The following is a 141,336-nucleotide window of genomic DNA, read 5'->3' as shown; positions in this document are numbered from 1 at the left end:
TTAAATTTAATCCACTCTTCATGATACGCCTCCTCCTTCTGGTTGCGGACTCTTCCGGTTAGGTCATCATCTTCATCTGTCATTCTAGTTGTTGTTTTCCTTCCTTCCTTCCTTCCTTCCTTCCTTCCTTCCTTCCTTCCTTCCCCGCCCATCTGGCTGGGTTTCTCCAGCCACTCTGGGCAGGTTCCAGCAAAATATTAAGATACAAAAATTCATCAAATATTAAAAGCTTTAGACTAGTAGTCTAAACATTTAAAAGGCCATATTGGAAATCACCATCCTGCCCCTACCCAAGAACATTGCACGATAAATAAAAGAGCCAACAGTGACCCATGTTTAGAAAATGGGCCTTGGCACAAATATATAAAGCAATAGCATAAGAGGGGGGGGGAGGAGGCAGAAAACACCAACCCCATAGCAATAAAATGACTAATAACTCTATGAATAAACGAATTAAGCTCGTTGCTGATTTATCAATAGCTTTCCCACTGCAAGCTTTTTTTTAAAAAAAAAAAACCGCCAATAGTCAATGCAAAACTATACGTGAAAAATAAAAGCATTGAACTATCTGTGGCTTCTCAACTGCTAGGCAAATCTTTTATAAAATAAAAATAAAAAACCAGTGCTTAATAATTGTATAATATGTAAAGCACAGGTTTAAGCATTTATTATGTGTGCCTGCCCTGATTTTTTTTATTGTTATGTATTGATGGGTTGATTGAAATAAATAAATAAATAAATAAATAAATAAATAAATAAATAAAGGCTTGCCTGGCAATTAATAACCTTTTTTTTTTTACAACAACAAAAATGTTTTTCCACACAGGACTGAGACAGCAGCAGTGAAAGCCAACTGACCCTTGAAACAGAACTTTTTGTTGTTTAGTCGTTTAGTCGTGTCCGACTCTTCGTGACCCCCTAGACCAGGGGTCTGCAACCCGCGGCTCCGGAGCCGCATGTGGCTCTTTTACACCTTTGCCGCGGCTCCGGGGCGGATACTAGCAAGGGGAGGCGGCGCATTGTGCGCCCCGACACTCCCCACTGTGGCGGGCGCTGTAATGGCTGTGACGTCGCATGGGGGCGGTGCGTGCGTTAGTCACGCACCATCCCAACGTCACCTTCCTGCCCGCTGTCAGTTCAAGGCTCCGGAGATATATTTGTTTTAAATGTCGCAATGGTTTTGCGGCTCCCAGTTTTTTTTTCTTTGGAAACGGGTCCAAGTGGCTCTTTTTGTCTTAAAGGTTGCAGACCCCTGCCCTAGACCAGAGCACGCCAGGCACTCCTGTCTTCCACTGCCTCCCACAGTTTGGTCAAACTCATGCTGGCAGCTTCGAGAACACTGTCCCACCATCTTGTTATTCATAACCAATCAGTTATTCCATTTTGATTGGTTCAGAAGACAGAACTAGCACCATGCAAATTATTTTCTTCAGTCATTCAGGTATATTGACAAGCATGGATTGGCTATTGCTTTAGTGGCCAGGAGGGGGAGCTAGGACTTTACAGTACTTAATTCTGGTGTTCAGTGCATTCTGGTTAACCAAAGGACAGAGAAATCAACCCATCTGTAAAGTATGTCCCATTTCAAGGTGGATGGATGGAAAGGAGGGCAATATTTAAGTGGGTCAAGGTGTGATGCCGAGAAAGGGGGTTGTTAGTTTAAAAAATGTATTAAACACACAAAATACCTTATATAGACGACACAATACATAATATTTCTTCTTCTTCTTCTTCCTATCTGACCTTCAACCTAAGCTCACAGGGCAGGTTAATATTGAAATTGCATAATATCATAAACAGTTTCAAACAATTAAAGAAATGCAAACATTAAAAGCCAGGGTAAAGAGGTGTGTATAAATTAATAAATTAATATAACAATGCACTATTAAAAATAATAAATAAACTGCGATAACCAAGGACAACTCTCAGGGTGCTTTATTATTGTGCTTGCTATGGTTTTACATTCTTTGCAAGCTTCTAACTTGTTTTAAAGCTGCCCAGAGACTGGTCTGTATCAGGTGATTAACAAACTGAACAAATGAATAACACAATGCTGGCTGCTATTGTTAAGCTTCAATCCTGACATAGCACTGTCTAAAATATGATACACTTAATTATCCTTCCAGTGCAGCAGCAAGAAGGCATCAAATGATGATTATGATGATTTTAAATACTTTTGGAACCATGGACTCAGCTACATTAGTACAGTGGTACCTCGCAAGACGAATGCCTCGCAAGACAAAAAACTCGCTAGACGAAAGGGTTTTTTGTTTTTTGAGCTGCTTCGCAAGACGATTTTCCCTATGGGCTTGCTTCGCAAGACGGAAACGTCTTGCAAGTTTGTTTCCTTTTTCTTAACACCGTTAATACAGTTGCGACTTGACTTCGAGGAGCAACTCATAGAACGCGGTGTGGTAGCCTTTTTTGAGGTTTTTAAAGACTTTGGTGATTTTTGAAGCTTTTCCAAAACTTTCCCGACACCGTGTTTCGCAAGACGAAAAAAATCGCAAGACGACAAAACTCGCGGAACAAATTAATTTTGTCTTGCGAGGCACCACTGTAAAGAAAAAGTGATTTGAATGCGCTATAAACATGCACCACCAGATGGCACCAGAGAGCAGCAAATTTTCCAACACAATTTTCCATAGAGATTTTTTCTTTTGTTAAAACGGTCTAATTTCTGACTTATTTCTAGTGGATTCCCCCCCCCCCGATGCATTTTATGGGTGATATGCACTAGGGTCCTCGTGAGAGTACCCCAAATGGAAGAAATGTGTAGAAGTCTGTTGTCTGTAGATGGAGCATCCCAGACCCTGAAATTTCAAGGCACAAACTGGAGACCTAGGGTGGGACCCTGGTGATGTCAAGGGAAACACCCCCCCCCCAAGATGTCACAGGGATTGGCTCCACGGACAAGTTTATTAGGAGAGGGGAGCAGAGGAGGGCAAATGCAAAGTATGGATGCTATAATTTGCACCCAACTCCTGCAGTGCCCACCTGGACATTCAAGCCCTCCAGATACCACCTGGAGACTTCAGGACAGACCTGGAGGCCTGGTAGGGGCATCTAGCTTGTCCCAGAGTGCCCCCATACCCCTGTTGTTGTTTAGTCATTTAGTCGTGTCCGACTCTTCGTGACCCCATGGAGCATGCCAGGCACTCCTGCCTTCCACTGCCTCCCGCAGTTTGGTCAAACTCATGCTGGTAGCTTCGAGAACACTATCCAACCGTCTCGTCCTCTGTCGTCCCCTTCTCCTTGTGCCCTCCATCTTTCCCAACATCATGGTCTTTTCCAGGGAGTCTTCTCTTCTCATGAGGTGGCCAAAGTACTGGAGCCTCGGCTTCAGGATCTGTCCTTCCAGGGAGCACTCAGGGCTGATTTCCTTCAGAATGGATAGATTTGATCTTCTTGCAGTCCATGGGACTCTCCAGAGTCTCCTCCAGCACCATAATTCAAAAGCATTAACTCTTCGGCGATCAGCCTTCTTTATGGTCCAGCTCTCACTTCCATACATCACTATTGGGAAAGCCATAGCTTTAACTATACGGACCTTTGTTGGCAAGGTGATGTCTCTGCATTTTAAGATGCTGTCTAGGTTTGTCATTGCCTTTCTCCCAAGAAGCAGGCGTCTTTTAATTTCGTGGCTGCTGTCACCATCTGCAGTGATCATGGAGCCCAAGAAAGTAAAATCTCTCACGGCCTCCATACCTCACTGCCCATACTCCTAGGTAATACTAATACACCTGAGAGCAAAAAAAAAAAAAAAAAAAAAAGGGCCTTATGGGGACAGGTTGCGTTTCACACGCCTATCTCTGGGTCATAAGCCTTCTGGCAGAAAATGGAATTAGAACAATCTCTGAGGATTCCTCTGACACGCAAACCCACAGCCCAGAGGGATGAAAGCCAATCCCCTACTAAGGCCTCCATGCTCTAATAGGTTCTGACAGAGGCGGGGGGCAGGGGGTGTAGAGACCTGGCTGTGATCCTATGATTGACCCGAACCATGAGTGGAGGTGATTGGCACAAAGCGCATTTGATGAGAATCGGTTTATTTTCCCTGAGACACACGGCACAAGCTGCCGGTCAGTTTTTTGGCGGAGGACTCTTTAGCCAAGGGGAGTCATTGTAAGGAGAAGTTAGTGGCTCCTTTTCTAAACCACACACATGGAGCCCTGTGTCCATACAAACCCTTTCCCCAACTTGCAGACCCTCCGAGTGTCCCTGTTTTCCCGGGACAGTCCCAGATTTACAGAAGCCGTCCCAGTTTTGATCCCAGAATGCCCCGCTTTTCCTTAGTGCACCCCTCTTTTCATCAGAGAAATGTTGGAGGGTATGGAATCATGCGATCCCCAAGCCAAGGAGATAAGTAACTATACAACTTTCATAGAATCATAGAATCATAGAGTTGGAAGAGACCACAAGGGCCATCGAGTCCAACCCCCTGCCAAGCAGGAAACACCATCAGAGCACTCCTGACATATGGTTGTCAAGCCTCTGCTTAAAGACCTCCAAAGTAGGAGACTCCACCACACTCCTTGGCAGCAAATTCCACTGTCAAACAGCTCTTACTGTCAGGAAGTTCTTCCTAATGTTTAGGTGGAATCTTCTTTCTTGTAGTTTGGATCCATTGCTCTGTGTCCGCTTCTCTGGAGCAGCAGAAAACAACCTTTCTCCCTCCTCTATGTGACATCCTTTTATATATTTGAACATGGCTATCATATCACCCCTTAACCTCCTCTTCTCCAGGCAAAACATGCCCAGCTCCCTTAGCCGTTCCTCATAAGGCATCGTTTCCAGGCCTTTGACCATTTTGGTTGCCCTCCTCTGGACACGTTCCAGTTTGTCAGTGTCCTTCTTGAATTGTGGTGCCCAGAACTGGACACAGTACTCTAGGTGAGGTCTGACCAGAGCAGAATACAGTGGCACTATTACTTCCCTTGATCTAGATGGTATACTCCTATTGACTTTAAAAGACATCTATACAGGGCAGTTTTTAAAAAAAAAATGTTTAAAATTTTATTATGTTTTTACATATGTTGGAAGCTGCCCAGAGTGGCCAGGGAAAGCCAGTCAGATGGGTGGGGTATAAATAATAAATTATTATGACTATTATTATTATGGAATAAAGGTAAAGGGTAAAGGGACCCCTGATCATTAGGTCCAGTCGCAGACGATTCTGGGGTTGCGGCACTCATCTCAATTTATTGGCCAAGGGAGCCGGCGTACAGCTTCCGGGTCATGTGGCCAGCAGGACTAAGCCGCTTCTAGCGAACCAGAGCAGCGCACGGAAACGCCATTTACCTAGTGGTACCTATTTATCTACTTGCACTTTGTGCTTTCGAACTGCCAGGTTGGCAGGAGCAGGGACCGAGCAACAGGAGCTCACCCCGTTGCGGGGATTCGAACCGCCGACCTTCTGATCAGCAAGCCCTAGGCTCTGTGGTTTAACCCACAGCACCGCCCGCGTCCCTCTATTCTTATGGAATAGGACGTCCCTATTTTCACCGGAGAAACATTGGAGGGTATGGCCTTGCAGTGCCGAGCTCAAAAATGCCACTGCATACATATTAAGTTCTTAAACCATAAACTTTGCAAACCTGCAAACAAAGCCCTTTAGCCGCATCCTTAGAAGCTGGCATCACCCAACAATTTGCTGATTTGGCTTAAGATTGGCAAGTCCGGTTTGGCTGCCTGCTTTTGACATGTGACGGTGATGTGTGCTTCTTGTTAGTCACTGCTTTCTGACGGTTACTGACGGTGTACTGCTGACTGCGCCAAATTTTCAAGGGTTGGCGTGGGCTTTTTTGATGCATGCACCCCTCTTCTGCAAGCTGAGTTGCACTGAATTGTCCAACAATATGATAGCTACCGTATTTTTCACTCCATGAGACGCCCTTTTTTCTTACTAAAAAGCAAGGGAAAATGTCTGTGCATCTTACGGAGCGAATGCGTGGTCCCTGGAGCCTCAGGATTTTTGCATTGGGTCACCCCAAATTCACCATCAGATCACATAGCATGTCCATCGCTACAGCCTGCACCCAAAAAAATCAAGCACCTACTGTTGCGTGGGGCCACAATGGCGCAAAAATGTGGTTACAAAGCACGGATCCACATGGATCCTCAGGATTTTTGCATTGGGTCACCCCAAATTCACCATCAGATCACATAGCATGTCCATGGCTACAGCCTGCACCAAAAACACCACGCACCCACTGTTTCGTGGGGCCGCAAGGGCGCAAAAACGTGGTTACAAGGCACGGATCCACATGGGTTCTCAGTATTTTTGCATTGGGCTACCCCAAACTCACCGTCAAATCACATGTCTGTGGCCACAGCATGAACCACAAAAATCATACATCCACTGTTTTGTTCAGACTATTTTTTTTCTTGTTTTCCTCCTCAAAACACTAGGTGCTTCTTATGGTCACGTGCATCTTATGGATCGGAAAATACGGTATCTTAAAATACCCGAAGGGCTTTCTGTCCCATGGAAGACGGAGTCAGCTTGCTTTCCTGCTGCTCTGAACGGTAACGGCTCCATACCAATGGGTTCAAATGATGGGAAAGGAGGTTTCGACTAAACATTAAGAAGAACTTTCTGGTAGTAACAGCTGTTCAACGGAAGAACAGACTGCATAATAAGGTGATGGACTCTCCTTCCTTGGAGATCTTTAAGCAGAGGCTGATTGGCCGATCTCTCAGGGATTCGTTAGCTGTGCTTCCAAGCATTGCAAGAAGTCCGTCTAGTTGATCTTTGGGGGCAAACGTCCAACCTAAAGTTCTCTGGCTTAACTGCAGCATGCTTTCAGTATTATGAGTAACTTTCTAAGGAAATTGAAGTGTTCCCATTGGAATCATTAATGCCCATTTATCTCAAAATACCGACATGAAGCGTTTTTTTGTTTTAAACTGAAGTTTATGCAGAAAAAGCGAAAACGAGAAAAACAACCCGAAACCAAAGGATGGTATTGCTGATCTACTCAGATCCTCAGAGAACAGGCAGCACCGCACATGGAGAGCTGATCCTTCGCAACACTGCAGGAAAAGTACAGTAACCTCTGCGTTGAAAGCCAAGGCTCCCAGCCAATAGTCAATACCCAGATTTGCAAGCAGATACATGACAGGTGTCCATACACACAGGCCAAACTCCACTTTGATGCATGGTGCGTCAACTAATTGAATCACGAACCTGTTGTCGTTCTTTCAAGGTAGAGGCCTTCGTTACAGAGACACAGGCAGCGTCCCTGAGCTTCAATTTCGCCTGGATGGTGGTCACCTAAGTTGATGGAGAATGGAGGGCAGGGGCTAGTTGGACTGCAAGTACAGAAAATGGCAAGCAAAAACGATCAGATGGCTGAAGCAACTCCCATGTAAGGAAAAGTTGCAGCGATTGGAACTTTTCAATTCAGGGAAAAAGACGAGTAAGAGGTGACATGATAGCTTATAAAATTCTGCATGGCATGGAGGAAGCTTAGAGAGGCAAGTCCCCCCCCCCCTTTCTCAGCACTAGAACTCATGAAAGCTGAATGTTGGGAGATTCAGAGCACATAAAATAAATGGCTTCTTCATGTAGTGCATAGTTAGACTCTGGAACTCCCTCCCACATGAGGCCACCAACTTGGTTGGTTTTAAAAGAGGACTGGGCTAATTCGTGGAGGAGAAGGGCTCGGTCCAGTATACATGAAGGAGCATCTCCACCTCCATCGTTCTGCCCGGACACTGAGGTCCAGCCGAGGGCCTTCTGGTGGTTCCCTCATTGCGAGAAGCCAAGTTACAGGGAACCAGGCTGTCAAGGATGAGTTGTGAGAGCTAGCGGAGATAAGAGTCCGGGAATCCAGCCATATTTACAAGTTTTATTGCTATTTACAATCAGCTTTGAAAGTCCGTTCCGGTCATGGCAAGTGAAATATACTCAGAGTCGCAAAGTGATTTCATGCTCTTTATTCAGCTCATAGTGGTGAGGAGGAATGAATGGAAGTCCCCTCAAAGTATCTGCTTTATATACATTATTTACACAATGGGCTGCACATGATTGGTTAATTCCGGAATTCTACTGTAAGCCAATCAGGTTGTGGATTCACTTATATCTGGAGCATGATTGGGTGGTTCCTGCCAACCAATCATACTGCTGCATTGTTCTAGGACCAATCAGACTGCTGCAGTTTGGATCCTATTCAACTCAGTACATAACAGCAAGTCAGTTGCCTCGACTGAAGTTGCTTTCAGTTTTCCCCAACATAACCACCTCCTAAGCCCAACCCCCCTCCTTCCTCTCTTACGAGACTGGCTTGGCCCTGGAAGTACCTCCCCCCTCTCAGATTCATTGCCACCTGACAGCCTTTCGTCACCTTCCTCATCCGAGGAAGAACAACTACTAATTAATTGAGGTTTGTCTCGATACGTTCCCATTCTCTCCCCCCTACTCTGCCTCCCATTCCCTGACACAGGCAGAGGGCCTTCTCGGTGGTGGCACCCGCCCTGTGGAACGCCCTCCCACCAGATGTCAAAGAGAAAAATAACTACCAAACTTTCAGAAGACATCTAAAGGCAGCCCTCTTTAGGGAAGCTTTTAATGTTTAATAGGTTATTGTATTTTAGTGTTTTGTTGGAAGCCGCCCAGAGATGGGCGGGGTATAAATAAATTATTATTATTATTATTATTATTATTATTATTATTATTATTATTATTATTACCAATTGTTTCTGAATCCCAGTTGCTGGAGACTGCAAGAGGAGAAAGAGAGAGCTCTCAGGCTCAGGTCCTGCTAAGGGGGGTTTCCCATTGGGGCATGTTTGGCCACCGTGAGAGTAGGACCCTGGACTAAATGGGCCTGCTTTGTCCCGACCCAGTAGGCCTCTTCTGATGCTTTGATGGAACCTCCAGGTGCAAAGGCAGTCTATCTGTTATTTTATATAATTTTTTTATTAATAATTTCAACATAACAATCTTTTAAGTGATAGTGTAATCTACAATCTATCATTGATTTGTAGGAGAAAACTGGTTTTGATAGGGCTCATTCTAATTGGCTTTGAAATCTCTGATCCCAAAGAAACATGGGAAATTATCAGGAAGACTCTCACAGAAAAAAGTTTTCTCGCCATGCTTGAGGTTGCAAAGCACAGCACCTGCTCTCCTATCCAGTTAAATCTCCCTTTGTGTAGAGATTTCCAAAAGGGATACATGACAAATCTGAAGAAACATGAATCGCGTAGGCTGTTTATGTTGGCCAGATTTAACATGTTTCCCTCGGTGGTAGTGAGAGGAAGATACTTAGCTATCCCAGAATCAGAGCGTCTCTGCAAATGCAGAAAACAGGAACCCGATACTCTAGAGCATATATTCTTTTCCTGTGATTTTGGCAGTCATGCCAGAAAACAATTATTTGAGGCCCTAAAATTGAATAGACAGATTTTTACACAACCAACTGTTCAGGACCTGCTGGCGGACCAAATTACTTTAATAGCGGCTGAATTTTTAAATGCTGTCCTTGAAGAGAGAATGGGCCATGATAAAGAGACTTAGTGGTTTTTAATGGTAGGTGATGTTGCTGTGTTGTATTATATTATCTATGTACATCGATTTATTTCCTGGAGTTAAGAATAGGTCTGGGATAAATTGTGTTCGCTGTGCCCATATTTTATACAGTCTGTATATGATGTTTGCTTGTTAATGTGTGGTGTGCTATGCCTAATAAAGGATTTTGAATTGAATTGAAATTATCAAAACAAATCATCTTCATTATTTCCCCCCTTTTCCCCCTCCCACCTCTCCAGCAACCCTCCCTTCCTCCCCGCCAAAACTTCCCTCAGCTCCTCTCTCTGATTTCTCAACTCATGTTGTCCTCTGCATATTGTAAAATTGTATACATCCTTATATTATCTGTCTACTATATTAACCCTCAATAAATTTCTGCATGTTTATTCAAAACCTGCCAAGGAGTCCAGTTCATTTTGTTGCCTTTTTAAATAATTTGTAAAAAAGTTCCCATTCTTCTTTAAAGTCATAGTTGTCCTTATCTCTGCAATTTGCATGTCAGTTTCGCCAATTCCGCATAATCCATCAATTTCTCTTGCCACTGTTCTTCTGTCGGGGTTTCCTCATTCTTCCATCCTTGTGCTATCAAGACTCTTGCCGCTGTTGTAGTATACATAAATAAGTTCTTTATTTTCCTTGGCAGCTCTTGTCCTACAATCCCTAACAAAAATGCTTCTGCAAAGGCAGTCTGTCTGGATCCCTATGTTTTATGGGGCATTTGGCCACTGTGAAAAGCAGGGTGCTTCTTAAGTTCTTATGCCACTGTTGTTATTGTTGTTTAGTCGTTTCCGACTCTTCGTGACCCCCTGGACCAGAGCACGCCAGGCCCTCCTGTCTTCCACTGCCTCCCACAGTTTGGTCAAACTCATGTCTGTAGCTTCGAGAACACTGTCCCACCATCTCGTCCTCCGTCGTCCCCTTCTCCTTGTGCCCTCCATCTTTCCCAACATCAGGGTCTTTGCCAGGGAGTCTTCTCTTCTCATGAGGTGGCCAAAGTCTTGGAGCCTCAGCTTCAGGATCTGTCCTTCCAGTGAGCACTCAGAGCTGATTTCCTTCAGAATGGAGAGGTTTGATCTTCTTGCAGTCCACAGGACTCTCAAGAGTCTCCTCCAGCACCAGATTTCAAAAGCATCCATTCTTTGGTGATCAGCCTTCTTTATGGTCCAGCTCTCACTTTCAACCATCACTACTGGGAAAACCAGAGCTTTAACTATACGGACCTTTGTCGGACCTTTGTCGGCAAGATGATGTCTCTGCTTATCCTCCCCCAATTCCTGTTTTACAGGACAGAGAGAGAGAGAGAGAGAGAGAGAGAGAGAGAGAGAGAGAGAGAGAGAGAGAGATACGTTCTCCTTGCCAAAGCATCCCTCCTGCAAATTCCCTGGCAAAACAGCTGGTTCACCCACAAGAGCTCCCTGTGGGTGATAGAGAGCAACAGCTGCTTTTGATGTGGGCTGAGACCAGACTCTGCGGTGCCTCTTGCAAGTCAGGGCATGGACCGCCTCACCTGTCAGCATCACGAGGCAAAGAGGTGAAGCCAGACACACCTGGAACAGGTTGGGCTCCCGAAGCGGGCAGCAGGTGGAACGCACGTGCCCAGGCTGTCTCTCCCACTTCGGAGCCTGCGATGGTCAAACCTGTCCATCTCGGCTTTCTAATCTCTTCCCACATTGCTTTGAGATTTACCTGGCTGAAAGAACTGGCTGCAGCTTTTTCCTGCATTGGTTACTTCAAGACTGGATTGCTGCAGTGCACTCACTGTGGGGCTTCCCCTCACGCTGCAGTCAGAAGCTGCGGTCAGTGCAGAATGCTGCAACACGATTGCTGACAGGAGGGAGGCCTTGTCAACATAGAAAACCTGTGCTCAGAGCTGCAATGGCCACGGATTTGCTACCGGGTCTAGTTCAAGGTGTTAGTATTAGCATATAAAGTCCTTAACAACTTGGGACCACTCTACCTGTGAGATCGCCTTACCCCATTATATGCCCACTTGACCGCTGGAACTCCCTGCCTATAATAATAATAATAATAATAATAAACAATAATACATTTTTTTATTTATACCCCGCCCTTCCCGGTTCACAAACCGGGCTCAGGGCGGCTAACAACAAATTTAAAACACTTAATTGATGCAACAAAAAAACAGCATAAAATACGGTATAAAACGTGAATAACGATCAATTCAAAATTGAAAAATCAATTTAGGGGGGAAATCCATCCAATAAACATTAGATGATCACCAGGACTAGCTGGCTAAATTAGTCCTATTTGGACCAGCAAGGAGACCAGGGGGGAATTAGCTGTGGGATCCCAGAGTGGGTAATCTTCATAAAAAAAGGGGAGGGGGAGGGAAGGAAGGGGAATAAAAGATCAGGCTAAGTTCAAGTTGAAAGCCAGGTGGACTAGCTCTGTCTTACAGGCCCTGTGGTTAAATCCTGCAGGGCCTTGGTCTCATGAGACAGAGCATTCCACCAGGTCGGAGCCACCACTGAGAAGGCCCTGGCCCTGGTGGAGGATAATCTAACTTCCTTAGGGCCCGGGACCTCTAAACTATATATCAGGCAAGCAGCTTCACTGGACTTTCTGGTGTATGCTAAAAACATTTTTGTTTAGGCAGGCCTCCCAGACACGTAAAATGTGGAGGTAAGTTTTAATCAGCTTTTAGTTTATTGCTGATTTTATCTTTTGAATGTTTTAAAGAGTTGGTTTTACTGATAATGTTCTATTCTCTTTGTAGGATTTTTATTTTTAAACAGTCAAGAAGTGTATCAAGTTTATGAAATAAATGAATGAATGAAAACTCATTTAAATGCAATTCACCACCACTACCAAGACACATATTTTGGGATGCAACTTTGCCTGAAAAGGCACCATTTTGCATAGCCATATCCTGTAATATAATGCATTTGTGTATGTTCTTATCACAAATCTAGAAATTTGTAAGTGCAACAGGTTATTCAGTGGGGGTGTTTTTGTACGCATTACTAGGCTTGCAAAATTCAGAAGCGTGCAGATTTCAAAGGACAGCCGAGTTTCAGTTCTCCTCTTGTTCCACAAACATCTAATTAGGGTGGTTTGCTTTGAAATGCAAACTGAATCCAATTTCTCCCCCACCCCAAAGGTGGAACAAAATTCCCAGGGAAGCGCCCTTTGCAATGCGCCCAACCCAGGTAAGGGGCAGAATTCAAGTCTCAGAGGACAGGACATCATACAGAGTGGCAGGAAGCAGACTCCTCTGATTGGATACTCTGGGTGCCTGTCCTCTCAAGTCTGCCCCACTGTGATTGGTCCAGGCTCCTATTGACCCACGGCATGCACAATCCTCCCCCTGCCCCCTTGCTATCACGGAGAATGAGAGATCAGCAGCCATAGCAGGGAAGCCCAAGTTGGTCACTTCCAAGGCCATTTTTAAACTTGCCACACCTAACCAGCTGGGGGAGCCTGGGATTCTGCTGCAAAGCTTGGAGCTTAATGTACCCCTTTCCACAGGGTCAAGTTCACTGCATGTACAGTGTTAAAGGAAAATATTATGAAAATGATGTATAGATGGTACTTAACCCCTGTAAAACTAGCAAAGAGTTACCACAAGAGTCATAATCTATGTTGGAAATGTAAAGAAAAAGAAGGTATCTTTCAGCATATGTGGTGGACTTGCCCCAAGGTGAAAGACATCTGGGAAAAGATTTATAATGAATTGAAAAAAATGTTGAAATATACATTTATTAAGAAACCAGAGGCCTTTCTACTTGGAATAATAGGTTTGGAATTGCCCAAGAAAGATGTTAGATTGTTTTTGTATGCCACTACTGCAGCTAGAATTTTATTGGCCAAAAACTGGAAATACCAACAGTGGAGGAATGGCAGGTGAAGATGATGGATTTTTCGGAGCTAGCCAACCTGACTGGAAGAGTCCGCGACCAGAAGGAGGAGTATCAAGAGGAATGGAAGAAATTCAAAGACTATTTAGTTAAATATGTTAAAATAACTTAAATAGAAATACTTGCAGGTATCAGATTGGCCTAGGATTTAAATATGTGATGTCATAGAATGCTATGGATAAAAGTTAAAATGAAAAGAAAGATGTTAATGGACTAGGTAAATTTTATGTGAACTCAGTTTTGGAAAACTGTTACAATGATTTATATGGAAACTCAGCCAGGGGGATTTGAGGAAATCACTTAACAATGATAACAAAAGTGGAATTTTTACAGTCAAGATATGTGTTTGTTTGCTTCTTTTTCTTTTCTTTTTGATGTCTTCTTTTTATGTTTGTGGATATGTTTGTTATAAATTTGGAACCACCACCCCCCCCCAAAAAAATGGGGGGAAAATGTACACCTTTCCTCAGCAACGGCACCACAGGTGAGCACTTTTGCACACCAGGTGCTTCCCACGAGACAAGTGGGGAGAAGCCTGCCTTTGCATCCAGAGATGCAGAGCTTTTTGGAGCCTTATCTATAAAAGAACCACCTTTTTCCCTTGGGGAGGAGAGGAACCCACATTGCTAATGAAACCCGCCTGCTCAACTAACCTGCTTCACTAATTGTCCTCCCTAGACCTGGGGAAAAACGTAAGCAGGTAACACACCAATTACAAAAAGGCCAGTCAGTGTGTGAAATGTTTTGAGGTTGTGTTAGAGGGACACGGGTGGTGCTGTGGTCTAAACCACAGAGCCTAGGGCTTGCCCATCGGAAGGTCGGCGGTTTGAATCCCCGCGACAGGGTGAGCTCCCATTGCTCGGTCCCTGCTCCTGCCAACCTAGCAGTTCGAAAGCACATCAGAGTGCAAGTAGATAAATAGGTACCACTCCGGCGGGAAGGTAAATGGCGTTTCTGTGCGCTGCTCTGGTTCGCCAGAAGCGGCTTAGTCATGTTGGCCACATGACCTGGAAGCTGTACGCTGGCTCCCTTGGCCAGTAAAGCGAGATGAGCACCGCAACCCCAGTCGTCTGCAACTGGACGTAACTGTCAGGGGTCCCTTTACCTTTATGGCAAATTCCTTCCACCCTGCACCTCCACCTGTGGTTTGTAGAGCTACAAGATGGGATTTTTGTTGGGTGGAGGGGAGCTAGAATGTCCAGCCAGTGGTGTCCAAACTTTTTTCAGAGGGCCAGATTTGATGAAGTGAAGGGCCCTGAGGGAAGATATTAACCTTTTTTCAGGATTGAAGTTGTTGACCTTTTTTATGATTTTACCCCAAAGTTGTTGACCTTTTTTTTTAGGATTTTACCCCAGGAAATAAACTCTCACAGGGGCTGGATTAAACTGTCCTCCTCCGTAAACAGACTTTGGACATGCCTGGTCCAGACCAATTCTTTTGTTGCATAAATAGCTTAAACTGGCTGTGTCAAGTATCTGCTTTGTTATGTAAGCTTGGGAGCAAAGTGTTGCCACAGAAACTAACTAGCTGGAGATCTTTCTGGAAGCCAGAGAGCACGTGTGTGTTTGGGAAACAACAGTAAGCCAGGCAGTTTTGCAACTGGGTCGGACACGGACACACACACACCGCAGGACTTTTGTCTCGGGGCAGAATCCAAATTCCACACCCCACCTCCATCCCCTTCCTAAAATGCGTTTTAAAAACCAGCACACAGGTTAGTGCAGGTTGCAAAATGCTGCAGCGTAATTGCTGACAGGAGTGGGGCCTCCTCAGCATTCAATATCTCTGCTCAGAAATCTTCAGCAGTGGTCAAACCATTGTTAAAATGGTCGGATTTAGCCAAAGTGGCGAGGTTGTTTAATCACGGGAAACATCACTGTCAACTTTTACCAAAGATTGGAAACTCCTTATAGACTTTTTGCATGAAAAAGAACTTATGTTATCTGGGGTTTTGAGGAAAGAAGAAAATATTGGTTTATACAGTAGAAAGAGGAATTGTTAGGTGTTATTTTGGAATGGATGTTTTGAATCATTTTCTCCATATAGCTAACAAGAGAACTGGAAGTTTCCTTCCCTCTTTTCCTTCCCTTCCTCCGCCCCCCTCTGCTTTCATGCTTCACTCCCCCCCTTTTGATTTGTGTTTTTTTTTCTCTCTTTAAATAAAAAGATATTGGATATTCCATCTTAACGTTTCTATTATTTTCCTTCAAATCTGAATAAAATATATTGGTGGGGATAAGAAATCTGCACTGGTTGCAGATTTTCTACTGAGCCAAGTTCACGTTGTTTTTTTCTTTTATTCCAAGTTCAAGTTGTTGTTGATTTTTTCTTTTATTCCAAGGAAACCTAGTTGCTCTGAACACTCAGGAAAAGCAACCCAGGCATGGTTTTTTTAAATAAGTAGGTTCGTGGGTGATGCACGAACAGTAGAGAAAGTAACACACATAACAAAAACCTCATTTGGCAACCATTCACGGTGACTTTTATTGAAACCAAACAAGTGGCGCTCCTGTCCTGGCGAACGGAGACCAGGCTATGCGTTGCCCATCCGACACACATGAAATGCTTTTAAGTTAAAAAAGAAAAGGCAGAACATTTGTAAAAAGGGAAGGGGAGAACGGGATGGAGAAATAAAATAAAATTCACACATTTCGGGAGATGCCTGCCAGGCGGGCATCAGGAATCGCAGTGGTAGGCAGCTCTCCCGTCGCTGGCCGCCATGTGCCCCTCGCCCGATGTGGGCAAGTGGGGCAGAGACCGAGAAAAGCCGCTATGGGGCCCTTGCCCAAGGCAGGTGCCCGCCGCCGTTGCGCCCGGCAGGCTCTGACACCGAGGTGGCTCCCTTGGGCCCGGGTTCAGCCTGTCGGTGTGGCGGCAGCTCATGGAGAGATGGGCGGGCGCCGAGGAGGTGGGGCGGCCATAGGGGTTGTTCTGGAGGAAGACGACGAGCCCGTAGGCTGTGCAGTTCGGCGCCAGCAGGGTCTGCCCGAAGACGGAACTGGCCCGGCCCACGTCCGCGTTCCCCAAGGGGGGCGTCGAAATGGGCGAAGTGTGAATCCACGTCAAGTTCATGGCGGGCCAGTCGCCGCCCAGGAAGCGGGGAGTCTCCCCCAGCGGAGCGGTGGTTTTGTTGCCAGGGGAAGCCAGGTCCCCAAGGTGGGTCTGGTGGAGTTCCTCCGTGGGGGGGCTTTGTGCGGGGCCCTGGCCGGACGGCAGCTGGGTTTCGGGGAGGTTCTCCTCCATGGATGACGGCTACGCAAAAGGAAAAATAACATGGCGTCAGAGGTTGAGAGGCACAAGACTGAGAACCTAAGTAGAGCCTGTTGGATCAGGCCAAGATCAAGCCTTTTTATGTAAACTTTTTTATCAATTTTAGAGTACTAAAATCCAATATAAACCACTAATAATAATAATAATAATAATAATAATAATAATAATTTGGTATTTATACTCTGCCCATCTGGCTGTGTTTCCCCAGCCATTACTAAAATCCAATATAAATCACATTTTATAATTAATAATAATAATAATTTATTATTTATACCCCAGCCATCTGGCCGTTTTTCCCCAGCCACTCCGGGCGGCTTCCAACAAAATATTAAAAATACAACGAAACTTCACACAGTAAAAACTTCCCGAAACAGGACTGCCTTCAGTCTTTTATCAATCTCAGATTGCAATTCAAATATATATCGATCATAAAGCCAATTATACATTTTGTGCGGCCTTCCGCTTGCTAGATTTCAAGGCGAGATGATTTTATTTCGCTCTGCTTCCGAAATTTTAATTAATCCAATTACACTCAGTCTTGATCTTAATCCCTTATCAACAGCTACAGAGTTTTTGACTTCCATTCGTATTAACACGTTTCATTTCAGCAAGAGGAGTTCTGTATCCCATATATTAATGTGTGTGACGTCAAGATCAGGCCTTTCAACCTTGACCTTCTAGTTTTTTACATGCTGGGAGAATTTCCATGGGGTGGGTGGGTGGGGAGAAGTATTTAGGAAGGCCAAGCCTGGAAGTAGACAGAGCAGGGCAACCGAGATGATCAAGGGCCTGGGAACAAAGCCTGATGAGGAGCGGTTGAGGGAGTTGGGTATGTTTAGTCTGGAGAAGGCAGAGAAGCGATCTTCAAACACGTGAAAGGTTGTTGCAGGGAAGATGGGGCAAGCCTGTTTCTGCTGCTCCAGAGCCTAAGACCTCAACCAACGGATTCAAGATAGTAAAGCGTTAAAAATCAAGATGTGGAAAATACGGAAACAACGAAGAGAGGCAGGATCGAGATTTGGAGATTTGCTTCAAGGTCCAGACTATGGGAAGTCCCCAAAATAATAATAATAATAATTTGGTCTTTTTTATTTTAGTTTTTTTATTTTAATTGGATTGTTTGATATGTTAATTGGATGTTTTTTATTGGAAAATTAATAAAAACGATTTAACAAAATAAAATCAAACAAAAAAAAACAAGATAGTGGCTGATTATTTTTGCTCAAAAGAAATACAGGAAAGTGGAAGGAGGGAAGTATGCTTTATCTCACCTCGGCTGTATCGCACGAATCCTGCGTTGCTGCCACACTGCAGTCAGCGCACGCATTCCTCACAGCGATGTGAGGAAACCAGAGTTTCAGCATCCTCTCCACCTGTAGCAGAGTGCCCAGGTAACGCTCCCTGGAAAGGAAAAAAGGAGAACAAGTTCGTAAACACCTGGGCCAGGCAGCCAGAAGCCCTGAAGAGCCGCTGTCGTGTCACACAGTTGGCAGCAATGGGCTAGGTCAGGATTTCCCAAACATGGGCCTCCATCTGTTTCCGGACTACAATTCCCATCATCCTTCACCTGCTAGCTAGGGATGATGGGAACTGTAGTCCCAAAACAGCTGGAGACCCCAGTTTGAGAAACTCTTGAGAAAGATGGATCAAGAGCCTGACTTAGCATCAGGCAAATTCCACAATTCCTCATTGAATCGGTCCATTCTTTCATACCATGAGGACTAGAATCTTGCTATTATTTTTAGGGGAATTGCATGGCATGGAGGAAATGGACAGAGGAGCGTTTTCCTCCTTTTCTCGCAAGACTAGAACTCTTGGCGATTCAACGAATTCAACGATTGGAAAAATAAAAGCACTTCTCCACAAAGAACGTAAACTACGGAACTCCCTCCCATTTAAAGGTTAAATCAGCCTTTAAATGCCGAACCGGAGGGGATTCCTTCCTCTCCCTTTGCTGCCAGGTTCTTACCCCATTTCTGGTTTCTGGAGAACACCAATGATGCGCTGGATGCGGTCCATGGCTACGCTCTGCTGGAAACTGCTTAGCCCTGGAAAAATCAAAGACACAGAGAGAGAAAGATTAGTCCACCTTTCCTGGGCATTCAAAGTCGTCTCCTGATCAATAAAGGTTCACAGAGACAGGAAGGATCATGTTAAAGCAAGCATCTGGGGGACTCACTCACTGCGTCCCCCATCAAAAAGTGTCCCCTTACAGACCCCGAAATTTACCATCTGGGGAATGGGAGCAGGCAGTGCGTGAGAACGATTTCGGAGCTGGAAGATATCCCAGCCCCTGCCATGCCGGAATTCTTATTATTACTAGGTATTACTTATTATTATTAGATAAAGGTACAGTGGTGCCCCACAGGACGAATGCCTCGCAAGACGAAAAACTCGCTAGACGAAAGGGTTTTCCGTTTTTTGAGTCGTTCCGCAAGACGAATTTCCCTATGGGCTTGCTTCGCAAGACGAAACGTCTTGCGAGTTCTTGCGAGTTTGTTTCCTTTTTCTTAAAGCCGCTAAGCCGTTAATAGCCGCTAAGCGCCGTGCTTCGCAAGACGAAAAGACTCGCGGAGCAGATTAATTTCGTCTTGCGAGGCACCACTGTAAAGGGACCCCTGACCATTCGGTCCAGTCGTGGCCGACTCTGGGGTTGCGGCGCTCATCTCGCTTTCTTGGTACAGCTTCCGGGTCATGTGGCCAGCATGACTAAGCCGCTTCTGGCGAACCAGAGCAGCACATGGAAATGCCGTTTACCTTCCCGCTATTTATCTACTTGCACTTTGACGTGCTTTCGAACTGCTAGGTTGGCAGGAGCAGAGACCGAGCAACGGGAGCTCACCCCGTTGCGGGGATTCGAACAGCCGACCTTCTGATCGGCAAGTCCTAGGCTCTGTGGTTTAACCCACAACGCCAGAGGAAAAATTTTGCCAGGCACCTAAAAATATGCAATGAAGGCCTCTGCAATGTGGAAAGGTTGCCTCTGATTAGCTGGCAACACCCCGAGAGGCCACTAGGAGCTAGCTGCCTTAGACAGAGTCAGATCCTTGGGCCTAACTAGCTGAGTGTTGTTGGCACTGGCCGGCAGAAATTCCCCAGGGTTTCAAGGCAGGGAGTCTATCCGTAGCCCCATCTGGAAATGCTAAGGTTTGAACCCGGGTCTTTGCACGCGCAAAGTAGGGTCTCTCCTGCTGCGCTCCCCACAAAATAACAGCATGGTTCTAGTCCTCATGAAGGCAGGGCTGAATTGGGGACAGAGGACGCTGCCTCCTGCCGAGTTGGACTCTCGGTCTGTCGGGCTCTGTGTGATGCTCTCCCACTGATCTACAGCTCTTTCCTTAAACATAAAGCAAGTTTCTAGCCCTCATGGTTCAGATTTTAGATAGGAAGCTGTATTATACAGACGCTTTGCTCAACTACCTTAATACTGCCTGCACAGACTGGCAGCAGCTCTCCCAAGGCTGCAGGCTGGGGACATTCCCAGCCAGGGGTGCGAATTTAGACTAGCTAGTACACACACTTCCATCAGGCAGCAGTAGCTGCGTCCTCAAAGCTCAAGGGTGGATTTCCAAGCCAGGTGAAAATGCTACAGGACCGGGGAGAAAACCCAGGGTCGGGAGGGTGCCATGGCCTCGGGGAGTGTCCCGAGGGCCAGAAACAGAAGCTCTGAGGGCCGCACACCTGGATTCGCCTCTGCAACGAAAACCGGGTTGCAAAACTTTTCGGCATAACTTCCTCCAGGGGAATGACAATGGCTAAATCCTCACCTTTTTTTCTTGGCACCCCAACCCTCAAAAAAAGACCTTTCCTCTTATTCTCCTCTGACACTCTACACTTCTCCTATTCTTCCCTTGCAGAGAAACAGAGAAAGCGTTCGCAAACCCTGCTCACCTCTCTTGCAATAGCACTGGCAAAACTGTGAGACCCCCAAAAGCCCTGGAGGGCTGCTGCCAGTCAGTGTAGACGGCACTAGCTAGATGGTGCGGCGGCCTGACTCTTGGCGAGACAGATTCCTGTGCCCTTTGGAGCTTTTAAAGCAGCAAAGTGAAGAACAGAACTGAGAATCTTCCAGGGCGGCCTTGTAAAAAGATTCCCTTTCATCCCCCAAACTGGATCTTTGAACTCTACACGTTTTCTGTGGATGGCTCCAAGTCCAGCCCACAGGAAGAGCTTACAGCACATACCTGACAGCCACAAAACTGATGCTGCCTTTTTATTTTATTTTATAAGATTTACAGAACCAACACACTGCAGGGGTTGGACTAGAGGACCTTCAGGGGTCCCAACTCTAGAATTCTATGACTGGGGGGACGACCCCTCAAAGTGGTTTACAAAAAGGTTAACAACAATCTAAGGCAGCGGTTCTCAACCTGTGGGTCCCCAGATGTTGTTGGACTACAACTCCCATCATCCCTGAGCTCTGGCCTTGCTAGGGGTGATGGGAGTTGTAGTTCAACAACATCTGGGGACCCACGGGTTGAGAAAGGCTGAATTCTAAGGCTTTTGAAAGGTTAAAACGACATTGACTAAAAACGGATTAAAAGGAGTCTCAACGTTCTCCATGTCAGGATCTAGGCTTGTCTAAACAAAAACGTTTCCGGCAGGCACTGAAAAGAGTGCAGTGAAAGCGCCGGCCTGATATTCAAGTGGCAGGGAGTTCCAAAGTGGGGGCGCTTCATGGTACATTTCAAGCCTTGCCCCACACCTGGCTGGCGACCACACAAACACAAACAGATGCTCAAATCCGAACCAACAGAAGAGGGGCGGGGAAAGGAGAAGCTGAATTTCCCCAGCAACTCAAAACATCCAGCTGCCAGACTTTCTTACCTCGGTCGAAGCGGCCCATCTTCAGCCGGTTGAGAAGCTCCACCAATGGATGAATGAAGCCCTGGAGTTCCAAGCACTGTGGAAAAGAGGGGGGTAAAAGGAGAGAAGCGTCAGCAGACTGAAACAGGCAGGAACCTGTAATTCAGGGACCGACCCGGTGCATTGCAGGGGGTTGAAATAGATGACCCCTGGGTGCCCCTTCACGCTCTGCAAATCCATGATTCTAAGAAATGCAGAGTAATGGGTCCTCTATAATGTGCACAAAGTGAGTTTTACATAACATATACGGCATTAACTACCGTATCTTTTGCTCTATAAGACTCACTTTTTCCCTCCTAAAAGGTAAGGGGAAATGTGTGTACGTCTTATGGAGCGAACGCAGGCTGCGCAGCTATCCCAGAAGCCAGAACAGCAAAAGGGATTGCTGCTTTCACTGTGCAGTGATCCCTCTTGCTTTTCTGGCTTCTGAGATTCAGAATATTTTTTTTCTTGTTTTCCTCCTCCAAAAACTAGGTGCGTCTTGTGGTCTGGTGCGTCTTATAGAGCGAAAAATACGGTGATTTTTAAATTGATTTTACTACCAAGCATGTTCATTCTCATTTATTTTTTATAACGAAGCACCTCCTGTTAAGTTACGGAGACAGGGAAATTGCACATAGGACACTCAACCCCGTAAGCACGACAAATCCTGATTGCAATGCCCTCTCTCGCTGTTACGATATCGCTCGGCATCGCCAAGGGATGGGCAGTACAGCCGTACCTTGGAAGTTGAGCGGAATCAGTTCTGGAACTCCATCCGACTTCCAAAATGTTCGGAAACCAAAGTGTGGCTTCTGATCGGCTGCTGGAAGCTCCTGCAGCCGATCAGAAGCTGCGTCGGACATTGGGCTTCCAAAAGAACGTTCAAAAACCGGAACATTCACTTCCAGGTTTTGATCATTCGGAAGCCAAGGCGTTTGAGATCCAAGAAATGAATTTATCTGTCTTGCAACATCATGATATATAAGCAGCTAAATAAGGCATCGGCTGACTCCACGCTCGTTCCCCCAGTGTGATTTTGGCCCAGCACACAAACGTGATGTTTTGCGATAAAGTGGTACCTCAAGTTAAGTACTTAATTCGTTCCGGAGGTCCGTCCTTAACCTGAAACTGTTCTTAATCTGAAGCACCACTTTAGCTAATGGGGCCTCCCGCTGCCGCCGCACCGCCAGAGCACGATTTCTGTTCTCATCCTGAAGCAAAGTTCTTAACCTGGGGTACTATTTCTGGGTTAGCGGAGTCTGTAACCTGAAGCGTCTGTAACCTGAGGTACCACTGTACATCGAAAGGCCGGAAATTATGAAACCGGTATCACAATGTGGACTTCGGACCGATTTTTGGAGGATGTATCGATATATCGCCTAGCCCTAGCATCACCTATGCGCTCCCCACCCATTCTGAGGACTATAAGCTTGCGTTTTGATTTTGTGAATCAACTGACTCCGCCATCTTTGGCCACTGACCTTCTGTGCGAAGATATGGTCCCTCTCGGTCCAGCAAGGAGAACGTACGTCCTCGCGGTCCGCCTCATGGTTCCTCTGCCTCTTTACTCCACGGAGAGGCGGCTGCGCTGCGTATGGGTGGGGCTGGACGCCCCCATTCTGGCACCTGCCGCTCTCTGCCCGTCTTCGGCCCGCGGGATTCCTCCGCAGGCCGGCGCCCGTATCCGCCAAGCGGCTATAGTACGCCTCGTCGAGGGCCGCCGGGTGACGGCAGCAAGGTCCCGTAGGCCCTAGCCTGGCTGCAGCCAGCAAACCGAGCGGCTTCCTCGTCCGGCGATTGCGCTCCCGGCAAGGCAGGCTTGGACTAGTCCGCCCCAGCGGTTCCGGGGAGAAGAGGAAAGCCTGCCGGCCTGGGTAGGCACCCCTACGGTGCTTCAGGTGCTCCTTCTCCGCATCGCTCCCGCCGTCTGAGAAGACGTCAAAGTCGGCGCTGCGGTCGTCGTCGTCCTCGCTCGTGGTGCTTTCGACGGAGTACAGAGACTCACCGGAAGAGACGCTCTTTGAGGAAGAATCCATGGCTGCCATTGAGAAATATCTGCAGCAAAGGAAAGACACGGGGAAAGTTAACCAACGCAGCTTGCGGACAGGCAGTTAAGAAAACATTTAGCATTGTTACTAACAACAATAACCGATTTTTCACATGGCACTTTTGGAACTCGCTGCCTGTTGACATCAGGCAAATGTCTCTTTTCGGAGCCTGCTAAAACCCTTTTTTTGTTTAGGCGAGCTTCCGTACAGGCAGGTGGAATGCTAAGGCATGTTCCAGTCTGTTTTTTAGTTTATTTATTCCCGGTTTTATTTATTTTGCCTATTTATTAAATGTGTAAACCACCCTTCCTCTGAACAGCTCAGGGTGGCTCACGGCACAACAACACAAACTAAAAACAAAATATGCATCACAAGAACAGAACAAGCCCATTATCCCTACTCCCACAAGCGCAATTTAAAAGGATGTAGAATATTAATCAGCAAAGAGTTGCTTTCCTGACAAGTTTTCTCCCCTTGGTAAACCACTCTGAGGTTTTCTGGGTGATCAAACAGCCTAAATCTTGTGAAACAAAAAATAAATAAATGTTGGTTTATATCCCGCCTTTCCCCCCAGATTGGGACTCAAGACGGCTTGCACAAATTAAAAGAACACAGGTAAAATATAAAAAAGCTAAAAACCTACAAAAGACAACTGCTAAAAAGTAACTACACTCTAGTAGAATTAGAACAAGATAAAAAAACTAAAATACACTTGGATTCTGCACCCAAGTTTTAAGTAATTCCTCAAAAGACAGGCCCTTCCAACCTAAATTAGTAATTACATTAGTAGTTACTAAATACATTAGTAATTACTAATTACATTAGTAATTTAGTCAGCGCAGGCCAGCTGACTTTATAAAATGTAAATAACTACATAAAATAAATAAATGGCGAAGCACTTTTCTTTAGTGGCTAAGCAGCCATTTTGCAAGCTGGATCAGGCCCCCGGCCCATCCAGACCAGCATCCTGGTCTCACAGTGGCCAAACACCCCCCAAAAGCTGGGAAGCAAGATAGACTGCCCCTGGAGCTGGAGGTTCCATGAGAACACCGGAAGAGGTGAATCAGTCCAGTGACTCAACCAGTCCAGCGTCCTGTTCTCACAGTGACCAATCAGACGCCCCAAGGGGAAACCTCAAACAGGATCCAAGGCCATCAGTAGCCTTCTCTTCCTGCATTTAATTTGTCCAATCCTCTCTTAAAACCATCCGAGCCGGTGCGCATCCCTGCTTCCAGTAGCAGTGAGTTCCGCAGTTGAACTCTGCGCAAAGAAGTCCTTTCTCCTATCCTCCCCGAATCTCCCAGGGTTCTGGCGTTGGGAGAGAAACTCGACCCACTGTAGCCCTACCTCAAAGGGGTGTTGCTGCACCCTCACTTGTGGGAAGATCTCCTGCACAGCCACCCGGGCAGAGCCCACAGAGTATGGGGGGGGGGAGAGAGAGGGTGCCACGCACCTCTCCGTCCGCAACCCGGTGACGCCATGACTTCTGCACACACGATGCCCTGCTAATTGCCCACTGTGTCCTCCCCAGGACTGAACGTAACAACCAGCTTGAAAAGCGGAGGAAGAGATTTGCACCCGCGCCCTGTCCTCCGGAGGTTTGGATCCACGGCGCGCTTCCTGAACAACAGCCAGCCTCGTGGCAGGCCATGCATCCCGTCAAAGTAGGTCAAGGATCGGTGCCAAGTCGGCCCCGCCAAGGATTCAAAGAAAAAGAGGGCAGCCACCCGCAGCCGCTCGTCCTGCTCAGAGTAGACCCACTGTGGTTAACCAATGTGGGTAGCTCAGCTGCCACTAGATTCCAAGGGGGCAGGGAGGATGCAACTCAGAGCTCAGGCTCCAAATAAGCCCTACTCGAGAGTAGACCCACAAAAATGGACAAATTAAAGTTAGGGGTATTTGATTTCACTGGGAGAATATGCAACTGTGAAAATGCCCTCCACCCTTGTTGCACTGAGTGGACAGAGAAATAAAGTTTATAGGTTTGGGCGGGTAAGGTTAAAGCCATTGATATAAGCTAAGTTTCTAGTCCTCAGGATCCTGAGCAAAGGGCTAGCTTTAAATAGGAGCAAAGGAAGCTCACTGGGTCCACTCAGCTCAGCAGACACTGACTGGCAGCAGCGCTCCAGGGTTCCAGGGAGGGAGTCTCCCAGCCAGCCCTTCCGGGAGACGCCTTCAGGACTCGAACCCAGAACCGATGATGCACGGTGCAGAGAAAGTGGGCAGAGAAACGGGTTTCTCCCTTCTCCTCTCTCGGAACACCAGAACTCGAATTCGGGACAGATAAAAAGCCCTTCTTCACTCAGTTAAACTATGGAACTCCCTCCCAGAGATGGCCAGCAGTTTAGGAGGAGGGGAGGGCTTCCGATGGCTCCTAGTCACAACACAGGTGGATGCTTCTAAAAGCAGTTTATGGAAACCGCAGGAGGAAAGAGAGCTGCTCTTGGGTTCAAATCCTACTTGCGAGTTTCCCATGGGGGCGTGAGATAAGCCACTGCTATTGATTTCTCCGCCACGGGAAATAAAGCCATTGGTCCGAGGGAACTCTGCGCACTTAATGCGGGCGTTTGGGGTGGGCTAGTGACTCTGAGCACATCAGCCAGGAGCCTGGGCTTCTCTCTACGCAAGCAGACCATGTGCCCCCACCTCCTGCCTCCGATGATGCGCAGCCAAAAGATACACGCAGCCAGACTATCAAAGGGGCAGAGATTTTCTGCAGCACACATTCCCCCCCACAAATAATTACATCAGCGAGAAAGCCTTTGTTTTGTTTTTAAAAAGATCCTCCTTTTGCCTTGCTTTTCCCTGGGTACCAGAGCTGCAAATCTCATTGGCCATTTGCTTCCCGGGTTCCCCATTCATGCATACAGCCCTCCCAGTAAATCAGATCCATTCATCAGCAAATCAGAAGGTGGCTTAACCCTCTGTTGCCCAAGAAGATTTGAGAAGCTCTTTTTTGTGCAGAGCATAAACGGTGGAACTCGCTGCCACATGAGGCAGCGATCGCCACTAACCCAGGCGGCTTTAGAAGAAGATTGGAAAATTCATGGAGGAGAAGGCTAGGGGCCACAGAATTTGATTTTACACACACCAAAAAAGAGAGAACAGGGTGCCCTAACTCTTGCTCCCTGGAAATCTGTCTTGCTACCCAACAAGATCTGGGAATATGAGGCAAGACAGGATCCGGGAATGCTGCAACAGAGACCGGACCTCTGTGAGGGATGCTGGAAGTTGCAAAATTCCAGCACTGAGCTGGGAAAATGATAGGTACTGGCTGACCCCCAAATCACCTTCAATTTCTTATGATTCTTACCTATTTCTGGTGGTTGGGATACTCATGATAAATAAGGATAAAAATCAGGTATCAGTCAAATTCCAGAAAATATGGAGTAAATCCTATAGGTGAGATTCACCTACCAGTAAATAAATAAGTGCACACCTTTTTTTTGCTGCTGCAAAGCTGCACACTTACTTCAGAGAAAGCCCCACTGAAGCCAGTGAGGTTTACTCCTGGGTAAAAACATGCTTGAAGTCTGAGCTGCAGGGCAGGCAGGCAGGTTTTGAGTGTTGCTAGTAGGAGCGCAAAGAGTTCCCAAAGGCAGCAATGGGGCTTACTCCCGAGTAAGCATGTAGGATCAGGTGCACGGGAAGGAACCCTTTCTGCTGCTGCTACTACCACAGCTTGCGACTGAAAAAGCTTAGCATCCTGTTTTCCTATAGCGGCCACCAACCCCAATTGTTTTCAAAAAGCCCACAAGTGGGTCATGGAGAAGCAGTAGCTGGACTTCAGTGCTAAACTGCTCCTGAACAGAGAGGCTCTACTTAGCTGTTCTGGTTAATAGCCGCTCATCAAATTATTAGACACAAACTTGTCTAACCTCTCACTGCTGTTGCCACATCTTGCGGCAGTGAAGGTTAATATTATTACTTAATAATAGCAAATCAGCAACACGGCACCAACTGTAGAATTCATCGAACGCAAGATGCCATCCTTGTGAATGTATCTAACAACTTCCTTGAGCTCTCTCTATTCCTGGAACTGTTCTGGATAATGCCAGGAAAGTGAGATTGTGTGTGAGAAACACACAGAACCCAAACTTTCTCCCAGTTTGCAAACATGTTATCTGTCTCGTCGCCTGGTCCTAAGCGCCACAGGCAGGCAAGCAGCTATCGATGAACTTGCAGGCTGCTATAGCTATAAAGCCAATGTTTAATATATATTTACCCACAAGGAAATATTAAAAGGTGTTTTCACAAAGCCAAATAAAAGCAAGAGTCTGTAACCATTCACAGAGATCAGGTCCCATCTGGACTTATTTCTGAGCAGGCAAGCAAAGAATTTCAGCAAACAAGTCAGTATCCACCTATACTTTTAGCATCAGTGAAAGTTATCTATGCATCTTTTAAAAAAAAACAACCTGCGACACTAAAGCATTAAATGACTGGCAAATTTTTAAGGTATACCAGAACATGCTCATATTATTATTATTATTATTAATAAGTCTGCAGACATCAACCCAACAAAGCCTGCAAATCCTTTTCCAGGCAGGACTTAAGATTTTATGACTAGTGTTCGCAAGTTTATAGCATACAATAAAATGCTTTATTTGCATAAGGCGTAGTAAAAAGAACAGACGCTAGTCTATCTGCACATTTATCTGACCCAAAGCGCTGCAAATGAAGTCAAATCGCATTCCTTTCTTTGAGCACAACTGCAAATATTTCAAAAAAATTACTTATCAACACTGCAAAAATTAAACAAGTCACAAATAAGTGAGTAGCTGCATAGGATCTAAGCTGGCTAGCCGTCCATTCCGACTTTACTCCCAGGTAGGCATGCAATCCTAGATCCCCGGCTAACCTGGGAATCAAAGCCCCACAAAACTCAAACCGACTTTCTTCTGACATAAATGGTTGTGACGTCAGTTCAGATGTCAATTCCAATCCTAATGACCTAAAAGGGGGCGCTTTGGGTGGACGACTGTACATAAATTTCTCCCGATCCTTCCCCATACCACTAATCCGACCCCTTTCGCCTCCTTCTCCGGCCCCGATTCATCCGCCGCCCCCGACCCCGATCTCCCCAATGCAGAGATCGGAAACACCGCCAGACTAGGACGAGTTCCCGAAAATAAAAGGAACCGAGAGATAATCCGGATTCCTCCTCCTCCTCCTACGCTACGGCTTCCCATATCCCCCATTGCTGCCCCGAAAGCTCTGAAATGAGAAAGTGCACTCTGCACGCGCTCAGAGGCAGCTCGCCTTAGCCGCGAATGTTCCGCAGATGGAGAAAACTTGCTTCAATTCTAAAAGCATCATCTATAATATACACATACGGATTTACACTCGTATTATAGAATAGCATATAATAAATAAATAGTGTATATATTAGTATATACAGTATATATAAAAGCAGGATTCCGGCTCTGAGTCCCTCAGCCTTCCCATATCCCCCAATGCTGCACCGAAAGCTCTGAAATCAGAAAGTGCACTCTGCGTACGCCCAGAGGCAGCTCGCCTCGGCCGCGAATGTTCCGCAGATGCAGAAAACCTGCTTCAATTCTAAAAGCATCTATAATATATACATACGTATTTCCACTCGTATTGTAGAATAGCATATAATAAATAAGTAGTATATATTAGTATATACAGTATGTATAAAAGCAGGATTGGGGCTCTGAGCCCCGCAGCCGGCAGGATCCGGGCCGGGGCTCCGGAGCGGAGGCTCCCTCCGCAGCGATCTACTCACCAGCTCCTCTCGGCGGCTCTGAGCTCCTGGCTTCCCGGCTCAGCCTCTCCACCAAGGCGGGCGCAGGAGCCCAGGCGCGCCGGGCTCAGGGCAGGCGCCACGCGGCCACGTGCGGCGCCGCACGTGCTGCCCGGGCCCCGCCCCGCTCGCCTTTCATCCGCCCCCCGTGGAACGCCCAGCCGATACATTGTAGCGCGGCCCTCCCCCGCCTCCGCGTTCCGAGCGCCCCCATTGGCCCTCCGCGCTCCGGCTCCGCCCAATCCCCCCGCCGCCCCGCGCTCGGATTGGCCAGGCCGGGAGGAGCGAGGGCGCAGGCTGCTACATGTGGCCTGCACGGGAGAGAAAGAGAGAGAGCGGAGGGCTGGCGGTGGGGTGGCCCGCCCCGTGTCTGGGGCCGGCGGCTTCCGCACGTGGCAGCGGCGTGCCAGCCGGAGTCAGGGAGGCGAGGCAAAAGCAGGCAGGGCGGGGAGGAGGAGCCAGGGAGGGAAGATCTCTGGGGTGGAGACCCTGATGTAAGAAGAAACATGGGGGGGGGGGAGTGGGAGGGCTAAGACATGGGTAGATGGATGGTCAGTGGGGCAGGGACCCAAATATCAAAGGAAAGGGGGGGGGTCGAGAAGGCGGGGAGGAGGAGGAGGGTCGCTGAAGAGCCGTTACGACTCGGTGGATTTACGTATATAAGCTAATCAAGCTATAGCTTAGCGCCCCACTCTCTTGGGGCCCCCCCAAAAATTACAGTGGAACCTCAGGTTACAGACGCTTCAGGTTACAGACTCCTCTAACCCAGAAATATTACCTCGGGTTAAGAACTTTGCTTCAGAATGGGAACAGAAATCGTGTTCCGGAGGCAGCAGGAGGCCCCATTAGCTAAAGTGGTGCTTCAGGTTAAGAACAGTTTCAGGTTAAGAACGGACCTCCGGAACCAATTAAGTACTTAACCCGAGGTACCACTGTAAAGGGGGAAAAAACCCTGGATGTACATTTCTAAAATCTAAGATAAAAAACAAAATAAAACCTACATACAGTTTGAGCTTAATACAGTCACACCTCGTTGCAGACCGCTGAAACCAGGAAGTACCAGAATGAGTTACTTCTGGGTTTCGGCGGTCGTGCATGAGCAGAAGCGCTAAATCGTGATTTGCGCAGCGCCGAATCGCAACCCGCACATGCACAGATGCAGGTTGCGAATGCTGTGGGTTGCGAACATGATTAATACACTTCTTCTTAATGGTAAAAGTAAAGGTGAAGGGACCCCTGACCATTAGGTCCAGTCATGGCCGCCTCTGGGGTTGTGGCGCTCATCTCGCTTTACTGACCGAGGGAGCCGGCGTACAGCTTTCGGGTCATGTGGCCAGCGTGACTAAGCCGCTTCTGGCAAACCAGAGCAGCGCACGGAAACGCCGTTTACCACTGTTTTTGTGTGTTGAATATAGGCTATATGGTAATTTATGGACCCATTACTTACATCATAGGAGCCTACACAACACAAAATACTGTTGCTGTATGTAGGTTTTATTTTATTTGTTTTTTATCTTATATTTTGGAAATGTATATCCAGTTTTTTCCCCTTTAATTTTTTTTGGGGGGGCCCTAGGGGGGGGGGCATAAGCTATAGTTTGTTTAGCTTATACGTAAATCCGGCATTGCTTGTAGCAACGAAACTCCCTGAAAAAAATAATAATCATGCAATAGGTGAAGAAAAAACAAACACACTCCTTGTCTTTTGTCGGCCCTGGACGTAAGGACCACCCCGCTTCCGGAACCTTTAATTATCACTGTCCTTGTTTTGAAAAGTCCCTTCGTCAGCAATGAAATTGCCGGCTGCGTCAGGAAAGGTATGCACCGGAATTATTTCTAGTCTGCTTATTAAAATGTTCTTGCATCGCCAAGCAGAGAACACAGCTTTGAATAAATAAGAAAAATGGGTGGCAGTTTTAAGCAAGAGGCGGTGGTGTTGCTATATGAGACAGGCTAGGACTGGATCGCTTTTGCAAAACAGGAACTTTTCAAAAACTACTTCCCTGCTTTGATGGCTGCAGAAGGGAATTAGCTGAATTGGGAGCTGCCAGACCACTGAGGTCCATCTATGGTAACTCGGGTAGGCAAGCTCCGGCCCTCCAGATGTTTGGGACTACAATTCCCATCATCCCTGACCACTGGTCCTGTTAGCTAGGGGTGATGGGAATTGTAGTCCTAAACATCTGGAGGGCTGGAGTTTGCCTATGCCTGATCTAGCTCATTACTGTGACTGACAAGGGCTCTCCGGGGTTTCAGAAATGGGGGGCATTCCCAGCCCTTAAGATGCTACCAGAAATTGAATTGCATATTCACCAGTGATTTATTTGTGGTGCCAGCAATAAATTATTATTTTTAATTAAAAAAAATGGAACCCCCATGAGCAGGGGCAGTCTATCTCCATTTTTTGCTCATCATCATTTTTTATCATTGCTGATGTGGCTTTCGATGAAGCTCCTCCGGATTTCCCTAAGGACCTTTGAAAGCCATTGCCACATCCTGTGGGAGTTCCACAGGTGAACCTCGCATTGCGTCGAAAACCAGATCTTGCGTAAAGAACTTCTCCTGCCCGTGGAAAATCAAAGGGCGGCTCTGTGTCCTCATGACCCACTTCTTGGGCTTCCTGGAAACATTGCCGGCTGCTGTGGGGTGCTGCCCCAGATAGCCCAGATGACTTGGATGCAGGAGAGCTCCCACTCTGTTGTTCCTGCAATTCCTGCTCCCCCCCACTTTCCACAGAGCCAAACCTGTTGCTCCTCTGCCTCGCTGCCCCATAGCCAAGCTCTGGTTCCACCTCTCAGCTCCTCCCCACTGATCCAAGCAGGTCAGGATGTTCCAACAGTCTGACATAGTAAGGCTCTTCCAGCAAAAGCGAGTCACTTTGCTGTTACGCCTAAGTTTGGAACAAAAGGAGCTGAGTCAGACCTCTGGGTCCATTTAGTTCAGCATTGCCAACACTGACTGGCAGCGACTCCCCAGGGTTCCCGGAAAAGGCTTGAACCCCTGGGACCTTTTCTGCAGGAAAAGCAGGTTCTCTGAGCCTTCCCTGTGAAATGAAGTAAGATTCTAGTCCTCATGAATAAAGTCAGAGCAATTGGCCCATCAAGCTCAGTATTGTCTACACTGACTGGCAGCAGCTGTCCGGGGTTTCAGGCAGGGTAGAACAGACCGAGTTCAGAGATGTCGGCTGCTGTAACCACTCTGCTATACTCCTGTTTCCAAAAACCTACTGCAGGCTTCCTCAACCTCAGCCCTCCAGATGTTTTGAGACTACAATTCCCATCATCCCTGGCCGCTGGTCCTGCTAGCTAGGGATCATGGGAGTTGTAGGCCAAAAACAGCTGGAGGGCCGAGTTTGAGGAGCCTGACCTATTGTGTGCAGACTGTCCTTAGCAGGCCAGTGGAGATTCTGCATGGATCTATTTGAGCTTCAGATATTTCACAGTAGCTCAGGTGTTATATCTTAGTAAAGGTAAAGGGACCCCTGACCATTAGGTCCAGTCGTGACCGACTCTGGGGTTGCGGCGCTCATCTCGCTTTACTGGCCGAGGGAGCCGGCGTACAGCTTCTGGGTCATGTGGCCAGCATGACTAAGCCGCTTCTGGCGAACCAGAGCAGCGCACGGAAATGCCATTTACCTTCCCTCCGGAGAGGTACCTATTTATATACTTGCACTGGTGTGCTTTCGAACTGCTAGGTTGGCAGGAGCAGGGACTGAGCAACAGGAGCTCACCCTGTGGCGGGGATTCGAACCGCCGACCTTCTGATTGGCAAGTCCTAGGCTCTGTGGTTTAACCCACAGCGCCACCTGCGTCCCTAATTCACAGTAGCTCATGTGTTATCTCTTAGTACTTCCTCTCAAAAGCCCTGTAAGGTAGGACAGAATGATGCCCCTCCAAGCAGGGAGAGGACTGGAGCGGCTTGCTTAAGATATTGTGACTCAATAGCCCCTCTGCACGCCGCACGGCAAGCTCTGCAAATATTTATTACCATTATTAAAGCTGCAACATTTTTTTTTTCAAAAAATACAAACTTCCACTGTGCCCATTCAGAAGGAAGCCTCACTGAAGTCATTGGGACTTAACTCCCAGCTAAGTGCGTATGCCAGGGTGGTGAATTAATTGGTGTGCCCAATTAATCAGGCAGCTCTGTGTGTGTGTAGATGTCTATAAATACTAATAGATAATATATTAATTTTTCCTTCTCTGACACACAGGGGGGAGTTCAATGTCTGTTGCACCGCATCTCAAAATGAATTATGCTTCCTCCTTTGGAAATATATAGATTACTCATATTCAAACGTGACCAACAGGTTAAGTAACTGAAATTCCATTAACCACTTGGCAGTTCTCATTTTTATGCATCTGTTTTATGTGCAGAGGGAGGAATTGGAGGGTGGTGGAGAACCTTATTGGTGTTCCACTTCTGTTTTTTGAAAGCAATCTTCTAGTCCTCATTGTGGATAAAAACAGAGAAGTGTGGGCAGCTTCTGGTGAGGGCTCCTGCTAGTGTGGTCGTCTAGCTAATAATTGCAACGGAAGCTGGTGTGCAGGAGAGTGGATTGTACCCCATTAGGCTTGTACCCCGAAATGAACCCTCTTGCCCTCTAGACCAGGGGTCAGCAAACATTTTCAGCAGGGGGCCGGTCCACTGTCCCTCAGACCTTGTGGGGGGCTAGACTATATTTTGGGGAAAAAATAATGAACAAATTCCTATGCCCCACAAATAACCCAGAGATGCATTTGTAATAAAAGGACACATTCTACTCATGTAAAAACACAATGATTCCCAGACCGTACGCGGGCCGGATTGAGAAGGCGATTGGGCTGGATCCGGCCCCCAGGCCTTAGTTTGCCTACCCCTGCTCTAGACCATCATTCCTCCTAACAGTGAACTCAAATGGTGAGTACTGATTCAGAAAGGGATACTAAGCAGGGGCCTTGGAGAAACATGGGGGTGATACTTGTGGGTCGTGGTAAGAAATATACGCAGCAACATTTTGCTGCAGCGCTGCCAATATTTATTGATTCAGCGCACTTGTAAACCCACCACAGGAGTTTCGCTGTGATGGAAGAATCACCTTTTTTGGAGCGCCGGCATCTTGTGGTTTTTTTTTTTGCAGGCATCTCGTTCTCTTTCCGGTTGCCGCCCTTTGCGCATGAGCGCATGCTCCGTCACCCCAGCCCGAATGAAAGCGACAGGGAGACCCCTCCCCTGCGCAGCAAGCCCATTCTCAAAAGGAGGGAGCGTAATTGTGAATGACTCTCCGCCAATCGCAGCGGCGGCTTCATGATTCATTAAGTTCCTCCCGCTGGCTCGTCTGAGAAAGTCGTAAGGGCAAGCGGCGCATCGCTGAGCATGGCGTAGCGTGACTCTGCCAGCAGAAACTGGCCATTGATTTAAAAAATGTCTGACTCGCCTTTGCTGCCGTAAGTTGTCGTCACCATCAGGGTAGCTGAAGCAAATCTGAAGAAGTTGTCCCCCTCCATTTCATGCTACGAACTACTCCCTCCCTCATCTCTCCATGGTCTATGTTTATTTATTCCATTGCATTTGAATCCAATCTTTCTCTCCAAAGAACTCAACCTGGTGTACCACTTTCTCATTTAATGAGATGTCTTTTTTGGCCACAGTGACACACACGCCTTAGTTACTTCCATTTGGGTGACTGACGTGGGTGGCGCTGTGGGTTAAACCACAGAGCCTGGGACTTGCCGATCAGAAGGTCGGTGGTTCAAATCCCCGCAAGGGGTGAGCTCCCGTTGCTCAGTCCCAGCTCCTGCCATCCTAGCAGTTCGAAAGCACATCAAAGTGCAAGTAGATAAATAGGTACCACTCCAGTGGGAAGGTAAACGGCGTTTCCGTGCGCTGCTCTGGTTCGCCAGAAGCGGCTTAGTCCTGCTGGCCACATGACCCAGAAGCTGTACGCCGGCTCCCTCGGCCAATAAAGCGAGATGAGCACCACAACCCCAGAGTTGGCCACGACTGGACCTAATGGTCAGGGATACCTTTACCTTTACCAATGTTCTCTACGGGGGGCTGCCTCTGAAAAGGGCTCCAAAACTTAAGCTGGCTCAAAGATTGCTGCAGCCAGATTGCTGATTGGGCTGGTTATAGGGAGCGGACAAGACTCGCACGCTGGAACGGCTCCACAGGCAATCAAGTCTGTTTCCGAGTACCATTCTGGTTATCCCCTACAAAGTCCTACAAAGCTCAGGTCCAAGTTCTCTGAATGACTGGACCCTCCATACGGACCTGCCTGGCTTTTGAGATCTTCGGGAGAGGCCCTTATCTACCAGACCCACTTGGTGGGGATACAGGAGAGGGCCTTCTTGGTGGTGGCTCCTCTCAGACAACTTTAGAGCTTCTTTCCTGGAGAAGCCAGACCGGCTCCCTCCTTGCTGTCCTCCACTGGCAGGTGAAGCTCTTCTTGTTCCCACAGGCTTGGGGGAACTGACATTCCTTAATAAAAGGGCTAACACTGTGATGTTTTTATTGCAATTATCTGTATGTTTTAAATACAGTGGTACCTCTGGATGCGAATGGGATCCGTTCCGGAGCCCCTTTCGCATCCTGAAGTGATCGCAACCCGCGTCTGCGCGTGCGCGGGTCGCGATTCGCCACTTCCGCGCATGTGCGTGACGTCATTTAGAGCATCTGCGCATGCGCGACTGGCGAAACCTGGAAGCAACACGTTCTGTTACTTCTGGGTTGCCATGGAGCGCAACCCAAAAATGCTCAACCTGAAGCAACTTTAACCCGAGGTATGACTGTATCTATCTATCAATCTCTGTTTATTTTTAAAAACACTGTTCCCATCCCCCCAATGTCTCCACCCACATCATTCTGCCTGGACACTGAGGTCCAGCACCGAGGGCCTTCTGGCGGTTCCCTCGCTGCGAGAAGTGAGGTTACAGGGAACCAGGCAGAGGGCCTTCTTGGTGGTGGCGCCTGCCCTGTGGAACGGCCTCCCAGCAGATGTCAAGGCAGTAAACAACTATTTTACTTTTAAAAGACACATGAAGGTGGCCCTGTTTAGGGAAGTTTTTAATGTCTGACGCTGTATTGTTTTTAATATTTGGTTGGAAGGCCCCCGAGTGACTGGGGAAGCCCAGCTAGATGGGTGGGGTATAAATAAAATAATAATAATAATAATTCAGCTAAAGGGACGCGGGTGGCGCTGTGGGTTAAACCACAGAGCCTAGGACTTGCCGATCAGAAGGTCGGCATTTCGAATCCCCGCGACGGGGTGAGCTCCCGTTGCTCGGTCCCTGCTCCTGCCAACCTAGCAGTTCGAAAGCACATCAAAGTGCAAGTAGATAAATAGGTACCGCTCCAGCCGGAAAGTAAACGGTGTTTCTGTGTGCTGCTCTGGTTCACCAGAAGCGGCTTATTCATGCTGGCCACATGACCATGCTGGACCAATAAAGCGAGATGAGTGCCGCAACCCCAGAGTCAGCCACTACTGGACCTAATGGTCAGGGGTCCCTTTACCTTTACCTTTATTATTCATTTACAGTGGTGCCTCGCAAGACGAAATTAATTCGTTCCGCAAGTTTTTTCTTCTTGCGAGTTTTTCGTCTTGCGATGCACGGTTTCCCATAGGAATGCATTGAAAATCAATTAATGCGTTCCTAGGGAAACCGACTTCAGACCAGGTCCGGGGACAGTCTGTCCCCCGACCTCTTCTGAAGGCTGGGGGGGGGGGACAAGGGCTTTTCTTCCCACCCCCACCATTTAAAAAAACCCCGGGACAGCGGAGGGCTTCTCCGCTGTCCGGGACGATTTAAAAGCCCCTGGGAAGGCAGGCAGGGGGGACAAAGACTTTTGCCCCCCGCCAGCCTTCAGAAGAGGTCCTGGACCTCTTCTGAAGGCTGGCAGGGGCGAAAGTCTTTGCTCCCCCCCCCCTGCCTTCAAAAGCTGTCCGGCCAAGGCTTCGCGGACCTCTCCGCCAGCAGCGGCAGCGCTGGCGCTGCTGGCGGAGAGTGGCCGGCATGCCGAAGCCTGCGCGCGCTGACATCAGCGCGCCCAGGCTTCGCGGACCTCTCCGCCAGCAGCGGCAGCGCTGCCGCTGCTGGCGGAAAATGCTGGCGCTGGGGAGCAAAGCCTTTCGGCCCCCGGCAGCCTTCCTGGACCTCTTCTGAAGGCCGGGGGGGGGGGAAAGGCTTTGCTCCCCACCGCTAGCATTTAAAAGAGGTCCCCGGAGATTTCCCTATGGGCTTTCGTCTTGCGAAGCAAGCCCATAGGGAAATTCGTTTTGCGAAGCGCCTCCAAAACGGAAAACCCTTTCGTCTAGCGGGTTTTCCGTCTTGCGAGGCGTTCGTCTTGCGGGGTACCACTGTATTTGAAAGCTGCCTTGAGTTCCTGTGGGGGGGGGGGAAAGATGGCATGAATAAACCAACAACCTTCTGTTGCAGCAACACTCGCTGAGTCCAAGGGGGCAGGGGAGAGCTTTGATTTCCCGCCCCTTGCAAGGTCGCACGCCAAAATGTGGCTTTGCCAAGCCCTCAAGAGGCTCGCAATGCACCACACCGCAAATTCCGCCGATTAGCCGTTGCAATAACACTTCTCCATCCAAACTCCGGAATTTGTTACATAACAGGCAGGTTGTAAAGTTTTATGGCCCTTTCTGTTTTAAGAGGGGGGGGGAGATATTCCCGCCCTGAGCGCAGGGAACACTGCGTTCCTGTTCGACATCAGCCTCTCCCAAGCCAGCTGCCTGGAACAGAGCGGTGAGTCAGCAGCAGCATCGCGCCATCGAGGGAGATAATTTTTTCCCCCTTCCAAAAACAAAAAACTGCTGCTAAGTTTGGCAGCTCCGTCGACAGGCTCTGGCTGTTGTCCACCAGAGCAATGGCAACAGACCGGCAACAGTTTGCTGACCCCTTCCTTGGAGACTGGTGACTGGAGCAATGTAAAATGAGTCAGGCTGGATCCGGCCCGCCTAGTGCAATATCCTGTTCTCAAAGTGGCTCATCGGATGCTTCAGTGAGGAGCCCTAAGCAGGGCAGGAGTGCAATAACACACTCAACCAATTGCAAGTGTTATTGTCAAGCGCACTGCCTCTGACGAGGGAGGAAGGACATGGCCATAGCCTGATTAATACTACAGTGGTACCTCGGGTTACAGGCGCTTCAGGTTACAGACTCAGCTAACCCAAAAATAGTACCTCGGGTTAAGAACTTTGCTTCAGGATGAGAGCAGAAATCGTGCTCCGGCGGCGCAGCGGCAGCAGGAGGCCCCATTAGCTAAAGTGGTGCTTCAGGTTAAGAACAGTTTCAGGTTAAGTAAGGACCTCCGGAACGAATTAAGTACTTAACCCGAGGTACCACTGTACAGTGGTACCCCGCAAGACGAACGCCTCGGAAGACGAAAAACTCGCTAGACGAAGGAGTTTTTCGTTTTCTTAGCCGCTTCGCAAGACGCATTTCCCTATGGGCTTGCTTCGCAAAACGAAGCTTGCCTCGCAAGCTCCGGGGAAGCGCAGCGCGTCTTCCCCGCTGTCCCTGGACCTCTTTTGAAGCAAGGGTCGGCGGGGAGAAGATCGCTTCTCCCCGTTGCCAGCCCCGCAATCTCCGGGGACAGAGGGGAAGGCGTGCGGCGCTTCCCCTCTGTCCCCGGACGGTCTCCATAGGAACGCATTGATTGATTTTCAATGCATTCCTATGGGAAACCGTGCTTCGCAAGACGAAAAACTCGCAAGAAGAAAAAACTTGCGGAATGAATTGATTTCGTCTTGCGAGGCACCACTGTATAAGAGAACAAGTTCCCTAGCACAATGGTCACTGTTTTTCCAGGTTGATACGGTACTTATTTAGCCAATGATGCAGCTGTTTCTGGGGCAGCACAGTAGTTTATAGCAGCCCTTGCACCTGATGCTCACTGAATGATAGGGTGGCCACCTATGCATCGGGAAAAACAAGGGCCAGAGATCTTATGTCCTTAGTGAGGTTTCCACAGGAGAACCTCCCAGGAGATATGTTCCCTATGGGAATCACCACTGCATCTTCCCCTGTCTTGCCTTTAATGGTGGTGTAGCAGGAACCCCCCACCCCAATCATTCAGTTTGTACAAACTTCACACACTCACACTCACACACTACATAGGCCACACTTCTGTTATAAATTCATAGAAAAATCAACCATACATCGGATTTGCACTGTTCCATTTTTGTTTTACTCCATGTGACAAGGACTATCAAAGGGGGGGGGGTGGCTTGGTTCTGGTCAGCCATAATCCCTTCACCATCCCAGCACATCCACAGGAGCCCTGCCCAGTTGCTATGCCAACCCTGATGGTCCTAGACAGAAGACCATCAGGATCACAAAGAACTTGCATATGGGAGTGGATTCAGCATGGACTGAAACAAAGGACAATGATCAGATCTTCCCTCTGGGGGCAGGAAACTGCCAACTCCCCTTTGTCTCCTGGAAGTGACTCATGGGGAGGGGGAAAGGAGGAACCAGCCAGGTGACAGGACACTCAGGTTACCACCACAACTCCTCCCTCAACCCCTCCTTTCTGTAATATATGCATGATGCCAACCCCTCCTTTCTGTAATGTATGCATGATGTTTCTGGGGGTGGGCTTGACCTAGAGGATGGAAATTTCAAAAGTTTTTATAAGGTCTTGCACACCATCTTTCTGGGTCTTTCCTCTCTCCTGCAAGTGAGGGGAACACCCTGTTGCAACAGTTCAATAAAGGCCAAGCCTACAGGCTGCTGTTTTGCTCCAAGTTATCCTGGTTGGTGTCTTTCTTTTTGTCCAAGGGAGCCCTCGGATTTTTCCGGTAACAGTTGTACCCCAAACCCACAGCCTCACCATGACTTGTGGTGGGGCCTCGTCTGCCCCGGATGCCTGGGTTTCCCCGCCTTGCTACAGATTGAAGACCACCAGGCAGGTTGGATGGATTCCGGAGGGAGGCAAGGAGTGATTGTCTCGCTCGGGTGGCTATGCCAAGCACGAGTCTTCTAGGACAGGGTGTGTGTCTTTGTGTGTGTGTGTGTGTGTGTGTGTGTGTGATTGGAGACAGGGCAGGGAAGGAATCACATCGTGAAGGAAGGGCGCGGCGGCAGCAAATACCTCCGGAACAAATTAAGTATGTAACCAGAGGTACCACTGTACAGTCATACCTCGGGTTGAAGTAGCTTCAAGTTAAGTATTTTCAGGTTGTGCTCCGCGGCGACCCGGAAGTAACAGTGCGCGTTACTTCCGGGTTTCGCCACTCACGCATGCACAGATGCTCAAAATGACATCACGTGCATGCGTGGAAGTGGCGAGATACGACCTGCAGGCGCGTCTTATGTTTACTTCAGGATGCGAACGGGGCTCTGGAACGGATCCCGTTCGTATCCAGAGGTACCACTGGTTGTAAGTTGCTCATAACTTGCTTCCGTAAAGCAGCGTGCTCCACACACAAGTCTGGTAGACCTTCATCTACAGCAGGCAGAAAAATAATTTAAGCGGCCCGCCAGGACTTTCAGCAATTTTAAGATGGTCGGCGGGGGGGGGGGGGGAGTTTGGGGACCAGGGATCTGGGCTGCACCCTTTACCTAGGAGTAAGCTCCATTAGAAAAAAAAGAAAGTTTACTGATGAGCAGGCATACATAGGATGACATTGTCAAGTCCTGCCCAGAGAACTCTAATAGGAGAGGCAATTAGATGTAGGACTGCTACTTTTCTCCCCAAGGGAGAGATAGAGATATTTTGGTGACTGAATTAGCTGGCATTCCAAGCAGGTTCTTTTAATTTTTAATTTATTTATTTATACTTTTCAAGTTTATACATTTCACTAATGTTGCAATCATTTTGACATTTCAAAACTTGACTTCCTTCCCCCTCTTTCCGCGGTTCCTTAAATTTATTCTTAATATTCTTCTGCATATCCAAATTAACTCCATTTGCTCATTTATTCATCTTCTTTAAATATATACTCTTGCGAAACTGCAGGTTATTACAATAATCCTGCCAATGTCGTTATCTGTTTACAATTTATCCGTAAATATTCAATAAACCATTTCCATTTATATATATATATATATATATATATATGCTTTCGTAGATTTTCACGGGTACAGGAATGCAGGTTTTGGTGTCTTCGGGTGTCTTCCCGTGTAAGAGTTGGGGTGTCTAGGCGACGTTTCGACGAGGTCTCACTCGTCATCTTCAGGCTGGTGCTTTCGGCTTCTTGTTACTAGAACAGAGCAGGATCTCAGTGTTTGAGTTCCTATAAATACTGTTGAGGGGGTGTGGTGTATAGCCTCCAACGTTCTGGGCAGAGAGGAAGTTCCCAGGTTAATGTGCCTTTTCTTCTTTTGTTCATTAATTACTTGAGGGATATCTTGAGTGATTACTTGAGTGATATTCTGAGTACCACTTAGGAGGGTCATTAGGTGTGGATTAGTTGCTAAAGCTTTCGTGTCTTGACCTCTTGAGCTTGTGAATAGTTTTTCTGAGAAGATGGCTGTACTGCACTTAGTTGTGCTCTGGCTTGGCTTCGTGTATAGGGGCGAGCTGTGGTTTTGTGCCCTGTGCCAGCCAGATCTGTGTAGGGATTGCAGGGGGGTGCAGCATCCGGAGGTGCCACTATGGTTTGGCTACTGGATGGTGTCTGTAATTTATCTGTGGAGAGGGTCTGGGTTTGGGTCTGGTGTGGTTGATTGGAGATGGCGTTCTGTGTGCCTCTGGTTCTGGTGTCGGTTTTTGTGCCCATTAATGAAGCCTTGACAGCCATTCAAAACAAATACAATCCCCCCGAATACATCCTGGACCTGACCAACCACTGCCTAACCAACACGTACTTCATCCACAATGGACAAAGATACAAACAGATAGAAGGAGCACCTATGGGATCACCCCTCTCACCGGTCATCGCAAATCTGTACATGGAACACTTTGAAACCAATGCTTTAGACAAGTCAGAACACAAACCCAAACTTTGGCTCAGATATGTTGACGACACCTTTGTAATTTGGCCACACGGGAAGGAAAAACTAGATAGCTTCCTCACACATCTCAACAGCCTACACCCCAAAATACAATTCACTATGGAAATAGAAGCCAACAACCAACTTCCCTTCCTTGACGTCCTAATCTACAAAAAACCTGATGGCTCCCTAGGACACACTATCTACCGGAAAAAAACACACACCAACCGCTACTTACATGCACAATCACACCACCACCCTGCACAAATAAACTCCGTAGCCAAGACTCTCATCTCCAGAACCAAACGCCTGGCTGACAAAGACCACTTGACAACTGAGTTACAGAATCTCTCAAATGTGTTAATCGCCAACGGATACCAGCAAAACAGGGTTACGAAGCTAATCCAAAAAGAAACACCCCCCAAAAACCAAGACACAGAAGAAAACAATGGCATGGCCCTCCTTCCTTATATCAAGGGCACTACAGATAAAATTAGCAAAATCCTCCATAAACACAATATCAAAACAGCCTTTTGCACCAACCAAAAAATAGCCAATATCCTCAGAAACCCAAAAGATAAAATCCAGTTAGAAAACCAAGGGGTCTATGAAATACCCTGCAAAGTCTGCCCAGCCACGTACATTGGACAAACAAACAGACGAATAAATGCACGTATCGCAGAACACAAGAATGCCGTCAAAAAAGAAGAAAAAACTTCCTCTCTTTACCAACACATGAAAGAAACAGGACACGAAATTAATTTTGCAGATTCCAAATTGCTCTTTAACATGGAACATCACCACAAGAGAATAATCATGGAAGCCATCGAGATAGAGAAACACCCTCACAACATGAACAAGCGTGACGACACGTCCCGCCTGCCAGACATCTGGAAATTAGCCCTCCCCACAAAAACCGACACCAGAACCAGAGGCACACAGAACGCCATCTCCAATCAACCACACCAGACCCAAACCCAGACCCTCTCCACAGATAAATTACAGACACCATCCAGTAGCCAAACCATAGTGGCACCTCCGGATGCTGCACCCCCCTGCAATCCCTACACAGATCTGGCTGGCACAGGGCACAAAACCACAGCTCGCCCCTATACACGAAGCCAAGCCAGAGCACAACTAAGTGCAGTACAGCCATCTTCTCAGAAAAACTATTCACAAGCTCAAGAGGTCAAGACACGAAAGCTTTAGCAACTAATCCACACCTAATGACCCTCCTAAGTGGTACTCAGAATATCACTCAAGTAATCACTCAAGATATCCCTCAAGTAATTAATGAACAAAAGAAGAAAAGGCACATTAACCTGGGAACTTCCTCTCTGCCCAGAACGTTGGAGGCTATACACCACACCCCCTCAACAGTATTTATAGGAACTCAAACACTGAGATCCTGCTCTGTTCTAGTAACAAGAAGCCGAAAGCACCAGCCTGAAGATGACGAGTGAGACCTCGTCGAAACGTCGCCTAGACACCCCAACTCTTACACGGGAAGACACCCGAAGACACCAAAACCTGCATATATATATATATATATATATTTGCTTTCGTAGATTTTCACGGGTACAGGAATGTAGGTTTTGGTGTCTTCGGGTGTCTTCCCGTGTAAGAGTTGGGGTGTCTAGGCGACGTTTCGACGAGGTCTCACTCGTCATCTTCAGGCTGGTGCTTTCGGCTTCTTGTTACTGGAACAGAGCAGGATCTCAGTGTTTGAGTTCCTATAAATACTGTTGAGGGGGTGTGGTGCAGAGAAGAAGTTCCCAGGTTATTGTGCCTTTTCTTCTTTTGTTCCTTAATTACTTGGGGGATATCTTGAGTGATATCTTGAGTGATATTCTGAGTACCACTTAGGTGGGTCATTAAGTGTGGATTAGTTGCTATAGCTTTCGTGTCTTGACCTTTTGAGCTTGTGAAGAGATTTTTCTGAGAAGATGGCTGTACTGCACTGAGTTGTGCTCTGGCTTGGCTTCGTGTATAGGGGCGAGCTGTGGTTTTGTGCCCTGTGCCAGCCAGATCTGTGTAGGGATTGCAGGGGGGTGCAGCATCCGGAGGTGCCACTATGGTTTGGCTACCGGATGGAGTCTGTAATTTATCTGTGGAGAGGGTCTGGGTTTGGGTCTGGTGTGGTTGATAGGTGATGGCGTTCTGTGTGCCTCTGGTCCTGGTGTCGGTTTTTGTGGGGAGGGCTAATTTCCAGATGTCTGGCAGGCGGGACGTGTCGTCACGCTTGTTCATGTTGTGAGGGTGTTTCTCTATCTCGATGGCTTCCATGATTATTCTCTTGTGGTGATGTTCCATGTTAAAGAGCAATTTGGAATCTGCAAAATTAATTTCGTGTCCTGTTTCTTTCATGTGTTGGAAAAGAGAGGAGGTTTTTTCTTCTTTTTTGACGGCATTCTTGTGTTCTGCGATACGTGCATTTATTCGTCTGTTTGTTTGTCCAATGTACGTGGCTGGGCAGACTTTGCAGGGTATTTCATAGACCCCTTGGTTTTCCAACTGGATTTTATCTTTGGGGTTTCTGAGGATATTGGCTATTTTTTGGTTGGTGCAAAAGGCTGTTTTGATATTGTGTTTATGGAGGATTTTGCTGATTTTGTCTGTAGTGCCCTTGATATAAGGAAGGAGGGCCATGCCATTGTTTTCTTCTGTGTCTTGGTTTTTGGGGGGTGTTTCTTTTTGGATTAGCTTCGTAACCCTGTTTTGCTGGTATCCATTGGCGATTAACACATTTGAGAGATTCTGTAACTCAGTTGTCAAGTGGTCTTTGTCAGCCAGGCGTTTGGTTCTGGAGATGAGAGTCTTGGCTACGGAGTTTATTTGTGCAGGGTGGTGGTGTGATTGTGCATGTAAGTAGCGGTTGGTGTGTGTTTTTTTCTGGTAGATAGTGTGTCCTAGGGAGCCATCAGGTTTTTTGTAGATTAGGACGTCAAGGAAGGGAAGTTGGTTGTTGGCTTCTATTTCCATAGTAAATTGTATTTTGGGGTGTAGGCTGTTGAGATGTGTGAGGAAGCTGTCTAGTTTTTCTTTCCCGTGTGGCCAAATTACAAAGGTGTCGTCAACATATCTGAGCCAAAGTTTGGGTTTGTGTTCTGACTTGTCTAAAGCATTGGTTTCAAAGTGTTCCATGTACAAATTTGCGATGACCGGTGAGAGGGGTGATCCCATAGGCGCTCCTTCTATCTGTTTGTATCTTTGTCCATTGTGGATGAAGTACGTGTTGGTTAGGCAGTGGTTGGTCAGGTCCAGGATGTATTTGGGGGGATTGTATTTGTTTTGAATGGCTGTCAAGGCTTCATTAATGGGCACTTGAGTGAAGAGAGATACAACATCGAAGCTCACAAGTAGGTCATCGGGATGTAGGTTTTGCTTCTTTATTGTTTCTATGAACTGGAAGGAGTTAGTAACGTGTGAAGCGATGGATTCTGCATAGGGCTGAAGTTGCTTAGCGAGAAATTTAGCGAGATTTTGTAGAGGTGAGCCTATGGAGCTGACTATTGGTCTGAGTGGTGTTCCTTCTTTGTGTATCTTGGGGAGACCGTAGAGTTTGGGGCATCTGGATGATTTTTCTCTGGGGATGATTCTTAGCTGGATTTCTTCACTGATAGGAGAGGCTTTTATTTTGGATTTGGTGGTTTTTTCCAGATAGGTGGTGGGATCTGTTTTTATAGGTTGGTAGGTAGGGTCTTGGAGTAGATTTGATAGTTTTGCTTGGTAGTCCGATGTGTTCATCACAACAGTGGCATTACCTTTGTCTGCTGGGAGAATGATTATGTTGTTGTCTTTCTTCAGGTTGGTGAGTGCTTTCTGTTCTTCTTTGTGTAAATTGCTTCTGGGTGGTTTGCTGGAGCAGAGGATGTTGGTGACTTCAAGTCTGATTTTATTGGCTTCATCTGGGTCGATTTTGGTTAGGCTAGCTTCGACTCCGCATATGATGTTTTCCGTGGGGATGCGTCTCGGGGCGACTGCAAAGTTGAAACCTTTGGAGAGTAAAAGCCTCTCCTATCAGTGAAGAAATCCAGCTAAGAATCATCCCCAGAGAAAAATCATCCAGATGCCCCAAACTCTACGGTCTCCCCAAGATACACAAAGAAGGAACACCACTCAGACCAATAGTCAGCTCCATAGGCTCACCTCTACAAAATCTCGCTAAATTTCTCGCTAAGCAACTTCAGCCCTATGCAGAATCCATCGCTTCACACGTTACTAACTCCTTCCAGTTCATAGAAACAATAAAGAAGCAAAACCTACATCCCGATGACCTACTTGTGAGCTTCGATGTTGTATCTCTCTTCACTCAAGTGCCCATTAATGAAGCCTTGACAGCCATTCAAAACAAATACAATCCCCCCAAATACATCCTGGACCTGACCAACCACTGCCTAACCAACACGTACTTCATCCACAATGGACAAAGATACAAACAGATAGAAGGAGCGCCTATGGGATCACCCCTCTCACCGGTCATCGCAAATTTGTACATGGAACACTTTGAAACCAATGCTTTAGACAAGTCAGAACACAAACCCAAACTTTGGCTCAGATATGTTGACGACACCTTTGTAATTTGGCCACACGGGAAAGAAAAACTAGACAGCTTCCTCACACATCTCAACAGCCTACACCCCAAAATACAATTTACTATGGAAATAGAAGCCAACAACCAACTTCCCTTCCTTGACGTCCTAATCTACAAAAAACCTGATGGCTCCCTAGGACACACTATCTACCAGAAAAAAACACACACCAACCGCTACTTACATGCACAATCACACCACCACCCTGCACAAATAAACTCCGTAGCCAAGACTCTCATCTCCAGAACCAAACGCCTGGCTGACAAAGACCACTTGACAACTGAGTTACAGAATCTCTCAAATGTGTTAATCGCCAATGGATACCAGCAAAACAGGGTTACGAAGCTAATCCAAAAAGAAACACCCCCCAAAAACCAAGACACAGAAGAAAACAATGGCATGGCCCTCCTTCCTTATATCAAGGGCACTACAGACAAAATCAGCAAAATCCTCCATAAACACAATATCAAAACAGCCTTTTGCACCAACCAAAAAATAGCCAATATCCTCAGAAACCCCAAAGATAAAATCCAGTTGGAAAACCAAGGGGTCTATGAAATACCCTGCAAAGTCTGCCCAGCCACGTACATTGGACAAACAAACAGACGAATAAATGCACGTATCGCAGAACACAAGAATGCCGTCAAAAAAGAAGAAAAAACCTCCTCTCTTTTCCAACACATGAAAGAAACAGGACACGAAATTAATTTTGCAGATTCCAAATTGCTCTTTAACATGGAACATCACCACAAGAGAATAATCATGGAAGCCATCGAGATAGAGAAACACCCTCACAACATGAACAAGCGTGACGACACGTCCCGCCTGCCAGACATCTGGAAATTAGCCCTCCCCACAAAAACCGACACCAGGACCAGAGGCACACAGAACGCCATCACCTATCAACCACACCAGACCCAAACCCAGACCCTCTCCACAGATAAATTACAGACTCCATCCGGTAGCCAAACCATAGTGGCACCTCCGGATGCTGCACCCCCCTGCAATCCCTACACAGATCTGGCTGGCACAGGGCACAAAACCACAGCTCGCCCCTATACACGAAGCCAAGCCAGAGCACAACTCAGTGCAGTACAGCCATCTTCTCAGAAAAATCTCTTCACAAGCTCAAAAGGTCAAGACACGAAAGCTATAGCAACTAATCCACACTTAATGACCCACCTAAGTGGTACTCAGAATATCACTCAAGATATCACTCAAGATATCCCCCAAGTAATTAAGGAACAAAAGAAGAAAAGGCACAATAACCTGGGAACTTCTTCTCTGCACCACACCCCCTCAACAGTATTTATAGGAACTCAAACACTGAGATCCTGCTCTGTTCCAGTAACAAGAAGCCGAAAGCACCAGCCTGAAGATGACGAGTGAGACCTCGTCGAAACGTCGCCTAGACACCCCAACTCTTACACGGGAAGACACCCGAAGACACCAAAACATATATATATATATATATATATATATATATATATATATATTGTCAGGGAACTGCCATCGGAGCATCAGGCGGTGGAGGGTCTCAGGGAGGAAGAAAGAGACTCAACAGCTGAGGCAGGAACCAGCAGGGGGAGGAGCGAATCTCTGAGGGAATGCGAGCAGGAGGGAGGGCTCAGAGACGCTTCCAGCGAGAACAGTGGGGAGGTATCTGAGTCTCCCATAGGGAGACCCACACCTCGCCGGAAACTGTCACGCCGTGAGTCCAGGAGACGCGTTTCCGTTAAGGAGCTTCTTTGCTGGAAACGCTTCCGCAGACAGCCACTGTCAGACTCTACGAGTGACTAAGAGCAGACATGTTTGTGGAGCTCTGTCACACACAGAGGTTTGTGGAGTCGCACAAACTCTGAGGGAGCACGATTTTACGCACAAGCAGCTAATCATCCCTTTACAGCAGTCTGACAGTCTCTGTACGCTGCCTGTGCAGGAGAAAGCATCATGAGCGAACCAGCCGGAACCGGAGGAGCAGGAGTTGGCGCTGGTCCAAGCTTGGAAGAAAGGTACCGAGCGTTGGAAGTCCAACTTGCGCTGCAGACGGCGAGGCTTGAGGAGAGAAGGGCTCAGGATGCAGACAAGAAGGGGAGAGCCACTCAGTTCCCCAGAAAGGTACCAGGATTGGTGCAGAAGTTTGGGGGGGACCCCAAGGATTACCATGCCTTTAGGACAGAGATGCAATATGCCATTAATGTGCAGTTCGATGAGTTCCCTGATGAGGAATCGCGAGTTGCTTTCGTAATTGGGCATCTTGAGAAAGGGGCGCGGGACTGGGTTCGACCCCTAATGGCAACGCACAATGACGTCCTAAAGGACACGATGAAGTTCTTTAGAGCAATGGATATCATGTTTTCCAGCGATATTGAGGAAGGGGTGGTGCGCAGACAGCTAATGGCTTGCAAGCAGGGAAGCCGATCTGTCCGTGAGTACTGGACTGAGTTTACCATGCTGATTCACAGACTGGGTTGGGATTTATCGGCGGCACCTATTCAGATGCTATTTGAAGAAGGGCTTTCTTCGGCTGTGAAAGACGAGCTGTCCCGGAGCCCCAGGGCGGTGTCTATGGATCAGCTGACCAAATCTGCGCTGACCATAGGAGCGCGTCAGGAGGCAAGAGCCTTGGAGAGGCGGGAAGGGAGAGGCGAACGTTGGAAGGAGTTCCGCATTCCAGACATTCCTGAGCCAGCTTTCCCGCCGGCAGAGCCGATGGAAATCGGAACAGCGCGCGCGCGCGCATTTTCAAAACCCAGTGAGGGGGTTAAGAAGGAGGGAAAAGGCGCCCGGAAATGCTATCTCTGCCAACAGCCAGGCCACTTTGCCAGAGTCTGCCCCCAGAGGAAGGAATGGCAAGGGATGGTGGGAGCTGTTGAGGGAGGAGAGCAGGGAGAAACGGAGCAGGTAAAAGCCAACGCCTGGTTGCCACAGTCGGGGCACTGCAGCCAGGCCAAAGAGCAGTGAAAGTGCCCGTGCCAGAAGCTCCTCAACCTGCTCTAGTTATTGATGTGTCGCTAGAGCTGCAAAATGGACACCCCCTAAAAATAAAGGCGCTATTGGACTCAGGCAGCTCCTGCAATTTTATGAGCAAGGAGTTTGCTGCTGAACACCAGATACAGACTATCCCTTTAAGCAACCCCCTGCAGGTGACCACGATCGATGGCAGGGAGTTGTTGGGAGGAGGAGTCAGCTTGCAGACGGTCCCAATGTTCATGAGGGTGGCAAGGCACACAGAACTGATAGCGTTTAATGTGGCCACCTTGGGAGGCGCTCCCATTATTTTGGGAATGAGCTGGCTAGCTCTACATGATCCGCTGGTTGGCTGGCATCAAAGAGTGGTGTCCTTTGGTTCAGCACATTGCTTAGAACACTGCAAAGGGGAAAAGGGTTCAGCAGGGGCCCAAGCCACCCTAGCAGGGACTGAAGTAATGGAGAAGGTGAAGGTACCACCACAGTATGCAGATCTCAGCGACGTGTTCAGCGAGAAGGAAGCTGACCAACTACCCCCGCATAGGCCCTTTGATTGCCAGATCAATCTACTCCCTGGAGCACAGCTTCCTGTGGGCAAGTTGTATGCCATGTCAGACAGAGAAATGCAGGAGTTGCGAGAATTTATTGACAAGAACCTGAAGAGGGGCTTCATCAGAGAGTCCAAAGCAGCGGGGGGTAGCCCAGTGTTTTTTGTGGATAAAAAGCACACGGACAAGCCGAGACTTGTATGTGATTTTAGGAGGTTAAATGCAGTGACTGAACCAGTGACTTTCCCTATGCCCAGGATTGATGATATTTTGACCAGGGTGAGGAAGGGAAAGATTTTTACAAAGCTGGATCTAAGGGGGGCGTACAACCTGATACGTATAAGGAAAGGGGATGAATGGAAAACCACCATGTTTACCCCTTTGGGGGCATTTGAATATCTCGTTATGCCTTTTGGATTACAAGCCGGTTCAGCGTGCTTTCAATCTTTTATGAACCACGTACTGGGTCCTTTGCTCTACAAGAATTGCGTTGCCTTCCTAGATGATGTGTTGGTGTATTCGGAGAATGAGGAGCAACATGTGAGAGACGTCAGAGAAGTGTTGAGCAGGCTGCAAGCCAACAGGCTGTGGGTGAAACTGGAGAAGTGTCAGTTTCATACCAAGGAGGTGGAATTCCTGGGGTACCGCCTGTCAGACAAGGGATTGGCCATGGATCCCGGTAAGGTGCAGGCAGTGCTGGACTGGAAAACACCCAAAACCAAGAAGGATGTGCAGAGGTTCCTAGGGTTTGGAAACTTTTATCGTAAGTTCATCCGAAACTTCGCCCACCTGACGGCGCCCATTACGGACTGTCTCAGCAGTAAAAAGAAGTTTGTATGGACGGCGGAGGCGGAGCGAGCGTTTGAGGAACTGAAGAGGGCCTTCGCCTCGGAAGAACAACTTCTGCATGTGGACTTACAAAAGAAGCTGAGGGTCGAAACAGACGCATCTGACAGAGCCATAGGGGCGGTGCTTCTTCTGCAGTCGGGGAAGGAGGAGTCAGAGTGGCGACCGTGTGCCTTCTTTTTGCGAAAGCTGAACAAATCCGAGAGGAACTACACGGTGTACGACCGGGAACTTCTTGCTATTCATGAGGCTTTCCGGAAATGGAGGCACCTGCTAATTGGTGCACAACATAAGGTGCAAGTGTGCACGGACCATAAGAATCTAGAGTATTGGAGAACTGCGCGAGTGCTCAACCAACGGCAGTTGAGATGGGCCCAGGAGTTCTCCAAATTTAACTTTGAGATTTGTTACGTGCCAGGCCCAGAGAACGTTAGGGCGGACGCTCTCTCACGCAAACCTGAATATTTGGAGGGGGAGGGAGCACCCGAAGAGACCCATGTCATTCCAGAGGACCGCTGGGTGTGTGGGGCGGCATTGGTGGGGCAAAGGGAGTTGGTAGAGGGTACGGTGCATGATGATTACGCCCAGGACAAACTCAGGGGTCTCAGGAGGGAGGGAGACAAACCCGGGGGTTTTGAGGAGAGAAACGGGGCATTGTACTACAAGGGAGCGTTATATATACCCGAAGGGGAATTGAGGGAGAAGGTACTCAAGCAACTGCACGATAGCCCCACAGCAGGGCATTTTGGGCAACACAAAACCATGTGGCTGGTTACCAGGGAATTTTGGTGGCCCAAGGTCAGGGAAGATGTGCGGGAGTATGTGAGAGGGTGTGAACAATGCCAACGAGCCAAGGGGGAGAGGCGGGCACCAGCAGGTTTATTAGAACCACTACCCACACCTGAAAGACCGTGGGAAGCAGTGGCCATAGATTTTATGACTGATCTGCCAAGGTCTAGAGGGAAAACAGCCATCATGGTTGTGGTAGACCTGTTAACCAAAATGGCCCACTTTATAGCCTGCTCACATGCGGTCACAGCAGAAGAAACAGCCAAATTGTTTGTAGAAAATGTGTTTAGGTTGCATGGCGCCCCCTTGAGGGTGGTTTCAGACCGAGGGAAACAATTTACTTCCAGGTTCTGGAGGAAGCTCATGAGCTTACTGCATGTTGAGGTTAATTTCTCAACGGCCCGTCATCCAGAAACCAACGGGCAGGCGGAAAGAGCTAATGGTGTTCTCCAGCAATATTTGAGGTGTTATGTGAATGACAGAGAGAATGATTGGGTGGAGAAGCTGGCGTTGGCAGAATTTGCCTACAACAATGCAGAGAACGTGTCCACGGGGATGAGCCCCTTTTTGGCTAATCACGGGTGCCATCCCAGAGCCTTCCCAGGGGGGGAAGGGGAGAACTGGAGCGTTCCAGCTGCAGAACAGTTCGTTGAAGAAATGGAAGCGATCCATCGCCAGCTCCAACTCAACTTAAACAGGGCTAAGGAGGAATATAAGAGGCAGGCAGACAAAAACAGAAGGGAAGGTGAAAGCATCAGGGTGGGGGACCAGGTGTGGCTGTCAACCCAAGGGTTGCCATTCAAAGGGGGTTGTAAGAAGTTAAGACCCAAAAGGCTGGGACCATTTGAAGTCATGCAGCAGGTCAACCCAGTGGCTTTCAGACTCCGGTTACCGAACCACATGAAGCTGCACCCAGTTTTCCACAGGTCATTGCTGTCACCGTATAAAGGGGACAGTGAAGGGAGGGTCACTAGGGGACCAGCAATGGAGGAGAAGGAACACAGCTACCATGTAGCGGAGATCCTCGATTCCAGGTGGAAGGGAGATCAAGTTGAGTATTTGGTAATGTGGGAAGGGGAACCGGAGTCGGAAAACACCTGGGTTAGGGCAGAGGATGTCAATGACGAATTTTTAATAGAAACTTTTCATCAGAGGTTCCCACGCAAACCTCAGCCTGTAGCGAGGTTCCGAAGGAAATACTTTGCCACCACCGACGAGGAAGAGGAGTTGGAGGGGTTCACAGATTCCGAAGAGGAGGAGGATTCAGCGAGCCAGGACGGCGATCGATGGAGGGAATTGTTCGAGACGTCTGAAGATGAAGAAGATTCTTTTCGGGGTTTTAACCCTTCACCTCCCAGGGAAGAGGAAATGGGAGGGGTGAGGGGGGCCCTGGAGGGGAGGTGGATGTCAGGGAACTGCCATCGGAGCATCAGGCGGTGGAGGGTCTCAGGGAGGAAGAAAGAGACTCAACAGCTGAGGCAGGAACCAGCAGGGGGAGGAGCGAATCTCTGAGGGAATGCGAGCAGGAGGGAGGGCTCAGAGACGCTTCCAGCGAGAACAGTGGGGAGGTATCTGAGTCTCCCATAGGGAGACCCACACCTCGCCGGAAACTGTCACGCCGTGAGTCCAGGAGACGCGTTTCCGTTAAGGAGCTTCTTTGCTGGAAACGCTTCCGCAGACAGCCACTGTCAGACTCTACGAGTGACTAAGAGCAGACATGTTTGTGGAGCTCTGTCACACACAGAGGTTTGTGGAGTCGCACAAACTCTGAGGGAGCACGATTTTACGCACAAGCAGCTAATCATCCCTTTACATATATATATATCGTTATCTTGATTTCTTATTCTTCCAGTAAGTTTCACCATTTCTGCATATTCCGTAAGTTTCTGTATCCGTTTTTCCTTTGCTGAGACTACCAAGCAGTTTCAACCGGAGAAGCTTTGGGCAAAGATCTCAGAAGCCACCAGAAGAAAAGTTGTGAATTTTTTGACCCTTGCCATTGCGGTGGTGTGGGGAAGGCAGCAAGGCAAGTCCGTTTTGCTGCTGCATGTGAGGAAGAAATTCAACAGGTGCAGTTCAGGTTGCACTTCATGCCAGAGGGAGAAAGTTGCTTACGGAGAATATTCAGAAGCAGTTTTTTTTAAGGTGTTCCAAGCGAAGGTAGCCCACACCCTGGCAGCGGAAACAGGTTCTGGATGAGTCCTGTCTTCTGCCAACAGCCGCACACAGGTTGAACTATTTATATAACAAAATGAGGTGGGAAGATGGCAAAGCCCTGGGTGGTATTAGCAAAGCGCACCATTTTAGACTGCAAGGGCGGGTCATGCTTTTGAACACCGCTTTGTATTAAAAACAAGCAACGCCACACTACACAGGAGTTGCACTGAGTCAGACCTTCGGTCCATCCATCTAAGTATTGCTGACACTGGCTGGCAGCAGGTCTCCTGGTGTTCCAGGAGGTGGGACCTTTTGCACGCAACGTAACTAAGGTACAGTCTTGCCCGGTCCTCGTAGAAGTGAGGAAAGAGGGTGCCATTTAAAATAGAAACCTTGCTCTTCGTGGTTCTGAATGAAGGGTCCATTCAAAGAGTCAGGCTGCTGAGTCCATCTACCTCAGTATTGCCCACACTGACTGGCAGCAGCTATCCAGGGTTTCAGGCCGGGAGCCGCCCCCGTCTCTACCACGGATTGAATCAGGGACCTTCTACATGCAAAGCAGGTGTTCTGCCACTGAGCCACAACTCTTCCCTTAAAAATAAAAGTAAGATTCCAGCCCTCATGGTTCAGGGACAGGAAGGTGCCTTAAACTGAATCTAGCTCAGTAATGAGGTACTCAGCGGATGCTCATTCAATTTGCAGGTGATTCCAAGGGACGCGGGTGGCTCTGTGGGTTAAACCACAGAGCCTAGGACTTGCCGATCAGAAGGTCGGCAGTTCTCTCCTGCCAATCTAGCAGTTCGAAAGCACACCAGTGCAAGTAGATAAATAGGTACCACTCCGGCGGGAAGGTAAACGGCGTTTCCGTGCGCTGCTCTGGTTCGCCAGAAGCGGCTTAGTCATGCTGGCCACATGACCTGGAAGCTGTACGCCGGCTCCCTCGGCCAATAAAGCGAGATGAGCGCCACAACCCCAGAGTCGGTCACGACTGGACCTAATGGTCAGGGGTCCCTTTACCTTTTTTACCAAGCAGGGAGGGGTAGCTAATGTCACAGAGGAAAGAATTGGGATTCAAAATGACCTTAACAGATAGGAGAACTGGGCCCAAACTGAGAAAAGGAAGTTCAATAGGTTCTGCACTTAGGCAGGAAGAACCAGCTGCACAAATATGAGAGACACACCAGGCTTACCAGTAAATGTAAAGGTAAAGTAAAGTAAATGGACCCCTGACCATTAGGTCCAGTCGGGGCCGACTCTGGGGTCGCGGCGCTCATCTCGCTTTATTGGCCGAGGGAGCCGGTGTACAGCTTCCGTGTCATGTGGCCAGCATGACTAAGCCGCTTCTGGCGAACCAGAGCAGCACATGGAAACGCTGTTTACCTTCCCGCTGGAGCGGTACCTATTTATCTACTTGCACTTTGAGTGCTTTTGAACTGCTAGGTGGGCAGGAGCAGGTACTGAGCAATGGGAGCTCACCTCGTCGCAGGGATTCGAACCGCCAAACTTCTGATCGGCAAGTCCTAGGCTCTGTGGCTTAACCCACAGCGCCACCCACGTCCCAGTAGTACATGGCTTACCAGTAGTACATACGAAAAGGATGCACAGGTCTTCGCAGACCAAAATCTGAACAGGAGTCAACAGTGTGACGCAGCAGCAAAAAAGGCTAATGCTGTTCTAGGCTGCATCAACAGAAGTCTAGTGTCCAGATCAAGGGAAGTAATAGCACCACTCTATTCTGCCTTGGTCAGACCACACCTGGAATACTGTGTCCAATTCTGGGCACCGCAATTTAAGAAGGATGTTGACAAGCTGGAATGTGTGCAACCAAGATGATCCAGGGTCTAGAAACCAAGCCTGATGAGGAATGGTTGAGGGAATTGGGTCTGTTTAGCCCAGGCTTTCTCAACTTCGGCCTTCCAGATGTTTAGAGACTATAGTTCCCATCATCCTTGACCACTGGTCCTGCTAGCTAGGGAACATGGGAATTGTAGGCCAAAAACATCTGGAGGGCCAAGGTTGAGAAAGCCTGGTTTAGCCTATAAAAGAGGAGAACAAGAGGAAATACAGTAGTCATCTTCAAATAGCTGAAGGGCTGTCTGCATGGAGGATGGACTCAAACCAGTGGCTTCAAATTACAAGGAGATTCTGACTAAACATTGGGAAGAACTTTCTGATTGTAGGAGCCGTTCAACAGCGGAGCAGACTCCCACCAGAGGTGTTGGATTCTCCTTCCTAGGAGGTTTTTAAGCAGAGGACGGTTGGCCATCTGTCATGTAAGATCTAGCTGAGATTCCTGCATTGAAGAGGGTTGGACTAGATGACCCCCAGGTGTACCTTCCAACTCTATAATCACGTTTCCATAACTGACAGCGGCTCTCCGGGGTTTTCACTGGAAGTGCCTGTCCAGGGTCTCAGGAAAAGTCTCCCCCAGCCCTACTTGGAGGGGGAATGATCCTGGGACACCCAGCGACCCTCAGCGGCCAGCATGACCAATGGTTAGTGCATGATTTAAGTTGTTTTTAATTGTTCTAAATATTGTGGTTTAAAGCTGCAACCTGCCCTGGGACCTTTTGCTGTTGTTGTTGTATAGTCATGTCCGCCTCTTCATGACCCCCTGGACCAGAGCATGCCAGGCACTCCTGTCTTCCACTGCCTCCCGCAGTTTGGTCAAACTCATGCTGGTAGCTTTGAGAACACTGTCCCACTATCTCGTCCTCTGTCGTCCCCTTCTCCTTGTGCCCTCCATCTTTCCCAACATCAGGGTCTTTTCCAGGGAGTCTTCTCATGAGGTGGCCAAAGTCTTGGAGCCTCAGCTTCAGGATCTGTCCTTCCAGTGAGCACTCAGGGCTGGTTTCCTTCAGAATGGAGAGGTTTGATCTTCTTGCAGTCCATGGGACTCTCAAGAGTCTCCTCCAGCACCAGAATTTAAAAGCATCCATTCTTCAGCGATCAGCCTTTTTTATGGTCCAGCTCTCACTTCCATACATCACTACTGGGAAATCCATAACTTTAACTATACAGACCTTTGTTGGCAAGGTGATGTCTCTGCTTTTTAAGATGCTGTCTTTTTAAGATGCTGCACGGCATAGCTCATAGCTTCTCTGAGTTATTCAAGCCCCTTCGCCATGGCAAGGCAGCGATCCATTAAGGAGCCTGGGACCTTAGGGTGGGTAATTAAAAATAAACAAACAGACAGAAATAATAGGGCACCACAGGTCATGGCCCCTGCCCCAGCCCCACTCTGTCATCCGGCCACACCGCAGCTGCACCTATGGGTGCTGCACCTTTGGGTGCTGAAAGGCAGCCTGTTTTTGAGGAATCTGGATGGGCAGGAATGTTCTGGGAGGGCAAACTCCTCTCCCTGCTCTCTCTCTCTCTCTCTCTCTCTCTCTTTGCAGTGATCTTCCTTCCACTTTTAGGTAAACAAGGCAGCGGCCCGCCGACGCCTCCCGCTCCCTCCCCTCCGGGCCGCACACGTGTCTGAGCAGGAGTAAGGAGGCGGCGGCCGGGCCATGAATGGGTCCCCGGGCCACGCCCACACCCAGGCGCCGGCCAATGGCGCGGCGTTCCATCCGGCGGGGACGGGCCAATGGGGAGCCCGCTGGCGGTTCTCGGCACCCGCGGCGTGTGTGAAAGTTACATAAGAATGAATGAGTCGCCTGCCGCGTCAATCAAGCGCGCATTCGCACGCGCCGCGTGTCCCTTTCGGTTTTTTCCCCACCCGCGACGCGCAGGACGAGAGAGGGTCGTGGGGATGAGGATCCGAATGGGGCTCTTAGCTCCCAAATAGAAGTGTAATTCGCTTTTTCATAGCGTCACCATTTTTTATTGATTTATGGCGCATCTAGAAAATTTATTTGGACCTATTAATCGGGCTTGAGAAAAGACCCCCTTCCTTTTTTTTTAGTTAGTAACGTGAATAGCTTCACTTCTGGGTGGGTGAGTTTTATGCTCAAGAGCGGCACGAATTAAATTAAAATAAATAAATAGATCAATAGGTTGCTTTTTGCCACGCGGAGGGAGCTCACGTTTGAAGAGCCAATTAGATGTATTATTAGTATTATTTTTGTATTTTATTATTATTAGTAGTATTGATTACTATTAGTAGTATTAATTACTCTTCCTTCACTCTAAAGTCTCACGGGTGGGTTGCAACAATTAAAACACAAATTATTTTTTAAAAGGTTTTTTTTTTTTAATAAAAAAGCTACAGTCACAAAAAATAAGGTTTGGTGTAGTGTCCTGGGTTCAAATAATTTCCCTTCAGTAGCCATGGGCATAGCCAGGATTTTTGTGGGGTGGGGCAGGCCTTTTGTTATGGGGGGGGAGACAGAACCTCAGTTTGCTATTCCTTTTTATTGATTTTTATTGATTGGGGGGTAGCTCTCCCCCTGGCTACGTCCAGCCTAATCTGCCTCAGAGGGTTGTTGTGAGGAGAAAACAGTGAAAAGTGGGGGGGGGGCAGTAGCATGTAGCCCCCGGGTCTACCCATGCGCTCTTTGGAGAAAAGGTGAGATATAAATGAATGCATAGAATAAAAATAAAATAAAAAAACATGTCTGTATGCATGTCTGCTAAGTTCTTCTTATGGACTAGCACATTATAGCTGTCAACGTTTCCCTTTTTTAAAGGGAAATTTCCTTATTCCGAATAGGATTCCTCACAAGAAAAGGGAAAAGTTTACATCTATATATAGTGGTACTTCGGGTTACATACGCTTCAGGTTACAGACTCCGCTAACCCATAAATAGTGCTTCAGGTTAAGAACTTTGCTTCAGGATAAGTACAGAAATCGTGCAGCGGCGGCGCAGCAGTAGCAGGAGGCTCCATTAGCTAAAGTGGTGCTTCAGGTTAAGAACAATTTCAGGTTAAGTACGGACCTCCGGAATGAATTAAGTATTTAACCCAAGGTACCACTGTACATGGGACGTGGGTGGCGCTGTGGGTTAAACCACAGAGCCAAGGACATGACAATCAGAAGGTCGGCGGTTCGAATCCCCGCGACGGGGTGAGCTCCCGTTGCTCGGTCCCTGCTGCTGCCAACCTAGCAGTTCGAAAGCACGTCAAAGTGCAAGTAGATAAATAGGTACCGCTCCGGCGAGAAGGTAAAGGGCGTTTCCGTGTGCTGCTCTGGTTCTCCAGAAGCGGCTTAGTCATGCTGTCCACATGACCCAGAAGCTGTACGCCGGCTCCCTTGGCCTATAGAGCGAGATGAGCTCCACAACCCCAGAGTCGGCCACGACTGGACCTAATGGTCAGGGGTCCCTTTACCTTTACCACTGTACATGGGTAGGCAACCTAAGGCCCAGGGTCTGGATCCAGCCCAATCGCCTTCTCAATCCGGCCCACAGATGGTCCGGGAATCAGCATGTTTTTACATGAGTAGAATTTGTCCTTTTATTTAAAATGCACCTCTGGGTTATTTGTGGGGCATAGGAATTCGTTCATTCCCCCCCCCCCCAATATAGTCCAGCTCTCCACAAGGTCTGAGGGACAGTGGACCAGCCCCCTGCTGAAAAAGTTTGCTGACCCCTGGTCAGTAGCAGCTTCTCCCATGGATAGCTCATGCTGGGTTTGGCTTCAGGGAAATTAAGTTGTGAGATTCTGCTGAGACTTTTCTTTAAAATCCTGTGCAGCGCCTGACAGATATTTTATTTCCTTTCGCATGTTTATATGCCGCTTTTGGTCACAAGGAACCTCAATCTGGTTTATGTAAAATAAATAAATAAACAAACAAATTCTATCATCAACACCTGCTTATTTACTTATCGTTTCATTTATATCCCTCCTTTTCTCCAAGGGGCACAAGATGGTGTTTGCGCACTTCTCCAATTCTCCATTTCACCCTCACAACAACCCTGGGAGGTAGGCCAGGCTGAGAGGTCATACCCAGTGAGCTTCAGGGCCACGTGGGGATTCGAACCCAGGTCTCTCCCAGGTCCCAGTCCAGCACTCTAACCAGTACACAATATCGACAGAGGATGCTTGACCGCCAAGAGACTCCCATCCATAGCTGTCAACTTACAGATTTGAAAATAAGGGACCAGCAGCCTCGAAAATAAGGGATCAGCAGCCAAAATAAGGGATTTTCTGGGCACAGGTATGTTCAACTTCTGAGCCAAAGGCAGAAAGCCCAGCTGGAAGCCAAACGAAGCCTCAAGCGGTGGTTCCCACAGTGCAGCAACCCGGCAAAGGGGATGCAGCAAGGAAAACCACCGTCACCTCTCCGCTGGGAAGCGCTGAGCAAGGGTGAGTCCCCAGGCAACGTGGCCGATTTGATCGGCACAAGGCATGCAAGCTCCACCCCCCAGTCGTTCTTAGACTCCTTATTGGGTGAGCAACGCAGCCAAGCAACACAGTTGGAGCCTCCCTCCTCCCTGGCCGGCAGGGAGGGAGAGAGAGGAGCTGCTTCCTTTGAAATTTAAGGGACATCATTTAAGGGACATCCATCAATAAGGGACAGCAGCGGGACATGGCGCTGGAATAAGGGACTGTCCCTTCAAATAAGGGACACTTGACAGCTATGCTCCCATCTAGTGCTGCCATGGTTTGCATAACAGAAGAAAAGAGATGTACAATTTATAATGGAACAACAAAAAAATGGCCTCGTCGCTGCGTCACAAACACCGACACCATCACAACGCCCCGTTCTGTATTGTTTTAGATGCCTCCATAAAGCTTGATTTATTTCCAGAAGTCTCCCTAGGCATATAATTCAGTTTCCTATGTTCCCTTTTTTAAAAAAAATATTACTTATTTTCTCTGTGTTTTAGTGATACTTGTTTTATGCATACAGTGGTACCTCGGGTTAAGTACTTACTTCGTTCCAGAGGTATGTTCTTAACCTGAAATTGTTCTTAACCTGAAGCACCACTTTAGCTAATGAAGCCTCCTGCTGCCGCCGCACCACCGGAGCCCGATTTCTGTTCTCATCCTGAAGCAAAGTTCTTAACCTGAAGCACTATTTCTGGGTTAGTGGAGTCTGTAACCTGAAGCGTATGTAACCCGAGGTACCACTGTATTTGCTTTTGAATAGTTTTGTGGATTTTAGCCGTATCTGAGCTACAATTTTAAAGGTGTGTCCACTGCTTAGAGAGCTCTTAGATTGAACAGTTTAGAGATACCTGCAAATAAACAAATTTACTGTTATTATTGCTACCAAATAACTCTTTCTTGTTACTGTGTGCCAGACATTGTATCCTTGGGTGTTAGGTTGCCAGTTCGCCCCCTCCCAACCCTTGAAAAAGCTGCAGAGCAGGCAGACGTCCAACAGGGGAAGCTTGGCCCAACTTTGAAAGACTTGGGATGCTATTTCGGAGGTGTCCAGCAGACATCTTCTGAGCCAGGGGTCAGCAGTCTTTTTCAGCAGGGGGCTGGTCCACTGTCCCTCAGACCTTGTGGAGGGTCGGACTCTATTTTGGGGAAAAAATATGAATATTTCCTATGCCCCACAAATAACCCAGAGATGCATTTTAAATAAAAGGGCACATTCTACTCATGTAAAAACACGCTGATTCCCAGACCGTCCGAGGCCGGATTTAGAAGGCGATTGGGCCGCATCCGGCCCCCGGGCCTTAGTTTGTCTACCCATGTTCTAAATGCTCTCAGGCCTGCAACAACAGAGGGATGTTTCATAAGCCTTTTTACTGGGGAGGTGGGAAAGAGTGATGTGCTGACACAGTGCGCCAGCCCAGGGGCGGCTGCATTTGCAAAACCCCAGCTGTCGACAAGCCTGCCTCTCTAGGGCAGGGCAAAGGTTGGGCTTATGAAAGCAAAGGGAAGCCACGTGTGAGCAAACCGGTCTGTTGGGCCAGGAGGTGACGGCGAACTGGTGAAAGTGGCCAGCCTGAACCGTCTGGAAAAGGTTGGCACCGGGTTCAGGAAGCGCTGCTGTGCAATCTGAGCTGATTGCTGGGTGTGCTTTTTGGGGAAAGGGCCCGGGGAGGGGAGGCGTGTGAAATGAGTAAAAGTTTGCTGCGAGTCTATTTCCGCCCCAGTCCCAGGTTCAGTTCCTGGCAGGATCTCCAGCTAGGGCTGGGAAAGCACCTTGGAGAGGTGCTGCCAGTCAGTGCTGACAATACTAAGCTTTGTTGTTGTTTAGTCGTTTAATCGTGTATGACTCTTCATGACCCCATGGACCAGAGCACGCCAGGCACTCCTGTTTTCCAATGCCTCCCGCAGTTTGGTCAAACTCATGCTGGTCGCTTCGAGAACACTGTCCCACCATCTCGTCCTCTGTTGTCCCCTTCTCCTTGTGCCCTCCATCTTTCCCAACATCAGGGTCTTCTCCAGGGAGTCTTCTCTTCTCATGAGGTGGCCAAAGTCTTGGAGCCTCAGCTTCAGGATCTGTCCTTCCAGTGAGCACTCAGGGCTGATTTCCTTCAGAATGGATGGGTTTGATCTTCTTGCAGTCTATGGGACTCTCAAGAGTCTCCTCCAGCACCATAATTCAAAAGCATCAATTCTTCAGCGATCAGCCTTCTTTATGGTCCAGCTCTCACTTCCATACATCACTACTGGGAAAACCATAGCTTGAACTATACGGACCTTAATACTAAGCAATTGGGCCAATTGCCCCAATTAAAAACCAGCCATGAGGACTAGAATCCTGCTTTATTTTAAGGGGAAGGGCCATAGCTCAGTGATTGAGCACCTGGACTGCAAACAGGTGGTCTCAGTTTTGATCGCTGATGCGAGTGTCCCTGTCCCTAAACTCGCCACATGTTGCTTCTGCATGTTGTTATCTGAGCCACCAGAGGGCAGTGTAAACCAATGCGATCTCAGAATGTAATGCACAGTTTTCAATAGCAAAGCAATGTGTGACTCCTATCAGCCAGATCAGTGAGTGGTGCTATCCAAACTGTGTTTTAATCAGAGTAAAGGTAAAGGGACCCCTGACCATCAGGTCTAGTCACGGACGACTCTGGGGTTGCGGCGCTCATCTTGCTTTATTGGCCGAGGGAGCCGGCGTACAGCTTCCGGGTCATGTGGCCAGCATGACTAAGCCGCTTCTGGCGAACCAGAGCAGCGCACGGAAACGCCGTTTACCTTCCCTCCGGAGAGGTACCTATTTATCTACTTGCACTTTGACGGGCTTTCGAACTGCTAGGTTGGCAGGAGCAGGGACCGAGCAATGGGAGCTCACCTCGTCGCGGGGATTTGAACTTCTGATTGGCAAGCCCTAGGCTCTGTGGTTTAGACCACAGCGCCACCCGCATAGAGTAGAGTAGGCTCGATGAAATGAATGAGCGTGTGTGGCTGGGGAAACCCAGCCAGATGGGCGGGGCATAAATATATTATTATTAGTAGTAGTAGTAGTATTACTACTACTACTACTACTATTATTATTAGAATGAGGCCCTAGGCTACTGAAGGTGATGAGGCCCTTTATATGTCCAGCTGTCCTTTGTCAACCACAAACTGTTGCTGTTTTTCGTGTTGAATATATGGTATATGGTAATTTATGGACCTAATCGGTATCTAAAGCCATTTGCACATAACAAAATATGTAACGAAGCACTGTTGCTGTATGTAGGTTTTATTTTATTTGTTTTCTATCTTGTATTTTGGAATTGTACATCCAGGGTTTTTTTTTCCCTTTTAAATTTTTTTTTTTGGGGCCCCCAAGAGAGTGGGGTCTTAAGCTACAGCTTGTTTAGGTTATACATAAATCTGGCACTGGGAGCACCTTGAATTGAGCCTGGAAACAAACTGGCAACCAGTGCAGCTGTTTTAAAGGGGGGCTTGCACAAGACCTGAACAGGGTACCCCAGCCGAGGCGGTTTTATGCCAGTGCCGCTGAATTAGCTACAACAATGCAGTGGAATGGAGCGCAAGAGGCAAGGGGTGCCGGATTTTAGCGTTGCACCGGGTGCTGCTGAAATTTGAGAACCCAAAGTCTGCCACAGACCCCGGTCAGAATTCCGGCCGCTACATTTTGGACCGGCGTCACGCGCACACTGGAAAGCACACAGCCTCAAAATGCATTCGGAAACCACCAGTGTCAGAAACCAGCTGTGTTTTGCCTGCAAGGGATTTTATTTTATTTTATTTATCCCCCCCAGGATAATCTTTATTTGTTTTTTAATTACATACTATAAAGGTAAAGGTAAAGGGACCCCTGACCATGAGGTCCAGTCGTGACTGACTTTGGGGTTGCGGCGCTCATCTCGCTTTACTGGCCGAGGGAGCCGGCGTACAGCTTCCGGGTCATGTGGCCAGCATGACTAAGCCGCTTCTGGCGAACCAGAGCAGCGCACGAAAACGCCGTTTACCTTCCCGCTGGAGCGGTACCTATTTATCTACTTGCACTTTTGTGCTTTCAAATTGCTAGGTTGGCAGGAGCAGGGACCGAGCAAGGGGCGCTCACCCCGTTGCGGGGATTCGAACCGCCAACCTTGGTTGACCACAAACTTGACATGAGCCAACAGTGTGACGCGGCAGCTAAAAAAGCCAATGCAATTCTGGGCCTCATCAATAGGAGTATAGCATCTAGATCAAGGGAAGTAATAGTGCCACTGTATTCTGCTCTGGTCAGACCTCACCTGGAGTACTGTGTCCAGAGGAGGGCAACCAAAATGGTCCAAGGCCTGGAAACGATGCCTTATGAGGAACGGCTAAGGGAGCTGGGCATGTTTAGCCTGGAGAAGAGGAGGTTAAGGGGTGATATGATAGCCATGTTCAAATATATAAAAAAACCCTTCTGATTGGCAAGTCCTAGGCTCTGTGGTTTAACCCACAGCACCACCCGTGTACCTTAATTACATACTACAATGGTACCTCGGGTTGCATATGCTTCAGGTTACATATGCTTCAGGTTACATACGCTTCAGGTTACAGACTCCGCTAACCCAGAAATATTACCTCGGGTTAAGAACTTTGCTTCAGGATGAGAACAGAAATCATGCTCTGGTGCCGCGGCGGCAGCAGGAGGTCCCATTAGCTAAAGTGGTGCTTCAGGTTAAGAACAGACCTCCAAAACAAATTAAGTACTTAACCCGAGGTACCACTGTATACACACACATATGACATTACATTTTACATTTATACTTGCTCCTAGGAGCTGACTTCCCTCCTTCCTTCCTTCTGGCTTTTTTATATCGTCTCTAAATTTTTCGCATTGCCTTTATCCATTTTGTATATTGTTCTTCTTCTTCCACAAAATGTCTGTAAACAAATAAATATTTCTATATATACGTTTCTTGTTGTCTGTCTATATTCATTTACAAATACTGTTAGTTACAGTGGTCAGATTATACATTTTATTATTTTCTAGTCATATTCTTTGTATTTTCCCATTATGAGATTTATTTCTACTGGTTTCACTATTTCACCTTGTCTTTCCTATATATGACATAAATTTTCCCCATTCTTTTTGAAACGTTTCGTCGCCCTGTTGTCGAATTTCCCCCGTTAGTTTGGCTATTTCTGCGTATTCCATAACCTTCTGCTGCCACTCTTCTACTGTTCAAATTATCTTTTACGTATGAGTGCCGAGCTCGTCTTTGCCGTTTCTGGACCTGCTTATTTTTCCTGCTCATGGTGAACTTCTTTTTCCGTCACTCGGAAAGAGGTAGATGGTGTGCAGGGCCGGTGCTGAGTTTCAACGCCTCAAAGGCCTCTGGCTCCACTTCATCAGATAAGGAGGTGTACACAAAAAGATCCCTCACCAGAGAGAGGGATCATAGCTAGGCGAATAACTACTGGGAGCTTTTTAGGGCAAAGGGTGACAACTTTCCCTCTCCTGTTATTTCTGATACTTTTAATCCCCACTCCTATGAGTTGGTGTGACATTTGGAGGGGAGAGAGGTCTCTGCCCCAAGGAAATTACAATTTAGAAATTGACATGGGGAGAAAGCAGGGGAAGGGAATGGAGACAGGGGCAGCACCAGAATATTTTTTTTCGGGGTGGGAGATGGGGATGGAGGAACAGGAAGGTCAAAGTATATTTCTAGGTGGGTGAGCTGAGTCCCACGTGTTACAAATTTTAAGAAAGGCACCCCTAAAAACATTCATTAAATACTGACTGGTTAAAAAGAGAAAAAAGCCCTGTTCAATATGAACAATGCAGGCTAGGTTTGAGTGCACCTAAAATGCAATTTTTAGGGAAAGCGACATACAGGAACTGAACAATATTAGGCAGCATTGCTTTGCAAAACTGCAAAGTTGGTAAAATTGCAAGCATGTGTTTGTGTGTGCAGGCATTGGTACTGAAATGCTAATAAATTTTCATGATTTTGAATAATAATGACTGATTTTTAACGATTAATAAAATCGCAAACTAATTTGGTCATGTGGAGAATTGAAGTCAATAATTAAAAAGAGAGATTTTGAGAGAAAATGGAATTGACAGATTTGCCCGCGCCTAGACGCAGCCGAAAGGTGGTTGTTAACTGCATTCAAACCCCACATTTTTCTCTGAAGAATTCCAGGGGGCAAACGTGGTTCTCTCCTTTCCCTGGTCGCCACAACTACCCTGTGAGGTAGGTCAGGCTGAGAGGAAACCCCAAGGCCACACCCAGGGAGAGCTTCAAGGCCAAGTGGCAGCACTCGAACCCTGATCTCTCCCAGGTCCTAGCCCGGCACTCGAACACACTACACCACACTGGCTCTCGTCCCACTAAAGCTCTCTCCTCCCTGCCATTCCGGCAAAGGGGAGGTGGTAACCAAACAATCAAACCCCTATGTTGCAAACAAATATCAGTAATATTCAATGGCAACACGATGAGCAAGTTCAACAATGTGATGTCAATATAAACTCTTTATACAATCTATACTGAACATTGAACAATATGAAATATGTGAAATATGCCCTCTCTGCAAAACCAAATAAACAGAAATCTTCTAAATTTCTGAAAGTCACAAAATATGCACTCTTTAAAACCTAGAACCTACAGAAATGCTTCATAAACCCAGCTATATGGTGAATGGAACTGTAGAACAGCAATTGCTATGAGGCATTTCTGTATTCCTTCTGCTGTGCTGAAGAAGAATTCCACGAAACAGGGGGGATATCCAGAATCACTGTTCACAACGTCTCCTTGCAGACCACTTTGGCAGCATTGGACGTCATAAAACAAAGCTTTACGGCTTGTTTTCACCAGATAAGAATCTGACCCATTGCTTCTGCATAGCCCACACAGACTTTCAGAGACCTATAAGACACCTGTTCATTTGGTTCTAGGTTTTCAAGAGAATCCATCAAGAGTGCACATTTTGTGACTTTCAAAGATTTAGAAGATTTCTGTTTACAGTGGTACCTCGTGTTACATACGCTTTAGGTTACATACACTTCAGGTTACAGACTCCGCTAACCCAGAAATAGTGCTCCAGGTTAAGAACTTTGCTTCAGGATAAGAACAGAAATCGTGCTCTGGCGGCGCGGCAGCAGCAGGAGGCCCCATTAGCTAAAGTGGTGCTTCAGGTTAAGAACAGTTTCAGGTTAAGAACGGACCTCTGGAACAATTAAGTACTTAACCCAAGGTACCACTGTATTTGGTTTTGCAGAGAGTGCCTATTTCATATATTTCATATTGTTCAATGTCCTGTATAGATTGTATAAAGAGTTTATATTGACATCGCATTGTTGAAAGGCGAGGCGGTAGCAGGATGCAGGTAAAACCTAACGGAAGGTAAGCAAACTGCTTGCGGTGTAGAAATCAGGGCACTGTGACCGTGACTCCGTTTGCGGCGGCGAAGAGCAGGCCTATGAATAGAGCAGGACTCCGGCCCGCAATGTTTGGTCTGTCAGGGAGCTGACTTGACAAGGGTACAGTTCAAATCCTGAAGAGGCCACGGCTAATGTTACAACATGACGTGTCCAGGATCCAGCCGCCGTGGCCATGCCAAAATGCCTCATGGGCAGCAGAGCCTGGCCTGATTCCTACACCTCAGGAGGTCCACGCATTTATTTTTGAGAGCGCTGGTGAATCTGCCACCTCACCTTGTGCGTCTCTGTGTGAATCTCTCTGTGTGCGGAAAGGACTGTCGATGGCTATCAGTCACGGAGGCCTTGTTCTGCAAGAAAGCAGGAAATGCTTTTGAATCCCAGTTGGTGGAGAGTGCCGCTTTTGTGCTGAAATCTTGCTCAAGAGTTTCCCACAGGTTGGTCACTGTGAGAAGAGGATCCTGAACTAGGTGCATGCTCTAGTTATCTCCCGCTTGGACTACTGCAATGCGCTCTACATGGGGCTGCCTTTGAAGGTGACCCAGAAACTACAACTAATCCAGAATGCGGCAGCTAGACTGGTGATTGGGGGCGGCCGCCGAGACCACATAACACTGGTCTTGAAAGACCTACATTGGCTCCCAGTACATTTCTGAGCACAATTCAAAGTGTTGGTGCTGACCTTGAAAGCCCTAAACAGCCTCAGCCCAGTATACCTGAAGGAGCGTCTCCACCCCCATCGTTCTGCCCGGACGCTGAGGTCCAGCGTTGAGGGCCTTCTGGTGGTTCCCTCATTGCGAGAAGCCAAGCTACAGGGAACCAGGCAGAGGGCCTTCTCGGTAGTGGCGCCCACCCTGTGGAATGCCCTCCCATCAGATGTCAAAGCGATAAACAACTACCTGACATTCAGAAGACATCTTAAGGCAGCCCTGTTCAGGGAAGCTTTTAATGTGTGACATCTTAGTGTATTTTTGGTCTCTGTGGAAGCCGCCCAGAGCTCTGTGGGAAACCCAGCCAGATGGGCAGGGTACAAATAAATTATTATTATTATTATTATTATTATTATTATTATTATTATTATTATTATTATTATTATTATCAGGTGCGCCCCCGATGGAGGTAAATATATTTAGCTCACCCGTATGGAGTACAGTGGATGCTCAGGTTGTGAATGTGATCCATGCAGGATGCACGTTCGCAACCTGCAGCGTTCGCAACCCGTGTCTGCGCATGTGTGGGTTGCGATTCGGTGCTTCTGCACATGCACAAAGCGCAATTTAGTGCTTCTGCGCATGTGTGACCGCTGAAACCCGGAAGTAACCCATTCCAGTACTTCCAGGTTTCGGCAGGTTTGCAACCTGATAAAACGCAACCTGAAGCAACTGTAACCCGAGGTATGACTGTAATTAATAAAAGAATTGGTTGGACACCTAGATTGGTCTTAGCACAATCTCCTGTGGGAGAGAGCCCCCTGCAGATTTTAAAACAATCATAATGCCAGGCAGGGTAATAATAGGCTGTTAGATGCTTTTATATACCCCAATTAGCTTGCTTACGTGCTTCCCTCATCGCAATGAACCGACCACACTCTTAAGTAAGTTTAAAAGTTTTACTTGCAAAATCCAAAGGTCTGGTTCATGTATCATTCCACATGGCAGCAAGGAGAACACAGGTAGAATACTCTAGGGTACAAAATACAGAAAGATAGTTTCAAGATCAGACATGTCCTTCCTGGTATGTTACATGGCACAAAGAAGAATAAGGAAAGAAGATTCACTTCCTCCCTCACTGGAGACGAGGGGTGTGTGACCTAACTGAGTCTAGCAATGCAGCTCTGTGGTCTTAACCCTTTCGTGCCTTAACTAGCTCTATGCTTGCAAATTATGTTTAACTGCAATCTCCCACACCCCTTTGCCCTGAACCAGCCGCAGGGGAGTCCTTTCATTCTTATGAAGCCCACAAGAAGGGCGAGGTGTCGAACTGCCCTCTCCTGCTATTGCTAACTCACAACTAATATTCAAGGCAAGGCTGCCTCTGATCATGAGGGTAGCATTGGCCTTCCGGAAAGGGATTACTGGATTGCTCCCAGAAAAGGTAAAACCCAGATTAAATGCAAAGGGGGTGGGGGTGGGGAGGCTGGAGTTTCGATGCAAGCAAGGCGGCACGTGATTGCTACAAATACACTTTCACGAATGGGAAGCCCCCCACCTCATAAATAGACGCCAGTCTGGAAGCCTTCAAAGGAATGGGAAGATTTCTTTAGGAATCAACACTGAAATCAGTGGAATTTAAAAACGCTTAAGGGTTGCAATCTTGTGCATGCTTACTTGGGAAGAGTAAATCCCTCTCAAGGTAAGCAGCCACTGATTGCCTTACCCTCTCCAAATTTCTCCGATTCCCCTTTTTAAAGCCATCTAATTTGATGATTTCCTGCAGCAGGGAGTTCCACAGTTTGGCCCCACGAAGGAGCACGTTTGTTTGCTTGTTTGTTTACCACCCATGTAGCTAAGTATTTCGGGTGGTTTGCAAACGCCGATATTTGCAACCCCAACTGCGAAAGCAGTTAAAGTTGAAAATAAATAAAAGCATCTGTGTCGGAGTGCAATGCTAGCCACCTTAATCCTCCTTACGCTCCCATCAGATATTCGTTTTGAAGACTGATGCTCCTCGCAGAGGTCCAGAAGGGGCTGACATCCGTCCTGGACACATTGCCGAGGCTGACAAACAGCTTTGAGAAGTCTCCCACAGCCTCTGTTTTTGGCTGGACTCCACATTGCGTTCTTCTTTGGTCATCTTTGCTGCCTTCCAGGCCTCCGGAGAGCCAAATCGAGGGAGAGCCTCGTGGTACAACAGATGCCTTAAAAGAAAAAAGAAAGCACATTTGAGCCTCCATAAGCTTTTGTGGACTAGACGCCACTTTGCCAGAGTCCAGGTTTTAGTTCTGCGTTGTGTAAGAATGCAGGAAGCTGTTGGCTGACAACAACGTGTCCGGGACCAATTGTTCCATCTAGCATCTAGCATTACCAGCACTCACTGGCAGCAGAGGCTCTCCAGGCTTTTGGGCAGGAGACCTTCCCTGCCCTACCGGGAAAAGCCACTGGCGATTGAACCTGGCCCCTTCTGCATGCAGGGCAGGTGCTCTCTCGACATCTTCCTGCAAAAGTAAGAGTCTAGTCCTCATGGTTTTGATTTGAGAAGAAGGTAAAAAGGTAAAGGGACCCCTGACCACTAGGTCTAGTTGTGACCGACTCTGGGGTTGTGGCATTCATCTCGCTTTATTGGCCGAGGGAGCCGGCGTACAGCTTCCGGATCATGTGGCCAGCAGGACTAAGCCGCTTCTGGCGAACCAGAGCAGCGCATGGAAACGCCGTTTACCTTCCCACCGGAGTGGTACCTATTTATCTACTTGCACTTTGACGTGCTTTCGAACTGCTAGGTTGGCAGGAGCAGGGACTGAGCAACGGGAGCTCACCCCGTCGCGGGGATTTGAACCGCCGACCTTCTGATCGGCAAGTCCTAGGCTCTGTGGTTTAACCCACAGCGCCACCTGCGTCCCTTGAGAAGAAGGTAGGAAGATGGTTTTCACCAAATCAGACCCTGGGCTCTATCAGGCTTGGGCTTTCTGCATGCAAACCAGTTGCTCCCTACCACTGCCAAACCCCGACCCTCGAACCCTCGACCGTAATGCCACGTGGCAGATAGTAACTGGCCAATTTCCTCTAGGCGGAGTGACTCTGCCCCTTTAACTCAGACGGCTGAGACACAGAGTCAGGGATCTGTAGGGCACTGACCTTTTCAATAGAGGGTGCCCCATATCTCAGGGACAAGGGAGACGGTGACAACTGGAACCTTTGCACTCCAGGGCATTCTGTGTATGCTCAGTGGAACCCTTGCCTTCATTGTTACATCAGAGGCATCCTAACAGGCTCCTGGTGCAGGCAAACGAGTCCCTGGCCTCAGACCCTCTTTTGCCATTTTATAATCACCGCCAGAACCGTCCCTTTCCCACGTCCCCCACTCCAGCCCGTCTCCTCTGTTAGCACCAGCGGATCAAAGCGGCCGGCCTCTTGCAGAGGGACTTGGCTGGCACAGGCCTGAACAGCGGCCAAATTCCAGCCCCCCCTTCCCTCGTCCCCTTTCTCTCTCTCTCTCTCGCCTTGTCCAAACACCGTTGGGACTCCACAGACTTCTGTGGACGACGTATTTAAGGAGCAGGGACCTCGGGCGCCGGGCAAACTCCCTCTGTCGCTCAGAGCTACCTTAAAAACAAAATTAAAAAAGTCCAGTTTTTTTGTGGTTGGCAAAGTGGCTCCGATGACTCCCTGGGAGAGGACAAGGTAAAAAGGCAAAGGAAGGCAGATCTCATTCGTGGTGACCTGGACATCCATCTGAACCCATTCTGTTTCGGGGAACTGAGTATACCTTTGCGCAGACTGAGAAGCCACAGTGGAAGGAAGCATAAAAAGGCAATTATTATTATTTGGACCAGAGAACATCCATCTATTTTAAAAAAAAAATCCTCATCCACCTGTCTTCTGCCATTCCAAGATGCTCCTTGCTGTTCTCTTCCTGCAAGTTTTGCCCCAAGCTTGGACTGGGAGCGGCGGTAAGTCTTCACCTTGATAATTTCTGCTCTTTCGCCGCCGGGTGGATTTCCCCTCCGTTGGGACGAGGTGCAGTTGAGCCCCTGTTGTCAACCGTTTGTGGGTGGCTAGAGCATGATTCTCCCCCAAATAAACAGAGTAGCCCCGACTCTTTTTGCACAAACAGACAAACCCCCAAGTAATCAGCGTTCGGACGGAATCGGACGGCTACTTCCTCTGCTGCAGACGTGCCCCTGAAGGGCATCTGCAAAGACTTTGCTCCTGTTCCAGAGCCAGTGTGGCTTAGTGGTTAGAGTGTTGGGCTAGGACCCGGGAGAGCAGAGTTCGAATCTCCACTTGGCCCTGGAGCTCACTGAGTGACCTCAGCCTAACCAATCTCGCAGGGTTGTGGGAATTAAATGAAGACTAGGACCTGGGGGAGACCAGGGTTCGAAGCCCCAGTAGGCTACTGGGTGTTTGCTTGGGCAGACACTGCCTCTCTCAGCTCAACCTCCCTCGCAGTTGTGCAAATAACAACAACAACAACAACAACAACAATAACAATAATTTATTATTTATACCCCACCCATCTGGCTGGGTTTCCCCAGCCACTCTGGGCAGCTTCCAACAAAACACTAAAATACAATAACCTATTAAACATTAAAAGCTTCCCTAAACAGGGCTGCCTTTAGATGTCTTCTAAAAGTTTGGTAGCTATTTTTCTCTTTGACATCTGGTGGGAGGGCGTTCCACAGGGCAGGATAAAATAGAGAAATATGTAAGCCACAGTGAGCTCCTTTGAAGGAGAGGTGGAATACAAATGTAAGTCATAATAATAATAATAATAATAATAATAATAATAATAATAATTCATTTAGACCAGAGCTAACAAATGTCATATAGAAGGACATATACTTTGCTATTCCTAACTTGGCACAGGGGAAGAATTTGGTCTTTGCTTCCCGCATGACGCGTCCCATGACAGTACAGGAACACAACTATCGTTTGACATTGCCCTTCTCTGAATTTTGCAATGCAGCTGTACAACAAACCAGCCAACCCAAAAAAGTGAAAAAATGTGTACTTTTTTGGGGGGGGGGCGGGGGAAGTGTCCACAAAGTGCAGAGGAGTCTACAAAAGCATGTCAGCAGAAATTGTGTGTCAAAAAGTGTGCTGATTTTTTTTTTTGCGTGCAAAAAATATGCACAAAAACGCTGGTGAATTTTCGAGAGGGCTTAAGAAACAAAACTAATGTGGGCACACGCAAGCGTGTGGCGAACTGAACTTAGGACTGGGGAAAGGAGGAACTGACAGACCCATCCATTCTGATCTGCAACCGCTATGAAACGTTATTGCTCTTACAAACAGTAATAATAAATATTACTAGTTATTATTATCTGTTTTTATTATCATTAATAGTAAATGATTATTAATTACTAGTGATTGTAAGATATTATTAACAATTCATCAATATTAGTTATTTCAGTTTTTGTTGATATTATTATTATTATTATTAATATTAATATCATCATCACCATTATCATGATTTCTTGCTTACCCTTCTCCACCAGACTGCAGGGCAGGTTACAGCAATTTAAAATTCAATACAGTCATATTTTGGATCCCAAACGCCTTGCGAGTCGAACGTTTTGGCTCCCGGATGCCGTAAACCTGGAAGTGAGTGTTCCAGTTTGTGAACTATTTTCGGAAGCCAAATGTCCAATAAGGGTTCTGCAGCTTCCGATTGGCTGTAGGAGCTTCCTGCAGCCAATCGGAAGCTGCACCTTGGTTTCCAAACGTTTTAGAAGTAGAACGGACTTCCGGAACGGATTCCATTCGACTTCCGAGGTACCACTGTATTGAAAGCAGTTGAAGGACTAGGGTGGATCCTGTAAATGTCTATCTCAGGTGTGAAAGGGCAGGGCAAAGAGGTGTGTGACAACAAACAACAACAACAACAACAACAACAACAACAACACGTCCCTGCCTTCCAGCCTCCTAGGCAAAACTCTCAAGGAGTCAAGAGAGGATAATGACTCAAAATCTGAGGAGTGGACATCCCACACTCTACCTAAAAGAACAGGGAGTGGTTTGTTTATTTGGAATTGTCCACACCTTTGCACCCAGGTGATGATGATGATGATGCCGAGAATAATACTAATACTAATACTAATACTAATACTAATACTAATACTAATACTAATACTAATACTAATACTAATACTAATACATTAGGAGGAAATAGGGGAGAATAATCCAAATGCGATTTTGGTTTTAAACGCAGTGTAAGGAGTCTCTTATAGGGATGCGGGTGGCGCTGTGGGTTAAACCACAGAGCCTAGGACTCGCTGATCAGAAGGTCGGCGGTTCAAATCCCCGCGACGGGGTGAGCTCCCATTGCTCGGTCCCTGCTCCTGCCAACCTAGCAGTTCGAAAGCACGAAGTGCAAGTAGATAAATAGGTACCACTCCGGCAGGAAGGTAAACGGCATTTCCATGCACTGTTCTGGTTCGCCAGAAGCGGCTTAGTCCTGCTGGCCACTGACCCGGAAGCTGTACGCCGGCTCCCTTGGCCAATAAAGCGAGATGAGCACCGCAGTCCCAGAGTAGTCTGCGACTGGACCTAATGGTCAGGGGTCCCTTTACCTTTAAGGTAGTCTCTATGGGAGTATATTGTATTTTAAAATGGGGTATCGGAGTTTTTAGGGGGCTAACCAGGCTGGGATAGCTGGGATAGCAGGCTTGTTGGTTTTTGAATGTCTGATGTAGATTTTTTCAATTTCGTTGTTCTGTATGGGACAATGACAATAAAGATGATCGTATCGAATACTGTGAAATAAAAAGAAAGAAAACGCCAAAGCAGAGCTCTGACGAAGCAGAGCAGATAACGTATTCGGAAGAAATATGCTTCCACGCAGAAGAGCCGTGGTCAGAAAATAAAGGCTTTCGAGGCCTGCAAAATGCTGCTGGTACACAGGAATATCAGAAGCTGCCTTGAACCAAGAGACCCTTACTCTACCTAGCTCAATATTACCTGCACGGGCCAGCAGAGGCTTTGCAGGGTTTCAGGCTTAGATGCTGGGGATCAAACCTGGAACCTCCCGCTTGGGGCTCTCTCACTGGACTATTGCGCAGGAGAGAAAGCAAGGTGCTAGCGAACAGACGGCTGATTTAAAGAGGAAGAGAAGGAGATGCTTCTCGCCACGTCGGCCCTTGGGTCCTTTTCACTCAGTCTTGTCTACATCTCTCCAGCATCCCTCCAGGGTTCCTCAGTGTTTCTCAACCTGTGGGTCCCCAGATGTTGTTGGACTACAACTCCCATCATGCCTAGCCAGCATAACCAGTGGTCAGGGATGATGGGAGTTGTAGTCCAACAAACATCTGGGGACCCACAGGTTGAGAACCGCTGGCTTTACAGGAAGGGATTTCCCCCCAGTCCTAACTGGACAGACCTGTCCGAAATGTGAGAGGGTTGTGGTCAAGAGGAGATTGAGAGCGAGAGGGAGATATTTTTCTTTAAACCATCTTCAAAGGCATATCCATTTTGCACAGATCCAAGCACTGTTTTTCGCCGCTTCAGCACAACAAGCGGCAATTCGGGTGGATAGCTGTTTACTCTGGTTCAGTGGCAAAGAGCACGATTTCACGGGGAAACCTCTGGGGCAAAAATAGGGTTCTCAGACACAGAGGCTTAAAGCATGAATGGTGCATGGAAAGTGTGCTTAAGCTCTGCACGTGTTTGCATTTCTCAGAGGTCTTAGCCGGACATCCTCCAGGTGAGAAACGAACAGCTTTATTGTGGAGAAAACTAGCATAACATCCTGTTCTCTTGACATGACAGATGTCTGCAAAACTGGGCCTGCCATGGTGAAAGCGGATAGAATAATCGAATCATAGAACTGTAGAGGTGGGTGGGATCCTGAGGGTCATCTAGTCCAACCCCCCTGCGAGGCAGGAATCATTTGCCCGACGCAGAACTTGAACCCGTGACTCTAAGATTAGGAGCCTCGTGCTCTACCAACCGAGCTATGGCAGGACAGAAAGAGGTTTTCCCCTCCTTTCCTAACACTAGAACTCTGGGCGTTCAGTGAAGCTGAATGTTGGAAGGTTCAGGGCAGATGGAAAGAAACTACGGAACTCCCTGCCACAGGCCACCAACTTCGATGCTTTCCAAAGCAGATTGGGAAATTCACAGAGGAGGAGAAGCCGATCAATGGCTACTAGCCAGGACGGCAATGCTTAGCTGCCACAGGCGGAGGGAGCAGGGGCGGAGGAAGGGGGGCAGTGGGGAGCAGGCCGCCCCGGGTGTCAGCACTGAGGGGGGTGACAAAATGGCGGCCGGCACTCACCGCGGGGCCTGCAGCGTGCCTGAGTCACACATCTCTCCTGGGAGTGAAGCGGTGACTTGGGCGCCTGCTGGCCCAATAATAATAATAATTTCTATATCCCGCCCTCCCCAGCCAAAGCCAGGCTCAGAGCGGCTAACAACAGTAAAAACAGCACAGTTTACATAAAATCACAGTCAATTAATTGAAATACATTCTGAAATCAATTCATTCTAAAATCAATTCAGAATCAAATTAATGGCAACCATTGGGCTAGAGTTCTATGAGGATTACAGAAGGAGAAAAGGGGTCAAACTTTGCCTTGGCCAAAGGCCTGGTGGAACAGCTCCGTCTTGCAGGCCCTGCGGAAAGATGTCAAGTCCCACAGGGCCCTGGTCTCTTGTGATTGAGTGTTCCACCAAGTGGGGGCCAGTACTGAAAAGGCCGTGGCCCTAGTTGAGACCAATCTAACCACCTTGCGACTTGGGACCTCCAAAGTGTTGTCATTTGTGGACCTTAAGGTCCTCCGCAGGGCATATCATGGGACATCCTGCTCCGGCTGCCCCCAGTACGTTTCCAAGCACAATTCAAAGTGTTGGTGTTAACCTTTAAAGCCCTAAACGGCCTCGGCCCAGTATACCTGAAGGAGCGTCTCCACCTCCATCGTTCTGCTCGGACACTGAGGTCCAGCACCAAGGGCCTTCTGGCGGTTCCCTCACTGTGAGAAGCCAAGTTACAGGGAACCAGGCAGAGGGCCTTCTCAGTAGTGGTGCCTTCCCTGTGGAACACCCTCCCACCAGATGTCAAAGAGAACAACAACTACCAGACTTTTAGAAGACATCTGAAGGCAGCCCTGTTTCGGGAGGCTTTTAATGTTTGATGTATTACGGTATTTTAATATTCTGTTGGAAGCCTCCCAGGGTGGCTGGGGAAACCCAGCCAGGTGGGCGGGATATAAATAATAAATTATTATTATTATTATTATTATTATTATTATTATTATTATTATTATTATTATTATTAGCCCTGCCTCTGGGTGCAGGGCACGCGCACCACCCCAGACGCCCGATCAACTTGCTCCACTGCTGTGAGGGAACAATGCTTCTGAATCTCAGTTTCTGGAAACCTCAGGAGGAGAGATTGATCTTTTATCCTGTTTGCTGGTTTCCCCACATGCCTCTGTGAGACCAGGGTTCTGGACTGGGCGGGCCGGATCCAGCAGGCTCTTATTTTCACAAGAAATCCCTCAAAAAATAACTTCCCAGCTCCCTTGGTCTGTCAAGACCCAGTCTCAGCTTCCCGGCCCCTGCCCAGCCCATGGCAGCGTCCCAGACACTGACTCAGCAGCCGCAGGGAGCTTCCTTGCCTGATGGAGAGATGGACCACTGCCCTTATCCCCTCCAGCTCTTTTTATGTTCTCATGACAAAACTCAGCCTGGTGCCTGCATTGAAGTCTTTTAGGAACGTGCGACGGAAGCCATTGGCTCTTTTGATGTCCTTATGGAACCTCCAGGTCCAGAGGCAGTCTATCTTGATTCTTAGGTTCTTTGGGGGTAATTTGGCCAGTGTGAGAACAGGACGCTGGATTAGACGGGCCGTTGGCCTGATCCAGGAGACTCTTCTTACGGTCTTATGGAGTAAAGGAGTGGACTTCATCATGTTGGCGGGCATTTATACACATAGCACGTGGGTGTAGAGAGAGGGAGAGGAAATGTAAATAGCGAGGCTAGATAACCCCCCCAAAAAACACAGCCTGTTGTTGTTGATGATGATGATGATAATAAAAATAAAATTTTTATTTATACCCCACCCTCCCCGGCCAGAGCTGGGCTCAGGGCGGCTAACACCAATAAAATCATAATGGGGGAACGGGACCAATTTAAAATACACGTTAAAATGCAATTTAAAATGCAGCCTCATTTTAAAAGTAGCCTATATATATATATAGGATGCTGCACCCCCCTGCAATCCCTACACAGATCTGGCTGGCACAGGGCACAAAACCACAGCTCGCCCCTATACACGAAGCCAAGCCAGAGCACAACTAAGTGCAGTACAGCCATCTTCTCAGAAAAACTCTTCACAAGGTCAAGAGGTCAAGACACGAAAGCTTTAGCAACTAATCCACACCTAATGACCCTCCTAAGTGGTACTCAGAATATCACTCAAGTAATCACCCAAGATATCCCTCAAGTAATTAATGAACAAAAGAAGAAAAGGCACAATAACCTGGGAACTTCCTCTCTGCCCAGAACGTTGGAGGCTATACACCACACCCCCTCAACAGTATTTATAGGAACTCAAACACTGAGATCCTGCTCTGTTCTAGTAACAAGAAGCCGAAAGCACCAGCCTGAAGATGACGAGTGAGACCTCGTCGAAACGTCGCCTAGACACCCCAACTCTTACACGGGAAGACACCCGAAGACACCAAAACCTACATATATATATATATATATATATATATATATATATATATATATATATATATCCCCTATAAAGCTCAAATGCTCACAAGGTATGCAGAGTGACCATTTATAGCAGCGGACATTGGCGCTAACATAACCATCCTGTTAATGTCCATCTGTTAGAGGTGGGAGGAAAAAAACCTGTTGTCTTGATTTGGGCCTAGATTAATAGATTCAAATTTCCTGGTAGTTTGGCAGTTTTAGGCGGAAAGCAAAGGCAGCAAAGCTGGGGATTCAAGGCGAGTTTGAGGCATGCGAATGTGCGAACTTTCAGGTGGCGCAAGGCTCTTCTTGGCTGTGGTTGCTTTGCTCTGGCTGGAGTAGCCACCGGCCGCATTGGCTACAGCCTCCTTCCACTGTTGGAGGCCAAATGTTTTTAAAACAGGCCTGTCAGGGTTCTTCCGCTGCGATTCCTGCATTGCAGGGGGTTGGACGAATGACGTTCCACCTCTATAGTTCTATGGTTCGGTTGGCATTCTTATGCTGTGACAGAAAAGATTTGAATACAAAGTCACAGAAATAGAATCAAAGAATTGTAGAATTGGGACACCTGGGGTCATCTAGTCCAACCCCCTGCAGTGCAGGAATCTCAGCTAAAGCATCCATGACAGTTGGCCTTCCAGCCTCTGCTTAAAAACCTCCAATGAGGGAGGGAGTCCGCCACTTCTATTTTTTAAAAAAATATTTTTTATTGAGTTTTCATATTTAATTACATCTCATTGCACAAATCTATGACATAAAGCATTGCTCAAACAGAGCATCGACTTCCTTCCCTTCCTCTTTCTGACTTCCACATATCTTTTACCGAATTCTCGCGTTTCTAATACCACTTTTTTACCTTAAAACTTCTTCTTTATAAAGATTACCTCCTTATATGTAAATCAGTTCCTTATTTTCACATTACAAAGCATTTCAATTCAAACCTACAAACGTTTTCAAATGTTTACATTTTTCTTTCATATAGAATATAACTTTGCTCCAGTCCTTTTGAAACAGTTCGCCTCGCTGATTTCAGATCTTCCCCATCAGCTTTGCCATCTCCACATATTCTACCATCTTTATCTGCCAGTCTTCAAACGTAGGACGTTCCTGCTGCTTCTTGAGGGAGTCGGTTCCACTGTCAAATGGCTCTTTCCGGCAGAAATTTCTTTTGAGTATTGAATCGGAATCTCCTTTTATTTATTTTTTCTTGTTATATAAATTTCATTAGCTTTTTAACACATCATTTCCAACAATAATTAAACATACTTTTGTACCTTATACAATTTTTTTGACTCCCATCAACCACATCTGACCATTTTCCAATCTATTCACTTAATTTACATTTCTTACTTTCACTATTACATTCAAATCTCATAACAAATACCTCTATTCTTTCTCTACTTTACAATGTTTCATATATCCCTCCTTACAAAACTTCTTGTAGTCCTGCTAGCGTAACTTGTTGATTACAGTTGCTCTTCAAATAGTTCGTATATTTCTTCCAATCTTCTGTGAATCTCTGGTCCCGCAGGTTTCGAATCCTTCCTGTCATTTTATCTAATTCTGCGTAGTCCATTAATTTTGTCTGCCATTCTTCTTTCGTCGGAATTTCCTCTTGCAGAAATCTCCCGTCTTGTAGCCTTAACTTCTTCCAAGCTATTGGGGGGGGGGGAAAGGAAGACCTTCTCCCCCACTTTTTTCCAAGTTCACGCGACCGAGGTAAATTTAGCAGCGGCCGGAGATAAACTCTCCTGCAAATCAGATCCCTGGCAAGGGACTGGCTTCCTTTTCAGGCATGGAACGAAATTCCAATTCGCTTATCATCTTCGACTCAGGTTTCTTCTGTTGCAGCTGACTGCTCACCACTTTTAGGTCCCAGGTGTGATTTAACATATCCCTCTCTCTACATACATGCATTCATGTATACGTAAAGATATGTATATTTCGGCTACAAATAAATTTAAAAGCATCCACCGGCTTTCCCAAAGTGTAATTGGAGATGGGCTTTTTAGATTCGGTGTTTGAGCGGACTCTCAAACATTCCCTGGGGATGGAATGACCTTTTGTAAAAGCTCCTTCGTCTTTTTAAAAAAACAAAACGTATGAAAGGAGCCAGCTTGAAAGGGCAGAACCTCTCTGAGGGCAAGGCTGTGGTACTGGCCAATAAACTTTTCAAAATGCCACATGGGATTATGTCAGAGATGACGGGGATGTGCGTGAGATAGCAGTTGCGGCTGTCAAAAGGTGTCTTAACAGGACAAGATGAAACCTCAGGATCAGATGTAGTCTACCTCAGATTATGGGACACGGGTGGCGCTGTGGGTTAAACCACAGAGCCTAGGACTTGCCTATCAGAAGGTCGGCGGTTCGAATCCCGCGATGCGGTGAGCTCCCGTTGCTCGGTCCCTTCTCCTGCCAACCTAGCAGTTTGAAAGCACGCCGGTGCAAGTAGATAAATAGGTGCCGCTCCGGCGGGAAGCTAAATGGCGTTTCCGTGCGCTGCTCTGGTTCTCCAGAAGTGGCTTAGTCCTGCTGGCCACATGACCCGGAAGCTGTACGCCGGCTCCCTCGGCCAATAAAGCGAGATCAGTGCCACAACCCCAGAGTCAGTCACGACTGGACCTAATGGTCAGGGGTCCCTTTACCTTTACTTTTACTTTTACTTTTACCTTTACCTCAGATTATAAGATACAGATGAACAGCAGCAGGGGAGGGCTGGTGTCTTCTTGCCCTGCAATGGGGCATCGCTGGGGGGGGGGGAGGGCAATAGAGGAAAACAGAGTTCTGAGTACAAGACCCTTCTCCCCTCCTGCAATTCCCAGCACCTGGTATTCAGAAGCATCGCTGCGTCTCACTGTGGACGCAGAGCATCGCCAGCATGCCTAGTAGCCATTGATAGCCCTCTCCTCGTGAATTTGACCAATCTTCTTTTGAAGACCCCCATTTTGTTGGCCCTCACTGCCTCCTGTGGCAGGGAGTTCCAGAGTCTAACTATGTGTTGTGTGAATAAGTCCTTTCTTTTATCTAACTTACACATGGTGATTATTGCTGACGATACTAAGATTTAGCAACAATGACTCGCCACTTCTCTTCTCCCTTTGCAGGATCCCACTGGACATACGAAGGTAAGGAGAAACAAGTTCGTCTGGATTTGCTTTCCAGAATTTCAAACACATTCATTTGCTGCCAGTGGTAAGTTTGCCACAGCCCCACGTTCGAGGAGGCCCCCTCCCCGAGTTGCAGCCAGCACCAAGGAAGCAATGCCAGGCTGCGTAGTCCGACAATAAGCTCCTGAGCATGCACAGAAGGTCTTTGCCTAGCCGCCTTCTTTCCCTATGGCATCAGCGTGGTGTAGCGGTTAGAGGGGGACCTGGGAGACCAGGGTTCGAATCCCCCACTCTGCCATGAAGCTGGTTGAGTGACCTGTGGGGCAGTCGCTCACTCTTGTCCTAACCTTTCCTGCAGGCTTGTTGCAAGGATCAAATGGAGACTACTATGTACATTGCAAATAAATGCAACACATATGCAATAAATTAAGAGAGAGTAAATAATTAAGCTCGTTTCATGCAGGTTTGGGAGAGGCAAATAACCTGAAAGTTTGCTTCTCCCTAGGCAAACCAACCGGGGTGTTAAGATCCCTGGTGATTACCTTGCAAAGGTGGATTTAGCCTTAGTTAGCCTTGGTGAAGACCGGATGTTTTTATCCCCAAAAAGCTTTCCATTGAAATGAGGCTGCGTTTAAATATTTAATGTTGTATTTTAATCTTGTTTTTCAATTAATTTGTTTTTATACCTGGTGTTAGCCGCCCTGAGCCCGGTCTTGGCTGGGGGGGGGGCAGGGTATAAACAAAATTTATTATTATTATTTAGTAGGTGTTTGCCCAGCTTCTGGAAGGAGGGTCTGATAGGGTCCTAGAGTCCCCCTCCCCCCTCCCCAAAGCTGGGCAAGCCGTTACCAGACTGCCAGAGCCTTGCAATTCCTTCCCAAAACCCAACGCCTTGTTTACCTGGCTTAAGCCAGCGCTGCGAGGGCTGGTGGGAGGTTGTGAAGTGGCCTCACACGCGGAGGCATATTACTAGGGTCTGCTCCTGTTCCCTTCGTCTCATCAGCATCAGAGGCCCAGTTGGTGGTGACAAGAGACAGGGCCTTTTCTGTGGCAGCTCCCAGACTGTGGAATTCCTTCCCGGGAAAGTCTAGACTGGCTACCTCTTTGTTATCCTTCCGCCGCCAGGCTGACGCCTTCCTGCTCAGACAGGCCTTTGGAAACGAAGGTTCAGATGATGCTGCTGTCTGGGCAAACACTCATGCGCATTGGCTACATTCAAATGAAGGAAAGGTACTGCATATCTGCCTCAGCAAGTTGCATGTTGAGGTCCCCAGGTCACCCCAAATAACTCACACATTACACAGATTTTTTGTTTAAGGTTTTTGACATCATTTTTGGCCACAACTTTATTAAAATACAAAAAATGTGAGTGGTTGCTTAGGCATTGGTTGTGACTATCTTCCCCCACTGGGGACAGACTGACATTTCGCAAGCCTGCGAGAGTCAGAAAAGGGGAATACATTTGGGGGTAGCCCTCAGCCTTCCCCAAATGCAACCAGGGGCTCATGCGTGGCCCTAGCCCCTTGACAGGTTTCAGACAAAAGCTCTCCAAGCTTTGTGCTTCCCTTTTCTGGTTAATTGGCCATAACTTTTGATAGAATACAGATAATTGAACGGACATTGTTGCATTACATTCTCCATTAAATTATCTTTCCATTGATATATAATTTTATGGCATTGCTCCCCAAAAAAGTGGTGTTATGGGCAATCAAACCTCAAAAATACACTTTCCCCCACAATTTTGGCCACTAGTGGGAATTGCAGGGGCTCAGTGTGCTCTGATGTGTTTTAGGGGCTGCTTTGAGCAAGTTTGCTTTTGCCACCTTGCATTTTATAACGCTGCCGTTAAATGTCATAAGCTGCCTTATGATGATGGTTAGAGCATGGTGCTGGTAACATCAAGGTCATGGGTTCGATTCCTCTCCGGAACAGCTGCATATTCCTGCCCTGCAGATGCTCAGAGGTCCCTTCCAACTCTATAATTATATGCTTCTATATGGATCCCAAGACAGCATCTTAAAAAGCAGAGACATCACCTTGCCGACAAAGGTCCGTATAGTTCAAGCTCTGGTTTTCCCAGTCGTGATGGATGGAAGTGAGCGCTGGACCATAAAGAAGGCTGATCGCAGAAGAATGGATGCTTTTGAATTATGGACTGCAAGAAGATCCAACCTCTCCATTCTGAAGGAAATCAGCCCTGAGTGCTCACTGGAAGGACAGATCCTGAAGCTGAGGCTCCAAGACTTTGGCCACCTCATGAGAAGAGAAGACTCCCTGGAAAAGACCCTGATGTTGGGAAAGATGGAGGGCACAAGGAGAAGGGGACGCCAGAGGACGAGATGGTGGGACAGTGTTCTCGAAGCTACCAGCATGAGTTTGACCAAACTGTGGGAGGCAGTGGAAGACAGGAGTGCCTGGCGTGCTCTGGTCCAGGGGGTCACGAAGAGTTGGACACGACTAAACGACTAAACAACAACAATATGGATCGCAACCTGGGGGAAAGGCGGGATGTAAATACATTAAATCAAGGGTTCCCAAAGCAAGAGGTGGTGCTTCCTGAGGGTGGGTGGTATCACCCAGAGGGTGCCAAGAGGCAAGGGGGGGCATTGGAGGGATAAATGGCTCAGACTTTGCAAAGCTGGTCCTTCTTTTTTGGCGATCCCTCATAGCCGAGTAAGATTGTCTTCCATAAACACGGTTTCAACCATGAGTCCGTAAGTGACTGTGGAGGCCAATTCTGGACCCTCACGTCCTTCCACAGTGGGGACATTGGTTTCCGGGCAGGGGTTGATTCCGGTGTGGATTTGCCAAGCGTGCCTTCCTCTTTGCACATTTCTCCCTTGTGTCCTGAGTTCGAGTGTCTTCAAAGCCCATGACACCTTTGGTAAAGGCTGTTCTCCAACTGGAGCGCTCGCAGGCAAGTGTTTCCCAGTTGTCAGTGTTTATACTACATTTTTTTTACATTTGCCTTGAGACAGTCTTTAAACCTCTTTTGTTGACCACCAGCATTACGCTTTCCATTTTTAAGTTCGGAGTAGAGTAGTTGCTTTGGAAGACGATCATCAGGCATCCACACAACATGACTAACGAAGTTGATGTTGAAGAATCATTGCTTCAACACTGGTGATCTTTGCTTCTTCCAGTACACTGGTATTAGTTTGCCTGTCTTCCCAAGTGATGTGTAAGATTTTTCGGAGACACCGTTGATGGAATCTTTTGAGGCTGGTACCACTGGATCAAATTCCCCTTTTGCCGAACTAATCAAACCATATAGTTTCCACTGGATTTTCAATAAATGTGCAACTAGTTGTTGCTGTTTCAGTTTTTGTGTGTGTGTGTGTTAGTATTTTCCCCTTACTGGGTCGTGTAAACCGTTATTCTGAATAATGCTTTGTATAGGGCAGGGTAAGGGGCACTGGGGAAGAGTTTGTGGAATCAAGGTGGGGAGAGGCCCTAAAAAGTTTGGGAACGGCTGTGTTACATGGAGAGAGAGAAAACAATTCTCCCCTCTGGCCTCTAAGCCCCCAAAGTCCCTTTTGTAACTCCTGAGTTTGTTTTCTACAGCCGCTCTGCTGTTTTCCCCCAGCTAAAACCTTCCGCACCAAATCACCGTCCCAATTAGCAAAGGAACCGGCGACGTTCCAATGAGGTTAGCATTGCGGCACTCAGCCAGGCCAGCTTGATCCTCTTTCACGGGGAGTAATCCAGTTCCATCCCACCCCCTTAAGCTCACCCAGAGTGGCCAACTCATGGGAAAGAAACAAAGGCATTGTTGATGTTGAAGGGCTGAAAAGGGCTTAGCCGTGGCGGCGGCGAAGGCCGGCTGAGATCCCTCGGCTGGGATTGGTATTATTTGCAAGGAAGGGGGAGAAGTTCTCTTTGGTTCGCGTTTAAAGATGAACCTATCTGAATTTGCTTTTCCCAAAATGCCCTGCAGAGCGAATCATGGCCACCCTTTAAAATTCGGAATTCTCTGAATTTTGCAACGCAGGCCTCTGACGAAGCAACGTGTTCAAAAATGCATATGAAGGGGAAAGCATGGAGTTCCTTTTTTTTGGGGGGGGAGTGATCGTTTCCCTAATAATTGTGTGTGTGTGTGTGTGTGTGTGTGCGCGCACACACACACACACACACACACACACACACACAAAATCTATCAGTGAAAATAATGTTTTAGAAAAGTATGCTATTAAGGGAAATCACATGGGGAAAGTGCGCATATTGGAATAAATATGCCTTAACATGCTGATCATTTTTCATGAGGACCAGTACCTTTTTAAAAAAAGGGTAAATAGATTCGGAAATGTTGAAAAAAGGAGAAACTGGGATGCCTGCATTGCCTGTGATGACTCTTTGGGTCTCTTCTGACAAGTCTATGAGCCTACAAGACAAGCTGATATTGATGTCTTCACCTCTCCTGAACAGCAAATAGTCAAAAATGACCCCCAAATTGGAGAAAACAGTGTACCATGATCGTTAGTCAGTTCACCTGTTGGCGCTCTGTTGGAGAAAATCGGAGGGGCAACGACCAAGCAGAATGGTGTCAAAGTCCCTGGAAGGCTCTTGAGCTCTCATTGGTTCATCCCAGGCCCCTCCTACAATGGGCGGGGCTTGAGAAGCATGAGCGATGGCTGGGAAATTGCGAGGACTTCATTTCCCGAAAAGTTATTTTTTAATACAAATCTTGCCCTGATAGGTTGTTCACTTGCCTCATTTTTCATAGTTGCAGAAAAACAAAGGGCTGCACGAGACGAAGCTCTACTCAGAGTAGAACCCAGTGAAATTCATGGGCTCAGGTTTAGTCATCTGTATGTCTTTTAGTGATGTATGGAAGTGAGAGCTGGACCATAAAGAAGGCTGATCGCCGAAGAATGGATGCTTTTGAATTCTGGTGCTGGAGGAGACTCTTGAGAGTCCCATGGACTGCAAGAAGATCAAACCTCTCCATTCTGAAGGAAACCAGCCCTGAGTGCTCCCAGGAAGGACAGATCCTGAAGCTGAGGCTGCAGTACTTTGGCCACCTCATGAGAAGAGAAGACTCCCTGGAAAAGACCCTGATGTTGGGAAAGATGGAGGGCACGAGGAGAAGCGGACGACAGAAGACGAGATGGCGGGACAGTGTTCTCGAAGCGACCAGCATGAGTTTGACCAAACTGCGGGAGGCAGTGGAAGACAGGAGGGCCTGGCGTGCTCTGGTCCAGGGGGTCACGAAGAGTCGGACACGACTAAACGACTAAACAACAACAAATGTCTTTTCCAATAGGTTGGGCTAACTGTTTGGTGGTGGCGGCGAATTTTCATTCCAAGGGGCGGGGAAACAATTCCCGAACCCTCCAACCATGGTGCTGTCATTTTAAGCTCTGAGGCCACCGGAATGACAATTGTGCCAGGCAGGGAAAAAGCAAACAGCTTTATCCTTGCTTCCCCGCATGGAAGGAAAGCTTTTGCAGCCAGCGCAGAGCCCGGCGAGCGCTTGAATTCAGATGCAAGGGAGCGTGTGATGTGCTTCTCATGCCTTGCATGGGGGGGGGCATTCAGAAGCAAACCTCTTTCACAGAAAGAGAGGGGACCTGACTTGCCTTTTCGCCTTTTTTTTTTTGGCGAGGAAAAGACGTCCCTTATTACTGGCGGAACTGGCACTGGGTGCCAATGCTAGGAAGCAGATGAGGACAGACAAAAAACTCTTTGTGGGTGGCAGCGCGGTGGACAGTGGCACAGATTTTGGGGGTGGTCAGATGCAGGCTGTGTATTCATCAGGATCAGTTTTTATGGTTAATTTGAATAAATCTTTTCTGGTCTCATGCTTTTTCATTTTTTTACGTTTGCTGGCTTAGAAACTCCAGAATTTAAAATGCTTTTTCACATGGGTGTCCAATTATACACGCATATATACTTAAAAATCCAGTTTTTCCACAGTTCCTGCCCATATCCTGCTTTTGTGTATCAATCAGCAATTACGGGGGAAATGTTTTTGAGCCTTCACTGGGCATCAGTTCTTACTGAAAGGAACAGGATTTCGTACCCTCCAACATTTCTCTGAAGAAAATAGGGACACACCCTATTCCATAATAATAATAATAATAATACCCAACCCATCTTGAAATATATAAAAAAACAAAAAATTGTCCAGTAGCACCTTAGAGACCAACTGGGGTTACGTGCTCATCTGGCTTGGGGGCTTTGGTCCAAATTGGAGGCCCCTTCGCTCCAAATTGGCTGCCAGTAGTTTGGTGTTCTGTCAGCAACAGGCTCTCAAAGATGATGCCCTTTCCTTCCTCCCTCGGTCCAGACCCCAAATAATCACCCCAGAACACATCTGCGCTACCAGTTCCTTCCGCCTGCTCTCGCGCCCGGCAGCCTGTGTTGAGAGAGGCCTTGTCTGAGGAGCTGTCATCGCGCCCGGGCGGTTGGTCTGATGTCTACCAGCCTTCTAGGTTGGAGGACTATGGACATCTCAAAGCTTTCCTTGTGCTCCTCAAAGCTAAGCAATAGCTTTTCAGATGGTCCTTGCAGCTTACTATAGAGTAAGCATTACAAGAACATACTATCAGCAAGATACAGCACACCCTTGCTTTTTTATTTTAATTTTATCATCTTTCTATTCCTATGTTGTATACAGTCATACCTCTTGTTACGTCCACTTCATGTTACGTTCTTTCAGGTTACGTCCCGCGGCCACCCGGAAGTACCGGAAAGGGTTACTTCCGGGTTTTGCTGCATGCGCAGACGCGCAAAATGACGTCGCGTGCATGCCCAGAAGTGCCGAATCGCAAGCTGGGCATGCACAGATGCGCCGCTGTGGGTTGCGCTCTTTTCATGTTACGAACGGGCCTCTGGAACGGATCCCGTTCGCAACCAGAGGCACCACTGTATGTGATAAGAAAGCAAGGGAATTAAGATTAACACATTCTTGTTTGATCCATCACATGTATTAGCACAACGTTTCCTTTTCCAAATACTTAGAAGCATTTGTTTACACCACGGAAGATATTCTGCTCTGCCGATGTTCCGTCTCTGCGCTGATGGTGCTTAATGCTTAATCCCCACAATTTCTTCTCTCTTCTCTTTCTCGCTTTCGTTCTGGAAATTTTCCCTTTTCTTATAATTTCAAAACTTCAATAAAAGTTAGATGGGGGGGAAAGAACCTTAAATAAATAATGATTATGGCAGAAAAGGACCGTTCTCTTGCTGATCACAGAGAAGGTCTGGATGGGCTTGTACAGGGATAGGTGATTTGAAAGAACATCTCTCATGAATGAAATCAAGGGTTGTACGGTGGTACCTTGGGTTAAGAACTTAATTTGTTCCGGAGGTCTGTTCTTAACCTGAAACTGTTCTTAACCTGAAGCACCACTTCAGGGGCCTCCTGCTGCCACCGCGCAATTTCTGTTCTCATCCTGAAGCAAAGTTCTTAACCCGAGGTACTATTTCTGGGTTAGCAGAGTCTGTAACCTGAAGCGTCTGTAACCTGAAGTGTCTGTAACCCGAGGTACCACTGTATCCAGTGTGGGGCATGAAGTCAGAGTCACTTGGTGATATACTTATGGCACTGCTGGGAGGTTGATGCCATACCAAGGGAATGTTTAAAAGCACTTTTTCAAAAACAAAAACAACCCCCCCAATACCCAGAGTCATTTTTGTTGGGGATAATTCAGACAGAAATTCCCAGGTGTCAAAAAAGGTTACTTATGTATGGCACTACTGCGGCCCGTGTTTTGTTAGCCCAAAAATGGAAAACAAGCGAGGTCCCAACCAAAGAGGAATGACAACTTAAACTGATTGAATATGCTCAGCTTGCAGACTTAACTTATAGAATAAGAGAACAAGAAGAATATACATTTAAAGAAGACTGGAAAATGTTTATTGAATATATGGGTGAAGATTGTGTACGTATGAAAACGTTGGCAGCATTAAGATAAATTCAACAGTGTAAATAAGTTTCGATGGATGTAAAAATTCAATACTGAGTGGTTTAGTTTATGTAAAATATGCAGGGATCTATGGCATGCAAACTGAACCATGGGAAGGGAAGAAGGGAAGTCACTGATATTTTAAAGTTGTTTAAATGAAGATCCTAAAATGTGAAATAGAAAAACTTAATAAAAATTAAACGATAGAGAGAAGAGAGAGAGAGAGAGAGAGAGAGAGAGAGAGAGAGAGAGAGAGAGAGAGATGGCTCAAAGTTGTGCATTTACCAACTCCTGATTTTCCCTAAAAACAGAATAACAGCCTGCAGGATCAGGCCAAAGGCCCATCTAATCCTGCATCCTGTTCCCACAGGGGCCAAACAGATGCCTCTTTCGGGAAACCCACAATCAGGACTTGAACACAGGACCGGTTCTCCTCTCCTGTGGTTTCCAGCAACCACAGAAGCATTTCTGCCTCCGACTGTGGAGGCAGAACAGAGCTGTCCTGGCTGGTAGCCATCAATAGCCTTCCCCTCCGAATTTGCCTGATCCATTTTTTAAAGCCATGCGTATTGGCGGCCATCACTGACTCCTGTGTCAGGGAGTTCCATAGTTTAACTATGGGCTGTGTGAAGAAGGATGCTCTTTTATCGGCCCCGAATCTCTCCTCCCCACAAGCACGTTGCTGCCTCCGTGGTCAGTGTTTATGTTAAGTTGTGGGTGAACATATCAGACAACACAGCGATTCTTCAAACAGCTCTTCTTTATTCACAGGCCAGAACAGAACTGAACTGAACTGAAGGGTTCAGTCAGCCTGCTTATATAGAGCTCCAGTACAACGTAACTGTAACAATTTTCTAAAACTATCCAATCACTGAACGTCATTTTCGTTCCCTTATTTGCATAACTATCTACAGTATCCCCCTGCTGGCCCAGGGTGAGAACTTCAGTACATAACAGTTTATATTCTTCCTTCTCAGGGTCCCACGGACAGGAGCACTGGCCGGACAATTACCCAGACTGTGGGTGGAAAGCTCAGTCCCCTATCGATATTGACACGGGAACAGTCCAATACGACCCTTCCTTGCCTCCAGTTGAGACGTCGGGGTATCGGAATCCAGGAGGCGACGACTTCACCCTGATAAATAATGGACACACAGGTGAGGCTGTTTATGGGACTTAACAGCAGTCCCCCTTTCCCCAACCCCATCTGCCATCTGTATTTTCTATTTTCCTGGGGTTAGGGAGCGCTCCCTGCCAGAACGCTGCAGGATGGAAAGGCAGATTTGATACACAAAAATAGAAAAATGCAAGAAGCTAGCACATGTCTGTCATGTATAATCACCTTGTTGAACAGCGGTTGGCCCATGGCTACAGCCCAGGCCTGCAAAATCTCTGGTGCCAGGAAGACTCCCCTCCACGTCGCCATGGAGACCTCTGTACCAGGGAAAATGCTGGTCCGTTACCATGGTGATGAAATGTGGCCAGTTGTTCACCTGGCAACTCCAGGGCACGATCCATTCTCCTTGCACATGCGAATAATAATCCTTCTTCTTGCAATGAAGGGCTGAAGAAAGCAATGGTTCTCCCCATCCAACCACAGACCTTCCAAGTGTCCCTATTTTCCAGGGACATCCCTGATTTAGAGAAGCTGTTCCGGTTTCTGATTTGATCCTGGAATGTCCCGCTTTTCCTTAGGGCGTTCCTATTTTCCTTGGAAAAATGTTGGAGGGTATGCAGTTATCTGACCCCCGAGCCGTCTGAAGGCAATCCTGTATAGGGAAGTTTTTAAAAAATGTTTAATGTTTTATTATGTTTTTATATACAGTCATACCTCGGGTTGCAAACGTGATCCGTGCGGAAGGCATGTTGCAACCCACAGCGCCTCGTCTGCGCATGTGCATTATACGCTTCTGTGCATGCGCATGGTGTCATTTTGTGCTTCTGCGCATGCGCAAGCACGAAAGTAACCCGTTCCAGTACTTCCAGGTTTGGCGCTGTCCGCAACCCGAAAATGTGCAACCCGCAGCGTTCATAACCTGAGGTATGACTGTATATAGCCCAGAATGGCTGGGGCAACCCAGTAAGACGTGTGGGGTATAAATAATAGAATTATCATTATGGAATGGGACGTCCCTGTTTTCGTCGGAGAAATGTTGGAGGGTTTGCAACCACCAGAATGAGGACCTTGTGGCTTCTCTCTCCCTCCCTCTCTCTTGCAGTGCAGATGTCTCTGCCCCCAAGCATGCAACTGCACGGTTTGCCCAAGATGTTTACGGCCGTTCAGCTGCACCTCCACTGGGGGAGGAAGGGGAGCATCGAAGGCTCAGAGCACAAGGTGGACGGGAGGCCCTTCCCGGCAGAAGTAAGTAGGCCAGAGCAAAACATTCACACTCCTCCAAATTTTGCACTGTAGTTCTTCAGCTGAGTCACGTATACGAAAATGCATATACTAAAAAAAGGACCCCTGACTGTTAGGTCCAGTCGTGGCCGACTCTCGGGCTGCAGCGCTCATCTTGCTTTATTGGCCGAGGGTCATGTGGCCAGCAGGACTAAGCCGCTTCTGGCGAACCAGAGCAGCGCACGGAAACACCGTTTACCTTACTGCCGGAGTGGTACCTATTTATCTACTTGCACTTTGACGTGCTTTTGAACTGCTAGGTTGGCAAGAGCAGGGTCCGAGCAACGGGAGCTCACCCCGTCATGGGGATTCGAACCGCTGACCTTCTGATCGGCAAGCCCTAGGCTCTGTGGTTTATCCCACAGTGCCACCCGTGTTCCTATATACCGTATTTTTCGCCCTATAGGATGCACTTTTTCCCCTCCAAAAATGAAGGGGAAATGTGTGTGCCTCCTATGGGGCGAATGCAGGCTTTCGCTGAAGCCTGGAGAGCGAGAGGGGTCGGTGCGCACCGACCCCTCTCGCTCTCCAGGCTTCACGAAGCTATCCGCAAGTCTTGCAAGCCCGGCGGGATGTCCCGCGGGCTCGCAAGGCTTGCGGGCAGCAGCCTGCAGCCCAAAAGCTGGGGGACAGCGGGGAGGCGCAGCGCCGCCACCCCCTATTCCCCGACCTGATCTGGAGGCTGGCGGGGGGATAAGCAAGCTTGCTTCTCCCCCCCCGCCAGCCCCACAAGCTCGGGGGATAGCGGGGCAAGCTGTCCCTGAAGGCAGAAGAGGGAGACGGAGTGCTCCGTCTCCCTCTTCTAGCTTGGGGATGGCTGCGCAAATCTGAGGGGGAAATAAATTTTTCCCCCTTGATTTCCCCCCCAAAAAACTAGGTGCGTCCTATGGGCCGGTGCGTCATATAGGGCGAAAAATACGGTATACTAAAGTATATATACTAAAGTACCCACAAAAAATGATATATCAGGGGAAATGACGTGCAAAAAGTTTAACTTGAGGAGGCTTTGCAGAAACAAGCGCATTAGGCAAAATTGCATGTAGTTATTTCGTTTTATCAGATATTTATTTATTCTTGCGGCCCACACTTCTCAACAACCCTGTGAAGTAGGTCAGTCTGAGAGGCAGGAACTGCTTCCACCCCACACCTCCTTCCAGGTCACCCACTGAGTTTCCTGGATGAGCAGGGATTGGAGCCCTGGTCTCTTCAGTCCACTCTTCAGTCCACACGGTCTCTCTCTAAAAATGTATGAATCAGGGGAAATCTGTGCTAAAAATTTGCCGGTGAATTTTCATGGGGAACTTAAAATTAGATTCTCAAGCTAATGCAGAGTGTTGAACTTATCATTGGAAAAATGAGAAGCTGAAGGACACTGGAATTGACAAGTTCACCTCTCCCTCCCTCCCTCTCTCTCACACATTTTTTAAAATTTTTATTTGTACAAAACTGCACTTTCGTAGAAAATATAACCAGGTAGCGTGCGACGAAAAAGCACGACGCAGGAGATTTAGCGTCCTTCCTCTGGGCAGCTTCAGGCCCTGAAACGGGAGGCAGAGCCACCTTTGCAAATTTGTGTAATTGCTCCAGAAAGATGGAGGACTTTGGCCGGATTTAAGATCCCTCCAGGTCACGGAGGGGCGGTGGGGGATTAATGAGGGCAGCCCGGGACAGTGAGAATTAAGAGCGCGGGAAGAAAGAGGGGAGGGAAATGGCTGAAGTTCTTTTGTCAGAGCAAGTGCTAAAGGAGACCTGGGCTGACCCAGCCATGGCGGCAGTAGACGGGTGACCGGCTTAAAGCTCATAGCAGACGCCACGAGGGCTGGGGGAATCAGAATCGCCTTTTCGGGGGGACAGGGCTGCTGTGGGACATTTTTGCACCCGGGGCGGGACGACGGCTCATCCTTGTAATTTTCTTCCCTGCTACGTATTCTGGAACAGTGGTTCTCAACCTTGAGTCCCCAGATGTTTTTGGCCTACAACTCCCATGATCCCTAGCTCACAGGACCAGTGGTCAGGGATGATGGAAGTTGTAGTCCCAAAACATCTGGGGAGCCAAGGTTGTTCTGGAAGGTTGTTTGTTTGTGATGCATTTGGATGCCCCTTAAGATATCACCGCTGAATTTCGTACAATGGTTCCTGAGACCAAGAAGCAGGTTTCCTTCTCGTGTTTTTGGACGCCATTTTGAAATCAAAGATGGCCGACTGGACCATCGAAGCGGGCACTGATTTTAACCGCCGATTTCAAAAGCACGCTGATTTTAACCCACCAGTTTAAAAACTGTACTAATTTTCACTGCTCATTTCAGAACCACGCTGGTTTTCACCACAGAAAGTGTGCCGGTTTTAAGCACTGCTTTTCAAAACTGCCCTGTTTCTGAACCCAGAGTTCAAAAAAATTGGACCGATTTTGTTTGTTTGTTTCTTAGAATTCCCGAGCATCACTAGGTTTGAAGCTGCTGGTTTATTACATTTATCTATTGCTTCTTACACAAAAGTGCCTGAAAGTGACTTACAGTGCAAGAATGAAAATAATAATCGCAGGTGATCTGCGCCCCTAGCTAAGCCACATGCAGTAGATCTCCCAATTCTCTTTCTCAATCTCTCTCTCTCTCTCTTTCTCTCTCAGCTTCACGTTGTCCATTACAACTCGGAGAAGTACAGCAACGTGAGTTTGGCAATGCACCACCCAGATGGGCTGGCGGTCTTGGGCGTTTTCCTGGAGGTAAGTGTTACAATAGCAAAGCCACAATGCGCCTGAAAAGCTGCCCATATGAAGCTTGTGTGTGTTCTCTGGGGCAGGGACCTCTCAAGGCACCACAGAAATAAGGAAATAACAATAGCTCACCTGCCCGATCTCCTCTCTTCCCAATGTGTCTGGCAGGCCGGCGATGCGGAGAACCCTGCCTACGACCACATCCTGGACCTCCTGGACAAGATCCAGTACGCAGGTGAATCGTCCCTCTTGACCAATCAGGGCAGGCAGGTTGTGTGTGTGTGAAATGGGATTTGGACTGTGAAAAGGAGCAGCGTTTGAAAAAGGAGGACCCATCTAGTCCAGCATCCCATTCGCCCAGTGGTCAAATACCCCTAAGCACCTAGAAAGGACGATAGACTGCCTCTGGAGCTGGAGGTTTCATTAGAAAAGCCCTGCTGGATCAAGCCAATGGCACATAGTGTGCTGGGCCTGGGGGTAACCCGGGTAACGCGGTCCAGGTCTGGTCCCGAATCCAAGGGTTCTGCGAGGAGTCAGTCCGACAGGGCCAAGGCAGGACACGAGGCAAGGTCAGGCACAGGGTCACAGGCAGGTTCTGGCAAACAGCAATGTTGCTCCCGCAACCTGGGGCGAGGTCCAGCAGCCTTTTATCTTTGTCGGGGTAACGGCCGGTCCTGATCCCCCGGCGACTCACCTCCCTGTCTCACCTGAAGGTGAGCACTCCTCCTGCGAGTACCCAGGTCTCTCCTTCTCTCAGACCTCAGTCTCTGCAGCTCGGGAGACGTCGGTGGGTTACTAGACCCAGAGGCCGCCTCAGCCTCTCCTGACCCAACCGGTAGTGGAGCAGCTGTAAGTGATGGCCCAGCTGAAGGCAAGGAGGTCATCCCCGCATCTGGAGCCAGGGCAGGATCAGGCCCCTGACTCGGCTCAGCTGGTGCTTGTTGCAGGGGAACCTGTGCAGACTGGGACTCTTCAGAATCAGGCCCCAGACTAGGTTCAGCTGCCGCCTGAGGCAAAGGATCCGGTGCGGACTGAGACTCCTCTGGTTCCAAGCCCAAGCCTGAGTCCGAGTCCCATCACACATAGAATCAGAGAATTGTAGGGACGCAGGTGGCGTTGTGGGTTCTCTTTGACATCTGGTGGGAGGGCGTTCCACAGGGCAGGCACCACCACCGAGCAGGCCCTCTGCGTGGTTCCCTGTAACTTGGCTTCTAGCAGTAGGGGAACTGCCAGAAGGCCCTCGGAGCTGGAGCTCAGTGTCCGGGCTGAATGATGGGGGTGGAGATGCTCCTTCAGGTATACTGGACCGAGGCCGGTTAGGGCTTTCAAGGTCAGCACCAACACTTTGAATTGTGCTCGGAAATGTACTGGGAGCCAATGTAGGTCTTTCAAGACCTGTATTATATGGTCTCAGCGGTCGCTCCCAGTCCCCAGTCTAGCTGCCGCATTCTGGATTAATTGCAGTTTCCGGGTCACTTTCAAAGGTAGCCCCACGTAGAGCGCATTGCAGTAGTCCAAGCAGGAGATAACCAGAGCATGCACCACTCTGGCAAGACAGTCTGCGGACAGGTAGGGTCTCCACCTGCGTACCAGGTGGAGCTGATAAACAGCCACTGAAGCTGTCCTGTTGCGTTATGGGCGCTTCATTCTCCTCCTCTCTTTCCTCTGCTCACATCTCCCGGACAGAACAGAAAACCACCGTTGCCCCGTTCAACGTCCGCGACCTCCTGCCGGTACATTTGGGCCACTTTTTCCGCTACAACGGCTCTCTGACCACCCCGCCGTGCTTCCAGAGCGTGCTGTGGACTGTCTTCCACCAGCCCGTCCAGCTCTCGGCTGCCCAGGTATCTTCTCCATCACACACAAACCCTTAGGCTCACCCCCCGAAAACCCAGAGCGATGTTCAGTGCTAGGTGAGTGGGGAAGCGCTGCACTGGAAATTTAGAATCATGGGAAAGGGACCTGCCGGTCCTCTAGCCTGACCCCCGAAATGCCGGAATCTTACCTTACCCTTGGTTTTGCACCCATTTCAGAGCCACAGAGAATCCCTTTTTAAAAAAAATAAATATTTATTAAGAATTTTCCATTTTAAAAAGCCGAAAAGAAAAAACAAAAAGAAAAATTAAAAACATATACAGTTTACAATCCTTATTTTTCAATAACATATTTCCCTGACTTCCCCACACCTCCCCTTCTTATATTCCAATTCAAATTGTTAGTTCAACAAGTTCTTATCCCCAATTTTTTAACCTTTTTATGTTTAATTCATTATAAAAAACCAATTTTACCTTATAAACATCAAAATTAGTACTCATTCTTAAATCCTTTTTCTAAAGTCGACCCAAATTCCCTTCCACGAATTCCCCACTTTTCATACTGATAACAAAACAGAATAAAAAGAAAAAGACAAAATTATAATTATACACCCTTTGGATCCCCAAACCCCACCCCATCCCCTTTCCCGGTTTCAATCCCCAACAAATGTCCATCAGTCTTAATCTGCTATCAGCCTGGAGATCTCACATCCGAGGCCCTTAATTGTCTCTCAGTTCCTCTCTGCCGGTTTTTTTGATAATCCTTAATATTAAACACCAGATCTCGGAGATGCTCTAATCTGATGGGGACAATGCTTCCTCCAGCCAGACCACCATACTTAAAAGTGGAGCCCAAATCTTGTTTCTTGCTCCTTTCAAGTCCAAATGTCCCCAAAGCTCCAGCTTTCACCTTAATCAAATTTGTAATCCTTAGATCTTCAGATCTCCACATATAGAGATCTCTCCATTCTTCAGTCTCCAATTTGGACCAGATTTTCATCATCCAATTCTTGTTTTCCTTTGTAGCCATCATGTCCGGACTCTGGCAGAGCCACAGAGATTCCTAGGGGGTTTTAGCTCGTGAGCCGGTGTGGCATAGTGGTTAGAGTGCCAGACTAGGACCCTGGAAACCAGGGTTCAAATCCATGAAGCTCGCTGGGTGTGGCTTTGAGGCCAGTCACAGCCTCTCAGCCTGGCCTCCCTCACAGGGGTTGAGGGGATTAAATGAGGAGCGGGCTTTTAACTATGGAAAAGGTCGGTTCCTTGGGTGACTCTGGGTCAACAAGCCGAGATTTTTTTCGGGGGACAGGTGGAGAGTTCCTCCTCCCACAGTACAGAGACAGGGCTGCCTCAAGTTCACCTTTATCTACCTCTTCTCTTTCAGCTAGAGAAGCTGCAGAAATCTGTCTATAGTACAGCGGAAGGCGAAGCCCACCCCGAGCTCCTCGTGGATAATTTCCGGGCTCCGCAATCCTTGAATGGCCGAGTGGTTCTTGCCTCTTTCCCCGTGGGTGAGTGCCACCTTCTTGGGCAGGAAAATTCTGCTTAAACACGCATATCTCTCTGTCTGTCTCTGTAAGTCGGATAAATATTGGAGGAGATGCGCACGCAAGGCTCTCTTCCAGTTGCTCACCAACCCTCCCCACAACCCCACCTTGGGGAGGTGTAAAAGGAGGGGGGGGGGCTGGTGAGAAACCCAAGCAGGGATAGCAGCTCCTACAGTGTGTATGTATGCATAGAGAATCCCAGCAACACACAAGCCGGTCCTAAATCCGTTTACTCAGATGTAAGCCTCACTGAGCCCAAAATGATTTATTTCATAGTTAAGTACGTAGAGAGCGTCTGCCTTCGCTTTCCAAAGTAAACCATACAATGGAGCAGCGGGAAGAATTTCCAAAGCCTGTGCAAAGCAATTGAGCGATTAGAATCATAGAATCGAAGACCTGGAAGGGACCCCCGGGGTCATCTAGTCCAACCCCCTGGAATGCAGGAATTTCAGCTCAAGCATCCTTGCAGCAGCCAGAATGGTGACTGGGAGCGGCCGCCGAGACCATATAACACCGGTCTTGAAAGATCTACATTGGCTCCCAGTACGTTTGCGAGCACAATTCAAAGTGTTGGTGCTGACCTTGAAAGCCCTAAACGGCCTCAGTCCAGTATATCTGAAGGAGCGTCTCCACCTCCTTCGTTCTGCCCGGACACTGAGGTCCAGTGCCGAGGGCCTTCTGGCGGTTCCCTCACTGCGAGAAGCCAAGTTACAGGGAACCAGGCAGAGGGCCTTCTCAGTAGTGGCACCCGCCCTGTGGAACGCCCTCCTATCAGATGTCAAAGAGAACAACAACTACCAGATTTTTAGAAGACATCTGAAGACAGCCCTGTTTAGGGAAGCTTTTAATGTTTGATGTATCACAGTATTTTAATATTCTTTTGGAAGCCGCCCAGAGTGGCTGGGGAAACCCAGCCAGACGGGCGGGGTATAAATAAATTATTATTATTATTATTATTATTATTATTATTATTATTATTATTATTATTATTATTATTATTATTATTATTATCACACATGGACACCCAACCTCTGCTTAAAAACCTCCAAGGAAGGGGAGTCCACAACCTCACCCAGGAGACGGTTCCACTGCCAAACAGCTCTTGCTGCCAGAAAGTTATTTCTAATGTTTAGTCAGAATCTCCTTCCCTGTTACTTGAAGCCACGAGTTCGAGTCCTACCCTCCGGAGCAGGAGAAAAAAAGCTCGCTCCGTCTTCCACATGGCAGCCAAAGCTTTCACTCTGATGGGAGGATGGAGGGGGCAAAGATGTTAAGGAACCAAATAGATAAATAAAGTGAGCAGTTGGCATAGCGGCCCTTCCTTGTGCATCTTGGTTGCCAACTTTTCAACCGGAGCCGTGTGACTGCGACTTTCCCAGCAGCTTCACCTGCAGCAGTGAGCAGGGGGATGGCGTTTCTTTCTGTGCAAATCTTTTCATTTTTGATGTGCTGAGCTGGTAATTGAGGGCTCCGGGGAGAAGCTGTCTGAGAGGCTCGGAATGGGCGAATGGAATTCGCTCTTTCTGGGCGAAGTTGCCAGCTAGGAATGGTGGGAAAAACAGACAGGGAGGTGCCACCCTCTAGTGGACAAAAGTGGCCCAGCAGCCACAAAGGGAATATGAACAGCGAGGGTTGAGTACAGGTGATGGGTCCTGAATTTAAGAGCACGAGTAGGCAAACTAAGGCCCAGGGGGCCGGATCCGCCCCAATCGCCTTCTAAATCCGGCCCTTGGGTGGCCCGGGAATCCGAATCAGCGAGGAATCAGCGAATAGAATGTGTCCTTTTATTTTAAATTTATCTTTGGGTTATTTGTGGGGCATAGGAATTCGTTCATTATTATTTTTTTCCAAAATATAGTCCAGCCCCCCACAAGGTCTGAGGGACAGTGGACCGGCCCCCTGCTGAAAAAGTTTGCCGACCCCTGGTTAAGAGCAATAAACTTTCCATGTTTAAGGGCCGAGGTGTGATTTGCAAAGGAAATCCAGCCTTCTAAACTGGCTCATGTTGCAGAATCATAGAACTGGAAAGGGATTCAGGGTCATCTAGACCAACCCCCTGCAATGTTGTGGAATATTCATGTCCTGGTCCATTTCTATTTCTGCTACCATGTTTTACTTACATATGTCTCTGGTTCCCCAAACGGATGGTATTTCCCCCTAGCCAGGTGGGATTACTTAAAGGTAAAGGGACCACTGACCATTAGGTCCAGTCATGACCAACTCTGGGCTTGCGGTGCTCATCTCGCTTTACTAGCCGAGGGAGCCGGCGTACAGCTTCCGGGTCATGTGGCCAGCATGACTAAGCTGCTTCTGGCAAACCAGAGCAGCGCACGGAAACGCCGTTTACCTTCCCGCTGGAGTGGTACCTATTTATCTACTTGCACTTTGACATGCTTTCGAACTGCTAGGTTGGCAGGAGCAGGGACCGAGCAACGGGAGCTCACACCGTCACGGGGATTCAAACCGCCAACCTTCTGATTGGCAAGTGGTTTAACCCACAGCACCACCTGCGTCCCGTGGGATTACTTAAGGGGGTGCTAATAGGCAAGGGGGTGGCAGGGGGCAAGGTGTCAGAGGTGCAAATGACTATCGGCTTTGAAAAGTCGGCATTGCTGAATCAAAGTCATCCTTCTTCTTTTAATTAATCAAACTAAACAGAGTTTTGACTGGATTTTCAATAAATGTGCAATTAATCGTTGCTGAATTTTATTGTGTTGTTATCTCCCTTAGCAGGTTGTGCAAATTGCTATTCTGAATAATGCTTTTTATAGGGTAGAGCTGGGAGTACTGGGGATGAGTTCGTGGATCTAGTGTCGGGGATGGGGGCGGAATGGTGCCGCCCCCCCAAATTCCAGAAACCACTGAGTTTAACTTTTGTTTTGCAATGGTCCCTGAGGACTAGAAACAATCAAACTTAATAAAATCATAGAATCGTTAGAAGGGACTGTGAGGGTCACTTTGTCCAACCCTGGGCAATGCAGAAATCTTTTGCCCAACGTGGGGCTGGAGCTCACAACCTCGAGATTAAGGGTGTCATGCTCTTACCAACTGAGCTATATATACAATACGATTTGATACAATAATCTTTATTGTCATTGTGTCATACAGAACAACGAAATTGAAAAAATCTACCTCAGACATTCAAAAACCAACAAGCCTGCTATCCCAGCTATCCCAGCCTGGTTAACCCCCTAAAAACACCCCATAATTAAATACAATATACTCTCACAGAAACTACCTTACACTGCATTTAAAACCAAAATCGCATTTGGATAAAACCTGTTTCTCAGGCAGCTAGTCCTAGTCTTTATAACCCTGTACAGTGGTACCTCGCAAGACAAATGCCTCGCAAGACGAAAAACTCGCAAGACAAAAGAGTTTTTCATTTTTTGAGTTGCTTCGCAAGACGAATTTCCCTATGGGCTTGCTTTGCAAGACGGAAACGTCTTGCAAGTTTGTTTCCTTTTGGATTTTCAATGCATTCCTATGGGAAACCGTGCTTCGCAAGACAAAAAATTCGCAAGACGAAAAAACTCGCAGAACGAATTAATTTCGTATTGCGAGGCACCACTGTACCTTCTTCCAGAAGGCAGAAGCTGAAAGAGATCGTATCGTATTTTTTGCTCTATAAGACTCACTTTTTCCCTCCTAAAAAGTAAGGGGAAATGTGTGTGCGTCTTATGGATCGAATGCAGGCTGCGCAGCTATCCCAGAAGCCAGAACAGCAAGAGGGATTGCTGCTTTCACTGCACAGCGATCCCTCTTGTTGTTCTGGCTTCTGAGATTCAGAATATATTTTTTCTTGTTTTCCTCCTCTAAAAGCTAGGTGCGTCTTGTGGTCTGGTGCGTCTTATAGGGCGAAAAATACGGTATGTAATGCATACCTGAAAATGCATAACACTGAAAATTCCTCTCATCTTACTTTTCAGGGCCGCCAGGATATTCTGCAGGTATGTGGACCTCTTGTTTGTTCAGCGGGATGGACGGAGCTGCTCTATGGAGGGCTCACCTGGAGGTGTTACCCGCGGGGTGGTGAAATTTGCAAGAATGGCATAGGGTGGTGGCTTGACATGATGGGATGGAGGGTGGGAGCTGGGAAAGGGCTATGGAGGGAGCCAGGCAGGATCTGGGGATGGTCACAAATCCTGCAGAGCCTCGCAGGGGGCATCGAGGTGGCAGGTGGAAGAGGTGACCGCAACTGGAAATATTTATTTAAACATCCCAGAGAATGAGTCCTGGCTCAGTGGAAGAACATTTGCTGTTCATCCACAAGGTCCTGGGTTCACTCCCCACTTCTGACATCTCCAGGCAGGGTTAGGAGAGGCCCATGTGTTAGAATTGTGTTCTCAGTATCTTGAGGACTAGAATCCTGCTTAGTTTTTAAGGAAAGGGCCAAAGCTCCGGGATTTGTTGTTGTTGTTTAGTCGTTTAGTCATGTCCGACTCTTCGTGAGCCCCTGGACCAGAGCACGCCAGGCACTCCTGTCTTCCACTGCCTCCCGCAGTTTGGTCAAACTCATGCTGGTGGCAGCTTCAAGAACACTGTCCCACCATCTCATCCTCTGTCGTCCCCTTCTCCTTATGCCCTCCATCTTTCCCAACATCAGGGTCTTTTCCAGGGAGTCTTCTCTTCTCATGAGGTGGCCAAGGTATTGGAGCCTCAGCTTTAGGATCTGTCCTTCCAGTGAGCACTCAGGGCTGATTTCCTTCAGAATGGAGAGGTTGGATCTTCTTGCAGTCCATGGGACTCTCAAGAGTCCAGTGGCGTAGCGTGGGTTGTCAGCACCCGGGGCAAGGCAAGTAATTTGCGCCCCCTAACCCGTGGATTTGCGCCCCCTAACCCTAACCCCCAGATGTTGCGCCCGGTGCGGCCGGCCCCCCCTGCACCCCCCACGCTACGCCACTGGTAGGCGGGCAGAGCCATCAGGTCTTATCTGCGATGCCTGCATTGCGGGGTTGGGCTGGATGACCTTGCGGGGTCCCTTCGCCCTGGGGTCCGCTTCCCATCACCAGATGCGCGAAGGGTCCATTGGCAACAGCACTGGTTGCCTCCTCCCTTCATCTTTTACCTTAAGGCTGGAGACGATTTTCGCCTCTTGGAGGACGGAGGGGTGAATGGCGACCAGCAGCCCCTGGTAAGCGCTGCCCTTCAGCGTCGCGGCGGTGACCCCTCCTCCGAGGAGCTGCAGGAGGGCGAGACCCACGCTCAGCCCCAGCAGCCCCACGGGGCCGGCCCCCGCATCGCTTTTTCTGGCCATCCTTTTCTGGAGGAGCACGTCGGAAGTCCTCAGCGCTTCCCTCGCAAGACAACGACGCGCGGCAGGTTTTGTTGCAGCTGCGCGCAACGATCTGGAGATTGCAAAAACGAGGCGCGTCGTACGGCTGCTCCTCCTGCGAGCAGTGAGTGGAGCGCAGCCGCAGCGGCGGCGGGGGGGGCGCGCGCTAGGGCGCAAGGCTGGCGGCAGCGGCGGCGGGGCGCCCGGCCGAGGAAGGAACTTGTCCCTTCCCTCTGGACTCGCGCCCCCCGCAGATGTTGCGCCCGGTGCGGCTGGCACCCCTGGCACCCCCCACGCTACGCCACTGCAAGAGTCTCCTCCAGCACCAGAATTCAAAAGCATCAATTCTTCGGCGATCAGCCTTCTTTATGGTCCAGCTCTCACTTCCATACATCACTACTGGGAAAACCAGAGCTTTAACTATACGGACCTTTGTTGGCAAGGTGATGTCTCTGCTTTTTAAGATGCTGTCCAGGTTTGTCATTGCTTTTCTCCCAAGAAGCAGGTGTCTTTTAATTTCGTGGCTGCTGTCACCATCTGCAGTGATCATGGAGCCCAAGAAAGTAAAATCTCTCACTGCCTCCATTTCTTCCCCTTCTATTTGCCAGGAGGTGATGGGACCAGTGGCCATGATCATCTTTTTTTTTATGTTGAAGCTCAGGGATAGAGCGTGCATAATGTCCCATCAACATCTCCAGCTGGTTAGTGCCAACAATAATGAACTAGAGGGGTCTGTATAACACAGCTTCCTTTATTCCTATTTAAGCCAGCCTTCCTAAGAACCATGAGGACTGGAACCTTACTATTGCTTTTAAGTGAAAGTGCTAGAGTGCCTGCTACTTGGCACCCGGGAGGTCCCAGAGCCAGTCCCCGCCGGCACCTTGTCAGGACTGGGAGAGACTCCTGCCCAAAGCTGTGGAGGGTTGCTACCAATCAGTGCAGACACTACTGATCTAGGTGGCTGGGCGGCAGAAAGGACAGTTTCCTATGTTCCAGGAGAGAGAGAACAGCGCTCTCCAGCTTCTCCTTGAGTTTCAAGCAAGTATGTAAAGAAATAGCCTCTTCAGCTGCTCCACTGCGCTAGTCCTCAGTGAGGAAGCTACGCACATTCCACCCCAACCAACTTGGGACTCTGTATTTTATTTATTTAACAAAATTTATGCACCGCTTATGAGGACAAAAGGCCTCTAAGAGGTTTGTAGGAGACAGTCTAAAATATTCAGCTGTAAAGAAGAAACATGAATGGTGCTCTCTCTCTCCCTCTCTCCCTTCCAGGTGAGATTGTGGCCATCATTTTCGGGGTGATTTTGGGTTGCCTGGGCATTTTCCTTGCCGGCTGGATTGTGGCGAAGAGAATACGGTGAGATGCGGACACAGACTGAGGCCGAGCTGGTTTCTTCTTCCGGCAGGAGGTATCCCCCCTGGTTAACTTGATGCCAAAAAAACCAAGAAGTGGTACCCCAGACATGCCCCCCCCAGGAGATGGGTGCTGATTTGGGGTGAGGGCTGTGGTGCCTCTTAAGACCCTATCAGGACTGGGGAACCCCCATTAGGCTCAGCAAGTGGCAATGGGAATTGTAGTTCTGCCAGCGCCTTAGAGCAGAATCCCCACAGCTGCTGTAGGATCTCAAGAAGTTATTTCTGCTGCCTCCCTGACTTTCGCCCTCCCTCCTTCTCAACCAGGGAGAAGAGGATGGAGGAACAAAAGGGCGTCGTCTTCACATCTTCTTCCCGGCGAGCGGTTTTGGACTGACACCTTGACTTGCGACGCAAACAGGCTCCTTCTGAACCATCTCCTCCTCCTCCTTTGCCCTCACTCACACACAAAAATGACGCATTTTGCAGGGCCAGGAAGGGCAGCGGATGAGGCCACAGAAATTTGGCCCTCCCGATGTTGAGGAACTACAACTCCCACCCCCTTCCCTGGGCGGGAGTTATAGTTCGGCAGCACCCAGATCGCCAAAGGTCCCCCACCTCTGTTCTGCCCAGAGAGCAGGAATTTAGGGCGGCCTTTCTCTCAAGCAGCTGCCCTCCAGATAATGTACTCCGACTCCCATCGGCCGGTGCAACTGATGAGTTGAGGATGTTCACAGGGTCAACATCTGGAGATGGAAGGCTGATAAGAAGGGAGGAAAATCCAGGTTGTTTAAAAAGAAACATTTTTGGCAGTCTGCTAGGTTTGACAAGGAACAGATGTACAAAGTTTTGGGTTTGTCCACTGTGCGATTTCTTTCCACCCGGGGGAAAAAAAAAATCAGAATCAGACACATTCTTGTTATTTTCATGGATTTAAAACACCCACACATACACACCGCATTTCTTCCTGGAGCCAGTTGCAAACAGATGTAGACTGAGCCCCCTTTTGAGCAAAGTGTTTCCATCTAACCACTTTATAAAAGAAATAAAAGTCTCTTCCCCATCTTTTTGCCCCAGTGACTGCATACTGCTTTGGATTTGGGGTGGGGGAAAAGGGTGGTGGGGAGACAAGGGGAGATGGGGCACAAATCTCTTTTGGGGAGGAAATCTCTAGTGTGTCGGAACCGGGAAGAGACCAGGGTTGAAATCCCTGCTTGGACATGAAGTGGGCGAACTGCCTGTTGGCCGACCTCACAGGTTTGTTGTGTGGGTTAAAAGAGGAGGGGAGAGAACCAGGTTTTCCACCTATATTGATGGAATGAATGAATGAATATTAGGGGATATAAACGTGGATTTGAAAGGGAGCTGGTCCAAACCTTTGCTCATTTTATGCTTGCTTCGGATTAGCACTACGAGACCCTTTGGGGATGGTCTGTTAGCTTAGGTAGCGTGAGCAAAGCTAATAATAATAATAATAATAATAATAATAATAATAATTATTATTATTATTATTATACCCTACCCACCTGGCTGGGTTTCCCCAGCCTCTCTGGGCAGCTCCCAACAGAACATTAAACACGATAAAACATAAGACATTAAAAACTTCAGATGCCGTCAGATGTCTTCTAAAAGCCAGATAGTTGTTTATTTCCTTGACATCTGATGGGAGGGCGTTCCACAGGGAGGGTGCCACTACCGAGAAGGCCCTCTGCCTGGTTCATAATGATCTGTTTCACAATCTCTTTGAAATGTGGGGTGGGGGGAGGAGCCACGAAGCATAGAGGAGATGGTTTCTGTCATAGGCGCCGACTCCATGGGGCTTGAGGGGGCTCGAGCCCCCTCAAAAAATTTTTTGGGGGGGCTCAGCCCCCCCAATAATCTCGGGCGGGCGCCCTTCCAGCAGAGCGCCGCCGCCGTCCCCCGCCTCCTCCCCACCTGCTCCTTCGCCAGCCAGCCAGCCGCGCGCCCTAATGGCGGGGGCTCCTGCCTCGCAGCACCACCGCCACTGCCAAGGCACTGCCGGAAATCCCGCGAGAACAGGGGAATCCCGACTGGCCACACCTCCCAGCCAGCCAATCGGCTGGCTGGGGGGGGCGTGGCTTGCCCTATTTAGGGCCGGAGCCACTTTATTTGCATATTCATGAGCTTATTTATTATTCATGAGCTTTCCCGGGCCCCCCCAATATTTTTTCTAAGTCCGCGTCCCTGGTTTCTGTAATTCCCAAGCCAACAAACAGGGCACCACCATATCCTGACTCAGGCCATCAGGTCCATCTTAGTACTCGCCAACACTGACTGGCAGCGGTTGGCTTTCCAGGGTTTTGGGCAAGGGGTGGCAGGGGACAGAACCCGGGGCCTTCTGCAAGCAAAGCAGATGCCGTACCACTGAGATACAGCCCTCCCATCGTAAACGATGCAAGTGTCTAGTCCTCATGGTTCTGGACTGATTCAAACAGGAAGCTGCCCTGTACCAAATTGGCCCCCTGGTCCATGAAGTGCAGCATAACTTACACTATAGACTCTATACACTGACTGGCAGCAGCGGGTCTCTGGTTTTCGAGCAGGGGTCTCTTTTCCAGCCTTGCCTGGTGACGCCATTGGGGACTGAACCCGGCGCAGCTCTGCCAACTGAGTTGGGGGTTGGAATAGATGGCCCCTGGGTGTCCCTTCCAACAGTTCAGTTCTCCAGTGCTATGATGTTAGGATTCCCACCTTCAAATATAGCATGCCTGAAGAATGGATGCTTTTGAATTCTGGTGCTGGAGGAGACTCTTGAGAGTCCCATGGACTGCAAGAAGATCCAACCTCTCCATTCTGAAGGAAATCAGCCCTGAGTGCTCACTGGAAGGACAGATCCTGAAGCTGAGGCTCCAAGACTTTGGCCACCTCATGAGGAGAGAAGACTCCCTGGAAAAGACCCTGATGTTGGGGAAGATGGAGGGCCCAAGGAGAAGGGGACGACAGAGGACCAGATGGTGGGACAGTGTTCTTGAAGCTGCCACCAGCATGAGTTTGACCAAACTGCGGGAGCCTGGCATGCTCTGGTCCAGGGGGTCACGAAGAGTCGGACACGACTAAACGACTAAACAACAGTACAGATTGTACATGAGAATGGCCAAACACAACCCCCCTCCCTGCAATTCCTTATTTGCGTGTTGACATGGGAACCGCAATTAGGAATTCCGCTACATTCCACACCAGCCACCACTTGCGAGTGGAATGCAGTTTGTGGCGGGGGCACAGGGAGCGTTGTCAACACAGGATCAGCTGATTCCTGCATTCCCTGCCCAAAATAGCCAGAGGCCTCTGAGAGGTGGGCGTTTTAAAAACACCACCTTTCCCAGCAAAGAAGACCCCTCAGTCTGCAAGGTGGGGTATCTCTGGGCTTTTGCTGTGGGTTGGGGGAGGAAAACTCCCCCTCGGACCTCTTCCTTCTGCCCCATGGAAGATGGAGCAAGTTTGTTTCCTGCTGTTCCAAAAGGCAGAGGCCAAACTGATAAATTATTATTATTATTATTATTATTTATTTATACCCCGCCCATCTGGCTGGGTTTCCCCAGCCACTCTGGGCAGCTTCCAAAAGAATATTAAAATACAATACAGTGGTACCTTGGATTACATACGCTTCAGGTTACAGACTCCGCTAACCCAGAAATATTACCTCGGGTTAAGAACTTTGCTTCAGGATGAGAACAGAAATTGTGCAGCCATGGCGCCGCGGCAGCAGGAGGCCCCATTAGCTAAAGTGGTGCTTCAGGTTAAGAATGGACCTCCGGAACAAATTAAGTTCATAACCTGAGGTACAACTGTAGTCTATTAAACATTAAAAGCTTCCCTAAACAGGGCTGTCTTCAAATGTCTTCTAAAAGACTGGTAGTTGTTTTTCTTTTTTGACATCTGCTGGGAGGGCATTCCACAGGGCGGGTGCCACCACTGAGAAGGCCCTCTGTCTGGTTCCCTGTAACCTCACTTCTCGCAGTGAGGAAACTGCCAGAAGGCCCTTAGCAGTGGACCTCAGTGTCCGGACAGAACGATGGGGGTGGAGACGCTCCTTCAGGTATATTGGACCGAGGCCGTTTAGGGCTTTAAAGAACCGATGAACTCAAACAGCAATAACGGAGATTCCCACTAGGCTTAGGAAGAACTACGCAATTACAGTGGTACCTCGGGTTACATACGCTTCAGGTTACAGACTCTGCTAACCCAGAAATAGTGCTTCAGGTTAAGAACTTTGCTTCAGGATGAGAACAGAAATCGTGCTCCGGCGGTGCGGCAGCAGCAGGAGGCCCCATTAGATAAAGTGGTGCTTCAGGTTAAGAACAGTTTCAGGTTAAGTACAGATCTCCGGAACGAATTAAGTACTTAACCCGAGGTACCACTGTAATTGGTTTAAAAAGTCCGGGGAAATCCATGTTGGAAGTGGGGTTTTTTTGCAAAGAAAGAAAGAAAGAAAGAAAGAAAGAAAGAAAGAAAGAAAGACCAACAACTTTATTGTCCGGATTTTTACTTTCTGAAATATGGCAACCGTACACACTCAGCTGGACCTAAACCTTCTTCTTCCCTTCCTCAAATATCCCATGAAGGCCGCTCTCATCGTCTAAGGGACCTGCTATCTTTCGTGGTCCTTGGGCTTGACGGCAGCTAGCATTGAGGGAGTCAGTCCACCTGTGGCCCACCAGATATTGCTAGGAGTCCAGCTCCCTTCAGCCCCTGCCAAGTTGGCCCAGGAGCAAGGGAATGCTGGGAGCTGGGAGCCCCCAACAACTTAGATAGGGCTGCCCTTGCGCATTCAGACACACATATATTAAAAATCCAGGGCTCCAGTGTTTCAACACATCGAGGACAACAGGAAGGCGTTTCAGTCCAAAGGCTTTTCATGCACCACCTCTTCTGTCCTCTTGAAGGAAAAAAAAGAAACTTCAGTTCAGTTTTTGTCCTTGAAAAGGTACGACAGTAAAACAAAATCAATTGCACACAGAGGAAGGATTCTTTCAGAACAAGGGATCATTCCGGTTTGGGAGTTTTAACAGCAAAAAGTAGGTGAGCGACCTTCACTGCCGTCAGCAAGACTGATCTAGAGTAACCTGGTCACTTGAGGGGATCGTGCTCTCTTTGCAGATTAGAGCAGGATCGGCAACTCCCGGCAGCAGGGCCAAATCCGGGCCTTCTTGAACAGTTCCGACCAGCTTCCAGTTGCTATTATGATGCTGATGGGAATCGCTTCATTCGGGGAGGGTGTATTGTGGTTGAGCAGGCCTGCTCTCCTCTCTTGGCCCTCCGGCCAAAGTTGCCGACCAGGAGAAATGGGTGGCTAGCCTAGGCACAGCTAACTTCACACCACTTACATCAACATCACACATCCCAGAAAGAGAACTGGTTGTATATCCTGAGCTCCCAGACGTTGAAGAAGAGGGAAAAGGGGCTCATTTTGGCTCCAAGAAATTGTGTGTCCCAAGAAAACATCGGAGGACAAATTACGTGGCCTTGTTTGCCTCTACCGAAAAGATGAAACTGCTTAAGAGATTAGCCGACGTTCTCCCTCTTGCAGATCAGAGTCAAGAAAATATACCTCCTTACACACACTGGAGGGACCGTAGGGAAACCAACCACATGGAATATTGAATTCCCAACCACATGGAATATTGAATTCCCAACCACATGGAATATGTAATGAGCACTTCTTGGGAGTAGTTATCATCCTGCCATCAGAGCTGTCAGTTCGGGCCAAAGGAATCATCCCTTGGGCTAGGAGGGTCGACTCTGGACTTGTGCCTCCCAGACAGAGGGGGGAGGGAAGAGAGAGGGCGTGGATTTGATTGGCAGAGGCTGCAGCCAACGGAAGGGCACTTGGGTGGTCCTCAGGAGCATCCCCAGATCCAGGATGCTGAAAAAGGGTGGGCTCAGTCCTCCACAGGAAGCTGCAGCGCAGAGTAGACCATCACTTGGTCAGCTTCCTTCCGCCGGCCTGGAAGAAAAGGGGGCTGTGTCAGTGCAGAGAAAGAGAGACGTATAGAGGCAACCACTGGCTACACTCCATCTAAACCACGTTATCTGGGTGGTCGCTGCTGCCAGTTGGGCAATCTTTGTCCAGTTGTCTGCTAGTAAGACTCTGGCCCTATCTTAAGCACTTTAAACTGGATCAATTTAGGCAGACATGGCTTCCCCCCAAAGGATCCTGGGAACTGTGTGTGTGTGTATATATATATATATATATATATATATATATATATATATATATATTCTTGTTTCAGAATATTTATCACTTTTTAAAAAAATAATAGTAATATGAATTTTATTGGTATTTTCCACGCAACACGAAAAATATTGAAAAATAACAGTACACAAAAAACAACATTCAAAAACCAAAAAAACCAAATACGTATTTTACAAGTTAATAATATAAACACTAAAAAGAAAAACAAACATTGACTTCCACCAATCCCACAGCACCTCCTTTATCTCTCATTGTGTCTTCCTGTCTTCCTGATCATCTCTATCCTAACATCTAGGTATAAATCCCTCTTTCTTATCCTTTCACTTCACAAGGTTATTCCAGACTCAGCCAGATTTCTGTCCTCGAACCTTGACTTTTAAGGTATTCATTTAGGCACTTTTTTTACTTCGCTTTTTGCTTTTTTTCTTATTATGCCTGTCGATTTGGCTAATTCTAAATATTCTGAAAGCTTACATAACCACTGGGAACTGTAGATTTTTAAGGGTGCTGAGAGTTGCTAGGAGGAGATCCTCTGTTCCCACCAGAGAAACAACTCCCAGAATTCCCTGGAAAGAAGGAACCGGCTGTTAAACCACTCTGGAAACCATCGCTCAGTCTCCTGCAGGACCTAGTTCCCAAGTTTAACTTGGCGCTGTGTGGAGAAGCACTCCTTTTATCTGTCCTGAATACTCCAAAGCCCACGAGTCCCAATGTTATGAGAGAGGGAGGAAAACATTTCTCTCTGCCCTTTCTCCATGCTATGCAGAAATTGATAAGACTCCTCTATCACGTCACCTCTCGCCTGCCTTTTTCTCTAAACCAACAAGGCTCAAACACTTGAAATCCCTGCAGACATATGGACTAGAAACTTGGGTTTTAAATTTTTTTTTAAACTAAAGCTACCGCAGTTTTCGCTCTATAGGACGCACCTGAACATAGGATGCACCTTGTTTTAGAAGGGGAGAAGAAGAAAAAAAAAAATTCCCCCCCTCTCTGCTCAGTGCTCCTTCAGCGAAGCGGCAAGAGAAACGGAGCCCCTTCCATTTCTCCTCCCGCTTCGCTGAAGGGGCGCTGCGCAGCTCTCCCTCTCTGCTGAAGCCAGGAGAGTCTTGCTCTCCCGGCTTCAGCAAAAGGAACCCGAAGCCTTCGGAGCGCAGCGCGAGTTTTGCGCTGTGCTCTGGAGGCTTCAGGCAGCTATCCCTGAAGCCCCTCTTGCTCTCCAGGATTCAGCGAAAGCAACGCAGAGGAGCGCTCCCTCTGCGCTTTGGAGGCTTCGCGTTGCTATCGCTGAAGCCAAGGAGCCTGCATTCGCCCCATAGGACGCACACACATTTCCCCTTAATTTTTGGAGGGGGGAAAGTGCGTTCTATAGAGCGAAAAATACGGTATTTGCTTAGGTCAAGCAAGCTGTTTCTGCTCCTACCCATGCCTGTATAAACCCAGGTGGGCTTGGGGTGTGTGTGTGTCTGTTTTAGCTATTGCCCTGCACCCGTTCCTCTCCCACACAGAAGTGCGACCCTCACATGACAGGCAGGTGACGATGCTCCTCAGGGAACCTCCGGCTGTGAAGAAGGCCCAGACCCCCATGGAGAAGGTGATGATGAAGATGGGGATGAGGCTGGCTTCGTAGCAAGGGTTTAGAAATGTCTGTGGAGACGGGAGAGAAAGACAGGATTTCAGATCAAAGGATGTCAGACTGCAATAATTCTGCTCCATATATAATAATAATAATTTATTATTTATACCCCGCCCATCTGGCTGGCTTTCCCCAGCCACTCTGGGCGGCTCCCAACAGAATATTAAAATACAACAGTCTATTAAACATTAAAAGCTTCCCTAAACAGGGCTGCCTTCAGACGTCTTCTAAATGTCAGGTAGTTGTTTATCTCTTTGACATCTGATGGGAGGGCGTTCCATAGGGTGGGCGCCACCACCGAGAAGGCCCTCTGCCTGGTTCCCTGTAACTTGGCTTCTCGCAGTGAGGGAAACGCCAGAAGGCCCTCGGAGCGGGACCTCAGTGTCCGGGCAGAACGATGGGGGTGGAGACGCTCCTTCAGGTATACTAGGCCGAGGCCGTTTAGGGCTTTAAAGGTCAGCACCAACTTTGCATTGTTCTCGGAAACGCACTGGGAGCCAATGTAGGTCTTTCAAGACCGGTGTTATGTGGTCTCGGCGGCCGCTCCCAGTCCCCAGTCTAGCTGCCGCATTCTGGATTAGTTGTAGTTTCCGGGTCACCTTCAAAGGTAGCCCCACGTAGAGCGCATTGCAGTAGTCCAAGCAGGAGATAACTAGAGCATGCACCGGTCTGGCGAGACAGTCTGCAGGCAGGAAGGGTCTCATCCTGTGTACCAGATGGAGCTCCATATCCAGTCTTTAGCTGTGGTTCCTGCATTGCAGGGGGTTGGCTGGATGACCTAGGGAGGGCCCTTCCAGCTGTATGATCTGATCCTGTATCCTCTCCTTGCGGTTGCTGCCAATCCCTTCCACATCCCATAAACCTCTTCAAAGCAGGCAGCCCAGGCTCGTCTCCACGGCAACTGCGGCTGACCGATGTGACTTAGGGGATAATTCCCTGCTGTTCTAGAAGGCCAGATGGTTTTCATGTGACTGCAAATCTCGCATTTAACGTCCTCCCACCAGCCTCTCCTCCTCCTACACTGCTAAGGAGAAGAGTGGAGCAGGTAGGGGGTGCGAGGGAAACAAATCAAGAGTCCTGCTAGAAGGCCTCACTCTCCTTTGCAACACCAGGAAAAGCGCACAGGAAAGCCTTTGGAAATCTGGGGAGAGGGGTGGTTGTAACTAAGCCGGGATATCACATCTCATTTGAGACCTTTAACACCAGAAGGTTTTTAAAAGGGGCGCAAGAATAAAACTATTCACGTTACTGGGTGAATTCAATATTCACTATTAAATGGAGAAATCCCCACCCCACCAATAAACAACAGGATAAATGGACAGCATAAAAACAAAGTAAGTGGCCTGCAGGATCAAGCCCATCTTGTCTAGCATCGTGCTCTCACCCAATGCCTGTGGGAAACCCACAAACAGAATTTGGGCACAAGAGAATCTCTCCCCTGCTGCAGTTTCCAGCAATTGGAATTCAGAGACATCGCCGCCTCCGGCCGAGGAGGTAGAACGTAAGCGTTGTGCCTCGTGGCCACTGATAGCTTCACTCTATGAATTTGTCCAATCCTTCTTTAAAGCCACCCAACTTAGTGGACATCACTGCCTCTTGTGGGAGCGAGTTCCATAGTCTATGCACTGCGTGATGAAGTACTTTATCTGTCCTGAACCTTCCAGCGTTCAACTTCATTGGATATCCCCAAGATCTAAGGTTACAAGAGAGAGAGAGAGAAGCTATTCTCTAAACCTTTGGGCCCATCTAGCTCAGTCGGGATGCGGGTGGTGCTGTGGGTTAAACCACAGAGCCTAGGACTTGCAGATCAGAAGGTCGGCGGTTCGAATCCCTGCGACGAGGTGAGCTTCCGTTGCTCAGTCCCTGCTCCTGCCAACCTAGCAGTTCAAAAGCACGTCAAAATGCAAGTAGATAAATAGGTACCGCTCTGGTGGGAAGGTAAACGGCGTTCCCGTGCGCTGCTCTGATTTGCCAGAAGCGGCTTAGTCATGCTGGCCACATGACCTGGAAGCTGTACGCCGGCTCCCTTGGCCAATAAAGCGAGATGAGCGCCACAACCCCAGAGTCGGCCATGACTGGACCTAATGTTCAGGGGTCCCTTTACCTTTACCTAGCTCAGTATCATCTACACTGACTGTTTCAGTTCTCCAGAGTTTCAGACAAGATGTCTTTCCCAGCCTTACCTGAACATGGCAAAGTGTGAACCTAGGACTTTCTGCATGCAAAGCAGTTGACCCACCACCAAGCTGTGGACCTTCCCTTAAAAATAATAGCAAGATTCTAATCCCCATGGTTCCGGAGAGGTCAATAGGAAGCTGCCCTGTACCAAACCAGACCATTTGTCCATCTAGTATTATCTATGCCAACTGGCAGCAGCTATCCAGAGTTTCAGGTAGGAACATTCCCAGCCTGCTTCTACACAGGAAACCAAATATGTCCCTGCATGTAGAAAGCTATCACCTTTCACTTTCAGCCTTGGCATGTTAATTTTCTCTGCGCCGGGATTATTGGTTTGTTTACTTTCAATGGAGGATCACTCTTCATGCTGAAGGTGGGGATTCATTCATCTGATTGGATTCTCCTCTAATAAAGGATGTGGGGGAGGAAGGGAAAGGAGATTGTTAGCCGCTTTGAGACTCCTTAAGGTGAAGGTGAAGGGACCCCTGACCATTAGGTCCAGTCGTGGCCGACTCTGGGGTTGCGGCGCTCATCTCGCTTTACTGGCCGAGGGAGCCGGCGTACAGCTTCCGGGTCATGTGGCCAGCAGGACTAAGCCGCTTCTGGCGAACCAGAGCAGCGCACGGAAACGCCGTTTACCTTCCCGCCGGAGCGGTACCTATTTATCTACTTGCACTGGTGTGCTTTGGAACTGCTAGGTTGGCAGGAGCAGGGACCGAGCAACGGGAGCTCGCCCCGTTGCGGGGATTCGAACCGCTGACCTTCTGATCGGCAAGTCCTAGGCTCTGTGGTTTAACATGCCACCCTTAAGACTCCTTAAGGGGAGTGGAAGGCAGGATATCAAGTCCAAACTCCTCTTCTTCTTCTTCTTCTTGCGGGAGGGAGTTCCATAGTTTAACCCACGCGCTGTGTGAAGAAATCTGCAGGAGTGTTCCTGCATCCATGTCTTCTCTGCATGTTTCCCTTTCGGGGGTCTGCTCAGCCACCGTGAGAACAGGAATCTGGATTAGATGAGCCACTAACCTCACTCAGCTAGAGGGCTCTTCTGACTTTCTTATGGAACCTCCAGCTCCAGGGGCAGTCTATCTGAATTCCTAGGTTCTTGGAGGCATTCAGCCACTGTGAGAACGAGATGCTGGAATAGACTGGGGCCAGATCCAACAGTGCTCTCCTGATGTTCCGATGTAACACGGGTCATTCTACTCACCAAGCCAGACGTGACCAGGTGACTGATGACCACCAACGCCAGAGTCCAGTAGCGGCCCTTCTCGCAGGCGTCGAAGAAGATCGTGCCCCAGAACGTGTGTAGGAAAACCAGCGCCATCGTGAGGAAGGCTGGAAGGAGGAGGGCGGGAGAATGGTCAAGCCATATTGCGGCGAGTACGATTTACGCTGTTTCTCAAAATCGGTGGTTTGGCAGTCTGTTCCATGTGGACAGTGCCAGTTTAGAGAAGCATTTGACAATCTTTTTTGGACTGCCAAGTGGCCAGCAGCCCAAGTAGGGATGCAATTGTCCCATTACCGGAGAGCCTTTATTAGTCAGTGTGGAGCAGGGCAGGGGAAAGTTTGGCCATCCTGATAATTTTAGACAGCAGCTCCCATTAGCCAACATTCAGAGATGATTGATGCGTGTTTTATTTTATCTATTGTTAAACATATATCCTTCCTCCCAAAGGCAGGAGTGATCAGACTTCTTAAAACCAATCCCACTACACACTGAAGACTAGGCAAGATCTCTTCTGGACAAAAAAAGGTTATTTATGTAAGCTACTACTACTGCGGCCCATGTTTTGTTAGCCCAAAAATGGAAAACGAGCGAGGTCCCAAGCAAAGAAGAATGGCAACTTAAACTGACAGAATACAGTATGCGTGGCTTGCAGACCTATCTTATAGAATAAGAGAACAAGAACGTATGTTTAAAGAAGATTGGAAAGTGTTTATGAAATACGGGGGGGGGGGAATTGTGTACATTTGAAAACGCTGGCAGCATTAAGATAAATTCGACAGTGTAAATGAGCTTTGATGGGTGCAATAATGGATTACTGAATGGTTTAGTTTATATAAAATATGCAGGGATTTATGTTATGCAAAATGAACCATGGGAAGAGAAGAAGTCATTGATATTTTAAGGTTGTTTAAATGAATATTTTAAATTATAAAACAGAAAACTCAACAGAGACGGCACCTCTCCAATATTTAGCATGTCAGAATTCCAAATGAGAGATGCCACAACCTTGAAGGCCTTGTTTCTCTATTGCAAGCACCCCCAAACTTGGCCCTCCAGATGTTTTGGGACTACAATTCCCATCATCCTTAGCGAACAGGACCAGTGGTCAGGGATGATGGGAATTGTAGTCCCAAAAACATCTGGAGGGCCGAGTTTGGGGATGTCTGCTCTATTGTATGGAATGGGCCTCCTGATAAGTTGGTTATCCTCACCTGGGGAGTGCAGGTGTCTGTCAGGTATATAAGGGCTGAGACCATTCTACATGTTCTCCTTTAGGATTCTAGAGGGCCAAAGGTTTTCCCCACCCATAGGGAACACTGAGAACTTAGATGGACCCCAGAGGTCTGGCTCAGTATCGATGGCCTTCCTATGTCCCCGAAAGTATGTCACCTGAAGTGATTTTTTTATTTTTATTTTACCAACAACCAAAACACAAACAGTGAAAACAAACAATGAAACCGCCACCCCCCCGGCGGCTGATACATTGGGTATACATAATCAATGATAACATATTCAAATCAACTATACATACAATTCTATATACCTTAACACTCCTCTCTCCACAAGGTTTATCTAATTTTTAACATTTTAATTGCCCAATTTGTTCAAACCTGCCCAAATAATTCAGTATCTTCTCAAACCAATTCTCCTTCTTCTCACTGACCTTAAACCCTTTCATTTTATGTATCTTCACAGTTAGATATTCTAAGATGATAATATTTTTTCAATTTTTACCTCCATTGGTTCACCCCTAGCTCTTCTGCATTTTTCCAGTTACTCGCTATAGCCTGTCTGGCTGCAGTTACAGTGGTACCCCGCAAGACGAACGCCTCGCGAGACGAAAAACTCGCAAAACGAAAGGTTTTTTCGTTTTCGAGTTGCCTCGCAAGACGAATTTCCCTATGGGCTTGCTTCGCAAAACGAAGCTTGCCCCGGGGACAGCGGGTCTTCTCTTTTGAAGCAAGGGGCGGCGGGGAGAAGCGATCTTCTCCCCGCAGCCCCAGGTCCGGGGACAGCGGGAAGCGCAGCGCTTCTTCCCCGCTGCCCCCAGACCTCTTTTGAAGCAAGGGGCTGCGGGGAGATCGCTTCTCCCGGTGCTCCGAAGCCCGGCGGCGGGCAGGGAACACCTTCTGAAGGCAGGCGGGGGGCGAAAGTCTTTGCTCCCCCCTGCCTGCCTGTCCCGGAGGGCTTTTGAAGGCAGGCGGGGGGGAGCAAAAACTTTCGCCCCCCGCCCGCCTTCAGAAGAGGTCCAGGACATCTTCTGAAGGCTGGTGGGGGGCAAAAGTCTTTGTCCCCCCTGCCTGCCTTCCCAGGGGCTTTTAAATCGCCCCGGACAGCGGAGAAGTCCTCCGCTGTCCCGGGGCGATTTTAAAATGCCGCCCGCCAGCATTTTAAGATTGCCCGGACAGCGGAGAAGTCCTCCGCTGTCCCGGGGTTTTTTAAAATGCTGGGGGTGGGAAGAAAAGCCCTTGCCCCCCCCCCCAGCCTTCAGAAGAGGTCCGGGGACAGACTGTCCCCGGACCTGGTCTGAAGGCGGTTTCCCTAGGAACGCATTAATTGATTTTCAATGCATTCCTATGGGAAACCGTGCATCGCAAGACGAAAAAACCGCAAGACGAAGAGACTTGCGGAACGAATTAATTTCGTCTTGCGAGGCACCACTGTACTATCAATTTTACCCATTTACATTCCTCTTTTGTTTCTAACTCGGTGCCACTCAAGCTAATAAGAACCATTAATTTAGATATTTCCACCCTCCTACCCACAATTCCCGATATTTCTATACCAATCTGTTTCCGGAATTCATTAACTAACGGACAATCCCACCACATATGACTGTACGCTCCCATCACTCCACATTTCCTCCAGCAATTCTTACTCCCAGATTTTGCAATATGATATAACCTTACAGATGTGTAATACCTGAAGTGATGAAGTAATGGGGCGAATCCCCATGGATTCCCACGGTGCCTGGCCCAATGGAGTCCGCAAGGATGTTGATGACGGAGAAGACCCCGCTGATGATTCCAAAGGAGAGACCTGACACTGCGGAAGAGAGTACGAAGGACAAATCCATTACACAGCACTCTGAGAACGTTTATTTCTATGCCGTGCCTCATCTTACAGGACATCACTTTCCAAACTAGCAGCCTCCATTGTGAGAGCAGTTTATAATGGAATTTGCACACACAGGGGAAGGGCAACTCAAGAGGTCTGAAAAAGTCAGCAAAGTTGTTACATTAGTACCTCGGGTTAAGTACTTACAGTGGTACCTCGGGTTAAGTACTTAATTCGTTCCGGAGGTCTGTTCTTAACCTGAAGCTTTTTTTAACCTGAAGCACCACTTTAGCTAATGCGCCCCCTTGCCCAGATTATCCGGAGCTTTGGGCTGGGCTGTCATCAATATGCTGATGACACTCAGCTGTATCTACTGATGGATGGCCACACCAACTCGGCCCCTTACACACTGACCAGATGCTTGGAAGCTGTGGCTGGATGGTTTCGTGGGAGCCGATTGAAACTAAATCCCTCGAAGACAGAGGTCCTATGGCTAGGTCGGGATAGCATGGGGATGAGGGACCAACTCCCTTCTCTTGCGGGGGCCCAATTAGTGCCATTGCCTTCCGTTAAGAGTTTGGGTGTAATCCTTGACGCCTCCCTTTCCATGGAGGCGCAAGTCACAGCAACAGCCAAGGCGACATTTTTCCACCTTCGCCGCATCAAGCAGTTGGTCCCTTACCTTTCCCGCCCCGACCTGGCCACAGTGATCCATGTGACGGTCACCTCCAGGCTTGACTACTGTAATTCGCTCTACGCGGGGCTGCCCTTGAAGCTGTCCCAGAAACTCCAGCGGGTACAGAATGCTGCAGCGAGGCTCCTTACAGGGTCTCTGCCATGGGAGCATATTCATCCAGTGCTTTTCAAGCTGCACTGGCTCCCGGTGGAGTACAGGGTCAGATTTAAGGTGCTGCTTTTGACCTTTAAAGCCCTTCACGGCCTAGGACCCTCGTACCTACGGGACCGCCTCGCCTGGTATGCCCCACGGAGAGCCTCAAGGTCCATAAATAACAACACCCTAGTGGTCCCAGGCCCTAAGGAAGTTAGATTAGCCTCAACCAGAGCCAGGGCCTTTTCAGCACTGGCTCCGGCCTGGTGGAACGCTCTGTCTCCTGAGACCAGGGCCCTGCGGGATCTGATCTCTTTCCGCAGGGCCTGTAAGACAGAGTTGTTCCGCCTGGCCTTTGGATTGGAGCCAATTTGATTCCCTCCGCCCCCTTTTTCTTTTTTCTTTTCCTTCTCCTCCTGCGATGAGGCTCCATTTTAATATTTTAATGTTCCATTATTTTAATGTTGTATTTTATTTTTGTTTTTAAGTTCATCACTCATCTTGTTTTTATTATTGCTTGTAAGCCGCTCTGAGCCCGGCCTTGGCTGGGGAGGGCGGGGTATAAATAAAAAATTATTATTATTATTATTAATGGGGGTCTCCTGCTGCTGCTGTGCCGCCGGAGCCCGATTTCTGTTCTTATCCTGAAGCAAAGTTCTTAACCTGAAGCACTATTTCTGGGTTAGCGGAGTGTGTAACCTGAAGCGTATGTAACCCGGTACCACTGTAATTCGTTCCGGAGGTCCGTTCTTAACCTGAAACTGTTCTTAACCTGAAGCACCACTTTAGCTAATGGGGCCTCCTGCTGCTGCTGCGCCGCCGGAGCACGATTTCTGCTCTCATCCTGAAGCAAAGTTCTTAACCTGAAGCACCATTTCTGGGTTAGCGGAGTCTGTAACCTGAAGCGTATGTAACCTGAGGTACCACTGTATTTCACTTGGGAGGGGCCGCTTTGAAAATGGAGCTTTAAAGGAAACCGAATTCTGAAGTGTGAAGGGCTTCTGCTTTAGCTTTGTCGGTTACAGGCGGCTGCTTTTTAAGGCCAGAAAAGGACATCTGGATTCTACAAGGAGGAACTGTTTCAGCGACAGTTGTGACGCACGTAGGGAGACAGGCACGCAGGAAAGGGAACAGCCAGCAATTCGCTCACCATATGCCATCTGCTTGATCGAGATGGGAGACCGGCCGTCTTCGCTGATGGTCACCAGCCCTTCGTCAGCTTTCCTGAGGGCAGGATGCAAAAAGAAAGCAGGAAATTGGTCGGCGGTTTATGAGGCAGAGACAGTCACGAGATTTTTGTAGCATAGAGTTGGAAGAGGCATCAAGGGTTGGGTAGTCTGGCAATGCAGAAATCACAACTAAATAATCCCCGAATGCTCTTTAAAAACTTCCATGTTTACCCAAGAGCTCCTAGGTTCCGACTCTTTAATTTTGTTTTTCTTTTGAACCATACTCAATTTTATTTGCACTGCTGCATTTCCCCCTGCCATCTTTTATTTAGGAAATTTCAGTGAACAATTGTTTTCCATTTGTTTATTAGTTTTATCTCACAGTATCTCCTTTTATGAACAGACTCCAATTTTATGTTTTGATTTATTGTATCCTTTGTGTGTATATAAAGGAGATGGATGGATCAATTTACTTTTATTTATTCAACAAGGTTTATACACACCACTTGATTGCAATAAAAAACCTTTGAGTGGTTTCTTTTTTTAACGCCGCATTAAATTTATCAATAAAAAACCATTATAAAAATGGACCACAGAAAGAGGGAGAAGGAAGTCAAATTTCGAAATGTTAAATTGATTGTAAAACTAATGGAATGCATAAATTTGAAAAGTATAACTAAAAAACTAAAATAAAAATTGGCACAGAAGTGGGAATATTTGCCACAGCTTAGCAAGGCACTCTTACTTGAGGAGCTTGAAGTACGCAAAGCGGAAGGCTTCCTGGAGCAAGACCGAGACAGCCGCCCCGAACATCAAAAGGCCGTACTGTAGACGCCCATCTTCCCGGTCACTCAGATGCACCGAAATAAACCAGATCAAAGAGGCGAGGAGCAGGGAGACCAGCCAGAAAAAGGCCCTGGATAGACAGCGAGAGGAATAAAAGGACATTAACCATTATCAACAAGTGTGCACACACAGTGGTACCTTGGTTCTCAAACTTAATCCATTCTGGAAGTCCGTTCCAAAACCAAAGCGTTCCAAAACCAAGGCACACTTTCCCATACAAAGCAATGCAAAACGGATTAATCCGTTCCAGACTTTTAAAAACAACCCCTAAAACAGCAATTTAACATGAATTTTACTATCTAACGAGACCATTGACCCATAAAATGAAAGGAATAATCAATGTACTGTACTATGAAATAAATAAGACAGTATTGCAGGTGATAAAAATTAAATTTTACTTTTTTTCTTAACTGCATTCACAGATGATAGTCATTGTTTGGTTGGGGGGCTTTTATCCATTTCCACAGTCACACAATCAATCAATCAATCAATCAATCAATCAGTAGCTGAACTGGGTTCCACACAAAAACAAAAACAAATTAACCGAAAAAGCCTCTAAATAAATAAATAAATAAATAAATAAATAAATAAATAAATAGCAAAAACACAAGCCCCAAACTTAATCAGTTCCGGAAATGTCTGTTAGACTTCCAAAATGTTCAAAAACCAAGGCGTAGCTTCTGATTGGTGCAGGTGCCCTGGAAACAATAACCAACAGCTGCGTCGGACGTTCGGCTTCTGAAAAATGTTCGAAAACAGGAACACTTACTTTCAGGTTTTTGGCGTTTGAGAACCAAGGTACCACTTTACTCTGAACTTGAGGAGAAGAGATTCACACCAGGATAACCCACTTTCTGCAACCTGTTTAAATCATGAGCTACTACGCAGAATTTTTTCTGCTTTGCGGGAAGAAGCTAAGGCCAACAGGCATCAAAATTTGGGCCCCTCCAGATGTTCCAGACTACCGCTGGGGCTGATGGGAGTTGTAGTTCAAAACAGCTGCAAGGCCTCAGGCTGACAACAGCTGAGTTGAACAGCCCCTCTCCCATGCCTGTACCACTTGCCAGAAACCCCCACCCTGTCAAGCCTTATCCCGGTTATTTAAATTAGGGTGGATTTGATTTAAAATCAAATCAAATTAAATCACGATTTAAATCACTAGTCAGTAAGACTTGATTTAAATCTTTCCCCCCCCAGAAAGACTCATTCTTGCTGGTATAATCTTAACATTTACAACCAGATGAAGTTTTCATTTTTTGAATAATAAATTTTCAGAGTAGTTTTTACAGTCATATCCAAAATTACTGATTTGGTTTATACTATGATTAGAAATATATTGACAGATAATTATGAATTTATTGTGAGGTTTAATAAGTGAACTGTTTATATTTGGACAATTTTTCTGATGTACTTTATTGGAAGGAGAAAAATTCTTTAAGGCTGTCATGCGCCGATGATGTATCTAACTTCTCTCCTCTGAGCTATCTAAGGGAAGTTTGGTCAGATGCAAACCTTTGTCATGTGCTCCATTGCAGGAAGGAAGGAAGGAATGCAACGCAGGCTTTGGGGTGTGTTTTTTTGTAAATAAACAGCAGAACTGGAAAATCTAGATTTGCAGAGGAGACACACAATGTCAACCAAAGGTGCTTTCTCACAGTTTCCAAAGGGACGTTTTGGCACCTTTGGGGCTGTGATTTTCTCAGTGGGAATAAATGCTGCAGGCGCATTTTACAAGTACAGGCTTCAAATGCAAGGAAGAGGAAGGCATCGACCCCACCTTGCTTGCTTTCAATACATCTCCAAAACTCATCATAGCAAGCTCCCGCCATCTGTAACAGAGCCTAGCATGTCGTCACCAGCAAAATGTGCTCCGGAGCAGGCTTCCTACACTCTGGAGGCAATAATAAACAAGGACATGGATTGTAACTTCTGCAAAAAATAAATAAATCACAGCCAACAGGACCTGGCCCAGCAGTAGGGAACCTGCCTTGCACGCAGAAGGTCTGGGGTTAAATCTGCAACATCAATGACAAAGCAGTACAGTGGTGCCCCGCAAGACGGAAAACTCGCTAGACGAAAGAGTTTTCCGTTTTGGAGGTGCTTCGCAAAACAAATCTCCTATGGGCTTGCTTCGCAAGACGACAATGTCTTGCGAGTTCCTGCTGGTTTTCCCCCCTCCCCCCCCTTTTCTAAGCCGCTAAGCCGCTTATCAGCTTATCAGCTGATCCGATCAGCAGATAAACCGCTAAAAGCGCTAATCCGTCAATGGGCTTGCTTCGCAATATGAAAAAACTGCTAGACGAAGAGAATCACAGAATGGATTCTTTTCGTCTTGCGAGGCACCACTGTAAATCAATTCCTTTATTTGGAATCATGAGGACAAGGCTGCAGCTCAGTGATAAGAGCACATACCGTATTTTTTGCTCTATAAGACGCACCAGACCACAAGACGCACCTAGTTTTGGGAGGCGGAAAACAAGAAAGAAATTATCTGAATCTCAGAAGCCAGAACAGCAAGAGGGATCGCTGTGCAGTGAAAGCAGCAATCCCTCTTGCTGTTCTGGCTTCTGGGATAGCTGCGCATCCTGCATTCGCTCCATAAGACGCACACCCATTTCCCCTTACTTTTTAGGAGGGGGAAAGTGAGTCTTATAGAGCAAAAAATACGGTACTTTGCACGCAGGAGATCCCAGAGTGCAATCCTCAAAATCTTCAGGTCAGGCTGGTAATGTCCCACTGCCTGAAACCCCAAAGAGCTGCTGCCAGTCCGAGTGGACAATACTGAGCTAGATGGATCCAAGGGTCTGACTCTGTTTAAATCCCACTGGTCCGAAAATATGGGTTTTAAGGGAAGAGGACCCAGAGAAGGCTGTGTGACTTCCAGGAGCTCTTAAGACCGACAAGCTCCTTAGAAAAACCACAAGAAAAACGGTTTCTGATTATTATTTTTTAAAGATGATTATTTCCATGCTGGGGTAGCAGCACTGATGCTAAGATAGTACAGTATTTTAAACCGGATACTTTATCAGGGAGAAAGAGGAAGTGCCTGAAATGTTAGTTAATGTCTTGGTGGGAGGGGGCACAGGTGGGCAGAATTGGCCAATAAACTGCAAATGGGCCAGTTTATGCCCAACCACTTTGCACCGTGTTGTTGGTTATAATAAGAGGGAGAGAGAAATATGCTTTTCTTTCTTTTAAAAAGGATTGTTTGTTTGTTTATATTTATGAGTTGCTTCCTATAATAGCATATCAAAACAATTTTGAGAATCGCCTTTCTATGTAGGACGCTTAAGCGATTTCACATCGTTGCGCGGTTATGTGCAAATAAATAAATAATCCTCAAGAACTAAAATGACGCAGATTACAATGGGATTTACTCCCCGGTAAAAGTATGGATATAGAGCTGGTTACCTAAGCAAACATAAATGAAAAACCCAAATATTATTTCAGCTGCCTTAAAATGGAAAGGTGAGATAATAGTTTCGCAACCCATCAGTTATAACCTCTTGTTGTTACACTGGGACCTTCAAAGGGGGGGGGGTCTGTGTATGGAGCTCCCCTCCCCACCCTCACCTTCATAAGTTTGTTTCCATATCACCCACATAACCTCAAGAAGACCCTGACCCTAGAAAAAAGTGGAGGCCTCCACCCACCAGCCCTATTGCCCCCAGAGGGGCTTTTGCCCCCTCCCCCACTCCAGGCCCCACAACCCTCTACAGGTCTACTCAAACTGAGTTTACTCCACCCTTAGAAATGGGTGGAAGTTTGCACCTTATATGAACAAAACAAAACCAAGCAAAACACTGCGATCTCCGATTTAAAATGAAAGAAAGTGGGAGTAACAATTTTGCAATCTGTCATTCATTCCCTGCCCCCTTCTTGCCTGGGGCCTGCAAAGGAAGTGCTTTGCACATGCCCCAGATTCCTCTTTCCCCTCCACCAGAATCTGTGAGCAAGACTGTGATCTCTGCCTTAAAAGGAAAAGGTGAGCCTCGTAATTTTGCAATCAAGCGATTCCAGCTAAACATCAGGAAGAACTTTCCGACAGGAAGAAGCGGCGAGCTCTTTTCCTTGCAGGTTTTAAAGCAGAGGTTGGGTGGTCACCTTTCGTGGATGCTCTAGTTGAGATTCCTGCATCGAGGGGGTCCCTTCATTCTACATTCTATGATTCTATGGAAAGCCCCCCCCCTTCTCTTTGAGAGGCTGGGGCCAGAGCCTTCTCCCCTCCCCAAGAACAAAAAAAACACGTGAACAAAACAAGGCTATGATCTCTCTGCCTGCAAACAGGAAATGTGGGAATAATCTTGTTTTTTTCTGTTTTTTGTTTTGCAATTTATCGTTCAATCATAACCTTCCTCTCTTTGCTAGGCAGAGACCTACCACGGAAGGTCTTTCTGCACATGCCCTCTCTCCACGTCACCCTCCCCCAACTTTCTTCCCACCAAAAAGAAGAGGAAGAGGGGATTCCCTCCCCAGCAGCCCCCTTCCCCCCAAACCAAGAGGCTGGGGCCAGAGCCTTCTCCCCTCCCCAATAACTAAAAAACACGTGAACAAAACAAGGCTATGATCTCTCTGCCTGCAAACAGGAAATGTGGGAATAATCCTGTTTTTTGTTTTGCAATTTATCGTTCAATCATAACCTTCCTCTCTTTGCTAGGCAGAGACCTACCACGGAAGGTCTTTCTGCACATGCCCCGGAGCCCCCTCTCCACGTCTCCCTCCCCCAACCGGGACCCACTTTCCTCCCCCCAGAAAGAAGAGGGATTCCCCCCCCGCAGCCCCCTTCCCCCCAAACCAAGAGGCTGGGGCCAGAGCCTTCTCCCCTCCCCAAGAGCAAAAAAACACGTGAACAAAACAAGGCTATGATCTCTCTGCCTGCAAACAGGAAATGTGGGAATATTCCTGTGTTTTGTTTTGCAATTTATCGTTCAATCATAACCTTCCTCTCTTTGCTAGGCAGAGACCTACCACGGAAGGTCTTTCTGCACATGCCCCGGAGCCCCCTCTCCACGTCACCCTCCCCCAACCGGGACCCACTTTCCTCCCCCCAGAAAGAAGAGAGGATCCCCCCCAGCAGCCCCCTCCCCCCAAAAAAAACCAGCCCCCTGCTGACCCAGCCACCAGGATGATGACGCGCAGGGGGTCCCCGGCCACGGTGAGCAGGCAGAGGGCCAAGGCCGGCCCGAAGGCGATGAAGGTGCAGCCGAAGAACACCGCCGCCCCCATCGCCCCGAGACGCAGCGCCGGAGGCAGCAGGAACCAGGCAGGGAGGGAGGCTCCGGCAGAGAGCCCGGGCGGGGCCACAGGCGGCCAATGGGAGCCGGCGGGGAGGGGAAGCCACGCCCATAAGGAGGGCCGGTCCCGCAAGGCCTCATGGGAATTGTAGTCCCTCAGGTGAGAGGGGGGGAAAGGGCGGAGCGCGCCACTCGCCCCGCCCTCAGCTCCATAGATGTGTGAATAGTGTAGAGGGGACCTCCTCTAAAGCTAGATAGATATTCTTTATATACCAAGAACTAACTTAGTTGGTCTTTAAGGTGCTACTGGAAGGAATTTTTTTATTTTGACTATGGCAGACCAACACGGCTACCTATCTGTAACTGGAACCATGGAAGATATTCTTTATGTTGTTGTTGTTTAGTCGTTTAGTCATGCCCGACTCTTCGTGACCCCGAGGACCAGAGCATGCCAGGCACTCCTGTCTTCCACTGCCTCCCGCAGTTTGGTCAAACTCATGCTGGCACCTTTGAGAACATTGTCCAACCATCTCGTCCTCTGTCGTCCCCTTCTCCTTGTGCCCTCCATCTTTCCCAACATCAGGGTCTTTTCCAGGGAGTCTTTCCTTCTCATGAGGTGGCCAAAGTCTTGGAGCCTCAGCTTCAGGATCTGTCCTTCCAGGGAGCACTCAGGGCTGATTTCCTTCAGAATGGAGAGGTTGGATCTTCTTGCAGTCCATGGGACTCTCAAGAGTCTCCTCCAGCACCAGAATTCAAAAGCATCCATTCTTCGGCGATCAGCCTTCTTTATGGTCCAGCTCTCACTTCCATACATCACTACTGGGAAAACTGTAACTATACGGACCTTTGTTGGTAAGGTGATGTCTCTGCTTTTTAAGATGCTGCCTAGGTTTGCCATCGCCTTTCTCCCAAGGAGCAGACGTCTTTTAATTTTGTGGCTGCTGTCACCATCTGGAGCCCAAGAAAGTAAAATCTCTCACTGCCTCCATTTCTTCCCCTTCTGTTTGCCAGGAGGTGATGGGCCCAGTGGCCATGATCTTCGTTTTTTTGATTTTGAGCTTCAGACCATGTTTTGCGCTCTCCTCTTTCACCCTCATTAAAAAGTTCTTTAATTCCTCCTCACTTTCTGCCATCAAGGTTGTGTCATCTGCATATTCTTTATAGATAGAATTAAAGAACCTTTTAAGTTTTAATGTATTGACTAGCTATTTTGTTATGTCCAGCTGTGTTCTCTGGACAAGGTCACAGCAAGCTAAACTCAAAATCGTGTGTGTGTGTGTGTGTGTGTGTGTGTGTGTGTGTGTATATGTGTGTGTGTGTGTGTGTGTGTGTGTGTGTGTATTACTGATAAGTAAATATAAAAAACCAACAACTCTCCATTTCCTAATGAAACCATAAATAAATGTCAAAAGTTGGTGAGGGAAATAAATAAACAACCTCCCATGTCAAAATTCTTTGGTTTACGTCCAAATATATTGCTAAAGTCTCATTTTAAAAGACACAGTTGATTGTCCTTTTTTTCTTTCTTTTTTGCTGTGGTTGCTTTGAAAACTCCGTAGCCCAAATTAAACTGAAACTGAAAATATTATTATGTTTTGGCCTATTAGGAATCTATAATTTTAAGTACTTGTTTGTCTTGTATGGCCTGTAAAGAGAGAAAACCAAATAAGATGTTTTGTGCGACAGACTGAGGTAACTGAGGGAGCGAAGATGGCCGACACAGAGCCAAAAAAGGCACGAAAATGAAAAATGGTTTGTTTTCTGCAAATAGCAGAGTCAGACTCAAACAGAAGACACACTGTGAAGCAAATCAAGTTTATTACAGAAAAAAAAGCAATACCCAAAAGCTGAAAATATGCATGTAAACCAAACAAAAAATAAGACACACTTTTTAAAGAAACACTTGCAAAACTCAGAGGCATCGCTGGGTTTAACAATATTCTGGGCAAAAGTTGTTTCTTGTCAGCTCATGGATTTGTTGATGAAACCCTGTTGGCACTTACAAATTTCTCAAAGCAGCTAAATTGAAAATTAAAGCAGATTCTGTCTGCAGGCCAATAATTTAAATTCAAGACAAAACGCCTTAAGGAAGAAAGGGGAGGAGGGTCTATTGTGTGCATTGCTGGATTTGACGACAATTAATTTGATTATTTTAACAGCTTCTGCTTTTTTATTATTATTAATAGTGTAGCTTTGGCTGCTCTGAGCTCAGTATGGAGGGCTCCGAGTAAAGTTTCTTTTTATTCAGAGATTTGGGGAAGGGCTCTGTCAGGGAACTGCCATCAGAGCATCAGGTGGTGGAGGGACTCAGGCAGGATGAAAGAGACTCAACTGCTGAAGCAGGGACCAGCAGGGGGAGGAGTGGGTCTCTGAGGGAATGCGAGCAGGAGGGAGGGCTCAGGGAGGCTTCCAGCGAGAACAGTGGGGAGGTATCGGAGTCTCCCATAGGGAGACCCATACCTCGCAGGAAACTGTCACGCCGTGAGTCCAGGAGACGCGTTTCCGTTAAGGAACTTCTTTGCTGGAAACGCTTCCGCAGACAGCCACTGTCGGACTCTACTAGTGACTAGAGCAGACATGTCTGAGGAGCTCCGTCACACACGGAGGTTTGTGGGGGCGCACAAACTCTGAGGGAGCACGTTTTCACGCACAAGCAGCTAATCAAACCCTCACAGCAGTCCGACAGTCTTTGTACGCTGCCTGTGCAAGAGAAGGCATCATGAGCGAACCAACCGGAACCGGAGGAGCAGGGGCTGGAGCTGGTCCAAGCTTGGAAGATAGATACCGAGCGTTGGAGGTTCAACTGGCCCTGCAGACGGCGAGGCTGGAGGAGAGAAGGGCTCAGGATGCAGACAAGAAGGGGAGAGCCACTCAATTCCCCAGAAAGGTACCAGGATTGGTGCAGAAATTTGGGGGGGACCCCAAGGACTACCATGCTTTTAGGACAGAGATGCAATATGCCCTTAATGTGCAGTTCGATGAGTTCCCTGATGAGGAATCGCGAGTTGCTTTTGTAATTGGGCATCTTGAGAAAGGGGCTAGAGACTGGGTTCGACCCCTAATGGCAACGCACAATGACATACTAAAGGACACAATGAAGTTCTTTCGTGCAATGGATATCATGTTTTCCAGCGATATTGAGGAAGGGGTGGTGCGCAGACAGCTAATGGCTTGTAAGCAGGGGAGTCGATCTGTCCGTGAATATTGGACTGAGTTTACCATGCTGATTCACAGACTGAGTTGGGATTTATCGGCGGCACCCGTTCAAATGCTATTTGAAGAAGGTCTTTCTTCGGGGGTGAAAGACGAGCTGGCACGGAGCCCCAGGGCGGAGTCTATGGATCAGCTGACCAAATCTGCGCTGACCATAGGAGCGCGGCAGGAGGCAAGAGCCTTGGAGAGGCGGGAAGGGAGAGGGGAACGTTGGAAGGAGTTCCGCATTCCAGACATTCCTGAGCCAGCTTTCCCGCCGGCAGAGCCGATGGAAATCGGAACAGCGCGCGCGCGCGCATTTTCAAAAACCAGCGAGGGAGCTAAGAAGGAGGGAAAGGGCCCCCGGAAATGCTATCTCTGCCAACAGCCAGGCCACTTTGCCAGAGTCTGCCCCCAGAGGAAGGAATGGCAAGGGATGGTGGGAGCTGTTGAGGGGGGAGAAGAAGGGGGAGCGGAGCAGGTAAAAGCCAACGCCTGGTTGCCACAATTGGGGCACTGCAGCCAGGCCAAAGAGCAGTGAAAGTGCCCGTGCCAGAAGCTCCTCGACCTGCTCTAGTGATTGAAGTGTCGCTAGAGCTGCAGAATGGGCACCCCCTAAAAATAAAGGCGCTATTGGACTCAGGCAGCTCCTGCAATTTTATGAGCAAGGAGTTTGCTGCTGAACACCAGATACAGACCATCCCTTTAAGCAACCCCCTGCAGGTGACCACGATTGATGGCAGGGAGTTGTTGGGAGGAGGAGTCCGCTTGCAGACTGTCCCAATGATAATGAGGGTGGCAAGGCACACAGAACTGATAGCGTTTAATGTGGCCACCCTGGGAGGCGCTCCCATTATTTTGGGAATGAGCTGGCTAGCTCTACATGATCCGCTGGTTGGCTGGCATCAAAGAGTGGTGTCCTTTGGTTCAGCACATTGCCTAGAACACTGCAAAGGGGAGAAGGGTTCAGTAGGGGCCCAAGCCACCCTAGCAGGGACTGAAGTAATGGGGAAGGTGAAGGTACCACCACAGTATGCAGATCTCAGCGACGTGTTCAGCGAGAAGGAAGCTGACCAACTACCACCTCATAGACCCTTTGATTGTCAGATCAATTTACTCCCTGGAGCACAGCTTCCCGTGGGCAAGTTGTATGCCATGTCAGACAGGGAAATGCAGGAGTTGCGAGGGTTCATTGACAAGAACCTGAAGAGAGGCTTCATCAGAGAGTCCAAAGCAGCAGGGGGGAGCCCAGTGTTCTTTGTGGACAAAAAAAATGCGGACAAGCCGAGACTTGTATGTGATTTTAGGCGGCTGAATGCAGTGACTGAACCGGTGGCGTTCCCTATGCCCAGAATTGATGATATTTTGACCATGGTGAGGAAGGGAAAGATTTTCACAAAGCTGGATCTAAGGGGGGCGTACAACCTGATACGCATAAGGAAAGGGGATGAATGGAAAACCACCATGTTTACCCCTTTGGGGGCGTTTGAATACCTCGTTATGCCATTTGGATTACAAGCAGGCTCCGCGTGTTTTCAATCTTTTATGAACCACGTGCTGGGCCCTTTGCTCTACAAGAATTGCGTTGCCTTTCTAGATGATGTGTTGGTGTATTCTGAGAATGAGGAGCAACATGTGAGAGACGTCAGAGAAGTGTTGAGCAGACTGCAAGCCAACAGGCTGTGGGTCAAACTGGAGAAGTGTCGGTTCCATACCAAGGAGGTGGAATTCCTGGGGTACCGCCTGTCAGACAAGGGATTGGCCATGGATCCCGGCAAGGTACAGGCAGTGCTGGAATGGAAAACACCCAAAACCAAGAAGGATGTGCAGAGGTTCCTAGGGTTTGGAAACTTTTATCGTAAGTTCATCCGCAACTTCGCCCATCTGACGGCGCCCATCACTGACTGTCTCAGCAGTAAGAAGAAGTTTGTATGGACGGCGGAGGCGGAGCGAGCGTTTGAGGAACTGAAAAGGGCCTTCGCCTCTGAAGAACAACTTCTGCATGTGGATTTACGAAAGAAGCTAAGGGTTGAAACAGACGCATCTGACAGAGCCATAGGGGCGGTGCTTCTTCTGCAGCCGGGGAAGGAGGAGTCGGAGTGGCGTCCGTGTGCCTTCTTCTCGCGGAAGCTGAACAAATCCGAGAGGAACTACACGGTGTACGACCGAGAACTGCTTGCTATTCATGAGGCGTTCCGGAGATGGAGGCATCTGCTAGTTGGTGCACAACATAAAGTGCAAGTGTGCACGGACCATAAAAATCTAGAGTACTGGAGAACGGCGCGAGTGCTCAACCAAAGGCAGTTGAGATGGGCCCAAGAGTTCTCCAAATTTAACTTTGAGATTTGTTATGTGCCAGGCCCAGAGAATGTTAGGGCGGACGCTCTCTCACGCAAACCTGAATATTTGGAGGGGGAGGGAGCACCCGAAGAAACCCATATCATTCCAGAGGACCGCTGGGTGTGTGGGGGGACTTTGGTGGGGCAAAGGGAATTGGTAGAGGGTACGGTGCAGGATGCATACGCCCAGGGGAAACTCAGGGATCTCAGAGGGGAGGAAGACAAACCCGGTGGTTTTGAGGAGAGAAATGGGGCATTGTATTATAAGGGAGCGTTATATATACCTGAAGGGGAATTGAGGGAGAAAGTACTCAAGCAGCTGCACGATAGCCCCACAGCAGGGCACTTTGGGCAACACAAAACCATGTGGCTGGTTACCAGGGAATTTTGGTGGCCCAAGGTCAGGGAAGATGTGCGGGAGTATGTGAGAGGGTGTGAACAATGCCAAAGAGCCAAGGGGGAGAGGCAGGCGCCGGCTGGTTTATTAGAACCACTGCCCACACCTGAGAGACCGTGGGAAGCAGTGGCAATAGATTTCATGACTGATCTGCCAAGGTCTAGAGGGAAAACAGCCATCATGGTTGTAGTAGACCTGTTAACTAAAATGGCCCACTTCATAGCCTGCTCACATGCGGTTACAGCAGAAGAAACCGCCAAATTGTTTGTAGAGAATGTGTTTAGGTTGCATGGTGCCCCCTTGAGGGTGGTTTCAGACCGAGGGAAACAATTTACTTCCAGGTTCTGGAGGAAGCTCATGAGCTTACTGCATGTAGAGGTTAATTTCTCGACGGCCCGTCATCCTGAAACCAACGGGCAGGCGGAAAGAGCAAATGGGGTTCTCCAACAATATTTGAGGTGTTATGTTAATGACAGAGAGAATGATTGGGTGGAGAAGCTGGCGTTGGCAGAATTTGCCTACAACAATGCAGAGAACGTGTCCACGGGGATGAGCCCCTTTTTGGCTAATCACGGGTGCCATCCCAGAGCCTTCCCTGGGGGGGAGGGGGAGAACTGGAGCGTTCCAGCTGCAGAACAGTTCGTGGAAGAAATGGAAGCGATCCATCGCCAGCTCCAACTCAACTTAAACAGGGCTAAGGAGGAATATAAGAGGCAAGCAGACAAAAACAGAAGGGAAGGTGAAAGCATCAGGGTGGGGGACCAGGTGTGGCTGTCAACCCAAGGGTTGCCATTCAAAGGAGGTTGTAAGAAATTAAGACCCAAAAGGCTGGGTCCGTTTGAAGTCATACAGCAGGTCAATCCAGTGGCTTTCAGGCTCCGGTTACCGAACCACATGAAGCTGCACCCAGTTTTTCACAGGTCGTTGCTGTCACCGTATAGAGGAGACAGTGAGGGGAGGGTCACTAGGGGACCAGCAATGGAGGAGAAGGAACACAGCTACCATGTAGCGGAGATCCTCGATTCCAGGTGGAAGGGAGATCAAGTAGAGTATTTGGTAATGTGGGAAGGGGAACCGGAGTCGGAAAACACCTGGGTTAGGGCAGAGGATGTCAATGACGAGGTTTTAATAGAGACTTTTCATCAGAGGTTCCCACGTAAACCTCAGCCTGTAGCGAGGTTCCGAAGGGAATACTTTGCCACCACCGACGAGGAAGAGGAGTTGGAGGGGTTCCCAGATTCTGAAGAGGAGGAGGATTCAGCTGGCCAGGACGACGATCGATGGAGAGAATTGTTCGAGACGTCAGAAGATGAGGAAGATTCGTTTCGGGGTTTTAGCCCTTCACCTCCCAGGGGGGAGGAATTGGGAGGGGGTGAGGGGGGCCCTGGAGGGGAGGTGGATGTCAGGGAACTGCCATCAGAGCATCAGGTGGTGGAGGGACTCAGGCAGGATGAAAGAGACTCAACTGCTGAAGCAGGGACCAGCAGGGGGAGGAGTGGGTCTCTGAGGGAATGCGAGCAGGAGGGAGGGCTCAGGGAGGCTTCCAGCGAGAACAGTGGGGAGGTATCGGAGTCTCCCATAGGGAGACCCATACCTCGCAGGAAACTGTCACGCCGTGAGTCCAGGAGACGCGTTTCCGTTAAGGAACTTCTTTGCTGGAAACGCTTCCGCAGACAGCCACTGTCGGACTCTACTAGTGACTAGAGCAGACATGTCTGAGGAGCTCCGTCACACACGGAGGTTTGTGGGGGCGCACAAACTCTGAGGGAGCACGTTTTCACGCACAAGCAGCTAATCAAACCCTCACAGGCTCCTTTCTGAGAAATGTCAATACCCCACGTCAACAAGCCTCCCTCTTCGCTTGTGTGATTTGTTCAGTGCAAAACTTTCTCAGAATGGTAGAAATTTCTTGAACCACCTCCTCCCCATGTAGAATTTCACTATCTGATGTCAACAAGCCACAAATGCACAGCAAAAGTGGCTTTTAGTTAGGCACAGCAAACGCTTTTTGTCACAAGTGGCCCCATGGCATCGTCACACCTCAAATTCCTGCACTTGCAAAAAGCCACAGTCTCCCCCAGCCCGCGAAATGCAAAATTGCCCCATTGTGGTCCTTGAGAGCGATAAGATCTCCATGTCTCAAAAGCTCCTGCATTGGTCACAGCAGGTTTGCCACAGAGAGCAGCAAAAGGCAAAAGACGTTACATCTTACATTCGCCGCTTTTTATTTTTATTTGTGGCCACCTGCAGAGTGTTTGCATTTTGCAAGAGGTATTCAGCTGCCTGCTGGAAATGAAGTTTTGCACAATTGAGAGAGATTAAGGTGCTCTGAGGCAACAAATCTATCACATAAATATATATATATATCTTCCCAAATCAGAGTCTAGCTGTAGCCTTATGAGGCTTTGCCCTCGGGTGGGAAAAATATTGCGCCCGGGAAAGGGAAGTGGGAGTCAACAGACACTCAAGGAATAGTTTCGGAGAAAAGGTTTTTTATTTCTACCATCCATGAACTGGTAGAAGGAGCAAGTGTGATAGTTCACAAAAAGCATGCACGAGTTCACAATCATGTGCACAAACATATATACCCTTCCAGATCCCCCCCCTTCTTCCAGAGTCCTGCCCCTGAGTTCCTCTGAGCATGAACAGAAAGCTGTCTTGGGACTATTTTGGACTCTTCCCAGGAAAGGGGGAATGAGAGCGGTTCAGCATGTCCAAAGATGTTGCAACTGAATGAGATAAGATTCGTTTCTCAGGCCCGAGTATTCTTGGCATTGACAGAGGCTATTCATTTGCTTTTAAAAGTAACATTTTGCCTATGCACAGCATCTTGTGATAGAGCAGAGGAGAGCAGAGAAAAGCTGTTTTGGATTTTTAGAAGACAAAAGGAATTCTGGACAGTTTTGAGGCCTGGGGTGATTTCACAGACAGGATTTGGGTATCCTGTCACTTCATAGCAACTGATGCTTCTCAAACGTCCTTCAAAATTTTGGATTTCTTCCCTTGCACTGTTGGTCTTCTCTTCCTCACATCTTAGGTCTTGCCTGAAAGACCAGTTGGCCATAGGAAATTTCATCCTGTTATAAAATTTGGAGGAGAGGACTGTTAGTTGCTTGATGGCTTAAATTCAACGCCATTTTGGCCATGTTAGAAGCATCCAGACCTCTCTGTCTCTCTTTCTTATTTTTCCAGTTTTAAATACAGTTCTCCACATCTAGGGAAGCTTTTAGTGTCTGATGTTTTATCACTTTATTAATACTATTATCATTAATTCTGTTGGGAGCTGCCCAGAGTAAGGTTACCAGACGTCCCTGTTTCCTGGGGACAGTACCCGGATTTACAGCGTTCTCAGCATTCACACGTATGTAGCGAACAATAAGTGCCCCCGGAATCATTGAAAAAAATCTGGTAACCTTAGCCCAGAGTGGCTGGGGAAACCCAGCCAGATGGGCTGGGTATAAATAATAATGATTATTATTTATGCAGCAATTTGAGGGTTTTTTTTTTATTTAAAAAAGCTTCAAGAAAACCATACAACATTTTAGTGCAGATTCCATTTTGTATGCACTTTTGACTCATGAACAGATTTTCTCAAGTAATTATCCCTAATGGGATGTATTTTTGTACATTATTTTCATAAATATATTCATTTTTGTGAACATTGTCTGGATGGAGAGCTACACTGCAAAATATGGGCAAAATTTGTGGAAGTGCAAACTTCAAACGTTGGCTGTGTTTCAGTTCTCATAGTGTTTCAGGAAGTGCAAATCTGATAGTTCTGAATTTAATGCAAACGGAATCAAATTTATTCCCCATTCCTATCACCCATCTATATTTTAAAAAGAGTCCTTACCTGTATTTCCTCTGAAGGAGGAGGTCCAGACATCTTGGTGTGACACCCTTCGGGAGCAAAACAGTTTTACTATATTTGATTATTAAACAAATTTAACACAAAAACAGATGTATGTGCTATCATTAACAACACATGACACACTTTTAAAAAAGGCTTTAAGATTCCCCCCCCCTTGAATGTTGTCGAGGGCTGCCAAAAAGTGGTTGGACCACCCTGATACACACATACACAAATTTAATATTTGATTTTTACAGTATTTTCTTATGCACATTTTGCACTGTTTCATACAACTGATTTTTGTTGATTAAGTGATATATATCTTGCTAATTAAAACATAAAACAAATAGTGGGAAGCTCCGGCTGCCTTGTGCACTACAGGCAGCAAAATTTCCTTTTCCCCTCTGCGTAAAGAGACACTGACCTAGGGCATATTGTCATGGTTCTTTCCCGGGGTGTAGCTCCTCATATTACCTGGGCCAATTCGTATCCAAATAAAACTCAGGAAGATGAGCAGTGATGCCAACACACCAACGACAGCAAACGACACTCTGTAGACTTGGCAGTTCCCATTATCGTCTGTGGAAGAAGCTTTCAAAAAAGGAGAGAAAGAATATATAAAAAAACCCCCAGCGTTGCTTACTCAGGAATTTCTGCTGTCAACAGAAGTCAACAACGCATCACTCACATGCATTGAACATGGCGGTCCTTTTCACGCTGGTGCTGGAGGAGTTGAACTTGACTTCGCAGGTGATATTTCCCCCACTGCTGTGTAATTCCATGGGGAAGCGAAGGAGACTGACAAAGGTTAAGGATCCACTGTTGTTTTTTGCTAAAAGGGTCCAGGCCTCATGAGGGAGAGCTCCCGGGACGTCCCAGGAAACCTGGACTAAGTTGCACGCTCCATGGACCACGCAAGCAAGCTGGTTTTGCAGCTGGGAAGACGGCCATTGCTTAGTGGGTTTTAAAAGCATCACCCGGGTGCTTGCAGTATAACTGTCTGATGACAAAAAAAAACAGGGAGAGGAGAGATTCATCATTGCATAATTTCATCCACCTCTATCCTGCCCCCTCTTATTTGCCCTTTCTAAAAACTAAAAAGCACCAAACTCTCCTCCTCCATCGTCTTCTGAACCTTTACTGGCTCTACAATCAGTGGCGTAGCGTGGGTTGTCAGCACCCGGGGCAAGGCAAGTAATTTGCGCCCCCTAACCCGTGGATTCGTGCCCCCTAACCCTAACCCCCAGATGTTGCGCCCGGTGCGGCCGGCCCCCCCTGCACCCCCCACGCTACACCACTGTCTACAATATCCCTTTTCAGGTGAGGTAACTTGAACTGTACACAGTATCCCAATTGTGGCTTGCATGAGATATTTGTGTCATGCAATTATGATGCGGGCGGTTTTAATTTTTATCCATTCCTAAGGATCCCTAGGATGGATCTGCCTTTCTCAATTGTTCTAGGAAAGCTGTATCTTCATCAGGAGGTTTGGGGTGAGGCCCCCTTAAATGCTATGGGGAAGGGCTGGGCTAATGTTTTGCTCATGCAAAGGCCAGAGCAGTTTCTTAGAGAGAATCGTAGGAAACAGCCGAGCAGTTGAGGGCTGTGGCAGACCCTCCATGAGATTCTTGGTGCCAATGGAGGCCGAACGAGGCTGGTTTCTGGTATTTTGTGACAGGATGAAATATGTAAGAGCAGGGCTAGAATTCAACAACAGCCTTGCCTGCAACGTATGAGATGATCTTGAGGACAGATGCTAATTTAACTGCCCCACTGAGTGGTTCTAGTGTAAATCTCAGACCTAATCTCTTACCTCCAACAACCAGTAGGCATAATCCTTTCCTGACATTATAATTTTTTGTGACACAGAAATATATGCCAGAATCCGACCTCTGGACATTCAAGATCTCCAGCGTTGAGTTTTGACTGTAAGCTTTAGCTCTGCAGACAAATCTGTCCCCAGTTTTTCCATCGTTACAATGTTTGACTAAAACTGGAAATCTGCTTTCTCTTCTTTTATACCAACTGAATGATAATCCGTTGTCCTCAATTTTTTCGGCAGAAGTGCACGGAATCTGTGCCGACTCTCCAATACCCACAAACTGGAACTTCTGAGTTGGATACAGGAACAAAAGTTGGGCTGGAAGCACTGTGGAGGGGAAACGCCACAAGGACCGTTAACGGCTGCAGTTTTTCACCCCTGACTTTTTAACACCGCTTCAGGATCTCTACATTGCCCTGTGACTGAAACATTAGAAATCAGATGCACATTTAAGGAAAAAGTGGGAAATGTTTTACCAAAACTACAGAAAGTTTCAGAGTCTATAAAAAATATTCAACTCAATCGCTTTCTCAGGTTTTAAGAGTTGGGCAAAAGCAGCAGAATAAATCTTACCTGCGGAGGACAAAACAAGGTATGTGGTCAACAACATTGCTGAAAGTAGCGGCAACAGCCAGAAGTCCAGAGCCCACATCAAATGTGCAGCAGCTTCGGTGGAAAAGGTTTAATGTGACACCAGCTCCTTGCCAGAGAACCACCTTCATGTGGGCGTTGCAGTGGGGTGATGGGGGCCATTGAGAAAGGTCAGCAGGGCTTGTGATAAAGTAAAAGCATTCTGGGAATTGATCTATAACGAGCTAAAAAAGATCCTTAGATATACTTTCCCCAAAAATCCAGAAGCACTTTTGCTGGGTTTGATGGGAGAGGAAATTGCTAAGACTAATTCTGTACGCCACGACGGCAGCAAGAACTTTATTAGCTCAAAAGTGGAAAGTGCAGGAATTGCCAACGATTGAGGAGTGGCAGACGAAGATGATGGACTATGCGGAATTAGCCAAGCTGACCGGTAGAATCCGGAACCAAGACAACCAAAAGTTTCAAAGAGGCTGGAGTAAATTTATTGGGTATATGAATAATTGTGGCAAAAATGTGAAGACACTAGCTGGATTGAAATAAATCCTGCAATGAAACCTAAAACATTTTATAACTTTCTAGACCAAAGAGACAGAGTTGACTATAAAAACTATTTTACAACTATTTTATAACTAGTACAACTATTTTACTTTTAAAAGACACCTGAAGGCGGCCCTGTTTATTGTTTTTTATATTTGGTTGGAAGCCGCCCAGAGTGGCTGAGGAGACCCAGTCTGATGGGTGGGGTATAAATAAATTATTATTATTATTAGGATATAAAGGTCAGAAGTGGAGGTTTTAAAGTGCGACATAAAGACTTGAAAACAAAAAAAAGTTGAAGGAGTGGAGAGAAGTCACGAGCTCAGCAGAGCAAAGAGTATTTTTATTTGCTGTTGTAATGTTGGAAATAATTGTGTTAAAAAAGAAATTAATAAAAATTATATGTAAAAAAATAAATGAGAAAGGTCAACAGGGAGGAATCACTCCCAGAAAGCCCCCCAACAGCACTCCCTGCTTTATTCAGTGCCCTGTTATTGCCTAAATGTATATGCAATGGCAAAATGTCTGCATGACGCATCTTACCCTTTAAAAAATGGACACACTGCCTTTTGGTCCAGGCTGAAACTCTGGCAGCAGATTTCCATCCTGATTTATAGGAAGCACAGGAGCTTGCTTTCTGCTAAGCCAGACCTATCTAGCGCAGTGCTGTCTACACTGACTGGCAGCATCTCTCCAGGGTTTCAGGCACAGGACATTACTTTGGCCTGGAGGATGCCAAAGACTGAACCTGAAACACCTTTTCTCTTGCAAAACATGTCTATGGCATTTACAGTGGTGCCTCGCAAGACGAAAAGAATCCGTTCAGTGATTCTCTTCGTCTAGCGGTTTTTTCGTCTTGCGAAGCAAGCCCATTGAAGGATTAGCGGATTAGCGCTATT

At 47.8% G+C, this 141,336-nt stretch overlaps 4 protein-coding genes and 1 long non-coding RNA gene across 8 annotated transcripts; 1 reads left to right on the top strand and 4 right to left on the bottom strand.

Moving 5' to 3' along the window:
• Positions 1–15,870: 15,870 nt before the first annotated feature.
• CIART (circadian associated repressor of transcription) lies at positions 15,871–29,411 on the bottom strand. Of its 2 annotated transcripts, none has more exons than XM_081173680.1 (6): positions 29,330–29,411; positions 23,014–23,587; positions 21,512–21,587; positions 18,654–18,732; positions 17,956–18,085; positions 15,871–16,666 (listed from the first exon to the last, which is right to left on the bottom strand). In XM_081173680.1, the coding sequence occupies exons 2-6, from the start codon at positions 23,575–23,577 to the stop codon at positions 16,091–16,093; spliced, it is 1,425 nt and encodes a 474-aa protein (XP_081029806.1). In that variant the 5' UTR covers positions 23,578–23,587; positions 29,330–29,411; the 3' UTR covers positions 15,871–16,090. The 2 variants fall into 2 exon arrangements, with proteins under 2 accessions (XP_081029806.1, XP_081029805.1); XM_081173679.1 differs by lacking the exon at positions 29,330–29,411 and adding an exon at positions 26,894–28,669.
• Positions 29,412–69,433: 40,022 nt separating this feature from the next.
• On the bottom strand, positions 69,434–71,843 carry LOC308575339. The gene is made up of 2 exons (XR_014002786.1): positions 71,630–71,843; positions 69,434–70,695 (listed from the first exon to the last, which is right to left on the bottom strand). It is a non-coding gene; the product is annotated as an uncharacterized lncRNA (long non-coding RNA).
• A 185-nt stretch (positions 71,844–72,028) lies between these two features.
• Positions 72,029–106,380, top strand: CA14 (carbonic anhydrase 14). Of its 2 annotated transcripts, none has more exons than XM_081173769.1 (11): positions 72,029–72,444; positions 82,300–82,320; positions 91,190–91,369; positions 92,432–92,574; positions 95,237–95,332; positions 95,492–95,558; positions 97,010–97,167; positions 98,522–98,648; positions 102,614–102,634; positions 105,235–105,319; positions 105,643–106,380. In XM_081173769.1, exons 1-11 carry the CDS (start codon positions 72,387–72,389, stop codon positions 105,710–105,712), a joined length of 1,026 nt encoding a protein of 341 aa, XP_081029895.1. In that variant the 5' UTR covers positions 72,029–72,386; the 3' UTR covers positions 105,713–106,380. The 2 variants fall into 2 exon arrangements, with proteins under 2 accessions (XP_081029895.1, XP_081029896.1); XM_081173770.1 differs by having other exon boundaries at positions 72,040–72,444; positions 105,235–105,371.
• A 3,405-nt stretch (positions 106,381–109,785) lies between these two features.
• On the bottom strand, positions 109,786–127,744 carry APH1A (aph-1 homolog A, gamma-secretase subunit). The gene is made up of 7 exons (XM_081173841.1): positions 127,586–127,744; positions 122,372–122,542; positions 121,608–121,681; positions 119,494–119,616; positions 116,551–116,678; positions 113,053–113,176; positions 109,786–111,280 (listed from the first exon to the last, which is right to left on the bottom strand). The coding sequence occupies exons 1-7, from the start codon at positions 127,696–127,698 to the stop codon at positions 111,216–111,218; spliced, it is 798 nt and encodes a 265-aa protein (XP_081029967.1). The 5' UTR covers positions 127,699–127,744; the 3' UTR covers positions 109,786–111,215.
• Positions 127,745–136,026: 8,282 nt separating this feature from the next.
• LOC308576360 (uncharacterized protein) lies at positions 136,027–140,476 on the bottom strand. 2 transcript variants are annotated; one of them, XM_081175632.1, is made up of 6 exons: positions 139,880–140,476; positions 139,298–139,633; positions 138,173–138,484; positions 137,959–138,075; positions 137,488–137,534; positions 136,027–136,711 (listed from the first exon to the last, which is right to left on the bottom strand). In XM_081175632.1, exons 1-6 carry the CDS (start codon positions 139,956–139,958, stop codon positions 136,661–136,663), a joined length of 942 nt encoding a protein of 313 aa, XP_081031758.1. In that variant the 5' UTR covers positions 139,959–140,476; the 3' UTR covers positions 136,027–136,660. The 2 variants fall into 2 exon arrangements, 1 of the variants encoding a protein (XP_081031758.1); XR_014003188.1 differs by lacking the exons at positions 139,298–139,633; positions 139,880–140,476 and adding an exon at positions 138,780–138,883 and having other exon boundaries at positions 138,173–138,624.
• Between the last annotated feature and the right edge of the window lie 860 nt (positions 140,477–141,336).

This window comes from Podarcis bocagei, assembly GCF_964188305.1.
Source record: "Podarcis bocagei genome assembly, chromosome: 16".
Classification (NCBI taxonomy): domain Eukaryota; kingdom Metazoa; phylum Chordata; class Lepidosauria; order Squamata; family Lacertidae; genus Podarcis; species Podarcis bocagei.
This window is presented reverse-complemented; position numbering and strand designations above follow the sequence as displayed.

Bases quoted from the DNA above. Each gene is read 5' to 3' on its own strand.
- CIART (XM_081173679.1), bottom strand. From the start codon at position 26,919: ATGAGTATCCCAACCACCAGAAATAG. The intron at 18,733-21,511 runs GTAAGAAAGTCT...TGATTTTTCCAG, and splicing joins GATGGGCCGCTTCGACCGAG to GGCTAAGCAGTTTCCAGCAG. The intron at 18,086-18,653 runs GTAAGAACCTGG...TTTCCTTTCCAG, and splicing joins CTCCAGAAACCAGAAATGGG to GGAGCGTTACCTGGGCACTC.
- CA14 (XM_081173769.1), top strand. From the start codon at position 72,387: ATGCTCCTTGCTGTTCTCTTCCTGCAAGTTTTGCCCCAAGCTTGGACT. The intron at 82,321-91,189 runs GTAAGGAGAAAC...CTTCCTTCTCAG, and splicing joins ATCCCACTGGACATACGAAG to GGTCCCACGGACAGGAGCAC. The intron at 95,559-97,009 runs GTGAATCGTCCC...TCTCCCGGACAG, and splicing joins GGACAAGATCCAGTACGCAG to AACAGAAAACCACCGTTGCC.
- APH1A (XM_081173841.1), bottom strand. From the start codon at position 127,698: ATGGGGGCGGCGGTGTTCTTCGGCTGCACCTTCATCGCCTTCGGGCCG. The intron at 122,543-127,585 runs GTCAGCAGGGGG...CTGTCTATCCAG, and splicing joins GTCATCATCCTGGTGGCTGG to GGCCTTTTTCTGGCTGGTCT. The intron at 113,177-116,550 runs GTGAGTAGAATG...CCGTCTCCACAG, and splicing joins ACCTGGTCACGTCTGGCTTG to ACATTTCTAAACCCTTGCTA.
- LOC308576360 (XM_081175632.1), bottom strand. From the start codon at position 139,958: ATGTGGGCTCTGGACTTCTGGCTGTTGCCGCTACTTTCAGCAATGTTG. The intron at 139,634-139,879 runs GTAAGATTTATT...TCCCCTCCACAG, and splicing joins CCTTGTTTTGTCCTCCGCAG to TGCTTCCAGCCCAACTTTTG. The intron at 138,485-139,297 runs GTAAGAGATTAG...TTTTGTCATCAG, and splicing joins ATGCCTACTGGTTGTTGGAG to ACAGTTATACTGCAAGCACC.